The 144,179-nt window shown below is 40.1% G+C and overlaps 1 protein-coding gene and 7 pseudogenes across 1 annotated transcript; 7 read left to right on the top strand and 1 right to left on the bottom strand.

Annotated features, from left to right (window-relative positions):
- Positions 1-6,169: 6,169 nt before the first annotated feature.
- Positions 6,170-7,263, top strand: LOC105496946 (MICOS complex subunit MIC27 pseudogene; annotated as a pseudogene).
- A 2,157-nt stretch (positions 7,264-9,420) lies between these two features.
- LOC105496947 (alanyl-tRNA editing protein Aarsd1-like) lies at positions 9,421-12,191 on the top strand (annotated as a pseudogene).
- A 21,580-nt stretch (positions 12,192-33,771) lies between these two features.
- On the top strand, positions 33,772-38,805 carry LOC105496948 (heterogeneous nuclear ribonucleoprotein A1-like; annotated as a pseudogene).
- A 10,871-nt stretch (positions 38,806-49,676) lies between these two features.
- LOC105496949 (E3 ubiquitin-protein ligase UHRF2 pseudogene) lies at positions 49,677-52,074 on the top strand (annotated as a pseudogene).
- A 14,224-nt stretch (positions 52,075-66,298) lies between these two features.
- On the top strand, positions 66,299-77,908 carry LOC105496950 (ATP-dependent RNA helicase DDX3Y-like; annotated as a pseudogene).
- Positions 77,909-83,856: 5,948 nt separating this feature from the next.
- On the bottom strand, positions 83,857-112,868 carry LOC139360888 (E3 ubiquitin-protein ligase makorin-1 pseudogene; annotated as a pseudogene).
- LOC105496966 (high mobility group protein B1-like) lies at positions 83,872-84,970 on the top strand (annotated as a pseudogene).
- Positions 112,869-134,806: 21,938 nt separating the features above from the next.
- On the top strand, positions 134,807-136,095 carry LOC105496965 (putative BMP-2-inducible kinase-like protein). The gene is given in 2 exon segments (XM_024797633.2): positions 134,807-135,245; positions 135,248-136,095. Coding segments are annotated over 2 exon segments (1,230 nt in total). The 5' UTR covers positions 134,807-134,863.
- Positions 136,096-144,179: the final 8,084 nt, after the last annotated feature.

Here is a 144,179-nt window from a genome sequence, read left to right as displayed (position 1 = left end):
AAACTTTAACACACTTTACAACTCCAACAAGATATTGTTAGAGATCTCAGAAATTTCAGATCTACTTTTTTTGGCTAATGCCATATAAATGGGAAACTTAATCATGGTCCAGCCTATAAAGACTCTTATATTTAATACTTCTACTTGCATTCCTTTCTTTCGATTCCCATTATAAAATGTTTTCTATGCCATTTGGGAAAACATATGTCCTACTATATAGTCTCTATCATCATCTCAATATGTTTTTAGTATGATATCAAAGTATCACAGGGCCAATTGTATTCAATTGTATTAACCATGTCTTTAATTTTCTATATTCTGATGCTTTGACATCTTGAGGCAGTGCTGACCTTGGAGGGATTGCTCCTCCCAGGATTAGCCAATTTCTAGAGACAGTAAACAACTGGATTATGAAAGTGTCTTTCATATGCAAACCAACCACTCCAGAGCCCATATCCTCAATCACCTCCTTTATCTCAGGCACAGGGCCACTATTTACCTGCCCAAATCACCCCAGAGTCGGGTATCATACAACTAGGAAAAGCCCCTAAGCCATAGAGCCTGCTAAAATTATTCAGACTAGCTAATTCTAAACCTGCTTACTTTAACTTGCCTATTCCTTCCCTCAGAAACCACGATAAAGGCTCTTGCCCACATTCTCCCCTCACCCTCTGCCTCTTGACTGACCCTGGTGCTTTCCTGGGTGACCTCTGACAGTGTGGCATGCCTCTTGTGATCTGTGAGTATAACAGTCTTTTCAGTGGCAGGGATTTCCTGATTTGTTGGTCTTATCTATTTAAATAATAATAAAAGCCATATTTTAAAACACCACCCCAAACAGACAAAAGCTCTGTGGGGTAGTTTATTTGAGAACTGATCCCAAGAGTAGAAATGAAGTATACAGGAATATTTTTAAAAGGAAGGAAAGCCAGTACAGGGAATAATTCCATATTTTAGTTACCATGCAACTGATAACAGGTATATGATCTTGGGGACCTTCTGAATTGCATTATGAAATATATCTCAGAACTGTCTAGTTGAAGGACATAAGAGGAAAGGATTTAGCCAACATCTCCCATTCCCTTATTAGTCAAAATAATCCCACGTGACTTAATTCTGCCACACATCCCATTTGCACATGTCTGACTGCCCAGTGGTCTGTAATTTGCCCAGTGATTTGGCATCAGAGAAGCCCCTGTGCAAGAAGCAAGATATACACTACATTGGGCCAACGCAAGGCCCTGTCAGATTACGTTTGCATAGAACTAGTCACCACAGCAGTGACTTGGTTAAGAGAAGACATGATTTGACATGCACACAAGCTGTACCCAAAGCACCTTACACATACTTGTTTTGCAGTTTGTTAATATGTCTGTTAAGCCTCTTTAACTCTCTAAGCTCCCCCTCGTTCTCATTTTTTTTATTCTTTGCAAATTATTTGTTGAAGAAATATAGTCAATTATTGTTTAGACTTTTCCAGAGTCTGGATTTTGCTGATTGAGTTTCAATGATGTCATTTAACATGTTCCGCTGGCTCTTTGTTTCTTACAAAATATAAGCTAGGCATGGTGACACATACCTGTAGTCCAAGCTACTCAGGATGCAAAGGCAAAAAAATTTCTTTAGACTGGGAGTTCAAGGCTGCAGTGTGCTATGATCACACCTGTGAATAGTCACTGTGCTCCAGCCTGGGAAACATACTGAGACTCCATCCATAAAAAAATTTAAAAGTACAGATGCTTTGTTTAACTTGAGATACAGTTTGTATAGGAAGTCAAAATAAACGCTTCTGTCTTTGCCTTTTTGAAAATCAGTTTTCCAGACAATGTATTGTTCTCTATCATCTTCCAAAGGACATTTATTAATTTGCGAGGACTGTCATAACAAACTACCACAGGCTGGGTAGCTTTAAACAATAGAAATTTATTTTCTCACAGTTATGGAGGCTAGAAGCCTGAAATCAAGTTTTCTTTTTTTTTTTTTTTTTTTTTTTTTTTTGAGATGGAGTCTCGCTCTGTCGCCCAGGCTGGAGTGCAGTGGCGCAATCTCGGCTCACTGCAAGCTCCACCTCCCGGGTTCACGCCATTCTCCTGCCTCAGCCTCCCGAGTAGCTGGGACTACAGGCTTTGGTGCTGAAGTGCCTTTTGCATTGGGTAATATGTAGATGCTGATAGAGTTTTGAGGAACAGAGGGAAGACAGTGTGAAGGCACAGGGAGAAGATGGCCATCTATAAACCTGAAAATCAAGTTTTCAGCAGAGTTAGTTCCTCCTGAGGGGCCATCAGGGAAGAATTTTCAGGTTTATACATGGCCATCTTCTCCCTGTGCCTTCACACTGTCTTCCCTCTGTTCCTCAAAACTCTATCAGCATCTACATATTACCCAATGCAAAAGGCACTTCTATATTTTTAAAGTAGCACCCCACATTTCAGCACCAAAATCTTATATAAATATCATCTAAATCAGATATGAGTGACTTGAGGTATGATTCATCCTGAGGCAAAATTCTTCTCCATCTGAAAACCTGTAAAACCAGACAAGTTATCTGCTTTAAACATACAATAGTAGAACAGGCATAGGATAGAAATTCCTATTTCAAGGTGAAAAAAATGAGAAAAAAAAAAAAAAGGATCATGGATTGCAAGCAAATTCAAACCTGAACAGGGAAAATTCCATTAGATTTTAAGGCTCAAGAACAAATTTCTTTGGCTCAGTGTTTTGTCCTCTGAGCCCACCCACATGGTGGCCAAGCCTTCTCAGCTCTGGAAAGCAGCCTTACCCACCTCAGCCCTAGAAAACAGACACACACCCTCTGGCACTCACATGCAGATGCCTGGCTAGATGAAATCTGGAGGTACGGTCACATTCCCTGGGCCTGTGCCTTTGAGCCCAAGGGAGAAGTGACAGCCCTGCTGACCTCTGATCTACCTTTGGGTTATTCTTGTCTTTTCTTGAAGGATAAGACATGTTTACAGCTGGATAGCTCTATTGGCCCATTCTGTAGAATTCCAGAAATCCAACAGCCTTCCTTCATTTTATCCCATCTCTGTCCCCTTCAGTCCAAGTTAGCAGCATTTCTGCTGGCACAAAATTCTCAAAACCCTTTTGGGCCTCCTGTGCAATTCAAAGAAGGTACAAAATCAGACAAGAGAGTCGTCCACATATATTTCCTAGACAACTGCCTTTCTATTCCTGGATTCTGCTGAGCTGTTCATTGGATCTATGAATTGCACATGTAATATCTTTAGTAAATTGTTTTCCAGCCATATCCTTGATGTTCTCTCCAGAACACACTTTCTAAGTTTTGCAATATGAATAGGATGAGAATTTCCCAAATCTTCAAGTCTGGTCCCTTTTTACTTAACAAGTCATTCCTGAAATTAATTATTTCTCTCACATTTTACTATAAAGCAGCAAAAAGAAGCCAGGTCAGGTCTTTGACACTTGGCTTAGAAATCTACTCAGCTAAATATTCATCCATCACTTATAAATTCTACTTTTCACCAAACACTAGAATACAATTTGTCCAAGTTCTTTGCTACTTTTTAACAAGAATAACCTTTCCTCCCGTTTCCAATAACATGTTCCTCATTTCTGTTTGAGACCGCACCAGAACCTTAAACATTCGTATTTTTACCATATGATGTTCATGATGATATATTCCATAAGATGACAGAAGCTTTCTCTCTTTACAGTTCTTCTCTTTTCCTTCTGAGCCTTCGCCAAAATCATTTTAATGTCCATATTTCTACCAATAGTCACTTCAAAGGAATCAAGGCTTCTACTAACATGCTTCTCATTTTATTTTAATTACCATTTCAAAAATCCTAACTTTAATTATTGTCACATTCAGGTTTTGAAGGTTAGGACTTCAACATTTGGACTCTTTTTTTGGAGACAGAGTTTCAGTATGTTGCTCAGGCTAGTGTGTAGTGGCTATTCACAGGCATGATTATAACTCACTACGGCCTTGAACCTCTGAACTTTATCCTCCTGCTTCAGCCTTTTGAGCAGCTGGGACTATAGGCATGCACTACTGAGCCAAACTTCAACATATGAATGTTTTTTGGAGACACAATTCAACCAACAGGAACATTACTTTTTTGCAAATATCAATATGAAATCTTTGTGTGAGACATATTTTATGCTTACAGTTCATTGCAGTTGATTTTTATTGATATTCAGATTGTCCCATATTTGGCCTGTGAGATTTTCATCAAATTGCCTTCTGAGTCTCTTTGACATGACCCAATGGTCTTTTGATACTTTTTTTTTTTTTTTTTGAGACAGACTCTTACTGTGTTGCCCAGGCTGGAGTGCAGTGGTCCAATCTTGGCTCACTACAACCTCCGCCTCCCGAGTTCAAGCGATTCTCCTGCCCCAGCCTCCCAAGTAGCTAGGATTACAGGTACCTGCCACCATGCCCAGCTAATTTTTGTACTTTTAGTAGAGATGGAGTTTCTCCATGTTGGCCAGGCTGGTCTCTAACTCCTGACCTCAAGTAATCTGCCTGTCTTGGCCTCCAAAAGTGCTGGGATTACAGGCATGAGCCACCGCACCCCGCCTAATACTTTCCTTGTATTATTATTTTTTAATTTTGCAGGAGGAGATTTGCTTTCCTTTTCTCTGAAAGGAGAGGAAATTAAAACTGAGTGGCCCATGATGGAAAGAGGGGAAGTCCAGGGGTGCAGGAGGCCCCTGGGTGAAGGCAGAGGCTAACATGGGGTTCAGAGCTACGGGTGGCCATCAGCCTGACCATCTTTGTGCTGTCTGTCATCATCATCATCATCTGCTTCATCTGCTCCTGCTGCTGCCTATACAAGATGTGACACCGACCACGTTCACCACTGTGGTGCACGCCCCTTACACTCAGCCTCCAAGTGTGCCACCCAGCTACCCTGGATCGAGCTACCAGGGCTACTACCCCATGCTCCCCCAGCCAGGGATGCCAGCAGCATCCTACCCAACACAGTACCCACCACATTACTCGGCCCAGTCCATGGGCCCACCGGCCTACCATGAGACCCTGGTCAGAGGAGCAACCGTGCCATACCCCACAAGCCAGCCTCCTTACAACCTGGCCTACATAGATGCCCCGAAGGTGGCTCCCTGAGTGTGCCCCGGCCTCTCTGGCTGCCACTAGGTTATGTTGTGTGTGTGTGAGTGGTGTGCAGGCATGGTTCCTTATGCCCTGTGTGTGCTGTGTGTGTCCTGCCTGTGTATGTGGCTTCCTCTGATGCTGATGAGGTGGGGAACGATCCTTGCCAGAGTGGGCTGGGACCAGACTTTCTTCTCTTCCTCATCTGAAATTATGCTTACTAAAATCTCAAGCCAAACTCAAAGAATGGGGTGGGGAGCACCCTGCGAGGTGGCCCCTGAGAGGTGGGGGGCTCTCCAGGGCATATCTGGAGTTCTTTTCCAGCTTACCCTAGGGTGAGCAAGTGTGGCCTGTCACACCAGGATGGTGTAGCTTTCTGTGAGTATGATATCGATGTGTCCTGGTTTTGGCAACGTAGCCAGCTGCTGCCCAAGGGCAAGGTTTGTCCCCAGAGTTGGGAGTACCCTTTGCAGAGCCAGGAACATGATGCAGGTGAAGCTTGGGATCTGACCAAGTTGGGCTTTGATCCTTTGGGCAGATGTCCCATTGCTCCCTGGAGCCTGTGTCATGCCCACTGGGGGTCAGGCAGCCTCCTGATGCCAGAACACCTCAGACAGAGCCTTATTTACCTGATAGCTGTCTACCTGGACTGTCCCTGTCCCTGCATCCTCCCTAGGACCACCTGGAGGGCCACACACAGAGCCTAGTTACCCAAAGGGAGCTCTCTTGCCCTTGCTGGCCCTGCCCTTCCCACAGGTGAACAGGGTGGTCTGTCCACCAGCACACTCAGGTCTCTTCCCTGCAGTGTTTTCATTTTATTTTAACCAAACATTTTGCCTGTTTTCTGTTTTAAAATGTGATAATTGATGTGAGACTAAAACCCCTGGGTTATGGAGGGAAATTGGCCAGGAGGAGAGGGACGACCTGGCGACTGTGAGTCCCTGCTTCCGCTGACACCAGCCTCATAGAATATGCAACTTCTGAACCCCAGTCCAGTGTGTTCTGGCAGCAGGGACACCTGGGCCAAGGGACCATCTGGACCAAAGGTGGGGTGTAGGGCCCTGGATGGCAGACATGAATACCTTGGTGTTCCCTGTCTCTCAGTTATTGTTTCACCAAAGCTGTCTCAGCTTCGTATCTGTTGTGTTTCTGAGAGTCTATGGTCTGCACCCTTGTTTATAATAAATGCAATAGTTTGGGAAAAAAATTGTGGGCACAGAGTAGAGGTATGTATTTATTGGGTACATGAGATGTGATACAGGCGTGCAATGTGAAATAAGCACATCATGGAGAATGAAATATCCATCCCCTCAACCTTGGCGGAAAGGGTCGTAGACATGGCGGCCATCAGGATGGAAAAACTGACAACCATGCCTGCAGGTCTGATATATGCATCTGTAAGTGTACATACAGTCAAAGAAGAGGAATCCAAAAAGCAGCTAGTGAAACCAGAGCAGCTCCCCATATATACTGCACCACTGCTTCAGTCTAAATATGTTGAAGAGCAGCCTGGTCATTTACAAATGGGCTTTGCTTCCATCCAGACTGCAACTGGTTGTTATATTGGCTGGTGCAAGGGTGTTTATGTCTTTGTGAAAAATGGGATAATGGATACAGCACAATTTGGAAAAGATGCTTATGTCTATCTGAAGAATCCTCCTCGAGACTTTCTTCCGAAAATGGGAGTTATTACAGTTTCAGGATTGGTGGGCTTGGTTTCAGCGAGAAAAGGTTCCAAGTTTAAGAAAATTACTTATCCTCTGGGACTGGCCACTTTAGGAGCAACTGTTTGTTACTCAGTTCAGTCCATAATAATTGCTAAGGTAACAGGGAAAAAGATATATGCTATAAGTCAGCAAATTTTTGGAGCAGTTAAATCACTGTGGACAAAAAGCAGCAAAGAAGAGTCACTCCCTAAACATAAAGAAAAAACTAAGCTAGGATTCTCTGTTGAAATAGAAGTACCTGCAAAAACAACTGACATCTTGAAACACTCAGTGCCCTTGCCAACAGAACTCAGCTCTGAAGCGAAAACCAAATCAGAATTCACTTCAGGCGCAACACAGTTTATGCCTGACCACAAGCTCATGGATCACGGGCAGTCCCACCCAGAAGATATAGATATGTACAGCACTAGAAGCTGAAGTAGACTGCATACAGAGACTACATAGAAAACTACAAGATGTGTGACGTTGCAAATAATGATGAAAAAAATCATGAAATGGGTAACTGATAGAGTATTACTTAAATCAAGTTTTTCCCTTACATATCCAAATGTGCAATTTGATAAATTACATAAGTGGTTAACAGACAAACTGAATGCAATGCAAACAATATTAAATGATTGATGAGGAGACTTAGGTAGAAGTATTAGCTTGCATTTGATGACCTTTAAGGGCATTTAAAAAAAAAATGAAGACATGAACTCCAGTGAGATTAAAATCTGAAAATACATATATGTATGTATAAAGACATACATATTTATACAAATAAACATATATTTCTGCTCTAGCGTTCCCAGACTAATGTCAGTTAAATTAGAATGGTATGTGGAAAGATGTGTTTCCCTCTGTTTTTTTTTTTTTTTTCCATTTCCTAGAGCTGGAATAAAATATCCATGTTTTATGGGAAAGAAAAAAAAAAAAGAAAGAAATATCCATCCCCTCAAGCATTTATCCTTCGAGTTACAAACAATTCAATCACACCCTTTAAGTTGTTTTAAAATGTACAATTAAGTTATTATTGACTATAGTCACCCTGTTGTGCTATCAAATAGTAGTTCTTATTCATTCTTTCTAATTCTTACTTGTACCCATAAAACATCTCCACCTCCCCAACATGCCCCCAATACGCTTCCCAGCCTTTGGTAACCATTCTTCTACTCTTTATCTCCATGAGTTCAATTGTTTTGAGTTTTAGATCCCACAAGTAAATGAGAACATGAAACATTTGTTTTTCTGTGCCTGGCTTATTTCACTTAATGTAATGATCTACAGTTCCATCCATGTTGTTGCAAATGACTGGATTTCATTCTTTTTTTAATGGCTGAATAGTACTCCATTGTGTCTACGTACCACATGTTCTTTACCCATTCATCTGTCGATGAACACTTACGTTGCTTCCAAATCTTAGCTCTTGTAAACACTGCTGCAACAAACATAGGCACGCAGATATCTCTTTGATATACTGATTTTCTTTCTTTTGGGTATATACCAAGCACTGGGATTTCTGGATCATATAGTAGTTAAATATTTTTTGTCTTCTGAGGAGCCTGAAAACTGTTCCACATAGTGGTTGTACTAATTTACATTCACACCAAACAGTGTACACATCCTAACCAGCATTTGTTACTACCTGACTTTTGGATATAAGCCATTTAAAGTGGGGTGAGATGATCTCATTGTAGTTTTGATTTGCATTTCTCTAATGATCAGTGATGTTGAGCACGTTTTCATATGCCTCTTTGCAATATGTATGTCTTCTCTTGAGAAATGCCTATTCAAATATTTTGCCCATTTTTGACTGGAATTACTAGATTTTCTCCAGTAGAGTTCTTTGAGCTCCTTATAAATCCTGGTTATTAATCCCTTGTCAGATGGGTAGTTTGCAAATATTTTCTCCCATTCTTAGGGGTGTCTATTCACTTGGTTGATTGTATCTTTCGTTGTGCAAAAGCTTTTAAACTTGACGTAATCCCATTTGTCCATTTTTGCTTTGGTTGCTTGTGCTTGTGGAGTATTTATAAAGACTGTGTTTTCCCCAGTGCATGTTCTTGGCACCTTTGTCACAAATGAGTTCACTGTTGGTGTGTGGATTTGTTTCTGGGTTGTCTATACTGTTCCATTGGTCTGTGTATCTGCTTTTATGCCAGTATGATGCTGTTTTGGTTACAACAGCTCTATAGTATGATTTAAAGTCAGGTGATGTGATTCCTCCAGTTTTGTTCTTTTTGCTTAGGATAGCTTGGGCTATTCTGGGTCTTTGTCGTTCCGTATAAATTTTAGGATCATATTTCTGTGAAGAATGTCATTGGTATTTTTATAGGGATTTCACTGAATATGTAGATTGCTTTGGGTAGTATGGACATTTTAGCAATATTGATTCTTCCAATCCATGAACAAGGAATATTTTTTCATTTTTTGGTGATCTCATCAATTTCATTCATCAGTGTTTTATAGTTTTCATTATAGAGATATTTAACTTCTTTGGTTCATTCCTAGGTATTTAATTTTATGTGTGGCTATTGTAAATGAGATTACTTTTTAATATCTTCTTCAGATTGTTCACTGTTGGCATATAGAAACACTACTGATGCCTGAGAGATGGCCATGATGGTGTTCTGGTATCAGCAGAATAGCAATGCCCAGGAGTCCACCACCACCCATAATCTCCTGTGGTCCCACAGAGCTGCAGACAGAAGGGAGCAATGGCAAGAAATAAGTGCTGGGCAGTTTTCATACGGTGCTGCAATACATGCTGCTTTTCCCTGACGGTGGAAGACAGCCTGATGATGGTGGTACAATCAATGACATCTCTGTGCTGGGAGTGACCCGCTCGGGAGCCCAGGCTGATCATTTCACACAGACACCCCTGGATCCTGGAAGCCAGGTCCTGGTCTGGGTAGACTGGGAGTGGAGGTTTGACCACATGCAGCAGCATTAAGGGCAGCATCTCATCACAGCAGTTGCTGATTATCTGTCTGAGTTAAAAACAACATCATGGGAGTTAGGGAGATTTTGGAGTGTGATGGAACTGGAAAGCCCCTCTGTGAATGCAGAGAAAATAACTGCCACTGAAAAGAGTGTCAATAAAAATATCAGAGATCAGCTGCTCAAGAAAGTATGAGAACTGAGCCTGAATGATCCTGAGGTGGAGCAGGTGAGAGGCTGGGGTCTGCCAGATGATCATGCTGGGACCATTGGAATTGTTACCATCAAGGGTGTTGATTTCAACACGTGCTGTGGGATCCCCATGAGCAATCTCCATGACCTTCCAGTTACTAAGATTCTAGGCACCGAGAAGAGGAAAAGGAATAAAATCAACCTGATATTTCTGGCTGGGAACCAGATGCTGAAGTGGATGAAGAGAAGTCATGAAACTGAAAAAGCACTGAATCACTCTGCTTAAGTGTGGAGCAGAGGATCACACGGAAGCAGTGAAAAAGCTCCAGAACATGGCCAGGAGCGGTGGCTCACACCTGTAATCCCAGCACTTTGGGAGGCTGAGGCAGGTGGATCACGAGATCAGGAGATCGAGACCATCCTGGCTAACACGGTGAAATCCTGTCTCTACTAAAAATACAAAAACTTAGCCAGGCGTGTGGCGAGTGCCTGTAGTCCCAGCTACTTGTGAGGCTGAGGCAGGAGAATGGTGTGAACCCAGGAGACGGAGCTGCAGTAAGCTGAGATCACACCACTGCACTCCAGCCTGGGCGACAGAGACTCTGTCTCAAAAATAAATAAATAAATAAATTAGTTAGTTAATTAATTTAATTTAATTAAAAAAAGAAAAAGCTCCAGAACTACACCAAGCTCCTGCAGAACAACCTGAATCTGCTCAGAGACTCAGCTGTGCACATTGCCCATAGCCTCAGGACTGACCCAGACTGGGGGGATGTGGTCATATTACACAGGAAGGAGGGTGATTCATAGTTCATGAATATCGTTGCTAATGAGATTGGGTCAGAGGATTCCTTCCTGTTCTTAATCATGGGTGATGAGAAAGGTGCTAGGTTCTTTTTACTGGCAGGGCCACCTGAGACCATGGAAACCCTGGAGCCAAGGGTGGATGAGGTCCTAGAAGGCAAAGGAGTAGGGAAGAAAGGCTGCTTTCAGGGCAAAGTCACCAACATGAGCCAGCAGTCAGAGGTGATATCACTTCTCCAGAACTACATCAGCACACAGAGTGCTAGGAAGTGAGAGCTCAGGGTGCTCACCTCCTCTTACCACAGGAGGAGTCTTTTGGATGATGAAATAGCTTGACTTGAAAAAAAGAAGTGCTACAGATTTTTGTATGTTAATTTTCTATCCTGTAATCTTATTGAACCTGTTTATAAATTCTAATAGTTTTTGGTGGAATCTTTAGGTTTTTCCAGCTATAAGATCATATCATCTGCAAACAAGGATAATTTGACTCCTTTCAAATTTGGAAGCCCTTTACATCTTTGTTTTGACTGATTAATCTACCTAGGACTTCCAGTACTATGTTGAATAACAGAGGCGACAGTGGGCATCCTGGTTGTGTTCCAGATCTTAGAGGAAAGGCATTCAGTTTTTCCCCATTCAGTATGATACAAGCTGTGGGTCTGCTGCATATGGCTTTTATGATGTTGAGATATGTTCCTTCTATCCCTAGTTTTTTGAGAGTTTTTGTCATGAAGGGATGTTGAATTTTATCAAATGCTTTTTCAGCATCCATTGAAATGATCATAAGGTTTTTATCCTTCATTCTGTTGATATTGATGTATCACATTGATTTGTGTATGTTGAACCACCTTGGGTCTCAGGAATAAATCTTACTTGGTCATGATGAATGACCTTTCTAATGTATTGTTGAATTCATTTTGCTAGCATTTTGTTGATAATTTTTGTATTAATATTCATCGGAGATACTGGACTATATTTCCCTCCCTCCCTCCCTCCCTCCCTTCCTCCCTCCCTCCCTCCCTTCTTTCATTTATTTTTTGATGTGTCTTTGCCTGGTTTTGGTATCAGGGTAATACTGGCCTCATAGATTGGTTTTGGAAGTATTCCCTCCTTTTTTTTCTGGAGAGGTTGAGTAGGATTGATATTAGTTCTTTAAATGTTTGGTGGAATTCAGCAATTAAGCCATAGGGTCCCAGGCTTGCTTCTTTCTTTCTTTCTTCTTTCTTTCTTTCTTTTCTTTCTTTCTTTCTTTCTTTCTTTCTTTCTTTCTTTCTTTCTTTCTTTCTTTCTTTCTTTCTTTCTTTCTTTCTTTCTTTCTTTCTTTCTTTCTTCTTTTTCTTTCTTTCTTTCTTCTTTCTTCTTTTTTCTCTCTTTCTTCTTTCTTTCTTTCTTTTCTTTTGTTCGTTTGTTCATTTTGTTTTGTTTTGTTTTGTTTACCCGAGATACTTTTTATTATGGCTTGAATCTCATCATTTGTTATTGCTCTGCTGAGGTTTTGGATTTCTACTGGTTCAATCTTGGTAGGTTGTATGTGTCTAGGAATTTGTCCATTTCTTCTAGATTTTCCAACTTATTGGCATATAGTTGTTCTCCTTGTATTCAGTATGAAAACAGTTCTAGCCTTGAAATCAGCCATTTGATGAACAGGCCCTCATTCCTTTGGGGAGAAGAAGAGTTAGGGATCCCAATCTGGGTCTCTAAGGGCGCTCATTCCTACTGGATTGGTAATTATTTCAAGACATTTTTTAGGGAATACATTTTTTTATTTTACTTTACGTTCTGGGATACATGTGCTGAATATGCAGATTTGTTACATAAGTATACATGTGCCATGGTGGTTTGCTGCACCTATCAACCAGTCACCTAGGTTTTAAGCCCTGCCTGCATTAGGTGTTTGTCCTAATGCTCTCCCTCCCCTTTCCCCCCACCTGTGGACAGGCCCTGGTGTGTGATGTTCCCCTCCCTGTGTCCATGTGTTCTCATTGTTCAACTCCCACTTATGAGTGAGTACATGTGGTGTTTGGTTTTCTGTTCCTGTGTTACTTTGCTGAGGATGATCGTTTCCAGCTTCATTTATGCTCCTGCAAAGGACATGAACTCATCTTTTTTTATGGCCGCATAGTATTCTGTGGTTTATATGAAGCATGATTTGTTACCCAGTCTATCATTGATAGGCATTTGGGTTGGTTCCAAGTCTTTGCTCTTGTGAACAGTGCTGCAATAAACATACGTGTGCATATGTCTTTATAGTAAAATGATTTATAATCCTTCGGGTATATACCCAGTAATGGGATTGCTGGGTCAAATGGTATTTCTGGTACTAGATCCTTGAGGAATTGCCACGCGGTCTTCCACAATGTTTGAACTAACTTACACTCCCACCAGGATTGTAAAATTCTTCCTATTTCTCCGCATCCTTGCCAGCATCTGTTGCTTCCAGACTTTTTAATGATCATCACTCTAACTGGCATGAGATGGTATCTCATTTTCTAATTTTGATTTGCATTTCTTTAATGAACAGTGATGATGAGCTGTTTTTCATATGTTTGTTGGCTACATAAATGTCTTCTTTTGAGAAGTGTCTGTTCATATCTTTCACCCACTTTTTCATGGGGTTGTTTTTTTCTTGTAAATTTGTTTAAGTTCCTCATAGATTCTGGATATTAGACCTTTGTCAGCTGGATAGATTGCAAAAAATTTCTCCCATTCCTGTTCACTCTGATGATATTTTTATTTTGCTGTGCAGAAGCTCTTTAGTTTAATTAGATTGCATTTGTCAATTTTGGCCTCTGTTGCCATTGCTTTTGGTGTTTTAGTCATGAAGTCTTTGCCTATGCCTATGTCCTGAATGGTATTGCCTAGGTTTTCTTCTAGGGTTTTTATAGTTTTAGGTTTTACATTTAAGTCTTTAATCTATCTTGAGTTAATTTTTGTATAAGGTGGAAGGAAGGGGTCCAGTTTCAGTTTTCTGCATATGGCCAGCCAGTTTTCCCATCATGACTTATTAAATAGGGAATCTTTTCCCCATTTCTTGTTTTTGTCAGGTTTGTCAAAGATCAGATGGCTGTAGATGTGTGATGTTATTTCTGAGGCCTCTGTTCTGTTCCATTGGTCTGTATATCTGTTTTGGTACCAGTACTATGTTGTTTTGGTTACTGTAGCCTTGTAGTATAGTTTGAAGTCAGGTAGCATGATGCCTCCAGCTTTGTTCTTTTTGCTTAGGATTGTCTTGGCTATATGGGATCTGTTTTGGTTCGAAATGAAATTTAAAGTAGCTTTTTATAATTATGTGAAGAAAGTCAGTGGTAGCTTGATGGAAATAGCATTGAATCCATAAATTACTTTGGGCAGTATGGCCATTTTCATGATATTGATTATTCCTATCCATGACATGGAAAGTTTTTCCATTTGTTTCTGTCCTCTCTTATTTGCTTGAGCAGTGGTTTGTAGTTCTCCTTAAGAGGTCCTTCATGTCCCTTGCAAATTGTATTCCTAGGTATTTTATTTTATTTATTTATTTATTTTTTGTAGCAACTGTGAATGGGAGTTCACTCATGATTTGGCTCTCTGCTTGTCTATTATTTGTGTATAGGAATGCTTGTGATTTCTGCACATTGATTTTGTATCCTGAGACTTTGCTGAAGTCGTTTATCAGCTTAAGGAGTTTTTGGGCTGAGACGATGGGGTTTTCTAAATATACAATCATGTTGTCTGCAAGCAGAGACGATGTGACTTCCTCTCTTCCTATATGAATACCCTTTATTTCTTTCTGTTGCCTGATTGCTCTGACCAGAACTTCCAACACTATGTTGAAGTGAGTGGCGAGAGAGGGTATTCTTGTCTTGTGCCAGTTTTCAAAGAGAATGCTTCCAGCTTTTGCCCATTTAGTATGATATTGGCTATAGGTTTGTCATAAATAGCTCTTATTATTTTGAGATACGTTCCATCAATACCTAGTTTATTGAGAGTTTTTAGCATAAAGGGGTGTTGAATTTATTGAAGGCCTTTTCTGCATCTATTGAGATAATCATGTGGTTTTTGTCATTGGTTCTGTTTATGTGATGTATTATATTTATTGGTTTGTGTATATTGAACCAGCCTTGCCTGCCAGGGATGAAGCTGAATTGATTGTGGTGGATAAGCTTTTTAATGTGCCACCGGATTAGGTTTGCCAGTATTTTGAGGGTTTTTGCATTGATGTCATCAGGGATATTGGCCTGAAATTTTCTTTTTTTGTTGTCTCTGCCAGGTTTTGGTATCAGGATGCTGGCCTCATAAAATGAGTTAAAGAGGAATCTTTCTTTTCTATTGTTTGGAATAGTTTCAGAGAGAATGGTACCATCTCCTCTTTGTACCTCTGGTAGAATTTGGCTGTGAATCAGTCTGGTCCTGGGCTCTTTTTGGTTGGTAGGCTAATAATTACTGCCTAAATTTCAGAACTTATTAATGGCCTATTCAGATATTTGACGTCTTCCTGGTTTAGTCTTGGGAGGGATTATATGTCCAGGAATTTATCCATTTCTTCTAGATTTTCTAGTTTATTTGCATCGAGGTGTTTATAGTATCCTTTGATGGTAGTTTATATCTCTGTGTGATCAGTGGTGATATCCCTTTTATCATTTTTTATTGTATCTCTTTGATTCTTCTCTCTTTTCTTCTTTATTATTCTGGCTAGCGGTCTATCTATTTTGTTAACCTTTTCATAAAACCAGCTCCTGGATTCATTGATTTTTTGAAGGGCTTTTCAGGTCTCTCTCTCTTTCATTTCTGCTCTGATCTTGTCTTTGATAGCTTTTGAATTTGTTTGCTCTTGTTTCTCTGGTTCTTTTAATTGTGATGTTAGGATGTCAATTTTAGATCTTTCCCGCTTTCTGATGTGGGCATTTAGTGCTATAAATTTCCTTCTAAATACTCCTTTAGCTGTGTTTCAGAGATTCTGGTACATTGTCCTTTGTTCTCATTGGTTTCAAAGAGCTTTGTTATTTCTGCCTTAATTTTGTTAGTTACCCAGTAGTCATTCCAGAGAAGGTTGTTCAGTTTCCATGTAATTGTGTGGTTTTGAGTGAGTTTTTAAATTCTGAGTTCTATATTGATTGCACTGTGGTCTGGGAGGGTGCATGTTATGATTTCCATTCCTTTGCATTTGCTGAGGAGTGTTTTACTTCTAATTATGTCATCGATTTTAGAACAAGTGCTATGTGGTGCTGAGAAGAATATATATTCTGTTGATTTGGGTTGGAGAGTTCTGTAGATATCTATGAGATCTGCTTGGTCCAGAGCTAAGTTCAGGTCCTGAATATCCTTGTTAATTTTCTGTCTCGTTGATCTCTCTATTATTGACAGTGGAGTGTTAAAGTCTCCCATTATTATTGTGTGGGAGTCTACATCTCTTTGTAGGTCTCTAAGAAGTTGTTTTATGAATCTGGGTGCTCCTGTATTGGGTGCATATATATTTAGGATAGTTAGCTCTTCTCTTTGCATTGATCCCTTTACCATTATGTAATGCTCTTCTTTGTCTTTTTAAAATCTTTGTTGGCTTAAAGCCTGTTTTATCAGAGACTAGGATTGCAAAACCTGCTTTTCTTTGCTTTCCATTTGCTTGGTAAATATTCCTCCACCCCTTTATTTTGAGCCTATGTGTGTCTTTGAATGTCAGATGGGTCTCCTGGATACAGGATACTGGATACACTGATGGGTCTTGACTCTTTATCCACCTTGCCAGTCTGTGTCTTTTAATTGGGGCATTTAGCTTGTTTACATTTAAGGTTAATGTTGTTTTGTGTGAATTTGATCCTGTCATTATGATGCTAGTTGGTTATTTTGCACATTAGTTGATGCAGTTTCTTCATAGTGTCGTTGGTCTTTATAATTTGGTGTGTTTTTGTAGTGGCTGGTACCAGTTTTTCCTTTCCATATTTAGGGCTTCCTTCAAGAGTTCTTGTAAGGCAGGCCTGGTGGTGACAAAATCCAATAGCATTTGCTTGTCTGTAAAGGATTTTATTTCTCCTTCACTCATCAAACTTAGTTTGGCTGGATATGAAATTCCAGATTGAAAATTCTTTTCTTTAAGGATGTTGAATATTGGCCCCTACTCTCTTCTGGCTTGTAGGATTTCTGCAGTGAGATCCACTGTTAGTCTGATGGGCTTCCCTTTATAGGTAACCTGACCTTTCTCTCTGGCTGTGTTTAACATTTTTTTCTTCATTTCAACCTTGGAGTATCTGAAGATTATGTGTCTTGGAGTTGCTCTTCTCAATGAGTATCTTTGTGGTGTTTTCTGTATTTCCTGAATTTGAATCTTGGCCTGTCTTGCTAGGTTGGGGAAGTTCTCCTGAATAATATCCTGAAGTCTGTTTTCCAACTTGGTTCCCTTCTCCCTGTCACTTTCAGGGACCCCAATCAATTGTAGATTTGGTCTTTTCACATAGTCCCATATTTCTTGGAGGTTTTGTTTGTTCTGTTTCAATGTTTTTTCTCTAATCTTGTCTTCATGTCTCATTTCAGTACCTTGATGTTCAATCTCTGATATCCTTTCTGTCACTTATCAATTTGGCTGTTGATTTTTGTGTATGCTTCACGAAGTTCTTGTGCTGTGTTTTTCAGCTCCATCAGGTCATTCACGTTTTTCTCTAAACTGGTATTCTAGTTAGCATTTCCTGTAACTTTTTGTCAAGGTTCTTTGCTTTCTTGCATTGGGTTAGAACATACTCCTTTAGGTCAGAGGAGTTTGTTATTATCCACCTTCTGTAGCCTACTCCTGTCAATTTGTCAAGCTCATACCTGTCCAGTTTTTTCCCTTGCTGGAGAGGATTTGTGATCATTTGAAGGAGAAGAGGCATTCTGGTTTTTGGCATTTTCAGCATTTTTGTGCTGGCTTTTCCTCATCTTCATGGATTTATCTACCTTTGATCTTTGAGGTTGATGACCTCTGGATGGGATTTCTGTGTGGGGGTTCTTTTTATTGATGTTGATGTTATTGGTTTCTGTTTGTTAGTTTTCCTTCTAATAGTCAAGCCCCTCTTCTTCAGGTCTGCTGCAGTTTGCTGGAGATTCATGCCAAACTCAATTTGCCTGGGTATCACCAGCAGAGGCTGCAGAACAGCAAAGATTGCTGCCTGGTCCTTCCTCTGAAAGCTTCATCCCAGAGGGGCAGCAGCCTGATGCCAGCCAGAGTTCTCTTGTATGAGGTGTTTGTCAGCCCCTGTTGGGACGTGTCTCCCAGTCAGGAGGCACAGGGTCAGGGACCCACTTGAAGAGGCAGTCTGTCCCTTAGCAGAACTCAAGTGCTGTGCTGGGAGAACCCTCCTTGTCAGGATTTGATGCTCTCTTCAGAGCTGACAGGCAGAAACATTAAAGTTCACTGAAGCTGTGCCCATAGCCACCCCTTCTCCCAAGTGCTCTGTCTTAGGGAGATGGGAGTTTTATTTATAAGCCCTGACTGGGGCTGCTGCCTTTCTTTCAGAGATGCCCTGCCCAGTGAAGAGGAATCCAGAGGAGCAGTCTGGCCACAGCCACTTTGTCATGCTGTGTTGAGTTCCACCCAATCCTCAGCACTGTGAGGGGTAAATCACCTACTCTAGCCTCAGTAATGGTGGACACCCCTCCCCCCACCAAGTTTGATTGTCTCATGTCGACTTCAGACTGCTGTGCTGGCAGCAAGAATTTCAAGCCAGTGGTTCTTAGCTTGCTGGGCTCTGTGGGAGTGGGACCTGCTGAGTGAGACCACTTGGCTCCTGGCTTCAGCCCCCTTTCCAGGGGAGTGAATGGGTCTGTCTCGCTGGGGTTCCAGGCACCACTAGGGTATAAAAAAAAAAAACTCCTACAGTTAGCTCAGTGTCTGCCCAAACAGCCACCCAGTTTTCTGTTTGAAACCCAGGGCCCTGGTGATGTAGGCACATGAGGGAATCTCCTGGTCTGTGGATTGCAAAACCTGTGGGAAAAACATAGTATCTAGGCTGGATACCACAGTCCCTCATGGCTTCCCTTGGCTGGGAAAGGGAGGCTACCCTGCTGCTTGCACCTCCTGGGTGAGGTGATGCCCCACCCTGCTTCTGCTCACCTTCCGTGGGCTGCACCCACTACCTAACCTGTCCCAATGAAATGAACAGGGTACCTCAGTTGAAAATGCAGAAATTATCTGCCTTCTGCATTGGTCTCACTGGGAGCTGCAGACTGGAGCTGTTACTATTCAGCTATCTTGCCAGCAGCCCCCGTGAATACATTTATATGTGATGACAATATACATCATGATATTATACTGATTGCATAGCCTCATTGATGTTACTTCTGTATCTCCTTTCTCTTAAACTGAAAATTCAAATTTTATTGATATTAACAATGTTGCACATTTCCATTATCCAAACACATGCACATATACACACACCACAATATTAAACACTTCAGTGTTTTTACATTTGTTTCATTTTTGTTTTGGTAGCTCTTTTTGTCCTTAGGATATGTCTTGTTAAAAATGTATAGTCAAACAACAAATTACTATGTTTTAAAGTCATTCAAAGAACTCTCTGTGTGGTTAAGCCATCAACCTGTCACATGGTTAAATTCAATTATTTCATTTTTCTTTCTTTTGATTTTTACAGATTGCTTTTTTAAAAAATAGTTTTGTTTTACAATTCTATACACTATTTCATAGTTACCATGTCAAATTCATAAAACAGGCATGGTCAGAAAAATCAAGATTTGATCAACTATCCACCCTCATTCGTTCTCTTTTCTTAGATGACAAGATACTACTGAAACAACCAAACAAACAAACAAATGCCCAGTCAAGAAAAAGCCACATTCAAAATGGTAGGCAATTTCATGGTGTTTTTACTCACCCTTGCCCCACCATTTCACTGGCACAAAGCAGAATGGTCAGAAGAAAGAGGCCCAACCCCTGGTCCCTCCATTAAAATGGAAAAAGCAGAGTGCTAATTGCAAAGTTCTTGCCTGTGTCCAAGGGACTGGTATGTGACTCACCCGTCTTGCAGCTCAGAGAGATAAGAGTGCATAGTTTGAATATTAGGCTGAAAGGTGAAGAAGGGAGTGGCAGGTGCAGCAGCCTGTGATACTGAAGAAGTACTACAGAGTCACACATGACTGGTGGCAATAGATTGTGGGTAGAGGAATATAATGGCATATCTAAGGCTCAGAAAAGAACCTGGGGTGACACTGTTTTAAATATTAATAATCTCAGGTAAACTGGGAAGAAATACAGCACATATACAGAAACCCAGACAGAATTCATACCCACAAAAGACCAGGGAAGCTCTTAAGCATTGACTCCTGACTGATCTCAAAGCTCAACAATGCCCTAGTTAGTAAAGGCCTTCATAGCAGTCTTCAAAGACTGGGATATATGTTATTTTTTAATGTTCCATTTTCAACAAATATGACAAAGAATATAAAGAAATAGGGGAAGATGGCCATTCAAATGAATAAATTAAATTTCTAGACACAGTCTCTGATGAAACACATTCAACAGACTTATTAGACAGAAACTTTAAAACAACTGTCTTATATATGTTCAAAACGCCAAAGGAAAATTGAAACAAAGAACTAAAGAAAGCCTGGAAAACATTTTATGAACAAAATGAGAATATAAACAAAAAGATAGAAACTATATAAAAAATTCTAGAGCTGAAAAACACAAAGAATTGAAAAATTCACCAGAGGTGTTTATCAGCAGACTCAAACAGGGAGATAAAAGAATCAGTGAGTTTCAACCTAGGTCATTTGAAATCATTTAGTCAGAAGAAAAAGAAAAGAAATGGAAGAAAGTGAACAGGGCCTGAGTGGACTAATATACACATTGTATGAGTTCCAGAAGGAGAAGAGAGACAGAAAAGGGAAAGAAGATTAATTGAAGAAACATGGCTGAAAGTTTACCAAATCTGAGGAAAGATATAAATGTACAAATTCAAGAAGCTCAATGAACTCCAAGTAGGATAAAACCAGAAATACACCTAGACACTTTATAGTCAAGCTGTTAAAAGCAAAAGACAATGAAAAAATCCTGAAAGCACCAAGAGAAAAGTGACTCATCACATTCAAGGGATTCTCCAGTATCAGCAGATTACTCAGCAGAAAACTTACAGTCCAGAAGAGAGTGGGATGACATTCTTAAAGTATTAAAAGAAAAAAATCTGTCTAATGAGAGTTCTACAACCATCAACACTATACTTTAAAAATGAAAATGAGGTAGAAATTAAGACATTCCCAGATAAATAAAAGCTGCAGGAATTCATTGTCATTAGACCTGCTCTATGAGAAATGCAAAAGAAAGTCCTTCAAGTTAAAATAAAAAGATACTTGACAGTAACACAAAGCTTTATAACAGTAAAAAGTCTCAGGTGAAGATGTCCATATAGATACATAACCAAATATTACTGTAATATTGTAATTTGTAATTTTGTAATTAATATTGTAATTTTTGTTTAAAACTTCACTTTTAATTTTTGACAGGATTTATAAGACATTTGAAGTTTTTCCTCTTTTTTTGATGTAGGCACTTATAAATACAAACCTCCTCCTTAGTACTGCTTTTGCTGTATCCCATGGGTTTTGGTATATTGGGTATTCATTATCATTTGTTTCAAGAAATTTTTCAATTTCCTTCTTAATTTCTTCATTGACCTGCTGGTCATTCGGGAGCATATTATTTAATTTCCATATATTTGTATAGTTTCCAAAATCTCTCTTGTTACTGATTTTCAGTTTTATTTCCTTTCTACTCTAACAGTATAGTACTGAGTTCAATGCCTCACAGCTGTGTTCTCCTGCCCCCAGTGCTCAGAGATGCTCTCTGTACCATGCCGCACTGCGACAGGGTGGGGGAGAGAGTGGAGTCGGTGACTCCAGTCAGGTCTGTTTTTTGCTATCTTTTCAGTGCCTCTTTCAGCAATATGAGGTTAAAACCAGGTACTATGAGTGCTCACTTGATTTTTGGTTCTTATAAAGGTGTTTTTTTTCTGTGTAGATAGTTGCTAAATTGGTGTCCTTGTAGGTGAAATGATCAGTGGAGCCTTTATTCTGCCATCTTGCTCCACCTTACAAAAAATAAAACTAAAATGTTTAAAGAAGGAAAATCTACAATCAATATTCTAAGGTTTTAAGAATATGAAAATAGGCTGGGTGCAGTGGCTCATGCCTGTAATCCTAGCACTTTGGGAGGCTGAGGTGGGTAGATCACCTAAGGTCAGCAGTTTGAGACCAGCCTGGCCAACATGGTGAAACACCATCTCTACTAAAAATACAAAAATTAGCCAGGCATGGTGGTGTGTGCCTGTAATCCCAGCTACCCAGGAGGCTGAGGCAGGAGAATCGCTGGAACCCAGGAGGCAGAGGCTTCAGTGAGCTGAGATAGTGCCACTGCACTCTAGCCTGGGTGACAGTGAAACTCCATCTAAAAAACAAACAACAACAACAACAACAAAAACACAAAAATATAGCATCACACCAAACACAAAATAAGTAGGAGGAAGAAAACAATAAATAACAAAAAATAAATGAGTAAAATTTAAAACAGAAATATATAGAAAAAATACTTAAAACTAATCTTGATTCTTGGAGAAGATCAACAAAATTGACAAAAGTTTATGATGGGGCCGGGCGCGGTGGCTCAAGCCTGTAATCCCAGCACTTTGGGAGGCTGAGATGGGCGGATCACGAGGTCAGGAGATTGAGACCATCCTGGCTAACACAGTGAAACCCCGTCTCTACCGAAAAATAACAAAAAATAAGCTGGGCGTGGTGGCGGGCACCTGTAGTCCCAGCTACTCGGGAGGCTGAGGCAGGAGAATGGCGTGAACCCGGGAGGGGGAGCTTGCAGTGAGCTGAGATTGCGCCACTGCACTCCAGCCTGGCAACAGAGCGAGACTCCGCCTCAAAAAAAAAAAAAAAAAAAAAAAGACACAAATTACCAATTGTCTCTAAAAAATAGACAATATGAATAGGCCTCAGTCAAATAAAAAATTGAATTCCAAACTTAAAAGCTTCTCACAATGAAAGCCCAGGCCTAGGTGGCATCTCTGGTGGAATCTATTATTTAAAAGAAATACAGTGTACTCATCACCCAAATAGTGTACATTGTACCCATTAGGTAGTATTTAATCCCTCACCTCATTCCCAACCATCCCACCTTTTGTAGTCTCCAACGTCTGTTATTCCACTCTGTATGTCCACATGTACACATTGTTTAGCTCCCAGTTTTAAGTGAGAACATGTGGATTTTGACTTTCTGTTTCTGAGTAATTGCACTTAGGATAATGCCTCCAGTTCTAGCTGTATTGCTGTAAAACACATGATTTTATTCTTTTTGTATCGTTGAGTAGTATTCCATGGTGTGTGTGTGTGTGCGTGTGTGTGTGTGTGTGAGTATATATATATCATTTTAAATCCAATCATCCCAGTTAAAGTGGCCATTACTTAAAAGTCAAAAAACAATAGACATCATTGATGCTCAAATTGTACCATATTTGTCTGGTGGAAACCTCTTGAAGTTGGCTCTTGAGTTCCCTTGAAACTTAGACTTTATCACCACATAATATGTATGTATGTATGTATATAAACCTAGACTTTATCACCACATAATATGTAACACAACTGCACTTGTACCCCTAAATCTAAAAAAATAAAATAATAATAATAAAGGCAATGGGTGGAAATATAGTAACTGTGTTTGAATCTATTAGTTCATAATAACATTTTTAAAACAAATAATCCCTTTTAAAAGTGAGCAAAGGACGTGAATAGATATTTCACAAAAGAAGATATACAGATGGCCAAAAAACATATGAAAAAATGCTCAACATCACTAATCATTTGAAAAATTCAAATTAAAACCACAATAAGATACCACCTTGCTCCTGCAAGAATGGCCATTATGAATAAGTCAAAAAATTACAGATGTTGACATGGATGTGGGGAAAAAAGAACACTTATACACTGCTGGTGGGAATGTAAATTAGTACAACCTCTATGGAAAATGGTATGGAGATTTTTTAAAGAGCCAACAGTAGATCTACCATCTGATCCAGACATCCCATTACTGGGTATCTACCCAGATGAAAAGAAGTCTTTATATGAAAAAGACATTTGCACATGTATGTTTATAGCAGCACCATTCACAACTGTGAAGATGTGGAACCAACCTAAGTGCCTATCGACTAATGAGTGGATCAAGAAAATAAGGTATGCATACACCATGAAATACTACTCAGCCATGAAAATGAATAAAATAATGTCTTTTGCAGCAAGTTGGATGGAGCTGGAGGGTATTATTCTAAGTGAAGTAACACAGGAGTAGAAAACCAAAAATTGTATGTTCTCACTTATAAATGGGAGCTAAGCTATGAGTATGCAAAGCATACAGAGTAATATAATGGACTTCAGAGATTCAGAAGGGGAAGATTGGGAGGGGGACTAGAGAAAAAAACCACACATTAGTTGCAATGTACACTACTCACACAAGTGCACTAAAAATCAGAATTCACCACTATATAATTCATCCATGTAACAAAAACTGCTTGTACCCCAAAAGGTATTGATATAAATAATAAATAATATTTTTTAAAACTCAAAAAAGAAATACAATAATCATATTGAAATAATAAAATAAACATTTGTCACCTCATGTTATTTTTTTAATTTTATAATTTCAACTTTTATTTTAGATTCAAGGGGTACGTGTGTAGGTTTGTTACATGGGTATATTATGTGATGCTGAGGTTTGGGGTGTAAATGATCCCATCACCCATGTAGTGAGCATAGTATCCAATACGTTGTTTTTTAGCCCTTGCCCTCCTCATTTTCTTCCACCAAGTAGTCCCCAGTGTCAATTGCTCCCATCTTTATGTCTATGTGTACCCAATGCTTAGCTTCCACTTATAAGTGAAAATACATGGTATTTGGTTTTCTGGTCCTGCATTAATTGGCTTAGGATAATGGCCTCTAGCTGCATTCATGCTGCTGCAAAGGACATGATTTCATTCATTTTATGCCTGCCTAGTATTCCATGGTATATATGTACCACATCTTCTTTATCAAATCCACCGCTGATGGGCACCTGTATTGATTTCATGTCTGCTATTGTGAATAGTGCTGCAATGAACATACAAGTGCTTGTGTCTTTCTGGTACAATAATTTATTTTTCTTTCTGTGTGTACCCTGTAATGGGATTGGTGGGTTGAATGGTGATTCTAGTTTAAGTTGTTTGTGTCACCTCATTTTATAAGGTTTATATTGCTCTGATAATACTATCAGACAAAGACATAACAAAAAGATAAAAGTATAAAACAATATTTCTAATACATTTTAATTTAAGAAATCTTAATAAAATATCAGCAAATAAAATTTAGAAGTGTATAAAACATTTCTATATTGTAAAAACGGAGTCTTTTGATTTAACAAACACAGTTGATTTAACAAAAAATTCATGTAATATACTGCAACAGAATACAATGCAAAAACCACATCAGCTTCTTTATAGATGAAGAAAAATCATTTGACAAAAATCTAATTCTCAGTCATGATAAAAATTCTCAAAAACAAGAATAGAAGAAAGCATTCTTATACTGGTAAAATCATCTATTAAACACCCACCATTAAAATCACACTTAATGGTGAAAGTCTAAGAAATTTCTCCATAAGATTAGTAAAAGAAAAGATGTTCACTCTTGCCCTTTATCGTCAACTGAAAGTTTCAGCCAAGACAGTCATGCCAAAAAAGAGAAACTAAAGCCATACAGACTGGAAAAACAAGTAAAATTGTATTTATTCTCATGTGGTAGAATCTCATATGTTCAGAAAAAATCCCAAGATTCTGTTGGACAAGCGGTTGTTGAAAAAAGTATCCCGGCCGGGCGCGGTGGCTCAAGCCTGTAATCCCAGCACTTTGGGAGGCCGAGACGGGCGGATCACGAGGTCAGGAGATTGAGACCATCCTGGCTAACACAGTGAAACCCCGTCTCTACCAAAAAAATACAGAAAACTAGCCGGGCGAGGTGGCGGGCGCCTGTAGTCCCAGCTACTCGGGAGGCTGAGGCAGGAAAATGGCGTGAACCCGGGAGGCGGAGCTTGCAGTGAGCTGAGATCCGGCCACTGCACTCCAGCCTGGGCGACCGAGCGAGACTCCGTCTCAAAAAAAAAAAGAAAAAAAAGAAAAAAGTATCCCAAGGAACTTACCAAAAAATTACTAGAACTACCAAAACTAATAAGCAAGTTTAAACAAGGTCACAGAAACCCATGATTAACATACAAAAATAGATTGTATAATTATATAATAGCAATGAACAAGTCAAAAAATATTAAGAAAAAATTCCATTCACAATAACATCAGAAGAATGTAATTTTTAGAAATAAATTAAAGAAAAACTCCAACACCTGAACACTAAAACTGACAAACATTGATGAGATAAAGTAAATTATATATATATAATGCACATGAATTGGAAGATTCAACATTAAGAAGATACCTTTTTTTAAAAATTGATGTATAAATTTAATGTAGTCTATATCATAATCTCAGCAGATATTTCTGGGTTTACAAAGACATAGATAAATGCATAGTGACCTACCTCCCAAAATTTCTTCTCCAAGGTATATGAAATAACACAGGGAAAAGTTAAATCCTAAGCCAAAGCATGTTTCAACATAACTTGAAGACAAAGAATGCCAAAACTGCAAATAATTGTGAATAATGATAAGCACATTATCAACTCAAAGTATATGATCTTGCTTACCTTCACCCCATTCCTACCCTCATGAAGGATTTGTGGCAAGCAAAGGAAAATCATGAAAAACTGTACATAATACAGAAGAGAGAGGCCAATAAGGGGGCTATAGGTGGCCTAGATTAACTGCCAAAAGGATTGTCCAACACAATTCTGAAAATACTGGAAGACTATCTGGGAAGATCAGAATATTGACTATAGGGATGATATTTTAAAGGATGTGTGCCTTTAAAAGATGATTTTAAAAAGTAGAAGCACATTAAAAGGCACAATAAGCCAGCACTCTTCAAAATGTATAGGTTCTGGGTAATGACAAAAGATATCAAAGGAAAACAGAAGAATCCTACAGCAACTGGGTGGTGAAAAGTAGAAAAAGGAAAAGGGGGAAAATAAGGCTTCTGTGGAAAAAAAAAAAAAAAAAAAAAAGAACCATAAAACTGGAGGATTTACAAACTGCCCCCATCCCCAGCCCTGCCCCAAATTCAGGATTCTGCAAGAAAAAACAGAACTATAAAACTGGAGAATTTACAACCCCTTACACTTTTATAGCAAACAAAGAAACAAAACCTTGAACATGTGCCTGGACTGTGTTGTATTGACAGATAATTTCATGCTTCAACTCCAAATCCCCTCAAACATGACAATACCACAAAAATTAACAAAAGGAAGCTCAGCAAGTCCATACAAATGTATTGCAAAATATCAGGCAATAAAATTTTACCCATATCAAATGAAATACTCCATAACAAACAAACATGGAAGAAACTGTAAGTTAACAGTTCATAAATAAGTACACTCAAACAAGCACTTGAGAGTATAAAAAACACTACCTTGCATCAGAAATTAAAAAACTAAACTCAGATATAAACAAAATAAACATGAAAAGAGAGTTTACTGAACTTACAACGCATATCTCATAAGCAAAGACTATGTTGAAAGATGCCCAAGAGGTAATAAACTCAGTGAGTAATGGCAGTACAAATAACAAATGCAAATACTGAAGTTTGGTTCAAGACAGCCAACAGATGCAGCTAGAACATGCCTCCTCAGAGAAGAACCAAAATAGCAAGTAGGTATTCACACTTCAAACAGATAATCTAAGAGATAACATTGGAATTCAAGGGAGAAATGACAGGAAGAACTGAAAGCAAAGGAGAGGGAATCTAGGCAGCCTGCTCAGCCAGAATGGGCTGGGACCTGGGAAAGGCATGCCAACATGAGGAAGGGGTAAGTGGGAGTCCCCCAGGGCTCCACATTCCCAATACAGACTATCATAATCCTAGTTATAGGAGAAATACTTGACCCATGCAGACCTAGAGACTAAGGAGATTCCTAGAGATTGTGCAAAAGCATTTCTCCAGAGAGATAACTAAGTCCCAAAGGCTTCTGAGCCCCAAGCAGCTGCAGCTTGGTGCCATTCTGAGAGCTAAGCCCCCAAGAGACTGTGTGCTGCCCTGGGATTGATGCCACTGCTGCTACTCCAGGCCAAGGAGGGAGAGGAGAGGGCAAGCATTTTTACTCATTGCAAACACAAATTCCACCACCACTGCTGCAAGCTGCTATGGGACCAAAGCGCAAGCAAACCACACTCCCAACTGTTGTCCACCTATGCTGCTCCTGCTGAGAAGGGCCTCACCCTCCCTGATCACAGGCCCACAGCTAGCACCATTATGAGAGCCTAGACTCAAAAGGACTGCATCCTGCCCTGGGTCCAGGGCTGCTGCTGCTGCTGCTTCCACTGCTGAGTCAAGGAGGAAAAGGAGGGAAGCCAGGCACTTTCACATGATGCAAGGACAAATTCCGCCACCATTGCTGTGAGCTGCTGTGAGACCAAAGCACAAACAAACCACACTCTCCTGCCTACACTGCTCCAGCTGGAAAGGACTATGCCCTTCCTGATTGCAGGCCCACAGCCAGCACCACTCTGAGAGCCTATACTCCAAAAGGCTGTGTTCTGCTCTGGGGCTAGGGCTGACAATGCCACTGCAGCTACCAGGCCAAATTGGGAGAGGGGAGACTGGGCACTTTCACATGCTATGATGATAAATTCCACCAATGCTACTGTGGGATGCTGTGGGATCAAAATGCAAGGAAACCATGCATCCCACAGCTACCTCCCTACATTGATCTCACTAAGAATAGCCTCACCCTCCCCAGTGGAAGGTCCACAATGCAGACACTGCTGCCTACACCTGAGTATCCTTCTGGCAGCTGGGGGACCATCCTGTTCCTACCAATCAAAGCCAGCACTTGAATGGACTACCAGGGAGCCTGAGAAGAAGTCCACTCATCCAGTCCTAACTTACTAGTATTCAAGCATGCTATCAGGGGCATGGAAACCACCTAGCCAAGACTGCCAACACTGGTACCTGAACACGCCTTGTGGTGTACAAAGTTGGGCCAACAAAACCTACCAATACCATCACAGCTGACACCCACCCACATGCACCACCAATGGGCCAGGTGACTAATCCACCCAAGCTGTCACAGCCACTGCCAACACCATCATAAACTACTTGGGTTCAAATAGGTTGCTGCACCATCACTACTGCCATTGTGCACCCCATGCCTATTCACTAGAGACTCAAGAAGCCACCAACATGCCCAGATTATCATTGTTACTACCAGCAAATGAGCAAGCCACTAAGAGGACCAGGAATCAGCCCACCTGAACCCACATACACAGACGCCAGCATATGCCACCCTGAGGCCCAAAGACAGGCATGTTCAACTCACCACTGACACTACTGGCACCTGAAGACTGGCCCATGAGGCATACTAGAACTTCACCACAGCCTCCGTTAATAAATGTACACTAAGCCACTGAGGTAATCACAAATACTACTAATACTGTTTATAGCTGAAAAGAATGGCTATTACTAAAAAGACAAAAAATAACAGATATTGGTGGGAATGTGGAGAAAAGGGAATACACTGATGGTGAGAATGTAAACTATTATAGCCACTATAGAAAACAATATGGAGATTTCTTTAAAAACTAAAAATAGAATTACCATTCAATTCAGCAATCTCACTACTGGTCATCCAGCCAAAGGAAAAAATAAAATCAATACATCAAATGGATACCCACTCTCACATTTTTACTGCAGCACTATTCACAATGATGAAGATATGTAATCAACTGCAGTGTCCATTAATTGTGAATGGATAAAGAAAAAATATACACATACACACACACAGTGAAATACTAATTGGCCATAAAAAAGAATAAAATCATGTCATTTACAGAAACATGACTGGAACTAGAGGGCCTTATCTTAAGGCAAATAAGCCAGACATAAAAAGACAAATATCACATGTTCTCACATATTTGGGACCTAATCAAGTCTCCAGATGAGTACTCAGCCCTGGGCAACACCTTAATTGCAGCCTATGAGAACTAGTCAGAGCATCCACCTAAGCTGGCCCCACACTGCTGAGTCACAATAGCTGGGAGATAATGAATGTATGTATGTTGTTTTAAGCTGCTAAATTTGTGGTACTTTATTATGCAGCAACAGATAACTGATACAAAATGAGTCACAAGATAACTAGGATAATTAACTTAGCAGGATGAGCTCTGAAACATATTTTTGTAAAAGTAATATTACTGGGGGCAGGGCCAAGATGGCTAACTAGAAGCAACTAGTGTGCACCACTTTCATGGAGAGAAGAAAAAGTAGTGAGTAAATACTAGATCTTCAACTGAAACATCCAGGAAGACAAAGAAACAACTCAACCCACAGAGAATGGAGAGGAGTGAGACAAGATGACTGCCCACCTAGGAGTAGCATCGAGCCAGGGGAGGTTTTCCCAGCACAGGAAAATGGCGAGTGAGTGAAAGTCCCTGGAGATCCATACTTTTCCCACAGACCTTTGCAACCTTCATGAGCTCTCATGAACCCACCCCACTGGGGCCTTTACACTGATATGCAGAGCTACATGGAGTCTGGGCAGCACCACTGTTCAGGTACATGTGGAATCCTAGAAGCCTTGGATCCCCAGGCATCCTGGTATTGGTGGCTGCATCTCCAGCAATGGAAGAAGTCAGGCTCCCTCGTGTGCCCTCAGGAAATGCACCAAATACATGGGGCTGAACAGCGAAAGACTGCAGGCCTTGCCTCCACCGCACCTCGGAGGGTAAGGCCCACTGGTCCAGGACTCCAGCCACCTACTACTAGAGCTCTCAGGCCAGTAGCAGCTCTGAACTTCTCTGGGATGGAGCACCCACAGGGAGAGGCAAGCCATCATTTGTGCTGTCTTGCAACTCTCACTACTGTTGCCTTCAGGCTCTGGAGACTGTGTGGTGGCTATGGACTGTCACAGATCCTGAGCAAAATGCAGCCACCCAACAGAAAAATAGACAGACTGTTAGTGTACAGATCCCTGATCCTGCTTCTCCTCACTGGGCAGGACCTTCTAACCAGGGACTCCAGCCACCCCCTGTCGGGGCTCTCAGGCTAGCAGCAACTCTGCACTTCCCTGGGACAGAGCTCCCACAGAGAGAAGCAGGCCACCATTTTTGCTGTCTCACAGTCCTCACCATTGTTCCCTTCAGGCTCCAGGGAGTGAGCAGTGACTAGAGACTGGTGCATATCACCAGCTGATGCAGCCACTCCACAGAAAAAGTGGCAAGACTGTTTTCTACATGGGTCCCCAATCCTGCTTCTCCTTACTAGGCAGGGCCTTCCAACCTGGGACTGCAGAACATCTACCCTGCTCCCACATGAATACTTCGGTTAAAGGCAACTCTTCAGTTCTCTGAGGAGAAAATCCCGGAAACAACCCACAACTCCGCCACCATTGCAGCTGCACTGGTACCACCCTAACAGCCCTAGGGTAGGGAAGGAACAGAGGACCTAGTCACTATGTTGGAACCTCCAGAACACCACAGCCACTACACAAAGAGGGAGCCAGTACCTCTTCCCTGTGAGCCCCTACCACCTACTCTTTAGGGTCAGGACCACAGATCAGCCACCCCACCCACAGCTGACCATACCCACTGGTAGTGGCTCTAAGTTTCCCTGGAAAGGAATTCCAGAGGCAACCAAACTAAGTTTCATGACTGAAAGAAAAATAAGATCCTTTTCAGACAAGTATATGCTAAGGAAATTTGTTACCGACAGATCTGCCTTTCAAGAGGTCCTAAAAGGAGTGTGAAATATGGAAAGGAAAAACCATTAGCAGCCATGCCACAACAAAAGCACACTTAAGTACACAGACCAATGACATTATAAAGCATCACAAAAACAAGTCTGCATAATAACCAGCTAACAACATAGTGAAAGGAACAAATCTGCACACATTAATACTAACATTGAATGAAAATGGGCTAAATGCCCCAATTAAAAGGCACAGAATGGCAAACTGAATAAAGAATAAAGAAACAAGATCCAATGGTATGCTGTCACCAAGAGACCCATCTCACATGCAATGACACAAATAGGCACAAAATAAAGGGATGGAGAAAAATCTACCAAGCAAATGGCAAATAGAAAAAAAGTAGGAGTTGCTATCCTAATTTCAGACAAAACAGACTTTACACCAATAAAGATCAAAAAAGAAAAAGAAGAGCATTGTATACTGGTAAAGGTTTCAATTGAACAAGAAATCAAACTATCCTAAATATATATGCCCCCAACACAGGAGCACCCAGATTCAAAAAATAAGTTCTTAGAGACCTACAAAGAGACTTAGATGACCACACAGTAATACTAGAAGACTTCCACACCCCACTGACAGCATTAGACAGATCATCAAGGCAGAAAATTAATACAGATATTCAGGACCTGAACTCAATATTTAACCAGATGGACCTAATAGACATCTACAGAAGTTTCCACCCAAAACAACAGAATATACATTCTTCTCATTGCCACAGAGCACATACTCTAAAATTGACAGAACAATAAAACATAAAACAATGTACAACAAATTTAAAAAAGAAATCATACCACTGGGTGGTGCAGGGCAGTGGTGCCCTGGGCCTGGCCAATGAAACCATTCAGTCCTCCTAGGCGTCTGGGCCCATGATGGGAGGGGCTGCATTAAAGATCTCCAAAATGTCATTGAGGCCTTTTTTTCTATTGTTTTGGCTATCAGTGCCTGGATTCCTTTTAGTCGGGCAAATCTTTCTAGCAAGTGGTTGCTCTGCAGCCTGCTTGGATTCCTCTCCCCAAAAATCATTTTCTTTATTTGCCACATGGCTATCCTGCAAATTTTCCAATCTTTAACACTCTGCTTTATCTTTAAATATACATTCCAAACTTAAGTCATTTATTTGCTCTTGCATCTGAGTATATGCTGTTAGGAGTAGCCACGCCACTTATTGAATACTTTGCTGCTTAGAAATTCCCTCCATCAGATATCCTAGGTTGTCACTCTTAAGTTTAAGCTTCCACAGATCTCCAGGGCATGGACACAATATAGCCAAGTTCTTTGCTAAGGTATAACAAGGGTGACCTTTGCTCCAGTTCCCAATAAATTCCTTATTTCCATATAAGACCTCATCAGCCTAGACTTCACTGTCTATATCACTATAAGCATTTTGGTCACAGCCATTTAAACAGTCTCTAAGAAGTTCCAAACTTTCCTTCATCTTCCTATCTTCTTCTGAGGCCTCCAAACTCTTCAAATCTCTGCCTGTTATCCAGTTCCAAAGCTTATTCCATATTTTTATAGCAATGTCCCATTCCTGAAAACCAATTTTCTGTGTTAGGCTGTTCTTGAATTGCTATAAAGAAATACCTGAGACTGGGTAATGTATAAAGAAAAGAGGTTTAATTGACTCACAGTTCTGCAGGCTGTACAAGAAGCATGGTGCCAGCATCTGCTTGGCTTCTTGTGAGGAGTTGGCTTCTTACAATCATAACAAAAAGCAAAACAGGGGAAGGCACATCACATGGTGAAAGCAGGAGCAAAGGGTGGGGAAGGTGCCACACACTTTTCCTTTTTTCTTTTTTATTTTTTTATTTTATTTATTTTTTTTTTTTTGAGATGGAGTCTTGCTCTGTCGCCCAGGCTGGAGTGTAGTGGCCGGATCTCAGCTCACTGCAAGCTCCGCCTCCCGGGTTCAGGCCATTCTCCTGCCTCAGCCTCCCGAGTAGCTGGGACTACAGACGCCCGCCACCTCGCCCGGCTAATTTTTTTGTATTTTTTAGTAGAGACGGGGTTTCACCTTGTTAGCCAGGATGGTCTCGATCTCCTGACCTCGTGATCCGCCCGTCTCGGCCTCCCAAAGTGCTGGGATTACAGGCTTGAGCCACCGCGCCCGGCCCTTTTTTTTTTTTTTTTTGAGACAGAGTTTCACTCCTGTTGCCCAGTCTGGAGTGCAATGGTGTAATCATGGCTCACTGCAATCTCCGCCTCTTGGGTTCAAGTGACTGTCCTGCCTCAGCTTCCCGAGTAGCTGGGATTACAGTCATGCACCACCATGCCTGGCTAATTTTGTATTCTTAGTAGAGACAGGGTTTCTCCATGTTGGTCAGGCTGGTCTCGAACTCCTAACCTCAGATGATCCTCCCACCTTGGCCTCCCAAAGTGCTAAGATTACAGGCATGAGCCACATGCCACATACTTTTTCAACAACTGTATCTTTTTTTTTTTTTTTACTTTAAGTTCTAGGGTACATGTGCACAATGTGCAGGTTTGTTACATATGTATGCATGTGCCATGTTGGTGTGCTGCACCCGTTAACTCGTCATTTACATTAGGTATATCTCTTAATGTTATCCCTCTCCCCTTCCCCCACCCCCCAGCAGGCCCCAGTGTGTGATATTCCCCACCCTGTGTCCATGCGTTCTCATTAAACAACTGCATCTTATGAAAGGTCATTCACTATCATGAGGACAGCACCAAGCCAATGGTGCTAAACCATTTAAGAGAAATCTACTACCATGATCCATTCACTTGGTGATTTTCACTTGAAAAAAAATGAGAATGGACACAAATAAATAAAATTATAAATTAATTTTCAACGTGCTTTGGCGGGGACAAATATCCAAACTATATCACTCACAAATGTATTCATACAACACATAATGATATTTTGGTCAACAATGAACTGCATATACAATGGCAGCCACATAAGATTGTAATGCAGCCATAGAATTCCTATCACTTTTTGATGTTGTAGCTGTTATAATGACATAGATCAACACATTACCTTTTCTATGTTTAGAAACACAATACCATTGTTACAATTGCCTACAGTATTCAGTACAGTAACATGCTGCATAGGTTTGTAGCCTAGGAGTAATAGGCTATACAATATAGGCTAAAAATACTGTAAGCTATACCATCTAGGTTTGTATAGCACACTTTATAATGTTTGCACAATGATGGGATCACCTAATAACATATTTCTCAGAATATACTCCCCTCATAAATGGGCAAATGCTTATATGCGAAAATTCAACAACATACTTTTGAACAACCAACAGGTCAAAGAGATAATTTTAAGAAAAATTTAAAACATCTTGAGACAAAGGAAAATGGAAATACAGAATACAAAACTTATGTGACCAGCAAAAGCAGTTCTAAGACGGAAGTTTATAGCAGTAGACTTCTACATCAAAAAAGAAAAAAGATTACAAATAAACAACCTAATGTTACACCTCAAGGAACTAGAAAAGAACAACCTAAGTGCAAAGTTAGTAGAAGTAAAGGAATAATAAAGAACAGAGCAGAAATAAATAAAACAGTAGAACAAAATAGAAACAATTAATGAAAATAAAAGTTGTTTTGTTAAAAAAATGACAAATCTTTAGCAAGACTAGCCATGAAAAAAATGAGAGTGGACACAAATAAATAAAATTATAAATTAAAGGCCAGGCACAGTGGCTCATGCTTGTAATCCCAGCACTTTGGGAAACTGAGGCGGGCAGATCACAAGGTCGGGAGTTTGAGACCAGCCTGGCCAACACGATGAAACACTGTCTCTACTAAAAATACAAAAAAATTAGCCAGGTGTGGTGGTGTGCACCTGTAATCCCAGCTACTTGGGAGGCTGAGGCAGGAGAATCGCTTGAACCTGGGAAGCAGAGGATGCAGTGAGCTGAGATCACACCGCTGCACTTCAGCCTGGGCAATGGAGAAAGACTCAGTCTCAAAAATAAAATTATAAATTAAAAAGAAGGCATTAAAACTAATGCCACAGAAATGCAAAGGATCATAAGACAATGCTGTGAAAAATCATATTCCAACAATTGGATAACCTAGAAGAAATGGATAAATTCCTAGAAACATACAACCTACCAAGACTGACTCATGGAAATATAGCAAATAAGGAACAATCAATAATGAGCAAGGAAATTAAATCAGTAATAAAACCTCCCAACAATGAAAACACCAGAATAAGATGGCTTCAATAGTGAACTCTATCAAATATTTGGAGAGTAATTAATGCCAACACTTCTCAAACTCTCCCAAAAAACTGAAGAAGAGAGAACAGGTCCAAACTCATTTTATGAGGCCAGCAGTACCCTAATACCAAAGGCAGATATGGACTCCAAAAGAATAGAAATTTACACACATATATCTCTGATGAACATAGATGCAAAAATCTTCAACCAAATACTAGCAAGCTAAATTCAACAGCACATTTAAAAGATCATATACCACAATCAACTGAGATTCATCTTTGGGATGCAGTGATGGTTTAACAGGTACAAATCAATAAATGCTATACACCAAATTAACAGAATAAAGTATACAATCTTATTATCTCAATAGATGCAGATAAAGCATTTGACAAAATCCAACTACTTTCATGATTAAAATTCAACAAATTTGGTATAAAAGCACTATACCTCAACATAATAAAGGTCATCTATGACAAGCCCACAGCTAGTATTATACTCAGTGGTGAAAAGTTGAGTGATTTTTCTCTAAGACCAGAAGAAAGACAAAGATACCCACTCTCACCACTTTTGTTCATCATAGTACTGAAAAGTCTAGCCAGAGCAATTAGACAAATAAAATAAATGGAAGACATAAAGGGAGTGATATTACCAAAATGACAGAATAGAATAGAAGCAATATGTCTTCACTCACCTCCAAAGAAAGAAAGAAAAAAAAACCCACCAAAACCCAAAACAAACAAACAAACAATATCTAGCATCAAGATTTCAACCAGAAATATCTAGAACTAAAATCTGACGCTGGGATTTCCCCAGGACCACAGAGAAGTAAAAAGAACTTCAAGTGGACACTAAGATGAATGGACTCTCCCCAAATCTGCTGGGCACTGTGCATGGACAATTCCCCCTGGACTCACAGTTTCTACACTAGAAAAAGTCAGACTGAGGCAGAGTCAGCTTCCACACTATCTTGTACTCTCACAGGAAAACTGTTTGTGTCTCAACCCACAAAAATATTGTAAGTGCCTATAGGGAGGAAACATTTTGAGGGAAGCTAGAGATAAAGAAGGGAGATGTGACTAGCAACCCCAACATGGAAAATTCTGCTCTTTATCTGAACCAAAAGGGATGCCAAATAAGAGTGGCTTTCAGCAGCACCATGCTGGAGGAGGCATGCATCATGGGTACTCTGAGCAAGAACTTCTAGCCAGCCTTCCCACACAACCAGGGTATTCCCTTTGGAAACCTCTTTATCTTGGATGGGCAGTTCTCCAAACGTGACCAAGAATTGAGGCAATCCTGGGCTTAAGGTGCTATCTAGTGCCGATAAGTAGGCAATGATCTAGGATTAAGGGTGCCCAACAGGCAAACTTCAAAGAGCTTGTAAACAAACATACCATAGAAATACCAAAGCAAGCCAGCCAGCAAAGACTGAAATAAATCACTAATCTTTCATAGATATAAGTCTAGAAAAAATAAAAGCAAACATGAAAGCATAGCTTCCCCAAATGGACAAAGCAAGGAGCCAGTGATTGACCCTAGTGAGACGGCAATGTGTGAGCTTTTAGATGAACAATTCAAAACAGCACATCTAAGGAAACTCAACAAACTCCAAGATTAACCATTAAGCAATTCAGAAGTTTTTCAGGTAAATTAAACAAAAAGATTGAAATTTTAAAAATCAAACGGAAATGCTGGGACTTGGAAATACATTTACAGAACTGAAAAAGCATATGAGTCTCTCAGTAGCAGAATAAATCAAGCAAAAAAAAAAAGGAATAAATTCAAAGACAGCATACTTGAAAACAGTCATAGAAGAAACAGGAACAAAAAGAAATGAAGAATGCTTACAAGATATGTGGATTAACCTTAAAAAAAAAGCAAATTTAAGAAATATTGACATTCAAGAGGGAGTTGAGAAAGAGCAATAAATATGTAGTTTATTCGCCTTTCTGCCTGTAGACGATGCTGAAGAAGCATCATTAAAGTCTCTCTTCTCCCTGCTGTCATGTCGAAGTCAGAGTCTCCTAAAGAGCCCAAACAGCTGAGGAAATGTTTCATTGGAGTGTTGAGCTTTGAAACAACCGAAAAGAGCCTGAGGAGCCATTTTGAGCAATGGGGAACACTCATGGACTGTGTGGTAATGAGAGATCCAAACACCAAGTACTCCAGGGGCTTTGGGTTTGTTACATATGCCACTGTGGAGGAGGTGGATGCAGCCATGAGTGCAAGGCCACACAAGGTGGATGGAAGAGTTGTGGAACCAAAGAGAGCTGTCTCAAAAGAAGATTCTCAAAGACCAGGTGCCCACCTAACTGTGAAAAAGATATTTGTTGGTGGCCTTAAAGAAGACACTGAAGAACATCACCTAAGAGATTATTTTGAACAGTATGGATAAATTGAAGCGATTGAAATCATGACTGACTGAGGCAGTGGCAAGAAAAGGGGCTTTGCTATTATAACCTTTGATGACCATGACTCCGTGGATAAGAATGTCATTCAGAAATAACGTACTGTGAGTGACCACAACTGTGAAGTTAGGAAAGCCCTGTCAAAGCAAGAGATGGCTAGCGCTTCATCCAGTCAAAGAGGTCAAAGTGGTTCTGTAAACTTTGGTGGTGGTCCTGGAGGTTATTTTGGTGGGAATGACAACTTTGGTCATAGAGGAAACTTCAGTGGTCATAGTGGCTTTGGTGGCAGCCATAGTGGTGGTGGATATAGTGGCAGTGGGGATGACTATAATGGATTTGGTAATGATGGAAGCAAATTTGGAGGAGTTGGAAGCTACAATGATTCTGGCAATTACAACAATCAGTCTTCAAATTTTGGACCCATAAAAGGAGGAAACTTTGGAGGCAGAAACTCTGGCCCCTATGATGGCAGAGACCAATACTTTGCCAAACCACAGAACCAAGGTGGCTGTGGCAGTTCCAGTAGCAGCAGTGGCTATGGCAGTGGCAGAAGATTTTAATTAGGAAAAAATCTTAGCAGGAGAGGAGAGCCAGAGAAGTGACAGGGAAGCTACGGGTTACAAGATTTGTGAACTCAGCCAAGCACAGTGATGGCAGGGCCTAGCTGCTACAAAGAAGTCGTGTTTTAGACAAATACTCATGTGTATGGGAAAAAAAACTCAAGGACTGTGTTTGTGACTAATTGTATACAGGTTATTTTAGTTTCTGTTCTGTGGAAAATGTAAAGCATTTGAACAAAAGTTTTTAATGTAGATTTTTTTTTGTTTTTTGCACCCATGCTGTTGATTGCTAAATGTAATAGCCTGATCATGATGCTGAATAAATGTCTTTTTTTTTTTTTAAAGAAAAAACACCAAACTTTCCAAACCTAGACAAAGATATAAATATCCAGGCACAGGAAGTTCATAAACACCTAAACAGATTCAAGAAAAACAAGACTATACTAAAACAAAAATTAGTCAGACTCTCAAAGGTTGAGGACAAAGAGAAAATCCTAAAAGCATCAAGAGAAAGTAAGGAAATAACATATAATGAAGCTTTAATTTGTAGGGAAACAGCCTTCTCAGTGGAAACCATGCAAAGCAGGAAAGAGCAGGATGACATATTTGAAATGCTGAAGAAAAAAACTGACACTAAGAATATATTGCACCCAACAAAGCTTTCCTTCAAACATGAAAGACAGATAATGTCTTTCCCAGACAAACGAAACTGAGGAAATTCACTAGAACTTTGTAGAACTAGACAGGTTCTACAAACAGTGTTAAAGAAAGATCTTCATGTAAAAAGAAAAGAATGCGAAAATGGCCGAACAGCAACAGCTCTGGTCTGCAGTTCCCAGCGAGATCAACACAGAAGGTGGGTGATTTCTGCATTTCCCACTTACATAACCAGTTCATTTCATTGGGACTGGTTAGACAGTGGGTGCAGCCCACAGAGGGCAAGCTGAAGCAGGATGAAGTGTTGCCTCACCCAGGAAGCACAAGGGGTTGGGGAACTCCCTCCCCTAGCCAAGGAAAGCCAGGAGGGGCCATGTCGTGAGGAACAGTGCACTCAGGCTCAGATACTATGATCTTCCCATGGTCTTTGCAACGCATAGACCAGGAGATTCCCTCGGGTGCCTACACCACTAGGGCACTGGGTTTCAAGCACAAAACTGGGTGGCCATTTGGGCAGACACCGAGCTAGCTGCAGAAGTTTATTTTTTTCTTTTTTTTTTCTTTTTTTTCCATACCCTGGTGGTGCCTGGAATGCCAGTGAGAATGAACTGTTCACTCTTCTGGAAAGAAGGCTGATGCCAGGGAGCCAAGTGGTCTAGCTCAGCAGGTCCCACCCCCACAGACCCCAGCAAGCTAAGATCCACTGGCCTGAAATTCTCGCTTCCAGCACAGCAGTCTGAAGTCGACCTCAGATGCTTGAGCTTGGTGGGGGGAGGGGCATCCACCATTACTGAGGCTTAAGTAGGTGGTTTTCCCCTTATTGTGTAAACAAAGCCACCAGGAAGTTCAAGTTGGGCGGAGCCCAGCAGGTCGGCACAACTGTTGTAGCCAGACTCCCTCTCTAGATTCCTCCTCCCTGGGCAAGGCATCTCTGAAAGAAAAGCAGCAGCCGCAGTCAGGGGCTTATAGATAAAACCCCCATCTCCCTGGGACAGAGCACCTGGGGGAAGGGGCAGCTGTGGGTGCAGCCTCAACAGACTTAAACGTTCCTGCCTGCAGTCTCTGATGAGTGTAGCGGATCTCCCAGTACAGCACTCGAGCTCTGCTAACAGACAGACTGCTTCCTCAAGTGGGTCCCTGACCCCCATGCCTCCTGACAGGGAGACACCTCCCAGCAGGGGTCAACAGACACCTCAAACAGGAGAGGTCTGGCTGGCATCTGGCAAGTACCCCTCTAGGAAGAAGCTTCCAGAGGAAGGAACAGGCAGCAATCTTTGCTGCTCTGCAGCCTCGGCTGGTGATACCCAGGCAAACAGGGTCTGGAGTGAATCTCCAGCAAACTCCAGCAGACCTGCAGCAGAGGGGCCTGACTGTTAAAAGGAAAACTAACAAACAAAAAGGAATAGCATCAAACAAAAAGGAATAGCATCAACATCAACAGAAAAGATGCCCACACAGAAATCCCACCCGAGGGTCACCAACATCAAAGAATAAAGGTAGATAAATCCATAAAGATGAGGAAAAACCAGCACAAAAAGGCTGAAAATTCCAGAAACCCGAATGCCTCTTCTCCTCCAAAGGATCACAACTCCTCACCAGCAAGGAAACAAAACTGCACAGAGAATGAGTTTGATGAACTGACAGAAGTAGGCTTCAGAAGGTGGATAATAACAAACTCTTCTGAGCTAAAGGAGCATGTTTTAACCCAATGCAAGGAAGCTAAGAACCTTAAAAAAAGTTAGAGGAATTGCTAACTAGAATAACCAGTTTAGAGAAGAACAAATGACCTGATGGAGCTAAAAAACACTGCACCAGAACTTCGTGAAGCACACACAGGTATCAATAGCTGAATCAATCAAGCAGAAGAAAGAGTATAAGAGACTGAAGATCAACTTAATGAAATAAAGTGTGAAGACAAGATTAGAGAATAAAGAATAAAAAGGAATGAAGAAAGCATCCAAGAAATATGGGACTATGTGAAAAGACCAAACCTATGTTTGATTGGTGTACCTGAAAGTCACAGGAAGAATGGAACTGAGGTGGAAACACTCTTCAGGATATTATCCAGGAGAACTTCCCCAACCTAGCAAGACAGGCCAACATTGAAATTCAGGAAATACAAAGAACACCACAAAGATATTCATTGAGAAGAGCAACTCCAAGACACATAATCATCAAGTTCACCAAGGTTGAAATGCAGGAAAAAATGTTAAGGGCAACCAGGGAGAAAGGTCAAGTTACCCACAAAGGGAAGCCCTCAGACTAGTGGCGGATCTCGCTGCAGAAACTCTACAAACCAGAAGAGTGGGGGCCAATATTCAACATTCTTAAAGAAAAGATTTTTCAGCCAGAATTTCATATCCAGCCAAACTAAGCTTCTTAGGGAACGAGAAATAAAATCCTTTACAGACAAGCAAATGCTGAGAGGTTTTGTCACCAGCAGGCCTGCCTTACAAGAGCTCCTGAAGGAAGCACTAAATATGGAAAGGAAAAACTGGTACCAGCCACTGCAAAAACATACCAAATTATAAAGACCATTGACACTATGAAGAAACTGCATCAACTAATGGACAAAATAACCAGCTAGCATCATAATGACAGGATCAAATTCACACATAACAAGATTAACCTTAAATATAAATGGGCTAAATGCCCCAATTAAGAGACACAAACGGGCAAATTGGATAAAGAGTCAAGACCCATTGGTGTGCTGTATTTAGGAAACCCATCTCATGTGCAAAGAAACACATAGGCTCAAAATAAAGGGATGGAGAAAATAAAATGGAAAGCAAAAAAAGCTGGGGTTGCAATCCTAGTCTCTGATAAAACAGACTTTAAACCAACAAAGATGGAAAAAGACAAAGAAGAGCATTACATAATGGTAAATGGATCAATGCAACAAGAAGAGCTAACTATCCTAAATATATATACACCCAATACAGGAGCACCCAGATTTATAAAGCAAGTTCTTAGAGACCTACAAAGAGACTTAGACTCCCACACAATAATAGTGGGAGACTTTAACACCACACTGTCAATATTAGACAGATCAATGACACAGATAATTAACATGGATATTCAGGACTTGAACTCATCTCTGAACCAAGCAGACCTAATAGACATCTAATGAACTCTCCACCCCAAATCATCAGAATATACATTCTTCACAGCACCACATTACACTTATTCTAAAATTGAACACATAATTGGAAGTAAAACACTCCTCAGCAAATGCAAAGGAACGGAAATCATAACATACAGTCTCACAGACCACAGTGCAATCAAATTAGAACTCAGAATTAAGAAACTCACTCAAAACTGCACAATTACATAGAAACTGAACAACAATGACTACTGGGTGAATAACGAAATTAAGGCAGAAATAAATAAGTTCTTTGAAACCAATGAGAACAAAGACACAGCATACCAGAATCTCTGGGACACAGCTAAAGCAGTGTTAGGAGGGAAATTTATAGCATTAACTTCCCACAGGGGAAAACAGGAAAGATCTAAAATCGACACCCCAATACCATAATTAAAAGAACCAGAGAAGCAAGATCAAACAATTTCAAAAGCTAGAAGAAGACAAGAAATAATTAAGATCAGAGCAGAACTGAAGGAGATAGAGACACAAAAAATAGCCTTCAAAAACTCGATGAATCCAGGAACTGCGTTTTGAAAAGATTAACAAAATTGATAGACTGCTATCCAGGCTAATAAAGAAGAAAAGAGAGAAGAATTAAGAGACACAATGAAAAATGATAAAGGGGATACCACCACTGATCCCACAGATAAACAAACTACCATCAGAGAATACTATAAACACCTCTATGCAAATAAACTAGAAAATCTAGAAGAAATGGATAAATTCCTGGACACATACACTCTCCTAAGACTAAACCAGGAAGAAGTCAAATTCCAGAATAGACCAAAAACAAGTTCTGAAATTGAGGCCGTAATTAATAGCCTACCAACCAAAAAAAGTCCAGGACTAGACAGATTCAAAGCCAAATTCTACCAGAGGTACAGAGGTGCTGGTACTATTCCTTCTGAAACTATTCCAAACAATAGAAAAAGAAGGACTCCTCCTTAACTCATTTTATGAGGCCAGCATCATCCTGATGCCAAAACCTGGCAGAGACACAACAAACAAAGAAAATTTCAGGCCAATATCCCTGATGAACATCGATGTGAAAATCCTCAATAAAATACTAGCAAATCGAATCCAGAAGTACATCAAAAATCTTATCCACCACGATCAACTTGGCTTCATCCCTGGGATGCAAGGCTGGTTCAACATATGCAAATCAATAAATGTAATCCATCACATAAACAGAACCAATGGCAAAAACTACATGATTACCTCAATAGATGTAGAAAAGGCCTTTGATAAAATTCAACACCACTTCATCCTAAAAACTCTCAATAAACTAGGTAGTGATGGAACATATCTCAAAATAATAAGAGCTATTTATGACAAACCCACAGCCAATATCATACTGAATGGCCAAAAGCTGCAAGCATTCCCTTTGAAAACCAGCATAAGACAAGGATGCTCTCTTTCACCACTCCTATTCAACATGGTATTGTAAGTTCTGGCCAGGGCAATCAGGCAAGGGAAAAAAATAAATAGGAAGAGTGGAAGTCAAATTGTCACTCTTTGCAGATGACATGATTGTATAATTAGAAAACCCCATTGTCTCGGTCCAAAAATTCCTTAAGCTGATAAGCAACTTCAGCGAAGTCTCATAATACAAAATCAATGTGCAAAAATCACAAACATTTCTATACACCAATAATAGACAAATAGAGAGCCAAATCATGAGTGAATTCCCGTTCACAATTGCTACAAAGAAAATAAAATACCTAGGAATAAAACTTACAAAGAATGTGAACGATCTCTTCAAGGAGAACTACAAACCACTACTCAAGGAAATAAGAGAGGACACAAACAAATGGAAAAAACATTCCATGGTCATGGATAGGAAGAATCAATATTGTGAAAATGGCCATACTGACCAAAATAATTTATTGATTCAATGCTATCCTTATCAAGCTACCAATGACTTTCTTCACAGAATTAGAAAATACTACTTTAAATTTCATATGGAACCAAAAAAGGGCCCATATACCAAGAAAATCCTAAGCAAAAAGAACAAAGCTGGAGGCATGATGCTACCTGACTTCAAACTATACTACAAGTCTACAGTAACCAAAACAGCATGGTACTGGTACCAGAACAGATACATAGACTAATGGAACAGAACAGAGGCCTCAGAAATAACGCCACCATATACAACCATCTGATCTTTGACAAACCTGACAAAAACAAGGGATGGGGAAAGGATTCCCTATTTAATAAGTGGTGTTAGGAAAGCTGGCTAGCTATATGCAGAAAACTGAAACTGGATCCCTTCCTTACACTTTATACAAAAATTAACTCAAGATAGATTAAAGACTTAAATGGAAGACCTAAAACCAAAAAAACCCAAAAGAAAACCTAGGCAATACCATTCAGAACAAAGGCATGGACAAAGACTTCATGACTAAAACACCAAAAGCAATGGTGATAAAAACCAAAATTGACAAATACAGTCTAATAAAACTAAAGAGCTTCTGTACAGCAAAAGAATCTAGGATCAGAGTGAACAGGCAACCTACAGAATAGGAGAAAATTTTTGCAACCTATCCATCTGACAAAGAGCTAATATCCAGAATCTACAAATAACTTAAACAAATTTAGTAGAAAAAAAACAAACAACCCCATCAAAAAGTTGGCAAAAGATATTAACAGACACTTCTTAAAAGAAGACATTTATGCAGCCAACAAACATATGAAAAAAAGCTCATCATCACTGTTCATTAGAGAAATGCAAATAAGGCCGGGCGCGGTGGCTCAAGCCTGTAATCCCAGCACTTTGGGAGGCTGAGACGGGCGGATCACGAGGTCAGGAGATCGAGACCATCCTGGCTAACACGGTGAAACCCCGTCTCTACTAAAAAAATACAAAAAACTAGCCGGGCGCGGTGGCGGGCGCCTGTAGTCCCAACTACTTGGGAGGCTGAGGCAGGAGAATGGCGTGAACCCGGGAGGCGGAGCTTGCAGTGAGCTGAGATCCGGCCACTGCACTCCAGCCTGGGCGGCAGAGCGAGACTCCGTCTCAAAAAAAAAAAAAAAAGAAATGCAAATAAAAAACCACAATGAGATACCACCTCACACCAGTTAGAATGGCGATCATTAAAAAGTCAGGAAACAACAGATGCTGTGGAGAGGATGTGGAGAAATAGGAATACTTTTACACTGCTTTTGGGAGTGTAAATTAGTTCAACCATTGTTGAAGACAGTGTGGTGATTCCTCAAGGATCAAGAACCAGAAATACCATTTGACCCAGCAACCCCATTACTGGGTACATACCCAAAGGATTATAAATCATTCTACAATAAAGACACATGCACATGTATGTTTATTGCAGCACCGTTCACAAGAGCAAAGACTTGGAACCAAACCAAATGCCCATCAATGATGGACTGGATAAAGAAAATGTGGCATGGAACACTATGCAGACATGAAAAATGATGAGTTCGTGTACTTTGCAGGGACATGGATGAAGCTGGAAACCATCATTCTCAGCAAACTAACACAGGAACAGAAAACCAAACACCTCATGTTCTCACTCATAAATGGGAGTTGAACAATGAGAACACATGGACACAGGGAGGGGAACATCACACACCACGGCCTGTCAGGGGGTGAGGGGCTAGGGGTGGGATAGCATTAGGAGAAATACGTACATAATGGGTTGATAGGTGCAGCAAACCACCATGATACCCATGTAACAAACCTGCACGTCCTGCACATATATCCTGGAACTTAATGTATAATTTTAAAAATAAAAGAAAAGAATGGTAACATGCAAAAGAAAACACTCAAAGATAAAAAAATTCACTGGAAAGTGTAAATACTAGATGTAGACTGAGACAATAAAAAGTCAAAATGTGATAAGGATGAAGTTAGAGTACAGTGTTTTTTTTAGTTTTCCTTTGTTTGCTTCTTTCTATTCTTTTGTCTGTAATTAAAATTAAGTTCTCATCTGTTTAGAATAACTTGCTACATCCATAAGACATTTTTTAAATACCATGTTAACCACAAAGCAGAAACTTGCTTTAGATACACCAAAAAATAAAAAGGAAATAATTAAAACATACCACCCAGTAAAATAATTTTTCCTGAAAGGGAAACAGTAAGAAAGAGAGAGTTACAATACAACCAGAAAACAAGGAACAAGATGGTATTAGTAGGACTTTACATATCAAAAATAACTTTGGATGTAAATGGACTAAATTCTCCAATAAAAGACAGAGTGGCTAAACAGCTAGAGAAACAAGACTCAATGATATACTGCTTATAGGAAACTCATTTCACCTAAAAAGATACATAAAGATTGAAAATGAAGCGATGGAAACAGATATTCCATGTATATGGAAACCGAAAAGGAACATGACTAGCTGTACTTAGATAAAAGAGACTTCAAGTCAAAAACTATAAATAGAAACCAAGAAGGTTAAATGATAAATAAATCAATTCAACAAGAGGATATATCAATTGTAAATATATATACACCTAACACTGGAGCACCCAATTATATAAGACAAACAATGAATTTAAAGGGAGAAATACAACAAAATAGTAATAGGAGACATCAATAGCCCAATCTCAGTAACGGACGGTTCGTCCAGCGGGTAAATAAACAAAGAAACATCAAAGTAAACATTCTCTTGAGACAAATGAAAACGGAAACACAACATAGCAAAATCTATGGAATATAGCAAAAGCAGTAGTACTAAAAGGGGAGTTTAGAGAAATAAATGCCTACATCAAAAGAGTGAAGAGATTTCAAATAAAAAACCTAACAATGCACCTAAAGAACTAGAAAAGCAAGGATAAACTAAACTCAAAATTAGTAGAAGACATGATAAAGATCAGAGCAGAAATAAATTAAATTGATACTAAAATAAAACAAAAAAAATGAAACTAAAAGTTGGCTTTTTGAAAAAATAAACACAAATGACAAACATTCAGAAGGGCTAACCAGAACTTTACTGTTCTAAGAATACCTCTAACTGGGACTTGTATGTTCCTTACGTTATTTGGTCACCAAAAAGAGGTAGGCAGAGCTAATAATATTGACTCCATCATGCTGACAAGGAAACCATGATTTAGAGGAATCAAGGGGCCTTTAAAAGAAATCACAGATGTTTTTCCAAGATGGCAGATTAGAGGCTTTTAGCATGCTTTAGCCACTTGGAAATAGTAAAATAGTGCATGAAGATAAACTCCATGCGCTTTAATTCAAGAAGGAAAATAGGAATCTACCAGAACTGTGAAGGACACGCAAGACCCAAGAGACGAGAACATGGGCAAACAGCCTCCATGATGGTGCCCAGCTGATAAAAGTGAGTGAAACCCGAGTATGTGAAAGTGGAAGAGAGCTGCTCTCTGTGACTCACCTTTCCGGTAGGGACCTGAGCAACCCAGGCCTACTGAGCATACTATTTCTCCCAAGCCCTGGTGCTAACTTGGAGACAGGCTTGGAGATGTTGTGAGAGAAAGACACCAGGAAAAACTGCCAACATTTTCTTAGACCCTGTACTAAGAAAAGGATGCCATTTTTAATCTGGATACATACAAAGTCATCCATTCTTTGGTGATGCAGCTGCATGGTCATGCAGGCCTTTTAATCTCAGGCCAGAGATTGGAACACCTGCTCTGGAGTGGTGTACAGGCCTCCAAAGCCAGAACTGAGGAAAGTGCCTCAGCAGTAGGCACTGGAAGGGTGCTCTTCCCTGTGGCAGCCTTAGGGGAGGAGGAGAGCTGCTACAGCTGTGGTTTCCCCTGGGCAATAAGTCTTGCAGCTAGGCCCAGGCTGGCAACCTAGAACTGGTCTGCATGTGCTACTGCTGGGTGCCCCAGCCTACTCCTCTGAGATTATGGTACAACAGGGCCCTCTCTGCCCCACCCTCAGGAAGAAATCCAGGTATTTGGAGCACTGACTTGCCTGGATCAGCAGCCTGAGTTGTCCCACCCTTTATGGACATAGACATAGATTGTGGTGCAGTAGGGCCCTCTAGGCTCCATTCACAGGCAGATCTCCAGGTATTTGGAGAATCTCCTTGTCTGGATCAGCAGCTTCAGCTGCCACACTCTTCTTGTGCATAGATTATGGTACAGTGGAATCCTCTAAATCCACACATAGGCAGATCTCCAGGCATTTGGAGCACCTGCTCACCTGGACTAGCAGCCTGAGTTGCTCCACACTTCCTGTGCAGAGATCATGGTATGGGGGGCTCTCTCTAATTCACACCCAGGCAGATCTCCAGGCATCTGGTTCAGCAGCCTGAGCTACCCTATTCTTCCTGGGCATAAATCATGGTGAAGTAGGACTCTCTCCATTCCACACACAGGTAGATCTCTAGGCATTCAGAGCGCCTGTTCACCTGGATCAGCATCCTGACCCGCCCCACACTTTCTGTGCAGAGATCTTGGTGCAGGGACGCCCCCCTCTGCTCCAGGCCAAGGTATATCTCCAGGCATTCAAGGCATCTTCTTGTCCATATTGGTAGCCTGAGTTGCCCCACCCTTTCTGTGCAGAGATCCAGGTGCAGGGAGGCCCTCTCCCCTCCACCCCCAGGCAGATATCCAGGAATCTGAAGTACCCACACTTCTGGATTAAGAATTTAGGTCAGCACCCATCCTCATCCAGAGAACTTGGGTCTGAGGTTTCCCAGCTCCACACCCAGGCACAGCTCTGAGTGCTTGGTGGCCACCCACTAGATTCTCCCTCAGTACTGGTGCTTCTGCCTTCCCTTGGGGGACCTTTGGGCAGACCTGCCCAGTCAAGCCCCACCTATATTGGCCCCCATCCCCCTGGGGCTGAGCAGAGAACTTAGACCACTGAGCACTCCATGAATCAGCCCGTTGCCTGAGGCAACAGAGAGTGGTTCCGGTTATCTCTCAGCTCGGTGGCCTGGCACAAGGACTGAGAGTTGCCACCTCCTGTTGGGTTCGGCGTCATTCCAGGTCGGTCCAGTGTGTGCGCTCACCCGCCTGTTGCAGAGGGCCGAAGCCACAGGCTAAGCGGCGTGGACGGGGCGGGGTGCGGCGCCTTGAGAGCAGGGGGAGACAAATGGGACGGGCTCCTCTCCCAGTGCCAAGATGTGGATCCAGGTTCGCATCATCGACGGCTCCAAGACGTGCACCTTTGAGAACATGTCTCACAAAGCGACGATTGAGGAGCAGCGCGAGCAGATGTGGGTGCTGTTCGACGTGCAGCCCGAGTGCCAGCACCTCTTCTACAGGGGTAAGCAGTTTGAAAATGGATATACCTTATTTGACTAGGATGTTGGACTGAATGATATAATTCAGCTGCTAGTTATCCAGACCCTAATCATCTTCCTGGAACATCTATGCAGATTGAGGTTAAACCCTGTTCTGATAGTCCACCTAAAGCCAAGAAAGCTCCAAGGGTGGGACCTTCCAGTCAGCCATCTACAACAGCTCATGCCCATCTTATTGATCCTAGCTTCGAACTATATAAAGTAAATGAATTGGTGGATACCAGAGATGTCGGCCTTGGTGCTTGGTTTAAAGCACACATACATAGCATTACTAGAGTTTCTGATGGACAGTCACGTGGCAAAACTCCACTGAAGAATGGCAGTTCTTGTAAAAGGACTAATGGAAATATAAATCATAAATCAAAGAGAACATAAATAAATTGGACAATGTACTCTCTACATCTAATTCAGACTCTGTCGCTGCTGGTGAAGACGTTATTTGCCATATCCAGTATGATGAATACCCAGAAAGTGGTACTCTAGAAATGAATATCAAGGACCTTAGACCACGAGCTAGAACCATTTCGAAATGAAAGGAACTTAATGTTGGTGATGTGGTTATGGTTAATTATAACATAGAAAGTCCTAGACAAAGAGGATTCTGGTTTGATGCAGAAATTACCACATTGAAGGCAATCTCTAGGACCAAAAAAGAACTTCGTGTGAAAATTTTCCTAGGTGGGGCGGGGAGGGTTCTGAAGGAACATTAAATGAGTGCAAGATAGTATCTGTAGATGAAATCTTCAATATTGAGAAACCTGGAGCCCATCCTCTTTTGTTTGCAGATGTAAAGTTTTTAAGGAGAAATAACCCTGACTGTGACCTATGTTCTGGAGACCCAGATAAGAAATGCCATTCTTGCTTCTTTCTTGTATGTGGTGGGAAACATGAACCCAACATGCAGTTTCTATGTGATGAATGTAATGTGGCTTATCACATTTACTGCTTGAATACACCTTTGGATAAGATCCCAGAAGAGGAATACTGGTATTGTTCTTCCTGTAACTGATTCCAGTTAAGTTGTAAAGGCTGGTGAAAGACTCAAGATGTGCGAAAAGAAAGCAAAGATGCCATCCGCTGGTACTGAAAGCCAGAGAGACTGGTGCAGGAGAATGACTTGTGTAGATCATATGAGAGAATGTACTATCGTCTCTTCTAATCCTTATAGACCTATTCCTGTTGGATCAACTTGGAGATTTAGAGTTCAAGTGAGTGAAGTAGGTGTTCACAGACCCCATGTTGGTGGACTTCATGGTTGAAGTAATGATGGGGCTTATTCTCTTGTCTTGGCTGGTGGATTTGCAGATAAAGTCGACTGAGGTGATGAGTTCTTGTACACTGGAAGTGGTGGTAAAAAGCTTGTTGGTAATAAAAGAATTGGCACACCTTCAGATGATCAAACATTAACAAACACGAACAGGGCATTGGCCCTAAACTGTGATGCTCCATTGGGTGATAGAATTGGAGCAGAGTCTTGGAATTTGAGAGCTGGCAAGCCAGTCAGAGTGATATGCAGTTTTAAAGGGAGGAAGATCAGCAAATAAACTCCCGAAGAAGGCAACAGATATGATGGCATTTATAAGGTAGTGAAATACTGGCCAGAGATTTCATCAAGTGATGAATTCTTGATTTGGCACTATCTTTTAAGAAGAGATGATGTTGAACCTGCTCCTTGGACCTCTGAAGGAATAGAATGGTTAAGGAGATTATGTCTACATTTACAGTATCCAGCAGGTTACCCTTCAGATAAAGAAAGGAAGAAGACTAAAGGAGAGTCAAAGAAGCAGGCCAGTGGAACCACAAAAAGGCTGATTTCAGATGTCTAAGTGCCTCCAAAGTATACAAAGCATCAGATTCTGCAGAAGCAATTGAGACTTTTCAACTAACTCCTCAACAGCAACATCTCATTAGAGAAGACTGTCAAAACCAGAAGCTGTGGGATGAAATGCTTGCATATCTTGTGGAAGGACCAAATTTTCTAAAAAAAATTGGAACGTTCTTTTATGTGTGTTTGCTGCCAGAAGCTAGTTTAGCAGCCTGTGACAACGGAGTGCTTCCACAATGTCTGTAAAGATTGCCTACAGTGCTCCTTTAAGGCACAGGTTTTCTCCTGCCCTGCTTACTGGAATGATCTTGGCCAGAATTACATCATAATTCCCCATGAGATTCTGCAGACTCTACTAGACCTTTTCTTCCCTGGCTACAGCAAAGGATGATGATCTGTCTGCTTTCACTATGTTGTTCATGGTGGGTTTTTGCACAATAAAGAATCTAAAATGGGTGGGGAGGGTGGAATGGTGGACAGTATCTCTCATGTTCTGAAGCAGCTATTTCTCTTTCCCACAGCCATCATCTTGTGTGTGTAGTAAGAGGCCCATTTCTCAACTGTCTTTTAAATATCTAAAGGTAGTTCCTGTAACAACTAGTTTTTTGGTTTTGTTTTTTTTTTTTTTAATTTTATTTATTTATTTATTTTTGAGACGGAGTCTTGCTCTGTCGCCCAGGCTGGAGTGCAGTGGCGGGATCTCAGCTCACTGCAAGCTCCACCTCCCGGGTTCACGCCAATCTCCTGCCTCAGCCTCCCAAATAGCTGGGACTACAGGCGCCCGCCATCACAGTCGGCTAATTTTTTTTTTTGTATTTTTAGTAGAGACGGGGTTTCACCGTGTTAGCCAGGATGATCTCAATCTCCTGACCTCGTGATCCGCCCGCTTGGCCTCCCAAACTGCTGGGATTACAGGCATGAACCACCACGCCCAGCCTCAACAACTAGTTTTAATGAATAAAAAGTCAAAGCCCCAGCTCTAGATGATATCCAAGTTATGATTTATTTTGCAACTACCTCAGGACAGAAAAGATTCATGGGGATTTTAAAAATCATTGAATAACCAGTTAAATGAAATTTTAGCAACACACTGCCTCCCAAATATTAATTGTGCCTGGTTCTTGTAATTTTATTTTACAGAAAAGTAAACGACACTTGAGATCCTTGCAATGAGCACAGCTTCTATAGTGTGCATATACTTTTTTTTAACGTCTCTTCTTCCATTACAATGTGTGTTTTGCAAGGACAGGTTAATTTTTTTAGGCCACTTTGTGAACTCCGTTGTGCTTTTATCTGATGTTTTATGCAAGTTGACTACTAATGACTAATGAGAACAATAATGAATGCATTGTTGCTGCATTAACGTAATGTGGTGTGTTTTTGCACTTGAAAGGTATTCGTATGCTCTAGTTGTAAATGTTCATGAAAATCCACTTCTGTACTAGTCGAATTGCTTTTAGTGTCTCCACAGTGGTTTTACATCTGCAGAGTTTTGAGGGCTGTGTTGACCTTTGAGAGGATTTGAAATTGCTTCATATTGTGATCCTGAATTTTATATTTACTATATTCTCTAAAGTATACCTTAGTAAATATTTTATTATCAGAAAAAAAAAAATGCTGGCACCATGGAAAATCTGAATGTATTGATGCAACCAAAGAACTTCACTAGCTCTTCAGCAATTATACCTACCAAAATGGACACTCAGAAATGACAGATAAAGAATTCAAAGAATGGATTGCAAATAAGCTCAATGAGATCTAAGACAAAGTTGAAAATCAACACAAAGAAACTTCTAAAGCAGTCCAGAAAATGAAGGAAGAGATATATATCTCATAAAAAAAATCAATCTGATGCAAAGGCATAAGAATGATACAATGGACTTTGGGGACTTGGGGGGAAGGGTGGGAGAGGGGCAAGGGATAAAAGACTACAAATAGAGTGTGTTGTATACTGCTTGGGAGATGAGTGCACCAAAATCTCACAAAGCACCACTAAAGAATTTACACATGTAACCAAATACCACCTGTACCCCAATAACCTATGGAGAAACTAAAAAAAATCTCAAATCAATTATCTGACATCAAAATGTTAGTTAAACTGAAACTCTAGTTTTGGAAAACTAACCTCTAGTTTCTAGAGGAACTAGAAAACCAAGAACAAACTAACTCCAAAGCTAGCAGAAGAAACGAAATAACTAAAATCAGAGCAGAATTGAAGGAAATTGAGATCCAAAAATTCATACAAAAGATCAACAAAACCAAAAGTTTCCTCTTTAAAAGGATAAATACCATTAGTTAGACTAACAAAGGAAAAAGAGAGGAGATTCAAATAAGCACAATCAGAAATGAAAAAGCTAGCATTACAACCTACTCCACAGAAACATAAAAGATACTCAGAAACTACTATGAACACCTCTATGCACACAACCTAGAAAACCTAGAGGAAATAAATAAATTCCTGAAAACACAAAATCTCCCAAGATTGAATCAGGAAGAAATTGAAATGCTGAACAGACCAATATCAACTTCTCAAATTGAATCAGTAATAAAAAAAACCTACTAACCAAAAAAAGCCCTGAACCAGATGGACTCACAGCCAAATTCCACCAGACATACAGAGAAGAGCTGGTACCAATTCTACTGAAACTATTCCAAAATAAAGAATAGGAAGGACCCTTCCTTAACTAATTCTCTGAAGACAGCATTACCCTGAAACCGAAACCTGGCAAAGACACAATGAAAAAAAGAAAACTACAGGCCAATATCCCTGGATGAATATAAACATAGAAATCCTTAGCAAAATGCTTGCAAACCAAATCCAACAGCATGGCAAAAAGCGAATTCATTATGATCAAGTAGGATTCATTCATTGGATGAAAGATTGGTTTGAGATATGCAAATCAATAAACATGATATTTGCATCAATAGAATTACAGACAAAAGCACATGATCATATAAACAGAAACAGAAAAAGCATTTGATAATATTCTACATCCCTTCATGATAAAAACATGCAGCAAACTAGGCATGGAAGAAACATACCTCAACATAATAAAGGCATATATGACAAGTCCACAGCTATCATTATACCAAATGGGGAATTTTTTTTCTAAAAATTGGAATTAGATAAGGGTGCACACTTTCAGCACTCCTATTCAACACAGTGCTGGAAGTCCTAGCCAAAGAAATCAGGCAAGAGAAAGAAAGAAAAGTCATACAAATTGGAAAAGAGGAAGTCAAATTATCCATCTTTGCAGATTACATGGTCTTATATTTATACAAATTTAAAGGCTCCACCAAAAACTCTTAGATCTGATAATAAGTATAGTAACATTTCTAGATACAAAAATCAACCTCATAGGTCAGTAGCATTTTGACACACCAATAACAATCTAGTTGAAAAAAAAAAATCAAGAAAACAACTCGACTTGCAATAGATGAAAAAAATACCTACGAATAAATTTAACCAAGAAGATGAATGACCTCTACAAGACAAACTAAAAAACACTGGTAAAAGAAATTAAACAGGAAACAAATGGAAAGATATCCTATGCACATGAATCAAAAAGTAATTATAGATTCAGTGCAATCCCTATCAAAATACCAGTGACATTTTTTTCACAGAAATAGAGAAAAAGAATTCTAAAATTTGTATGAAACCAAAAAAGATCTCAAATGGCCAAAGCAATCCTGAATTAAAAGAACAAAGTTGGAGGCATCATGCTACTGGACTTAAAATATATTACAAGGCTATATTAACCAAAACAGCATGGTATTGGTATAAAAACAAACACATCTACCAATGAAACAAAAAAGAGAACCCAGAAATAAACACATATATTTACAGCCAACTGATTTTTGTCAAAGGTGTCAAGTAAATAACACTCTCTTCAATAAGTGATGCTGAAGAAACTAAATATCCACAGCAAAAGAATGAAACTAAACTACTCTCTCTCATCATATACAAAAATCAACTCGAAATGGATTAAAGACTTAAATGAAAGACCCCAAACTATAGAAATACTAGAAGAAAACCTAGAAGAAACACTTCAGATATTTGTCTAGGCAAAGATTTTATTACTAAGACCTCAAAAGCACAGGCAACAAAAATAAAAATAGACAAATGGGACTATACTAAACTAAGAAAACTTCAGTACAGCAAAGTAAACAATCAACAGAGTGAACAGACAACCTGTTGAATGGAAGAAAATATTTGCAAACTACTCATCTGACAAGGGGCTAACATTCAAAGTACAAAAGGAACCTAAATAACTCAACAGCAAACAAAACAAAACAAAAACAAATAATCCCATTAAGAAGTGGGCAAAGGATTTTGACATTTCTTGAAAGAAGACATACAGATGGCCAACAGGTATATGAAAAAAAAATGCTCAACATCAATAATCATCAGGAACATGCAAATCAAAACCATAATAAGATATCATCTCACTTTAATGAGAATAGCTATTATCAAGGCTGGGAGTGGTGGCTCACGCCTGTAATCCCAGAACTTTGGGAGGCCGAGGTGGGCGGATCATCTGAGGTTGGGACTTCGAGACCAGCCTGACCAACATGGAGAAACCCGGTCTCTACTAAAACTACAACAAATTAGCCGGGCGTGGTGGTATATGCCTGTAATCCCAGCTACTCGGGAGGCTGAGGCAAGAGAATTGCTTGAACCTGGGAGGCGGAGGTTGCAGTGAGCCAAGATCACACCATTGCACTCCAGTCTGGGCAACAAGAATAAAACTCCATCTCAAAAAAAAAAAAAAAGCTATTATCGGAAAGACAAAAATTAGCAATGCTGGCAAGGATAATGAATAAAGGGAACTCTTATACACTGTTGGAAGGAGTGTAAAGTAGTGCAGCCTTTATGGAAAACAATATGCAGAGTTCTCAAAAAACTCAAACTACCATATGATACAGCAATCCAAGTACTGGGTATTTATCCAAAGGAAAGGAAATCAGTGTATCAAAGAAATATTTGTACTTCCATGTTTATTGTGGCACTACTCACAATAGCCAATGTATGGAATCAACCTATGTATTCATCAATGGATGAATGGATAAAGAAAATGTGGTACATATACACAGTGAAATATTATTCATCCCTCTAAAAGAATAAAATTATTATTTTCAGCATCTTGGAATAAGAGGTCACTATATTGAGTGAAATAAACTAGGCACAGAAAGACAAATAGCATATGTTCTCATTCATATGTAGGAGCTAAAAAAAAAAAAAACAAAAGGATCACTTGGAGGTAGAGAGTTGATTGATGGCTTCCAGAGTCAGGCAAGCATAGAGGGAGGGAGCAGTGAAGAAAGGTTGGTTAATAAGTACAAAAATACAATTAAATAGAAGAAATAAGATACAGCATTCAATAGTACAGTAGGGTGACTCTAGTTAACAATAATTTATTGTATAGTCCAAAATAGCTAGAAAAGAAGAATTAGAATATTCTCAACCGTAAAAAAAAGATAAATATTTGAGGCAATGGATATACCAATCACCCTGATTTAATCATTACACACTTTTGCATGTATCAAAATATCACATGTACCTCCAAAATATTACAACTATTATGTATCAATTAGAAAAAAGACAGCCAAATAGGAAAGGAAAGTAAAATTGCTCTGTTTGAAAATGTCAGGTCTTATATATGAAAACACTAAAGACTCCACCAAAAACTTTTAGAATTAATAACAAATTTAATACAGATACAGGATACAAAATCAACATTCAAAAATTAGAATTGCCTATACACTAACAACAAACTATCAGAAAAATAAATAAAACAATCCCACTTAAAATGGCATCAAAATCGGCCGGGCGCAGTGGCTCACGCCTGTAATCCCAGCACTTTGGGAGGCCGAGGTGGGTGGATCACGAGGTCAGGAGATCGAGACCATCCTGGCTAACGCGGTGAAACCCTGTCTCTACTAAAAATACAAAAAATTAGCCGGGCGTGGTGGCGGGTGCCTGTGGTCCCAGCTACTCGGGAGGCTGAGGCAGGAGAATGGTGTGAACCCAGGAGGCGGAGCTTGCAGTGAGCTGAGATCCGGCCACTGCACTCCAGCCTGGGTGAGAGCTAGACTCCGTCTCAAAAAAAAAAAAAAAAAAAAAAAAGCATCAAAATCAATATTAAAAGGCTAAGAATAAATTTAATCAAGAAGGCAAACAATTTGCATAATGAAAAGCATAAAACATTCATTAATGAAAGAAATGGAAGAAGTCACAACATATCCCACGATCATGGATCAGAAAAATTAATATTGTTAAAATGTCCATACTACCCAAAGCAACCTGCAGATTAAATGCAACTGCAATCTCTATCAAAATATGAGTGACATTTTTTACAGAAATAGAAAAAACAATCTTAAAATGTATATGGAACTATAAAGATCCCAAACAACTAATGCATATTGAGAAAGAACAGCAAAGGTGGAAGCATCGCACTTACTGATTTTAAACTATTTTAAAAAGCTATAGAAATCCAAACAATGTAACACAGGCATAAATACAGATACCTACACCAATGCAACAAAATTGAAAGCCCAGAAATAGACTAACTATATCAGCTAATATCTGAGTTAAGTTTACATTTCCAAGAATACACAATAAGAAAAGGAAAGTCTCTTCAATAAACGGTTTAAGGAGAGCTGGATATACACATGCAAAAATAAAACAGGATCCCTATTTTACACTCCTCACAAAAATTAACTTGGAATGGATTAAAGGCTTAAACATAAGACTTAAAACTATGAAACTACTGGAATCAAACATGGGGGAAACCTTCATGGCATTAATTTTGGCAATAATTTTTTGGATACAACACCAAAAGCACAAGCAACAAGAACACAAATAAATGAGAATACATCAAACTTTAAAAGATTCTGCACAGCAAGAGAAACATTCAAAAAAATGAAAAGACTACTGACAGAGTAGAAGAGGATATTTTCAAACCTTATATCTAATAAGGGGTAAATATGCTCATAACATAAGTAACTCCTACAACTCAATGGCAAAAAAAAAAAAAATCAATAATCTGATTTCTAAATGGTCAAATTACCTCAACAGTCATTTTCTAAGGAAGACATACAAATGGCCAACAGCTGTATGAAAAGGTGCTCAACAATCCTATTCATCAGGAAAATGCAAACCAAAACCATAATGAGCTACTGCCTCACGCCTGTCAGGATGGTCTTTATTAAAAAGACAAGATACAACTATTTTTGGCAAAATCTGAATAAAATGGAATTCTTGTGCATTGTTGATTGGAACATAAACTGGCACAACCATTAAGGAATAACAGTATGGAGCTTCCTAAAAAAATTGAAAATAGAACTACCATATTATCCAGCAATCCTACTTCTGGGTATATATTTATTGGACAAAATCAGTAGCTCAAAGGGATATCTGCACTCCCATGTTTATTGCAGCATTATTCACAATAGCCAAGACAAGGAAACAACCTGTGTCTGTTGACAGGAATTGTTACAATTACTTATCCATTCACCTGTCAACAGACATTTAGATTGTTTCCACGTTTTTGCTATATATATAATGGGATATTAATCAGCCATAAACAGGAAGGAAATCCTGCCATTTGTGACAACATGGATGAGTCTCAAGGGCATTATGCTAGGTGAGAGATGTCAGACAGGGAAAGACAAATACGGTATGATCTCACTTATATTTGGAATCTAAAATAATGGAACTTGGTGAAACAGTGTAGAACGGTGATTATTAGAGGCTGGGTATGGGGGAAATTGGGAGATGTCGGTCAAAAGGCACACACTTTTAGTTATAAGATGAATAAATTCTGGAGATCAAATGTAGAGCATGGTGACTATACTTAACAATATTGTACTGTACCCTTGAAATGTGCTAAGAAAGTAGTCCTTAAATGTTCATACCACATACACAAAAATATGTTAACTGAGTGAGGTGATAGAATGGTAGCTAACTTGGGTGCAGAAATCATCTCACAACATATACATATATCTAATCATCAAATTGAAACCTTAAATTTGCACAATTTCATTTGTCAATTATATCTCAATAAAGTTCAAAAAAATATATTTCATATACTATGGAGACTATTTCAATATTTGTGTGTGTGTATATATATATTTTATATAATATGTGTGTGTGTATATATATATATAAAAGAATAAAACCAAGGCATAAACAGTGATAAAACTAATGCACAGATCTTATATATTGTGGCAAAGTGGAAATAAAGCACTAAGATGGGAAAAAGAACAAACTAGAAAAAGCTCTTTGTATTAGAGGCAATAAATAGGCATTAAAGGGTTAAAAAAAAGAAACAGACAAAATCGCTAAAGTTTAAATGAGTAAACAGAGTACTAAGGCATTAAGAAAGGCATAAATATAAAATTAATCATTAGGATAAAAAGAAAAACCCTCCAAATATGAAAACATATATATTTAAAAACACAGGCTACAGCTTTCATAGAGACAAACATAGCAAATACACCAAGTTAGTCATAGTATAAAATAACAGATTTGTATCTAAATCTACAAGTCATATCAATAATGTAAATAGGCTTATCTTTCTAAAATACAAAGCACTATAACTTGACTTATAAAATAAGATCCAATCATGTTATATGCAAGAAATATACGTGGAAGAAGTGTTTTAGGAGGCTGAAAATACAGTAATGAACAAGAAAACAGTAGACAAATTGAAGCAAAACGAAAGTAGTAATAGGTACCTGATATCAGACAAAGTAGAATTAAAGCCCAAAGACATTAATCATAACAAATGTCAATCTTAAATGCTACAAGCCGCAATTAACAATCAAGGTATATAACTTATGAATGCCTATGCATCAAAAACAGCAACCACCTTGATAAAGTAAAACCTAATGAGAGTCAATAATATAGACAGAATATGTTAATAATTGGAGACTTTAATACATCACTCTCAGTTCATGACAGATCAATTAGGGGAAAAAGATGACTAAGGAGAGAAAAGAGATAGACAACATAATCCTTAGGGTAAATGTTAGGAATATAAAACTATACTTGCTCTTAATAGAGAATATTTGCATGAGTATTAGAGTAGTATATGGGCTCATGATCCATTTACAAACATTGATCAATTGATCACCAAAATAATCTGCAATTTTATAAAATATAAATATTATAAACAATACAGGTGATAATGCAATAAAACATGATATTACTCACAAAAACAAAACAAAAACACCCAGAAAGACTCTTCCACCTGGAAATTTAAAACATCCCATTAAACAAGTCTAGTGTGTGCAAGGGGAAATACAGTTACAGAAGTTAAGAAATTATAATTAAAAAAAACACTACATAGGCCGGGCGCTGTGGCTCACGCCTGTAATCCCAGCACTTTGGGAGGCCGAGACGGGCGGATCACGAGGTCAGGAGATCGAGACCATCCTGGCTAACACGGTGAAACCCCGTCTCTACTAAAAAATACAAAAAAAAAAACTAGCCGGGCGAGGTGGCGGGCGCCTGTAGTCCCAGCTACTCGGGAGGCTGAGCCAGGAGAATGGCGGGAACCCGGGGGGCGGAGCTTGCAGTGAGCTGAGATCCGGCCACTGCACTCCAGCCTGGGCGACAGAGCGAGACTCCGTCTCAAAAAAAAAAAAAAAAAAAACACTACATATCAGCATCTATGGGGTGTATGTAAAGCAGTGCTCAGAGGGAAACCCATTGAACTAAACACTTTAATCAATAAAAAAGCAAAGATTAATAAGGTAGGAGACCTTTAAAATAAATTAATTAAACTAATAAACAAAATTCCTGGTTTGTTGAAAAGATTAAGAAAACAGACAAATCACTAGATAATTTGTTCAGGAGAAGTAGGAGAATGCACTAACAAACTAAGAAATATTCAGGAGGAAATAACTATTGAAACAAAAAAAAATAAAATTACAATATTTTTTAGACCTCCGTGCAAATAAATGTGAAAGCCTGGAAAAAAATCAAAAATCTTTTAATAAAATACAGACTGCCAAAATTGAATCCATTAGAGTTAAAATGTTTAACAGAACAATTTCATAGAAGAAATAAAGTCATTAAGAAACTACTTCACAAAAAAAGCAGCAGGTGCAATTGTTTCACAGGAGACTTCTATCAAAACATCAAACTTCTTCTTGGAAAAGAAGAAATATATTGTAACTCCTTTCATGCGCCAAGTATAACACATACTTAAGCTAGATAAGGACAGCATTAAAACAATTATAGACCAATGTCAGTAAGAAAAGTCAATGCAAGAAAACTACGTAAGATACTTGTAAACAGAATCTAACAAGATGTGAAGAAAATAATACATTGTTAGCAAATTGGATTTATAGCAAAATTTCAAGGTAGGTTTAATATTAGGAAATTCATTTATATCATAAATAATATTAATAGATCTAAGAGGAAAATCACTACTATCTCCACAGATACTGCAAAAGCCATCGGAGAAAACGCCCATCCATGTTAAAAGTAAAAAGATGGCCGGGCGCGGTGGCTCAAGCCTGTAATCCCAGCACTTTGGGAGGCCGAGATGGGCGGATCACGAGGTCAGGAGATCGAGACCATCCTGGCTAACACGGTGAAACCCCGTCTCTACTAAGAAATACAAAAAATAGCAGGGCGAGGTGGCAGCGCCTGTAGTCCCAGCTACTCGGGAGGCTGAGGCCGGAGAATGGCGTGAACCCGGGAGGCGGAGCTTGCAGTGAGCTGAGATCCGGCCACTGCACTCCAGCCTGGGCTACAGAGCGAGACTCCGTCTCAAAAAAAAAAAAAAGGTAAAAAGACATCCAAGATAATAAGAAATAAGCGATATTTTTAACATAATAAAATACTCATATCTTAGTCCTAAATCCAGTGTCTAACTAAATGGAGAAATACTAAAAGCATTTCTAATAAGATCAAGAACAAGACAAAAATGCCCACTATTTCTGCTCTAATTTAACATTATATTAGAGGTATTATTCAAATGCAATCAGGGAAGAGAGAAGAAATACAGATATAAATGTGGTTAGTAATAATAGTACATCTGGAAAATTTCAAAGAATCAATGATAAAACTAATTCAAATAATAAATCAACTCAGTGAATAAGTAGAACAAAACATTAAATTTAAAATTTATGCCTTTATATTTATTTCACAAAAAAAGTGAATATACTTAACAGCACTGAACCCTACACTTAAAAATGAATAAGATCGTAAATTTTATGTTACGTGCTTTTTACCACAATAAAAAAAATCTATGTATTCATATCAAAAATGATAAAAGTGGGATATAACAGTAGAGAATAAAGATGGCTGACTAGAAGCAGGTAGTGCACTCTGCTCTCAAGAAGAGGAAACAAAATGGCTAGTAAACACTAGTTCTTCAAATGGATCATCCATGAGAACACATAGGGACTCATAACGGAAGCAATGGGACCCATGGAGAACAGAGAGGAGTGAAGCAGAGCAGTCACCCACCCGGAACTGGCGCAGAGGCAGTGGAAGCTCACTACCACAGGGAAAGGGTGAGTGAGGGAGAGCCCCAGGGATCCACAATTCCTCCACTAACCTTAGCAATCCTAGGAGTGGGAGATCCTCTCAACACCCCAGGCCTCCAGACTGACACAAAGAGACACCTGGAGTCTGGGCAGAGCCATCACTCAAGGTCATGTGAAGCCCCAAGGACCTTGGATCACTGAGCACCCAGGCACCAGCTTGCATAGACCTGCCAACAAGGAAGGATGGGCTCTTTCACATGCCCCTAGGATAGAGATTGCATCCACAGTGATGAGGAGCAAATGGACTGCAGGCCCCACCTCTGCAGCTCCTCACCTGACAGGGCCTCCCAAATGGGGCCTGCAGTGCAGCCATTCCACCATCTCCTGAGCACTCCGGCCAGTCTTGGCCCAGCATTTCTCTGGGGTGGAGCTCCCAGAAGAAACAGGCCTTCTTCCATTGCTGTGGCCATGGTACCCTCCCTTGCTGCCCACAGGCTAGGGAGGAAACAAAGAGCCTGATTGCTTTCACTGACACCTCCACCACATAGCACCTGTGCATCTACCTTATGTAGAAAGAGGACAGACTTAGTTACACAAGAACCATCTCTCGCCCTGCTCTTCGGCAGGCAGGCTCCCCTTGCCCTTAACCGCTTGGGCCCCACACTGCTGGGGCCCCTAGGGTAGATGCCCAGCCCTGACTTGATCACTCTGATCAGCTGTGGCTCTGCATTTTTCTGGGGTGGAGCTCCCTAAGGCAACTGACAGGCCCTCTGCTGTGGCCAGCCACCACAGTCCCCACCCTTACTGCCCCCAGGCTGGGGAGGAAACAAAAAGCCTGAGCCCTTAGGCAAGCCTCCAGCATACCAGCAGCTACCTTGCAGAGGCAGCCAGAATGCTTTCAGCGTGACCCACCACCACCAGGGCCCCCTCCCAAATGGGGTTTGATGCCTTCTGGCTTCCAGTGTACCTACTCAATCCCTACATGACTATTTCATCTGTGGCCCAGAGCTCTACTAAAATCCTTACCCCCACAAGCCTGTGATCTTCCCTTAGGCTCTCACTGCCTAAATGCTCTGCCTAACCCTACCTGAGTTCAGTCAGTGACCCGGGGACCAGCCTGCCCCTTACCATCACGACCAGCACCCGAGGAACCCCACCTCCACAACCTAGCTCCATCAGGACTCATACATGATGTTCAGCCAGCAATCTAGGGACTGAGGAGTTAGAGAACTTCCTACCCCATTCAAATTCTGCTGACATCTGACCACTTCCCTCCGAGCCTGAGGTCCATCTGACACAACCAGCTGATATTGCCATGACCAACACACAGGCCCAAAGGCAGACTCACCCCCCTTTTACACAAAGAAGTAATGAAATCACATTGGAGAACAGGGAAGCTATGAAGCTATTTATATTAATTAGGCTGAGTGATGAAGTTCTGCTCCAAAACCACTCCCATGGAGAGTCACAATTTTTTTTTTTTTTTTTTTTTTGTTGAGACAGAGTCTCGCTTTGTCGCCCAGACTGGAGTGCAGTGGCCGGATCTCAGCTCACTGCAAGCTCCGCCTCCTGGGTTCACGCCATTCTCCTGCCTCAGCCTCCCGAGTAGCTGGGACTACAGACGCCCGCCACCTCGCCCAGCTAGGTTTTTGTATTTTTTAGTAGAGACGGGGTTTCACTGTGTTAGCCAGGATGGTCTCCATCTCCTGACCTTGTGATCCGCCCGTCTCGGCCTCCCAAAGTGCTGGGATTACAGGCTTGAGCCACCGCGCCCGGCCGAGAGTCACAAATTAAGCAGTCCCCGAGGCTCTCAACCACACTGTGGCCCAGAGATAGACTACAGTGTGTGACTCATCTAGGAGTCATGAGCTCTGGAACATGGTTGTGATAAGGCAACAGTTCATATTCCTGTGTATCTAGGACAAGGGGCTTGTGCAGCACCCCACAATCCCCCACAAAAACTTCAGCACATTTCATTAGGAGTTCCTCCTACTCCTAGCCACCTCCACTAGGGCTGGTGCCTGGACTTGACATAGGAGTATTTGAGGGTAAGCCAGAAGTTCCAGCTCTGCCCAGCTGTGTCCCCCTACCCCCACAGAACAGGAAGCACATGTCACAGAGCACTTCGTGCTTCAGCCCATTAGCTGAAACAACAGAGAGCATCTCCCAGTAAACAAAGATTAGTTACATATCCATCTGTTGCACAACCACTAGCTCTGAACCATAAAACCATTGATAAAAGAAAAACTTCAGCTGAATTATATTTTTAAAAGTTTAATTTAGCAATGAACAATTCATGAATTGGGCAGTCCCTAGAATCAGGCAGATTCACAAAGACTCCAGTGCAGCCACATGGTGGAAGATTTATAGACAAAAAAAAGGGAAATGACATACGGAAATTGGAAGTGAGGTACAGAACAGCTGGATTGGTTACAGCTCCACATATGCCTTCTTTGAACATAGTTTGAACACTCAGCAGTGTATAAATGGTTAAAGTATGGCCACTGGGACTGGCTAAAACTTAGCTATTGTTACAAATGCATACTACTAAGTTAGGTTTTCAATTTTGTCTGCCTATTAAGCTAGGTTACAGTTCATCCACAAGGACTCAAATATGGAAGTATGGAGTCCCTCTCAGGCCATATTTAGTTTGCTTTAACACCATATACCAGCATGTAGGTTGAACTACACAGCCCAATATGAAACCTGCTGACAGAAGTATGTAGCAATATGGACGTAAAGCCAAAAGACCCTCTCCAACATACTTTATAGTCACACCCTCTGTCAAGGAGGAGAAAGGGAAAGAAGAAAAAAAAACCAATAATATACAGATTGAAAGGGGGGGAATTTTACCTATAGGAAAATAATTACAAAAATTAGAAATGCCAGTTATCTCCAAAGGAGAAAGAACCCACACAAGAATTCTGGCACCATGAAAAATGTGAATGCTGTGACACCACCAGAAGATCACACTAGTTCTCCAATAATGGCCCCCAACTAAAATGGAAACTCAGAAATGTCGGCTAAAGAATTCAACCCATGGATTCCAAGAAAACTCAAAGATGTTCAAGATGAGATTGAAAATCAACAAAAAGAAACTACTAACACGATCCAGGAAAAGAAGGAAGAGATAAGCACCTTCAAAAGAAATCAATCAGAGCTTCTGCAACTGAAAACCTTACTTAAAGAATATCAAAATACAATTGAAAAATTTATCAATAGACTAGACTAGACCAAGCAGAAGAAAGAATTTCAAAGCTTGAAGACTGGCCCTTTGAGCTAACCCAGTGGTGTGGGGGTGGGGGAAAATAAATAAATAATTTTTAAAAATGAACAAACTAGGATATTTTGTCTCATACTTACAGTGGACGACCTTGATTTTCCACTTCTTTTCAGGGATGAGTCATATGGTGATAGAAAATGCCCTCGACCTGGAGGAGCAGTTTGCTCATCTGGACCTGAACGCCTCTGATAAACAGAGTGGAGGAGGAAGTACAGCAAGCCAAGAGTGCTATATACCTCCTCACTTAAGGAACAAGGAAGCATCTAAAGGATTCTATGATAAAGACAGTTCAGGTTGGAGTTGTAGCAAAGATAAGGATGCATATAGCAGTTTGGGGTCCCGAGATGCAAGAGGAAAGCCTGGTTATTTCAGTGATTATGGAAGTGGATCAAGGGGAAGATTTGATGATCCTGGATGGAGTGACTATGATGGTATTGGCAGTCATGGTGACAGAACTGGCTTTGGAAAATTTGAACGGAGTGGACACAGTCATTGGTGTGACAAGTCAGATAAAGATTATTGGTCAAAACCGCTTCCACCAAGTGAATGCTTGGAGTAGGTACTCTTTTCTGGAGGAAACACTGGGATTAACTTTGAGAAATGTGATGACATACCAATAGAGGCAACCAGCAGTAACTGTCTTCCACATATTGAAAATTTCAGCAATGTTGACATGGGAGAAATTATCGTGGGGAACATTGAGCTTGTTACCTGCGTCTGTATAAGAGACCACTTGAGCAGGCTTAGTGTGAGCAACAAGGCTGTTTATTCACTTGGGTGCAAATGGGCTAAATCTGAGAAAGGAATCAGCAAAGGGTGGTGGGATTATCATTGGTTCTTACAGGTTTGGGATAGGCGGTTGAGTCAGGAGCACATTTTTGCGGGCAGCAGATAGATGTTACAAAGTACATTCACAAGGGCGGGGGGAATGTTACAAAGTACATTCACAAGGGTGGGGCTGGTGTATTGTCACAAGGGCAGGGGAGAAATGTTACAAAGTACATTCACAAGGACGGGCAATATCACAAAGTACATTATCACAAGGGCGGGGGAATGTCACAATGGCTTGACCATGGTGCGGCCAGCTCAGAGGACCTTATATTCCTGTCTTTTTATGTTAATAATGAAGAAATAAAATAAGAAAGTAATGAAAACTTCGGGTGAAAATTTTGGGGGCAGTATGGACGGGTGATGGGCAACATTTCTTAGAGCTGCTTCAAGTGGGATTGGGGCAGTGTGGGAACCCAAAGTGGGAGAGATTAGACTGAAGTAAGATTTTGGGGGAAGGGGTGATATTGTGGGGTTGTTAAAAGCAGCATTTGTCACACAGAGTGATTAGTGATAGCCTGGATGCAGTTTTGTAGGAATTGAGAGATTAATCGGAAGACATAAGGCCCAATAAGAGAAGGAGGAAGATAGGTATTACAGGACTAACGATTGGAAGAAGCCAGGATACCCAGTTAGAGAGTGACCAGGTGGGTCCAGCATAATTAGTTGCCTGATTAGTGAGTTTTTGAGCTCTTTGAGTTTTTTGATGTTACCATATACCAGGCCAGATTGATTTAAGTGAAAACAACACTCTTCATTAATAAATATACCAAGTCCTCCTTTTCCAGCAGTGAGTAAATTGAGGCCTTGGCGGTTCTGGAGGACAACTGCAGCTAAAGAGTCAACCTGGGCTTAGATGACAGATAAAGTTTGTGATATATCTGTAACGCTAGCAGAGAAGTCATTAAAGAGGCTGTGGAATGTTATGACAGAGGTTGAGATGCCTGCTATTCCAGTTCAAAGTGCAATAGTGGAGGCAGAAAGTCCAAGACCCATAAGTAAAGGGATTAGTGGGAAGACTGTTTTTTGTCATGTTGATGTCATGAGGGGGACAGGCAGTTGTTCGTTCCCATCTACAAACTGGATTTTGGGGGTAAGGAAGACTAGGGAACATGTGCCCATCTAGCTGGCAGGTAGGCACATGTAGGTGGAAGAGCCACATAAAAAGAAGAGACCAGCTCGGTCGGGGAGACCCTACCCAAGTGGCGCTAGAGGAATTAAAGACACACACAGAAATATAGAGGTGTGAAGTGGGGAATCAGGGGTCTCACAGCCTTCAGAGCTGAGAGCCCTGAACAGAGATTTACCCACATATTTATTAACAGCAAACCAGTCATTAGCATTGTTTCTATAGATATTAAATTAACTAAAAGTATCCCTTATGGGAAATGAAGTGATGGGCCGAATTAATTGCAGGGGGAACACGCCCTTAAGACACAGATCGCTCAGGCTTTTGTTTGTGGCTTAAGAATGTCTTTAAGTGGTTTTCCGCCCTGGGCGGGCCAGGTGTTCCTTGCCCTCATTCCAATAAACCCACAACCTTCCAGCTTGGGCGTTATGGCCATTATGGACATGTTACATTGCTGCAGAGATTTTGTTTATGGCCAGATTTTGCGGGGCTTGCTCCCAACAACCTTGTGTTAGGCAGAACTGGAAATGTAAAGTGAAAAGGTGAGATGGTGTACTGAGAGGAGTCCTGCACCCCAAATCCTAGAGATCCAGCAAGGACAGCAGCTGTTAGAGGTTGTAATGGGGATTGATGGTGCAATTGTGTAGAGTGAGAGGTTTGGTTTGCATGGTATATGAGAAAGCGCATAGTGTCTACGAGTAACCTTTCACTGCTATTGATGGGGCTGGGTAAAAGCAAGCAAGAGGAGGGGTCAGGAGGAGAGTCAGATGAGCAGGGAGAGGGTAGCCAAGGATGGAGTGAGATGCAGGGTAGGTGTCTTCCTAAACAATAGTGACTGCCAATGTTTTTTTAGTTTGTCAATAATGATAGGGGGCTTATCAGTAATGTGAAGTTGGAATGCTCCCATCTGTTTGGTAATGTGTGTGGCTGGGTTCTGGAGATAAGGACTAAAGGAACATTTGGAAGGTGGAAGGTTGCCTAAAGGGATTCCAGTAGGCTGTTGTCAGGAGATGCATAAAGGAGCAGCAACAGGGATAGTTGTCTGTGTGATTAGGGGTCCAAATATTGGCGGGGGGAGGGGGGTGGAATTGACATAAGGAGAAAGGTGCTGCAAGTAGATGCGGAGAAGTGTGGCAACTTGTTGGTGCGAAATGTCTAGGGAGTTCTCACCAAATCTGTCTAGAAAGTAAAGAAGTTCCTCAGGCGGGTAAAGATGAGGGCTATTAAAGGAGGTTCGGAGGTGCAGGGAGACAGGAGAGGTAGCCCAGTCGGCCTGTAGAGCCGGGATGGCTGTGTAAGAGCAGGAAGAAAGGGAAACACATAGCCAACAATTCTTTGCTAGAGAAGGATTGGAGGCAGTGAGGAGAGAGTGGGTGAGATTGATAGTATGCTGGGGGTACCTAGGAAGAGGTAAGAGTGACTGGAGAATGAGGGCAAGGATTAGTGAATAGAAAAGTAAAAAAAAAAAAAAAAAAAAAGGACTTCATCAGGATAGAAGAATTGTGTACCTTGCCACTGAAGATCTTCTATCCACTCCCAGAGCGAGTTAAGGGTGGCGGTTTGAGGTAAAACCAGGAGATATCAGTTATGATGGTTTGGAGGAAAAGTGTAAACCGGCAGTGTAAACAAGGGCAGGGCATTTATGAGTAGTTGAGAATGGTGAATAGGAAGTATGACTAGACTGAAGATAGTAGGGATGACAAGTTTTTGGGGCACAGTCCAAGTAGTGGGGGTGACTGCATAAAGCTCTGTTACAAAAAGTAGGGTAAGGATGAATAGACCTAATAGAATGAAGGAATGTATTAGGCTCATAAGGGTTATTACTGTTCTTCAGAAATGCGAGTGAGTTTAAGGGAAGTAGGGGAGAGTACCTGCGATTTCCAGGAGGAAGAGGAGAGATCAGGCTGGCGGACACAGCTTTATTCTGGAACGGTGAATCCAATAGGGAAGGTCCTGCAGGCGGACAGCAGTTGGGGTACTATAGATGACTAAATAGGGTTCAGCCCATTGAGGTTGTAGAGTTTGAGGGGTTAGATTCTTAACAAGAACTGATTGTCCAGCTAGGGTGTCTTCATATGGCTGGGAATCTGGAGTAGGGAAGAAAAGATTAGCAGCCTGGTGAATTTCCTGTCTGGCCTGCTGGAGGACCAGAAGATAGTCCTCCTTGAGAGCTGGTGTCTGGCATGAGGTTGGGGTCCAGCAAGAAGGTACGTCCATGTAAATTTTCAAATGGACTATACCCTGTAACTTCTCAAGGATAGGCTCTAATTCTAAGGAGGGCAAATGGTAAAAGTGCTGTCCAGTCTTTTTTAAGTTGGAGGCTGAGCTTGGTGAGGTGTGTTTTTAAAAGACCATTAGTTCTTTCTACCTTTCCCAAAGATTAAGGATGGTAGGGGGTATGAAGTTTCCACTGGATGCCAAGGGCCTGGGAGACTGCTTGAGTGACCTGACTAATGAAGGCCAGCCGGTCCTTATCAGACTGTATAGAGGTCAGAAGGCCAAACAGAGGAATTATGTCTGACAGAAGGGAAGAAATGACTGTGGTGGCCTTCTCAGACCCTGTGGGAAAGGCCTCTACCCATCCAGTGAATGTATCTACCCAGATCAAAAGATATCTTAGTTTTTTGACTCAGGGCATATGGGTAAAGTCAATCTGCCAGTCTTGGGTGGCGGCAAATCCTCTAGCTTGATGTGTAGGAAACAGAGGGGGCCTGAGATATCCCTGAGGGGTGGTAGAGTAGCAGATGAAACACTGAGAAGTAATTTCCTTGAGGATGGATTTCCATGATGGAAAAGAAATGAGAGGTTCTAAGAGATGGGCCATTGGCTTGTAACCCACATGAAAGAGGTTATGAAAGGATGATAAGATAGAATGAGCCTGTGAGGCAGGAAGGAGGAATTTTCCTTGATCCAAGGACCACTTGCCTTGAGTAGGAAGGGATTGATAGGTAAGAGTTCCAATGGGAGAATAGGTGGGAGTGATAGATGAGAAGGAAGAAAACTGGCCGTGAGGGACAGATATGCGAATACTAGCTGCTTCTTTTGCTGTATTATCAGCATAAGTGTTGCCTCAAGCAATGGGATCTGGTGACCTCTGATGCCCTTTGCAGCGAATGACTTCAGCTTCCTTGGGCAGTAGAGCAGTCTTAAGGACGATTTTTATTAAGGTGCGTTGATGATGGAGGACCCTTGTGTAGTGAGAAAACCTCTTTCTGCCCGTATAACAGCATGGTGATATAGGATGTGGAAGGCATACTTGGAATCAGTGTAGATATTGACACGTAGTCCCTTTGCAAGGGTAAGGGCCCAGTTTAAAGCAATGAGTTCAGCTTGTTGAGAGGTAGTGGAAAGGGGCAGGGCAGTAGCTTCAATGACAGATGTGGAAGACACTACAGCATAGCCTGCCCTTGCTGGTGACTGATGATTGGGCCTTGAAGAACTACCATCATAAACCAAGTGTGGTCTGGATTAGGAACAGGAAAGAGGGAAATATGGGGAAATGGGGAGGATGCCATATGGATTAGAGAGATACAGTCATGAAGTTCAGGTTTGGTGCTAGGTATAAGGTGAGAGGATGGGTTGAAGTTTGTGCCAGGACACAGATTTTGTGGGAGTTTCAATGAATAGTTAGTACAGTTGGAGGAGTTAGGAGGCAGAAAGTATATGCGCCAAGCGTGATTAGGAAAATAGATGTTGAAACTTATGAGAGCTATAGTGAGTAAGTGGGGCATGGGTTGTGATCTTGAGGGCCTCTAGAAGTATTGAAGCGGCAGCTGCTGCCGCATGTAGACATGAGGGCCAGCCTAGAACTGTGAGGTTAAGTTGTTTGGATAGGAAGGCTACAGGTCGTGGGCCTGGTTCCTGTGTAAAAACTCTTGACCGCACAGCCTTGTATTTCAGCTATATGTAAGAAGAAGGATTTGGGACGAGTTAGGGAGTGCTAATGTGGGGACTGTTTCTAGGGCTGTCTTTAAGGAACAAAAAGAAGAGTGGGGAAAGGACTTAGGGTCTATGGGGTCAGTCAGGTTTCCCTTTGTGAGTTTATATAGTGGTTTAGTTGGATTGCAAAACCTGGTATCCAAAGGCGAAAGTATCCAACCACGCCTAGGAAGGAAAGGAGTTATTGCTTTGTAGAAGTGGTTGGGGTTTTGGAGATTAGCCATACACAGTTAGCAGGGAGAGCATGTGGGTTTTGATGAAGGACTCTGCCAAGATAGGTAATGGATGGGGAAGAAATTTGGGCTTTAGAGGGGGATATATGATACTGTTTTGAGAATATATGTCGAAGGAGCAGGAGGGTATCCTGTTGGGAAGATTCATAAGAGGGGATGCAGAGGAGAAGGTTGTCCATATATTGAATAAGGTGAGAAACAGATGAACGGAAAGAAAGTAGATCATGAGAAAGAGTTTGACTAAAGTAATGGGGGCTGTCTCTGAAGCCTTGTGTCAGTACAGTCCAGGTGAGTTGCTGAGACTGGTGGGTGTCAGGGTCAGTCCATGTGAAAGCAAAAAGAGGTTGGGATGAGGGGTGCAAAAATAGTGAGGAAAGTATCTTTGAGGTCAAGGATGGAATAATGAGTTGTGAAGGGAGGTATTGAGGATAGAAGAGTATATGGGTTTGGCACCACAGGATGGATAGGTAAGACAATTTGGTTAATAAGGCAAAGATCCTGAACCAAGCTGTAAGATTTGTCCGCTTTCTGGACTAGTAGGATAAGGGAGTTGTAAGGAGAATTTGTAGGCTTTAAAAAGCCATGCTGTAACAGGTGAGTGATAACAGGCTTTAGTCCTCTTAAAGCCTGTTGTGGGATGGGGTACTGGTGTTGAGTGGGGTAAGAGTGATTAGGTTTTAATGGGATGGTAAGGGGTGCCTGATTAGTCACCAAGGAGGGAGTAGAGGTATCCCATACTTGTGGATTAAGGTAGGGAGACATGAGAGGAGAATTCAAAGGAGGCCTTGAATCAGGTAAAAGGACAGCAATGAGGTGTGGTTGTAGTCCAGGAATAGTCAGGGAAGCAGATAATTTAATGAAAATGTCTTGGCCTAGTAAGGGAACTGGGCAGGTGGGGATAACTAAAAAAGAGTGCATAAAAGAATGTTGTCCAAGTTGGCACCAGAGTTGGGGAGTTTTAAGGGGTCTAGAAGCCTGGCCGTCAATACCCACAACAGTTACGGGGGCAAGGGAAACAGGCCCTTGAAAAGAAGGTAATGTGGAGGGGGTAGCCCCTGTATCGATTAAACAGGATATGGACTTACCCTCCACTGTAAGAGTTACCCAAAGCTCGGCATCCATGATGGTCCAAGGGCTTCCAAGGCAATCAGGCAGCATCAATTTTCAGCTGCTAAGCCAAGGAGATCTGGGAAGGAGTCAGGCAAGGAACGCTGGGTTTGAACTCCAAGAGCTTTAAGAGTGGCAGCGATGTGAGTTAGAGAGTCTGACTTCCAGTGGGGGCCCACACAGGGGTTTCAGCGTGTTAGGAGCCCCGGGGAGCTGCGGCTTAGATGTTCTGAAGGTTTTGTATGCTGGAGAAGTGGTTGTGGGTTGTCTTACAGTGGAGGCAAGCAGCTATAACTCAGAGATACGTTGCCACTTTGCAGCTGCTATTCTGTTATTGAACACCTTGAAGGTGAGGTTGATTAAATCCTATTGTGGGATTTGAGGGCCAGAATCCAACTTTTGGAGTTTTTTTCTAATGTCAGGATTGCATTGGGTCATAAAATGCATATTAAGGATAAGGCGGCCTTCTGGACCCTCTGGGTCTAGAGCTGTAAAGCATCTAAGGGTAGCTGCTAAGCGGGCCATGAACTAGGCTGGGTTTTCATTTTTACCTTGGGTAGTTTCCTTTAGCTTGTCATAATTAACAGCTTTGTATGCTGCCTTTTTGTGCCCCTAGACTAGGCAGGAGACCATGTAATCTCACCTAGCTATACCTGGGGAGTCTGTGTAGTATTGCCAACAGGGATCCTCTCGGTGAACTGCCCTGGTGCGCTCTTGGAGGCCTGGCTCATGAAGCTGGCAGGTGTCTGCATAGGACGGGGCTAGAGAATAAACTCTTTCTCATTTATCTGGGTAGAGGGTAGAGGTCAGGATGACATTTATCTCACTCCAGGTTAAATTGAAGGACTGAGTTAGATATTGGAATTCCTGTATATATTTATTGGGGTCTGATGAGAAAGAGCCTAAATGCTGTCTGATTTGGGAAAGGTCTGATAGAGAAAAAGGCACATGAACCCTGACTATGCCTTCAGCTCCAGCCACCTCTCTAAGAGGAAATTGTTGGGCAGGTGGAGGAGAGCTAGTCATGGAATGAAACTGTAAGCCTGACCGGGTGTGAGGAGGGAAGGTAATAGAAGGGTTATAGGGTGGGGGAGTGGAGGCTGTAGAAGAATTGGGACCTGATTCAGCCTGGCGAGGAGTGGCCAGGGGAGGAGAAGAGAGGTAAGAGGGGTCAGTGGAAAAGGAGGATTCAGAGGACTCTGAGTTTGGGGTGGAGACCAGAGGAGCGGATGGGAGAGAAAGAAGGAAAATCTGGGACAAGTTGCATTGGGAGCAGAGACTAGGGAGGGAATGAAGTGTAAAAAAATGCCTGGACATAAGGCACCTTGGACCATTTGCCCATTTTTTGACAAAAATTATCTAGGTCTTATAGGATAGACAAATCGAAAGTACCATTCTCTGGCCACTTGGAACTATTGTTGAGTTCGTACTGGGGCCAAGCAGTATTACAGAAAAAATAAGATGTTTAGGTTTTAGGTCAGGTGTTAGTCGAACGGGTTTTAGGTTTTTAAGAACACAGGCTAAGGGGGAAGAGGGAGGAATGGATGGCAGAAAGTTACCCATAGTGGAGAAGGTAAGTTTAAAAAGGAAGGTAGAGACATGGAGAAATGGAGGTGGCAGCTACAGACTTCCAGTAGGCGTCCCTGACTGAGTCCTGGGCTGTAATGTGGGTGAGCAGCCAAAGCAGGCATCCCCACAATTGACCTGCCACCAAGGGAATGTGAGTGAATGATCAAGGCAGGTGTCCCCATGGTGATCAGACACCAAGGGAAGACTGTCTTCCCAAGTCCATGACCAACATTGGAATTTTTGAATGCACGGATAAAGTGTATCTCCTTTTTGTCTCTACCAGGAAGGGAGAGGAACTGAAATTGAAAGGAAAGAGATTGAAGGGAGGTGAGAGAGGTTAGGTAGAGAGCGAAAAAACCGCTCACCCAAGTGTGAAGAACTGCTTACCGATTTGGAATTGGTGAGATGGTTCTTGGGCTGGCTGGTCTGATGACCCGAGGTCATAGGTGGATCTCCTCACAGAGGGAGCGTGAGTACAGGGGACCAGTCTCTCGAAGGAGTTCCCCTGTCCCGGGTCTTTGGCACCAAATATTATGCATGTCCGTATAAGAGACCACCTGAGTAGGCTTAGTGTGAGCAACAAGGCTGTTTATTCACTTGGGTGCAAGTGGGCTGAGTCCGAGAAAGGAGTCAGCAAAGGGTGGTGGGATTATCATTTATTCTTATAAGTTTGGGATAGGCGGTGGAGTCAGAAGCAATTTTTTGCAGGCAGGGGATGGATGTTACAAATACATTCACAAGGGCAGGGAGGAATGTTACAAAGTATATTCACAAGGGCGGGGAGCATGTATTGTCACAAGGGTGGGGAGGAATGTTAGAAACTACCTTCACAAGGATGGGGAATATCACAAAGCATATTATCACAAGGGTGGGGGAATGTCACAATGGCTTGACCACGGTGCGGCCAGCTCAGAGGACCTTACAGAGCTTACTCACTATACTCATCCTACTCCACTGCAAAAACATGCCATTCCTATTATTAGGGGAAAAAGAGACTTAATGGCTTGTGCCCAAGCAGGGTCTGGGAAAACCGCAGCATTTCTTTTACCCGTACTGAGTCAGATATATATAGATGGTCCAGGAAAAGCTTTGAAGGCTGTGAAGGAAAATGGAAGGTATGGGTACCATGAACAATACCCAATCTCCTGGGTTTTAGCCCCAACAAGAGAATTGGCTGTACAGATATGAGGAAGCCAGAAAATTTTCATACCAGTGTAGAGTTCATCCTTGTGTAGTTTATGGTGATGCTGATATTGGTCAACAAATTCAGGTCTTGGAACATGGATGCCACTTGTTAGTAGCCATGCCAGGACATCTAGTGGATTTGATGGAAAGAGGAAAGATTGGATTAGACTTCTGCAAATACTTAGTGTTGGATGAAGTTGATAGGATGTTGGATACGGGATCTGGACCTCAGATACATTGTATACTTGAACAAGATACTATGCCACCAAAGGGCATTCATCACATCATGATGTTTAGTGCCACTTTTCCTAAGGAAATACGATGCTTGCTCGTGACTTTTTGGATGAATATATATTTTTGGCTGTAGGCAGAGTAGGCTCTACCTCTGAAGTAGTTTGGGTGGAAGTAGTTTGGGTGGAAGAGCCAGATATACGGTCATTTCTGCTTGATCTCTTAAATGCACCAGGGAAGGATTCACTGACTTTAGAGTTTGTGGAGACAAAAAAGGGAGCAGATTCTCTGGAGAATTTCTTATACCATGAAATATATCCTTGTACTAGTATTCATGGAGACCAATCACAGAGAGATCAAGACGGAGGCCCTTCACCAGTTTTCCTTGGGGAAAAGTCCAATTCTAGTGGCTACAGCTGTGGCAGCATGAAGACTAGACATTTCAAATGTGAAACATGCTTCAATTTTGATTTGTCAAGTGATATTGAAGAATATGTGCCTTGTATTGGCTGTACAGGATGTGTGGGAAACTAGGGCCTTGCCATCTCATTCTTTAATGAAAGAAATATGAATATTACAAAGGATTTGCTGGATATTCTTGTAGAATTTAAACAAGAAGTGCCTGCTTGATTGGAAAACATAGCTGATAAACACCACAAGGGTGGTATTCGTGCATGATCTAAAAGATTCAGTGGAGCATTTGGTGCCAGAGACTATTGACAACGTAGTGGTTCCGGCAGTTCTGGCTTTAGTAGTAGTCATACAAGCAGCAGCTGCAGTGGTGGAGGTGGTCATGACATCAGCAGCAGATGTGGTAGAGGTGGCTATGGAGGCTTCTACAACAGTGATGGATGTGTAGGAAATTATAACTGTTGTTATAAGAGTTACTAAGAGCCAGGCATGGTGGCTCACGCCTGTAATCCCAGCACTTTCGGAGGCCGAGGTGGGCGGATCACGAGGTCAGGAGTTCGAGACCAGTCTGGCCAAAATAGTGAAACCCCGTCTCTACTAAAAATACACAAAAAATTAGTCCGGCGTGGTGGTGTGTGCCTGTAATCCCAGCTACTCAGGAGTCTGAGGAGGAGAATCGTGTGAACCCAGGAGGCAGAGGTTGCAGTGAGCCGAGATCGTGCCACTGCACTCCAGCCTGGGTGACAGAAGAAGACTCCGTCTCGGAAAAAAAAGAGTTATTAAGAAATTATTTTAGGCAGATAGGAAAAGGGGTCCTTGGGAAGTTTTTGTTTCTTTTAGAGCAACTCCAGAAATTCGTGAGATGGTTTCTTATCTAGCAGGAAAGCCCTGGCTCTTAAAGCCGGGCCAGCAAGCTTTGATATGCAAATACCAGCCATCAGAAACTTGGCCCACCCAAACATGGCAATTCCTGCAGTCTTATTCTTGCCCTGGCCTCCACATGTGCCTGGCGACGCGGCCACCCCCACATATCCACACATGTGTAAAACATCCTGGTGCCCTGTATTTGCATATTAAAAGGCTAGGGTGGAAGGGCCAGTTTTTTTCTCCTGCTACTTGAATGACATGCTTGGTCAAACCAATCCCCTGAGCCCTATCCAAATCAGACACCACCTCCTCCAGCCTCCTCATATAAGCAGCCACTTTTCTGTCACACTTGGGGTTTTTCTCTTTGTTCCAATCCCCCTGCCTTCTGTCTCTGTACGGGGGAGCTGTTTTCTTCTTCCTTCCTTCTTTCTTGCCTATTATACTCTCCACTCTTTAAAACCACTCCACATGGGTCTGTGTCATTTTATCTAAATTGACACAAGATTAAGGACCCTGGTGTTCCTCCAGTTATCGGAGCCATATCATTTTGATCCATTGGCCGGGAAACTGAGGTACAGCCTTTGTTGGAGCGGTAAGTATGAGAGCAAGCTTAAAATCTGTTCCATCATTCACAAGGTGCTCTTGGCCTCTATATTAAAATAAAATCAAATAGATCAACCCAAACTACTTTCTGTGTGATATTCTCAGATGTAGAGCCTACTCTGCCTGCAGCCAAAAAGATATACTCATCTAAAAAGTCATGAGTAAGCATCTGTATTTCCTTAGGAACAGGCATGCATCAGCCTAGTACATACACTTAGCATTGGCTGCCCTACTACAGACTCAGATGTGAGGCTTGCTGGTGAGAACATGGAGAACCCCCCTATTACCCATGAGTACTGGGAATGTTGGCCATGTTTTGAATTAGTTTCTTTTCACGGGGAGACCTCGCCATTGAGTAAGGCTGGGAAAAGTTCTGAGGTAACTGAGAATTTCTGGCCAGGGGACATCCTGGCATGATTCACAGGCCTCTGGACCAGACCCAGCCTCCAATAGCCTGTTCCGGGTGTTGGCAGAGAACCCTCAACTATTCTGTTGCAAAACTCTTCTTCCTTCTCTATCCGTGGCGTCTTACTCTTTCTCTGATTTAAATGTGCAGGTATTTTTACAGCCTAGGAAAGAAATCCTGTTAGGCAAGATCAGGAAAATGCCTCTAGGAACACTTTTCCCCATTCCTCTGCAGTGAAGTTACTCGCTACCGCATCTCTGGCAAGCACATAGTATTTCTAAGCTAACAACGCCACCTAGTGGAAATAGGAATCCTCTAGATGAGACACATTTTTTTCCTTTTTCTTTTATAGGAACTGCAGCTTCTTTTTACACCGTTAAAAATCAGGCTCTATGCTTCTGGAAATGGGAAGTTTCTGCCTTTAGCATTTAGGAGTAAGATGCCTAGGGACCGGGCGCGGTGGCTCACGCCTGTAATCCCAGCACTTTGGGAGGATGAGGCAGGCAGATCACGAGGTCAGGAGATCCAGACCATCCTGGCTAACACGGTGAAACCCCGTCTCTATTAAAAATACAAAAAACTTAGCTGGGCACGGTGGAGGGCGCCTGTAGACCCAGCTACTTGGGAGGCTGAGGCAGGAGAATGGTGTGAACCCGGGAGGTGGTGCTTGCCGTGAGCCAAGAACACGCCACTGCACTCCAGCCCAGGCAACAGAGCAAGACTCTGTCTCAAAAAAAAAAAAAAAAAAAAAAAAAAGTCTTCCGCAGCCAGATTTTATTCCCACTATTGTCCCATCAGTAGAAAAATGGCCATTCGGTTCCTACGTTCTTTTAAGGCACCTACTATGTCTCTGATTAAAACAGTACTTAATTAGTAAGGTAATTTTAAATTCAGAAGTTAACCGGAACCATTTTTTTTAAGGGTAAGTGCTTTAGCATGGGCTGTAATAGCAGGCAATCTAGCACATTGCCTCCACTAAAGGAGCCTTGCCCAGAAGTGACACAGTCTCTCCGGAGATCCATTTTTCAGAGAGCCAGGCAAATCACACAGGTTCTAGAAAGTCAAAGGGAAATCACACAAGGTGGATAAACTAAGGCTGCATGGGTAAGCGTGGTTAGCCCCATCACTTAGCTCATCCGGTTCCATGGCTTGGAGGACCATGCCTACAACCATGGGGGGCATATTTAACATGGTGTCAGGATCCAGAAACCAGGGAGGGGAGACATTTGGAGGATACTCCCTGTCTTCTCCACTCTGGCTCATACAGAAAGGAGACTAAGAGGATGCTTCTATTCTTGCTTCTTTTCCTAAATGGGTGTTAGAAACAAAATGCTTGTTTCTCAGTGCCTCAAGGAAAAATCAGGATTCAGACAAAAAGTTTTCTCAGCAAGGCAATTTTACTTTCTGCAGAAAGGGTGTTGCTCATCACCAATCTTGTCACAAGAGCACAATGAACAAAGAAAGGCAGGAATATTTATCCCTTATGCATTGGGTCGTTACTGCTGCATCCTATTTCCATTGATTGGAGCTGGACCTCACAGTCTAAGCTAAACTCGATTGGCTAACAACTTAAAACTTTCCTAAATAAGTAAAGGAAATGGAGAACAAAAGGAAAAGAGGAAGTTGCTTGAGAAAGGATTTAGAAAAGTAGTAACATTTCCAAATAAGGAAGGGGCATAGGCTGCGAGCTGGGATATGCCTGAGCATGTCCAGAACAAATATCTTTGTTAAAGTACAAGGACTTAGAATGTGCTTATTCCCTTATATCGAACAGTTACATAGGATAAAGCTTAACAAAGAGTTATTAGCACAAAGGCAAGGAGGCTTGGAGGAAGTTAGTCTTTAAAGAAAATGATTATTTTTGCTGGGTGTGGTGGCTCATGCCAGCACTTTGGGAGGCCCAGGCGGGTGGATCACGAGGTCAGGAGTTCAAGACCAGCCTGGCCAAGATGGTGAAACCCCATCTCTACTAAAAATACAAAAATTACCTGGGTGCAGTGCCAGGTGCCTGTAATCCCATTTACTTGGGAGGCTGAGGCAGGAGAATTGCTTGAACCTGGGTGACAGAGGTGGAAGTGAGCTGAGATCAAACCACTGCACTCCAGCCTGGGTGATAGAGTGAGACTCCATCGAAAGAAAAAAGAAAGAAAGAAAGAAAGAAAGAAAGAAAGAAAGAAAGAAAGAAAGAAAGAAAGAAAGAAAGAAAGAAAGAAAGAAAGAAAGAAAGAAAGAAGAGAGAGAGAGAGAGAGAGAGAGAGAGAGAGAGAGAGAGAGAGAGAGAGAGAGAGAGAGGGAGGGAGGGAGGGAGGTAAAGAAAGAAAGAAAGAAAGAAAGAAAGAAAGAAAGAAAGAAAGAAAGAAAGAGAAAGAAAGAAAGAAAATGATTATTTTTAACATTTATTATTTATTCTTGAATAAGAAGGGAAACTTTGAAGAGGAACTTTTTACTTTTCCACAATGGGTAATAAATTATCTTCAGCTTACACCCCTCTGGAGTGCACTCTGAAACACTGGAAATTCCTTAACCTCAGAACTTTATTTTTTTTTCTTTTTTTTTTTTTTTTTTTTTTTGAGACGGAGTCTCGCTCTGTAGCCCAGGCTGGAGTGCAGTGGCCGGATCTCAGCTCACTGCAAGCTCCGCCTCCCGGGTTCACGCCATTCTCCGGCCTCAGCCTCCCGAGTAGCTGGGACTACAGGCGCCTGCCACCTCGCCCGGCTAGTTTTTTGTATTTCTTAGTAGAGACGGGGTTTCACCGTGTTAGCCAGGATGGTCTCGATCTCCTGACCTCGTGATCCGCCCGTCTCGGCCTCCCAAAGTGCTGGGATTACAGGCTTGAGCCACCGCGCCCGGCCAACCTCAGAACTTTAAAGAAAAAGCTCTTTTTTTTTTCTTTTTTGCACAAGGGCATGGCATTTCTACTAAATCTTTTCAAGCACTGTAAAATCAACCCAGCTCTTTTAGTAATCATATCAGGCAGGCCCAGGGAAAATAATTCCCCCAAATTAGAGAAGCAAGTTCCAGGGGAACCATCTGAGGATTCCCTTATTTAGGGCCCCTTCAAGTTCCCTTCTTATTGCAGAATCCTAGGCAAGTAAAGGGAGACTTAGGCTGATTTTCTGACAACCCTGATAGGTATATAGAAGTTTTCTAAAATTTAACTCTGGTATTTGACCTCTCATGGAGGAATGTTACACTGCTCCTAAGCCAAACCCTAACTGCAGCTAAAACAGGCAGCTCTGCAAGCAGAAAATAATTTTGGAGATGAGCAATGTGTCTCCTATAGTAGGCCAAAAGGGAAAAGAGAAAATAGGGAGGGCAAAAAAAATAAGGGAAACACCATTCCCAATAGGAAGAGAGGTAATACCTCTTAACAACCCTAATTGGAACTCCTTTCTATGGTGTTTTTCCTTCTTTTATGGTTTAAAATGACTTTTTTCTCTTTTATAATGTTCTTCCAACCTAGACAAAGTTAATTTTCCAAACCTTAAAATGCTTGGCTTAGAGTTGAACAAGGGGAAAGGGAGCCCAGAAGCCTGACATGCTGGCAAAAGGTAAAAATTTCTTACCAGTTGGGCTTTTGGCTACTCTCTCCCTGTGCAAACCAGTAAAAGGGATAAAAGAATCATTGTTTCTATTCTCTGTAAATTTATAATCAATGGAAAAGGATTTGTAAAGTTGGTCCTAAGCTGTAGACAATCTGGTGTGCTTTGAAGGTCTTTCTGTATGGTTTTGTCAAAAAAAAAAAAAAAGGGTATCTTAGGTTACGATGCAGGACCAGGACCCCATAAGCCTGCTGTTTGAGCCAGCCCAACAAAACGGTCAGTAACAAACTTGGTTACAGGTCTCCATCTTATTTCATGTCCTTGGGAACATGACCTGCAACCACGTGGCAATGCTTTCTTTCAGTCTCCGCCATTTTACAATGGTGGCCGTTTTCTTGTGCTAAGTCAGTTCCACAAAATCAGATAAGCCAGTTTGTCAATCTGGGTGGTGCCAGCTAATCTATCAAGGGCAGGGCTTACAAAATATCTTAAGCACTGATCTTGAGAGCAGTTTAGGGAGGGTCAAAATCTTGTAGTCTCCAACTGCATGACTCCTAAGCCATGGTTTCTAATTCTATGACTAGTTTAGTTTCTTAGTCTGGTCCCCAGGCAAGAGGGGACTCTTATTAAAAAGAGACTCTTATTATCTTTGAATAAGATAAAAAGGGGCTCTTACTATCTTTGTTTTAGACTATAAACTGTAAACCAGGCTTCTCCCAAAGTTGGTTCAGCCTACGCCCAGGTATGGGCAAGGACAGCTTGGGGGCTGAAAACGAAATGGAGTTGTTTGGGGCAGATCTCTTTCACTGTCTCTGTCAAAATTTTGCAATGACAGTTTCAAAAGCTGCCTATCACCCCTTTGAAAATGCCTTGTATGCTCGTGATTAAGTCATAACCTAATTAAGTCTTGTCGGTTTCACCCGTGATGTTATTTTTTGTAAAGTTCAAAAGCCAAAAATCTTAAGTGCTTGGCATGGCTAAAGTCGAGTAACAAAGGATTTCAAAGGATTTTCTTAAAGCATGCTCAGCTTAATTAAAAGTGGATATTCAAGTTATAAGTATATTTTAAAGGTCTTTATGTTTTTCTCTTATTGGATCTTGTTTTTCTGGGAAAACTCTTTTCTTCTCAGTCAACAGAATTACTTTTCTCCATTTTTTTGTCTTACCACTCTTAATGCATGCTACCTGGCCCTGTTCATCCAAGGGCTCCACCCTGAAGCCAGTAATCCAATTAAGAAAATGGCAAATAAGATTGCAGTACATTGAGCTCCATAGAGACAGTGCCGGGGCAAGTGAGAGTCGGATGGGCACTGGGCGACTCTGTGCCTAGCTGAGGAAAAATAACTAAACATGGGCAAAGGAGATCCTAAGAAGCCGAGAGGCAAAATGTCATCATAGGCATTTTTTGTGCAAACTTGTCGGGAAGAGCATAAGAAGCAGCACCCAGATGCTTCAGTCAACTTCTCAGAGTTTTCTAAGTGCTCAGAGAGGTGGAAGACCATATCTGCTAAAAAGAAAGGAAAATTTGAAGATATGGCAAAGGTGGACAAGGCCCGTTATGAAAGAGAAATGAAAACCTATATCCCTCCCAAAGGGGAGACAAAACAGAAGTTCAAGGATCCCAATGCACCTAAGAGGCCTCCTTCAGCCTTCTTCCTGTTCTGCTCTGAGTATTGCCCAAAAATCAAAGGAGAACATCCTGGCCTGTCCATTGGTGATGTTGCAAAGACTCTGGGAGAGATGTGGAATAACACTGCTGCAGATGACAAGCAGTCTTATGAAAAGAAGGCTGCGAAGCTGAAGGAAAAATACGAAAAGGATATTGCTGCATATCGAGCTAAAGGAAAGCCTGATGCAGCAAAATAGAGGGTTGTCAAGGCTGAAAAAAGCAAGAAAAAGGAAGAGGAGGAAGATTAGGAAGATGAAGAGGATGAGGAGGAGGAGAAGGTGAAGAAGATGAAGATGAAGAAGATGATGATGATGAATAAGTTGGTTCTAGCGCAGTTTCTTTCTTGTCTATAAAGCATTTAACCCCCCTGTACACAACTCACCCCTTTTAAAGAAAAAAATTGAAACGTAAGGCTGTGTAAGGTTTGTTTTTAAACTGTACAGTGTCTTTTTTTGTATAGTTAACACACTACCAAATGTGTCTTTAGATAGCCCTGTCCTGGTGGTATTTTAAATAGCCACTAACCTTGCCTGGTACAGTATGGGGGTTGTACATTGGCATGGAAATTTAAAGCAGGTTCTTGTTGGTGCACAGCACAAATTAGTTATATATGGGGATGGTAGTTTTTTCATCTTCGGTTGTCTCTGACGCAGCTCATGCGAAATAATTGTTGTTCTGTTAACTGAATACCACTCTGTAATTGCAAAAAAAAAAAAAAAAATTGCAGCTGTTTAGTTGACATTCTGAATGCTTCTAAGTAAATACAATTATTTTTATTAGTATTGTTGTGCTTTTCATAGGTCTAAAATTTTTCTTCTTGAGGGGAAGCTAGTGTTTTGCTTTTGCCCATTTTGAATCATATGAATTATTACAGCGTTTATCCTTTCATATAGTTAGCTAATAAAAAGCTTTTGTCTACACACCCTGCATACCATAATGGGGTAAAGTTAAGTTGAGATAGTTTTCATCCATAACTGAACATCCAAAATCTTGATCAGTTAAGAAATTTCACATAGCCCACTTACATTTACAAACTGAAAAGTAATCAATCTACTCAAAGCATGGGATTATTAGAATCAAACATTTTTAAAGTCTGTCCTTGAAGGACTAATAGAAAAGTATGTTCTAACATTTATATGAGGACTCTATTCTTTAACTCCCATTACCATGTAATGGCAGTTATATTTTGCAGTTCCTACATTAAAGATGACCTAAGAATGTATCCCCAAAAGCGTGAGCTTAAAATACAAGACTGCCATATTAAATATTTTGTTGACATTAGTCTCAGTGAAGACTATGAAAATGCTGGCTATAGATGTCTTTTCCCATTTATCTAAATATGGACTGCTCAGGAAACGAGACTTTCCATTACAAGAATTTTTAATTAATTGGGCCAGCTTTTAAAATGAAGATGCTACATTCAAAATAGGGTATATTTTCCTATATTATGGTTTGCCCCTTTATAAATCCAAGTAGATAGGAGGAAAGAAGACACTGAAACTTTGCATCTCAGTATGAATTATTCAATTTATTCGAATGATTTTTCTTTACAAAACAAACTCATTCATTAGTCATTATCTGCTTAGCAGTTTAGGGAACAATTTGGGAATTTTGTGGTTTTTGAGATTATCGTTTTCTTAAAGTGTCAGTATTTTAAAATAGCATTCTTGTAATTTTACACGCTTTTGTGATGGAGTGCTGTTTTGTTATATAATTTTGACTTGGATTCTTTCCATTTGCATTTGTTTATGTAATTTCAGGAGGAATACTGAACATCTGAGACCTGGATGATACTAATAAACTAATAATTGCAGAGGTTTAAAAAAAAAAAGAAAGAAACTGGCAAAACAAAATCTTACAAGTACTGAATCTTTTGTCTGTTCATGTTGTTGTATATGTGTTGTGTGTAATGTCTATAAAAAGAGCTCTAATTGATTGGCTTAAAGAAAAATACCCCGGCACCTCCACCAGTTTGGGTGCTGACGAGTTGATGGGTGCAGCACCCCAACATGGCACAAGTATACATATGTAACAAACCTGCACGTTATGCACATGTACCCTAGAACTTAAAGTATAATAAAAAAAAAAAAAAAGAAAAAAGAAAAATAAGTGCCTTAAATCAAATGCTTTTCAGTTCACATGACTTTAAGAAATAAAAATAGTCTTAAGGATTACTGGTAAAATGAAAGTGCCATCAAAATGCAAAAAGGTGGTATAAATCATACAACTTAGATACTAGGTTTGCTAAATGTTTCAAGGTTGTACACTGCCTGCTTTACAGATAAGTAAGGCCTGGGACACATGGAGCTAGATGTTGAAAAGTCAGACTTTATCTGCACTTCTGTCTGGGTCCTAGGATGCACACCTGGTACATAATTAAAATCACTTACCAACCAGGTTTTTTCACCAAAAAGAGAAGTTGTTAAAAGTTAACAGTGCAACATGTATTTGAGATCACCAAACAGTTTTATATGCAAGGCATATAAAAACAGTAAAATGTGGGTTTTTTTTTTTTTCAGTAAAAGATTATAAGAAAGCAGAGAAATGTAAATTTTGCCCTGGGATGAGGGATTATGTTAAATTTGATAAGATAGAGCTAGAGGTTTAAACAAGTTATAGAAAGATTGAAAATATTAATCTTGCAAAATCTGTAAACATTAGACTCAAAAAGGATATTATATGGTATTTTACAGTTTATATTCAAGTTATATTAAGGACTTCAACAGGTGTTCTCAAATGCAGGTTTTTAATATCCTTAAAGATTGTAACATTGGAAGAGAGAAAGAATGTACAGGACTCATAAAGAACTGACACGTTCACAAATATCAAGCAAAACAAGAGTTAACTAAATAGAATGCACTTAGAAAGTTAAAGCAACCTTTTTGACTTTTGCTTGGAATACTGCTGATCCTTGTTTTGATTTTCAGAGTCAAGGAAACTTATTTTGAACTATTTACTACCTTTAATAATTGAATAAGGTATATTCCTGTGAACAAAATTTCAAGCATGTTTGTTTTTCTCTGCCTGGTTCCTCTAGAATTCGGAAACTATCTGTGAGTACTCTTAGCTTATGGCAATATAGTTGTTTGCATCAGTGAGTGCAATAAGAATCCATTTTTCTTTTTCAACAGGACATAATTGGAAAATCTGGTTATTTTACCAAGGCTTTGACTAAAAGGGTGTGTTTCCCTTTAAGGAATCAAGCTTGACATGCAGAGCCAATAAGAGCCCCTTGGAGAAAAGTGGCCTCATACACTGTCTACATAGTCCCCACACAGTGTTCTTAACCTGTGGTCAGTAAAGAATGTCACTTTCTAACAAGTCCAGGAGCTCCAAGTTTATCTTAGGACCTCAAGAGGAGAGGATCACTTAACTCACAGGTATTTGAGGATACAAACCCATGGCTGAGCTTGGCTTTAAAGGTCTTACCTGAGATTCCTTGTGGAACAGAGTTCCATCAAGGTCAATCTAAAAGGCCTATGTAGAAATAACCATTCTTGCTTTGCTGCATTTTATGCAAATAATCAGGCCAAGTATAAGACTAAAGTTTATTCTACAAACAATACACACAGTCTTATCATAATTTGTTTTTACCAAAAATGAGGACTGGAGAGAGAAATTGTGCTCCAAAGCTTACCATACATTTGTCATTAAATCCTAGTCTCATTAATTTTTTTTTTTTTTTTTTTTTTTAGCTTTTTGACTACATTTTAGACTAACACTGCTTATTCCTGTGAATCAAGTGGCAATCTCCTGCGGCTTGGAAGGAACAAAAAGGGATGGGTAATGTAAAAATGTGGATCAATATGCTAGTTCTGGGCAATTATCCTGCAAATTCTGCCAGGTAATGAAAGTGAATAGGGTGCCCATAACCCAGAGGTTTCTTTGTTTGGGAAAATAAAACCAAAGAACTTCATAGACCTCCAAAGGGAAATTCTCCAACTGAGTCTGCTAGGACTTTTTATTGGGTTTAGTGATACATCATACCTTTTAGCTCCTACAATATCAGCCATGGCCCATTTGTAATAAGACTAATTGCTGGATCTGTCCTGAGCAGTTTGCTCAGTTCAATAACACTAAGGAACCGCACTATAGCAGCAATGTTCTCCAACTTATTTTTAAATTCCTGTGACATGGCCACATCATCTGGAGACATCCCTAACCCAGGCTCCTTTTTAGAAAGTGTACTATCTCGGACATGCCGAACAAAGAGATCTATCATTTTCATGCCCTCATATGGAGATTTAACTGAAAGAGAAGATTGGAGAGGGCATGCACATGACAATCCCATCTCAGACCATGAATAGGGAATTCTATAACCAAAGGTCTCTTCTGGTTTGCTGGTACTCCTCTCCTTGCCATTATGATGCAACAAGGATGGAAGGAGCCATAGAAGCACACTACCCATAGACTCTTTAGCCTCAGTAGTAGCATGGAATAGATGGGCTTTAGATGTCCTTACAGCTGAAGTAGGAGGTACCTGTGCACTTTTAAATGAAACATGCTGCTGCTGGATTAACACCTCTATTAAAGTAGAGGAAAATCTACAGGTACTTGAAGATCAAATCAAAATTATTGACAGGCTCAGGGAAAATGCAGGCTTCAGCCTCGGGTGGCTGCAATCCCTCTTTAATGAATTCCAGTCTTCTTTATGGAATTGATTAACCCCTTTATTAAGCACTCTCTTGCTTATATGTCTTGTATTAATATTTGGACCCTGTATACTCAATACTATAGCTCAAATTGTTTCCTTTAGCCTAGAAGCAATCAAACTCCAACTGGTGCTGCTAATGGAACTATGCATGGACATGCCATTCTTCTAAGGACCCTCAAACTGACCCCAGGAGGAGCCCTGGCTGCTGTTCCCCATTTGATGCCCCTTTTCAAGCAGGAAGTAGTCAGAAAGAGTCATTGCCCAAAACCACCTAACAGCAGTTGGGGTGACATCTCCACAGTGGGGAATGTTATAGGAGTTATTAAGAAATCATTTTAGGCAGATAGAGAGAAAAAGGCGTCCTTGGAAAGTTTTTGTTTCTTTTAAAGTAGCTCCAGAAATGTTTTTTGTCTAGCAGGAAGCCCCAGCTCTTAAAGCTGGGCCAGCAAGCTTTGATATGCAAATGATGGCCATTAAAAACTGGGTCAACCCAAACATGACAATTCCCACCATCTTCTTCTTGCCCTTGCCTCCACATGTGCCTGGCAACATGGCCACCCCCCCATATCCCCACGTGTTAGAACATCATGGTGCCCTGCATTTGCATAATAAAAGGCTAGGATGGGAGGGTCATTTTTTTTTGTGGGCTACATGAACAATATGCCTGGTCAAACCAATCTCCTGAGCCCTATGCAAATCAGACACCACCTCCTCCAGCCTCCTCATATAAGCAGCCACTTTCTGCTGCACTTGGGGTTTTTCTTTGTTTGAATGCCCCCTCTGTCTCTGTATAGGGGGAGCTGTTTTCTTCTTCCTTCCTCTTTCTTGCCTATTAAACTCTCTGCTCCTTAAAACCACTCCACGTGTGCCTGTGTCATTTTATCTAAATTGGCATGAGACTAAGGACCCTGGTGTTCCTCCAGTTGTCAGAGTCATATCACTCCAAAGGGGCTGACTTGTGGGGCAACTGAATCTGCTTTGCCACAAAGTCACCCTTGCAAACAAGCTAATATGGGAACCACATGTAACTTAGCCAGACTATATCGTGTAACTTCAAGAAATTGCAGTACATTACCAGCTGTGACATTCCTGAAAATTCAAGGGAGCTCAAAGTTGACAGAGAAGGAGCATTGGACAAGCCCCTCATTCTAAAGTTCACCTTAATAAAAAATTGCCTAAATCCAAAGGTCATCAGCCTAATGGCTAAGATCACTGCAACCATAAACCACAATAACATCTCCAACCAGAAACATCCCAAACTCCTCCCCAATCACAGACATGCTAGCCCCAAGATAAGTCCCCTCTGGCCAGGAAGATGCCAGCCTCAAGATAACCCCCCTCTGGCCAGAAAGATGTCTGTTCCAAGATAACTTCCCCTCCTTCCAGAGACATTTCAACCCTGCCATAAAACTTCTCTCACACAGAAACATTCCAAGATTGTAATAAGCTCCTCACCCTAAAACCAATATATACTCTTAGTCTGTAGAAAAAGCGCTCCCGATTGAAATCAGCCAGAAGCCCCTCTCAGGTTTTATCTAAAGTAAACCTGTATTTAACTGCCAGCCATGATTAATATTTCTTTCCTTTTTCTTTAACTCTTACAAAAGTCACAAGAAGAAATGAAAGGAATAATCAGCAGCCCTATTCAGAAGTTGGTTTCAGGACTTAATTGCTGTAGCTTGGGTTTAACTATCCCCTCCTACTTTAGTCCCACCCTAAGCTGCATTTATAATTTTGTGACTGAGGATGATTTGTTTGTTAATGTACTGCAACATTAACTTTAGACAACTTGTTACTTTGATGTCCTGTTGGCTCAGCAATGCTCAAGATACCAATTGTTTTGACAAAATAAATCTACTAAAATTTGGCTAAAATCAAACCTTGGCATATAGGTGTGACACAACTTTAACAGGAATAATCAATGCATCCATAAATATAAGAAGGAGAAAAACCCTTAGGCAGTAGCCTGCATTAGGACTGTTTGATTCTTGCAGACTTGGGAGCTAGGGAAACATTTTAAAGCATTAAAACATAGTTTCTTATGTGGTCAACCTGTACTAAGTTAAGTTTGAACTTGCTCACTCTATCCTGGATAGGCACTTAGAACCTTATACTCTTTAAATAAGCCAGTCCAATCATGATAACGTGGGATATATCAATATACCCATTAACATTTTTGAAAGCACTCTTTGAAGTTAATTCAAGTAAATACAGCAATTTCACATTTAACATACAGGCAATTTATTCTAAGCTAGGCAAATGGGCCAGGTGCGGTGGCTCACAACTGTAATCCCAGCACTTTGGGAGGTCAGAGTGGGCAGATCACGAGCTCAGGAGATCAAGACCATCATAGCTAACAGGGTAAAACCCCATCTCTACTAAAAATACAAAAATTAGCCAGGCATGGTGGCATGTATCTGTAGTCCCAGGTACTCGGGAGGCTGAGGCAGGAGAATTGCTTGAACCCAGGAGGCAGAGGTTGCAGTGAGCCTAGACCATGCCACTACACTGCAGCCTGGGTGACAGAGTGAGACTCTGTCTCAAAAAAAAAAGGGGGGGGGAGTTTCATTTAATTGGTTTTTTCAATACCTGCCACAAACACATTTGAAATGTTAGAATGGCTGACAATGTCAATGACCAGTTCTCATCACAGGCCTGGTCAGATTCTGATCTTCAATACATGCTAGTGTTGATGTTTTTCAGTCAAGAAGGAGTATGAAAAAAAAAAAGTGGGGAGAGGTAGGATCTGGCAAGATGGTCGAATAGAAACAGCTCCAGTCTGCAGCTCCCAGCCAGACCAATGCAGAAGGCAGGTGATTTCTGCATTTCCAACTGAGGTAACCTGTTCTTCTCATTGGGACTGGTTAGGCAGTGGGTGCAGACCATGAAATGTGAGCAGAAGCAGGGTGAGGCACTGCCTTACCTGGGAAGTGCAAGGAGCAGGGAGCCTCCCTTTCCCAGCCAAGGGAAGCCATGAGGAACTGTGCTATCTGGCACAGATACTACACATTTCCCATGGTTTTTGCAATCTTCAGATCAGGAGATTCCCTCTTGTGCCTACACCATCAGGGCGCTGGGTTTCTAGCACAAAACTTGGTAGCTGTTCAGGCAGACACCAAGCTAGGTACAGGAGGTTTTTTTTTTCGTACCCCAGTGGCACCTAGAACCGCAGCAAGACAGAACCGTTCACTCCACTGGAAAGCGGGCTGAAGTCAGGAAACGAAATGGTGTCTCTCAGCGGGTCCCACTCTCACAGAGTCCTAACATCACAATTAAAAGAACTAGAGAAGCAAGAGCAAACAAATTCAAAAGCTAGCAGAAGATAAGAAATAACTAAGATCACAGCAGAACTGAAGGAGATAGAGACACGAAAAACACTTCAAAAAAATCAGTAAACCCAGGAATTCGTTTCTTGAAAAGATTAACAAAATAGACCGCTAGCCAGACTAATGAAGAAGAAAAGAGGGAAGAATAAAATGGACACAATACAAATTTTTAAAGGGGATATCACCATTGATCACACAGAAATAGAAACTACAATCAGAGAATACTATAAATATCTCTATGCAAATAAATGAGAAAATCTAGAAGAAGTGGATAAATTCCTATACACATACACCCTCCCAAGACTAAACCAGGTAGAAGTCATATCCCTGAATAGACCAATAACAAGTTCTGAAACTGAGGCAGTAATTAATAGCCTACCAACCAAAAAAAGCCGAGGACTAGAAGGATTCACACAAAGAGAAGCTGGTGTTATTCCTTCTGGAACTATTCCAAACAACAGAAAAAGAGGGACTCCTCCCTAACTCATTTTATGAGGCCAGCATCATCCTGATATCAAATCCTGGCAGAGACACAACAACAACAACAAAAATTTCAGGCCAATATCCCTGATGAACATCGATGCGAAAATCCTCAATAAAATACTGGCAGACCAAATCCAGCAGCATATCAAAACATTTATCCACCACGATCAAGTCGGCTATATCTCTGGGATGCAAATTTGGTTCAACATACGCAAATCAATAAATGTAATCCATCACATAAACAGAAGTAATGACAAAAAACACATGATTATCTCAATATATACAGAAAAGGCCTTTGGTAAAATTCAACATCCCTTCATGCTAAAAACTCTCAACTAGGTATTCATGGAACATATCTCAAAATAATAAGAGCTATTTATGACAAACCCATAGCCAATATCATACTGAATGGGCAAAAGCTGAAAGCATTCCCTTTGAAAACTGGCCGAAGACAAGGATGCCCTCTCTCACCACTCCTATTCAACACAGTATTGGAAGTTCTGGCCAAGGAAATCAGGCAAGAAAAAAATAAAGGGTATTCAAATAGGAAGAGAGGAAGTCACATTGTCTCTGTTTGCAGATGATATTATTATATATTTAGAAAACCCCATCGTCTCAGCCCAAAAACTCCTTAAGCTGATAAGCAACTTCAGCAAAGTCTGAGGATACAAAATCAATGTGCAAAAATCATAAGCATTCCTAAACAGCAATAATAGACAAGCAGAGAGCCAAATCATCAGTGAACTCCCATTTAAAATTGCTACAGAGAAATACAATACCTATGAATACAACTTACAAGGGACATAAAGGACCTCTTCGAGGAGAACTACAAACCACTCCTCAAGGAAGTAAGAGAGGAAACAGACAAATGGAAAAACATTTCATGCTCATGGATAGGAAGACTCAATATCATGAAAGTGGCCATACTGCCCAAAGTAATTTATAAATTCAATGCTATTCCCACCAAGCTACCAGTGACTTCCTTCACAGAACTAGAAAAAACTACTTTAAATTTCATATGGAAGCAAATAAAAGCTCATATAGCCAAGACAATTCTAACCGAAAAGAACAAAGCTGGAGGCAGCACTCTATCTGACTTCAAACTATACTACAAGCATACAGTAACCAAAACAGCATGATACTGGTACCAAAACAGACATATAGACCAATGGAACAGAACAGAGGCCTTAGAAATAACACCACCATCTACAACCATCTGATTTTTGACAAATCTGACAAAAACAAGCAATGGAGAAATGATTCCCTATTTAATAAATGGTGCTGGGAAAACTGGCTAGCCACATGCAGAAAAGATAATCTGGACCCCTTCCTTACACTTTATACAAAAATTAACTCAAGATGGATTAAAGACTTAAACATGGCCATGCGTGGAGGCTCACGCCTGTAATCCCAGCACTTTGGGAGGCCGATGTGGGCAGATCACCTGAGGTCGGGAGTTCAAGACCAGCCTGACCAACATGGAGAAACCCTGTCTCTACTAAAAATACAGAATTAGCCCAGCATGGTGGCAGATGCCTGAAATCCCAGCTACTTGGGAGACTGAGGTAGGAGAATCCCTTGAACCCACGAGGCGGAGGTTACAGGGAGCCGACATGGCACCACTGCACTCCAGCCTGGGCAACAGGAGCGAAACTCCATCTCAAAAAAAAAAAAAAAAAGAAAAGGAAAGAAAGACTTAAATGTAAGACCTAAAACCATAAAAACAATAGAAGAAAACCTAGGCAATAATAGGACATAGGCATGGGCAAAGACTTCATGACTAAAACACCAGAAGCAATGTCAACAAAAGCGAAAATTGACAAATGGGATCCAATTAAACCAAAGAGCTTCCACTCAGCACAAGAAACTAGCATCAGAGTGAAGAGGTAACCTGCAGAATGGGAGAAAAATATTTGCAATCTATCCAGCTGACTAAGGTCTAATATCCAGAATCTACAAGGAACTTAAACAAATTTACAAGAAAAAACCAACAACCCCATCAAAAAGTGGGCAAAAGATATGAACAGACACTTTTCAAAAGAAGACATTTATGCAGCCAACAAACATATGAAAAAAAGCTCATCAGCACTGGTCATTAGAGAAATGCAAATCAAAACCACAACGAGATACCATCTCACGCCAGTTAGAATGGCAATCATTAAAAAGTCTGGAGACAACAGATGCTGGTAAGGATGCAGAGAAATAGGAACACTTTTACACTGTTGGTGGGAGTGTAAACTAGTTCAACCACTGTGGAAGACTTTGTGGTGATTCCTCAAGGATCTAGAACCCAAAATATCATTTGACCCAGCAATCCCATTACTAAGTATATTCCCAAAAGATTATAAATCATTCTACTATAAAGACACACACACACATGTATGTTTACTGCAGCACTATTTACAATAGCAAAGACTTGGAACCAACCAAATGTCCATCAATGATAGACTGGATAAAGAAAACATGGCACATATACACCATGGAATACTATGCAGCCATAAGAAAAAGAATGAGTTCATGTCCTTTGCAGGGACATGGATGAAGCTGGAAACCATCATCCTTAGCAAACTAACACAGGAACAGAAAACTAAACACTGCATATTCTCACTCATAAGTAAGAGTTGAACAATAAGAACACATGGGCACAGGGAGGGGAACATCACACACCAGGGCCTGTCAGGGGGTGGGGGTAAAGGGGACAGAGAGCATTAGGACAAATATCTAATGCATGCAGTGATTAAAACCTAGATGACAGGTTGATAGGTGCAGCAAACCACCACGGCACATGTATACCTATGTAACAAACCTGCACATTCAGCACAAGTATCTGAGAACTTAAAGTAAAATTGAAAAAAAAAAAAAAAGGAGTATGAACAGGAAGGATTATGCAGCAGGCTTTAACTTAATGCAGATTCATATTGCTCTGTTAAAGCTGCATCAAAATGTAAAGTGGCTTATACATGTAGACTTTGTAAATCTAAGGATAACAAACAGAAATAGTTGAGATTACACAGGTTGTAAATATGTACTAAGCTGCACAAGGTGTGCATTCTATATACTGCAGTTTTAGTATATTTTATTTACATAGGTTTCCATTGTATTTATAGTCTCTTATGCTCAATTTGGCCAAACGTGACTGCCCACCACTAAAAATGCCTCTCCCACTTGGAGTTCTGTACTGATTTTGTGGCCAGAAATGAATCTTTACAGTGGTATAAGAAGTTGGCAAAAATTTCTTAAAGTGCAATCGATTTTCAGGTGTATTGCGCCTTGTTCTAAAACTTACAAATAGGTGCACTTGACAGTATTGAGGTCATTTGTTATGGTGCTATTTCATTTAGTATAGGTTTAGTCTCCTGTACATTTTACCTATAACGTTTTACAAAGTTCTTATTTTACTGCACATTCAGAGACTTTTACATGTATGTCTTGTATGCATATCCTCAAACCTCCAATCTTATTTTGTCTCTCGGAGATTGTTGAATGCAGCTTGTCAAGAAGTAGATTCTAAAATTTAATTTGGGAGCATGGAATAATAGTTGAGAAGAAAACTATCTGCACACAACAGATTTTAGATATTTTGCTGCTAGTTGTGTAATATTTATTAAACATTTTTGACAAATATTTATTGTTATAAGCTTAAAAACGATTCTTTGAAAGGTTAAAGAAACTTGACCAAAAGACAGTACAAAAAACACTGGCACTTGAATGTTGCATGTCACCATATGAGAAATAATGTATTTCGGGGTAGTGTGAGCTTCTAATGTTAAGTCTTATTAAACTTGGGTCAAATTAAGCAGATTCAGCATTGGCAATATAGCTATAATTTTCTGACAAAATTTAAGACAAAATTGTCAACTTGAAATTAAAATATGCCAAGGTTTTGATATACTTGTCATAAGACATTAATGAAACACTTCTAAACACTGATATGAAGTGCCCACATCCACAAAGGTTCTCTGAGTTTTGTTTAGTTTTGTGTTTTGTTTGGTTTGGTTTTCAGTGATAATCTGGCATATTTGCAATCCTCAAATGTGGTTATTTTTGTGTATTGCCATCATCAATGACTTTTACGTTCAGTTTTATCAGCCAGCAATATTTTCAGTAAATAAAGAATGGAATTGCTGAATGTAATCATTGAACCTCTAGTCACTGTAAGTTTAGTAATTGCTTACTGTATTAGTTTTAGATGCTAGCAGTGCATATGCTATGTTTATTCTGATTTTACTAAAATAATAAGTTGAACAACAACAAAAGGAACAAACTAGGCTCTCTCTGAGGTTGTTTAGGATAAATGGGAGATTCATTTGACTTACATAAAGGAAAGAAGGGAAGAGGATTAAAGGGAAAAATAGTGCTCCACCAAAGCAGAAGTACTTTAGAAAGGAAAGCAAAGAAAAAATCACAATTCTGAGGATTAAAAGGTGAGGAAACCAGCCCGTTGGAGGCACAAATATTCCTGTTCCAAGATGGTTGTCTAAATGCAGCCAGGAGGAACATCTCCCACTTACAGGCCGGGACATTGGGAAGACTGGTGCACTCCTAGCAGATCTTCAGAGGGAAAGCATTGAGAGTAGATGAAGGGAAGACAAAGAAGAAGACAAAAAGGGGAGGAAGCTGAATGCAGCCGGGAGGAACATCTCCCACTGACAGGCCAGGATATTGGGAAGACTGGTACACTCCTAGCAGATCTTCAGAGGGAAAGCATTGAGAGTGGATGAAGGGAAGACAAAGAGGAAGAAAAAACAGGGAGGAAGCTGGGAACCCTGCACCAAGCTACGGTGCACCAGGATTAATTCCTGGCCCCAAACAACTCCTGCAGAGGGGATGAGTTGAACAGGCAAGGAGCAACCTGCTCTCACCACAGCCCTCTGGAATTCCAGCAGGAGGACACCCCTTGACCACCACAGAAACTTGGGCTGGCAGGGAAAGCTGCTTAGGGAAGTGGTAGAGGCAGAACTCCAGCCAGTATGGAGCCTAGAGGATTCGATGTGAGAGTCTCTGTAATGGAGCATGGTCAGGGACACCCATCCACTTAGGCTTGACTTGCTCCCATAGATTTTAGCCCTAGGGGAACTGTTGGGCCTGAACTCTGAAGGGCAGTCTTGCCCATGAGATGGGGCTAGTCCGACCAGAGCACTCCTTGGTCTGCTAGCCTCTCCTAGGGCCCCAGCTTAGCCACACCTGCTTGCAGTGCAGCCCCCAGGTACCTCCTGGGGTGCCACATCATTAGCTCCAGCACTGGCAGACCACACCTGACAGCAGAGTGCTCCAGCAGAGCAGCCCCAGTGGACACACCAGCCGACCTGTACCATTCCTCAACTGCAGAGTCTCCCACATACCACTTTGCCTCCAGATATTTGCCCATCCCCATCACCCAATCACTTTGCCAGCACATGTGTGCATGAGCCGATCTAGTCTTTCCTTTCCTTTCCTTCCCCACCAGTGCATGTGTGTGCATGCACCTTGCCATGCCACTGCTGTTGGTGTGAGTGCACTTCACCCACTCCCACCCCTGCACCGCCACTGTCATGGGAGCATTGGTGGGCATGGAGCCCATCAGCCCCACCCCCACCAGTGCCCTGCCCCTGCACTGAGGCTGCCAAGACAAAACTAGGCACAGAAAACAGCTAACCCACCTCCAGCCCTGAGCAGCCACCAGTGCCAGCGTGAATGCATACAGAAGGTGCACACAGTCCTGCAACCACCAGCACCTCACCCCCATGTTAATACCACCACTGTCACGAATACTTGCACAGTCCCCAGCAGGGGCCCCTGCCCATGAGCCATACTGCCACCACTGTGGCTGCAAAAGCCTACATGGAGGCTAGCACCCCTGTGCCTGCTACCACCTTGCCACTGCCAACAAGCAAGAAACCTGCTGTGTTGCTACTGCCACTGCTGCCAGCATATGCAAACAAGGACGATCCCACTGCCACTACCCTGCAAAATGCTTTGGCTGGTACCAACCATTGGAGTGTTGTGACCAGCATCTGGGAACACCTCAGCCCCTCCAGCAGAGAAGGTTCCTTACCTCAAGGAGCCAGAGGTCAAATCTGGAGCCTGCTACCACTTCCCCAGAGACAGAGCATACAGTCCAGGAGTCCCAAGTTTTCCTTGGCACCCTAAAATCTTCAAGTAATGAAGCCAGTCAACTGAACACACTGTGTACTACAATCAAATCCCCAAGGTGATCAAACAGGATAAAAGAAAAAAATCCACAAGACAGCAACCTTAAAGACTGAAGAAACATCAGTCCACAAAGTTGAGAAAGAACCAGCACAAGAACTCTGAAGATTCAAAAAGCCAAAGTGCCAAAGTGCCTTATTTCCTCCAAATGACTATACTAGTTCTGCAGCAAAGGGTTTTTAACCAGGTTGAGATGGCTGAAATGACAAAAATAGAATTCAGAATATAGATAGGAATGGAGATCATCAAGATTTAGAAGAACATTGAAACACAATCCAAAGAAGCTAAGAATCACAATAAAATAATACAGGAGCTGATAGACAAAATAGCCAGTATAGAAAAGAACATAACCCAACCTAATATTGCTGAAAAACATACTACAGGAATTTCATAATGCAATTGCAAGTATTAACAGTAGAATAGGCTAAGGAGTGGAAAAAATCTCAGTGCTTAAGACTGGCTTTCTGAAACAAGACAGACAAGAATAATAATAATAATAAAAAGGAATGAACAAAATATTTGAGAAATACGGGATTATGTAAAAAGACCAAATCTACAACTAATTTGTGTCCCTGAAAGAGATAGGGAGAATGGAATCAACCTGGAAAACATTATTTTAGCATATGATCCATAAAAATTTCTCCAATCTAACTAGATATTCCAACCTCCAAATTCAAGAAATGCAGAGAACCCTCACAAAATACTTCACCAGATCATCCACAAGACACATAATCATCAGATTCTACAAGGTTGAAATGAAAAAAAAACAGGTTAAAGGCACCTAGAAAGAAAAGACCGGTCATCTACAAAGGGAAGTCCATCAGACTAACAGTGGACCTCTGAGGTGAAATCCTAAAAGCCAGAAGAGATTGTGGGCCTATATTCAACATTCTTAAAAACAAGAAATTCCAACCAAGAACTGCATATCCAGCTAAGTTAAGCTTCATAAACGAAGGAGAAATAAGATCCTTTTCAGACAAGCAAATGCTAAAGAAATTTGTTACCACCAGACCTACCTTACAAGAACTACTAAAAGAAGTACTAAATATGGAAAGGAAAGACCATTACCAGCCACTACAAAAAAACACTTAAGTACACAGACCTGTGACATGATAAAGCAATCACACAAATAAGTCTGCAAAATAAAGAGCTAACAACATGATGACAGAATCAAATCCACACATACCAATGCTAACCTTGAATGTAAATAAGCTAAACACCCCAAATGAAAGGCACAGAGTAGCAAGTTGGATAAAGAAGCAAGACCCAAAACTATGTTATCTTCAAGAGACACAACTCACATGCAATGACACCCACAGGCTCAAAATAAACGGAAAAAGAGAAATCTACCAAGCAAATGAAGAACAGAAAAAAAAAAAGCAGAGGTTGCAATCCTGATTTCAGACAGACTTTAAACCAACAAGGATCAATAAAGACAAAGATCTAACTATCCAAAATATGTATGCACCCAACAAAGGAGCACCCAGATTCATAAAGCAAGTTCTTAGAGACCTTCAAATAAATGTAGACTCCCACACAATAATGGTTGGATACACCAACACCCTAGTGACAGTACTAGACAGTATACATCAAGGCAGAAAATTAACAAAGATATGCAGGACCTGAACTCAACACTAGACCAAATGGACCTGACAGACATCTACAGAACTGTCCACCCCAAAACAACAGGATATACATTCTTCTCATGCCACATGGCACATACTCTAATATTGACCACACACTCAAACATAAAACAATCAGCAAATGTAAAATAACTAAAATCATTTTGACCACTCTCTTGGACCACAGCATAATAAAAGTAGAAATCAAGACTAAGAAAATTGCTCAAAACCATACAATTATATAGAAATTAAACAGTCTGCTTCTGAATGACTTTTGGGTAAATAATAAAATTAAGGCAGAAATAAAGTTCTTGAAACTAATGAGAACAAAAATACAACATAGTGGAATCTCTGGGTCACAGCTAAGGCAGTGTTAAGAGGAAAATCTATAGCACTAACACTCACATCATAAAGTTAGAAAATCTTAAATTGACAACCTAACATCCCAAGAAGAAAAGCTAGAGAAGCAAGAACAAACTGAACCCAACGGTAGTGGAAAACAAGAAATAACCAAAATCAGAGCTGAACTGAAGATTGAGACACAAAAATCCATTAAAAATTTTAACAAAGCCAGGAATTTGTTATTTGAAAAAAAAAACAGGAATATAAATACACTGCTAGCTAGACTAATAAAGAAGAGAGAAGATGCAAATAGAATTAGAAATGAAAAAGGGGATGTTACCACTAATCAGGATTGAATCAGTAATAAATAGCCTACAAATCAGAAAAAAAGCCCAGGAGCAGATGGACTCATAACAAATTCTACCAGATGTAAAAAGATGAGCAGATACAATTCCTACTGACACCATTCCAAAAACTTGAGGAGAAGGGACTTTTCCCCACCTCATTCTTTGAGACCAGCATCATCCTGATACCAAAACCTGGCAAAGACACAACAGAAAAGACAACCTCAGGCCAATACCCTTAATGAACATTGATGCAAACATCCAACAAAATACTAGCAAATCAAATCCAGCAGCACACCAAAAAACTAATCTACCATGATCAAGTATGCTTTATCCCTGGGATGCAGTTGCTTCAACATATACTCATCAATAAATGTGATTCATCACATAAACAGAACTAAAAACACAAACCACATGATTATCTCAGTAGATGTGGAAAATGCTTTTAACAAAATTCAACGTCCTTCATGTTAAAAACTCTCAATAAACTACATATTGAAGGAACATACCTCAAAATAATAAGTCATTTATGACAAACCCACAGCCAACATCATACTAAATGGGCAAAAGCTGGACGCATTCCGCCTTGAAAACCAGAACAAGACAAGGATGCCCTCTCTCACCACTCCTATTCAACATAATATTGGAAGTCCTAGCAACAGCAATTAGGCAAGAGAAAAAAATGAAAGGCATCCAAATAGGAAGACGGCAAGTTGAACTATCCCTGTTTGCAGATGAAATGATTCTACATATAGAAAACCTCATAGTCTCAGCCCAAAAGCTCCTTAACCTGACAAATAACTTCAACAAGTTTCAGGATACAAAATCAATGTACAAAAATGACTAGCATTCCTATACACCAACAAAAGCCAAGTGGAGAGCCAAATTAAGAATGCTATCCCACTCACAACTGCCACAAAAAGAGTAAAATACCTAGGAATACAGCTAACCAGGGAGGTGAAAGATCTCTACAATGAGAATTACAAACACTACTCAAAGAAATCAGAGATGACACAAATAAAAAGAAACACATTTCATGCTCATGGATAGGAATCATCAATATCATTAAAATGACCACACTACCCAAAGCAATTTGTACATTCCATGCCATTTCTATAAATCTGCCATTGACATTCTTCACAAAACTAGAGAAAACTATTTTAAAGTTCATACAGACCAAAAAAGAGCACGAACAACCAAGGCAATCCTAAGCAAAAAGAACAAAAGTGGAGGCAACACATTAGCTGACTTCAAACTATACAATAGGGCTACAGTAACAAAAACAACATGGTACTGGTACAAAAACAGACACATAGACACATAGACCAATGAAACAGGATAGATAGTCCAGAAATAAGGCTGCACACCCACAACCATCTGATCTTTGACAAAGCTGACAGAAACAATCAATGGGGACAGGACTCCTCATTCAATAAATGGTGCTGGGATAACTGGCTAGCCAGATGCAGAAGACTGAAGCTGGTTCCCTTCCTTACATCATATACAAAAATCAACTCAAGATGGATTAATAAATGTAAAATCCAAAACTATAAAAACCCTCAAAAACAACCTAGGCAATACCAATCTGAACATAGCAACTGGCAAAGATTTCATGATAAAGACACCAAAAGTAATTGCAACAAAAGCAAAAATTGGCAAATGGAATCTAATTAAACTAAAGAGCTTCTTCACAGTAAAAGAAACTATCAACAGAGTAAGCAGACGGCCTACACAATGGGAGAAAATATTTGCAAACTGTGCATCTGACAAATGTCTAATATCTAGCATCTATAAATAACTTAAACATATTTATAAGAAAAAAACAGGCAACCCCATTAAAAAGTGCACAAAGGGGCTGACTCCATTTTCGGACTCAGCTCACCTACACCCAGGTGAAATAAACAGCCTTGTTTGCTCACATACATACACACACACACACACACAACCACACAAAGTGCACAAAGGATATGAACAGACCCCTTTCAAAAGACATACATGCAGCCAACAAGCATACGAAAAAGCTCAGTATCACTGATTATAAGCAAAATGAAAATCAAAACCACAATGAGATATTATCTCACACCAGTCAGAATGGCTATTACTAAAAAGTAAAAAAATAACAGATGCTGGTGAGGTTGTAGAGAAAAGGAAACACTTATACAATGTTGGCAGGAGTGCAAGTTTGTTCAACCATTGTGGAAAGCAGTGTGGCAGTTCCTTAAAGAACTAAAAACAGGACCACCATTCAACCCAGCAATCTCATTTCTGGGTATATACCACCCAAAATATAAATCATTGTATCATAAAGATACATATATGTGTATGTTCAATGCAGTAATATTTACAATAGCAAAGACATGGAATCAACCTAAACGCCCATCAATGGTAGACCGGATGAAGAAAATGTGGTACATATACACCATGAAATACTATGCTGCCATAAAAAAGAATGAGATCATGTCCTTTGCAATTAATGATAATTGGGGCTGAATGCCATCATCCTTAGCAAACTAATGCAGGAACAGAAAACTGAATACCACATGTTCTCACGTACGAGTGGGAGCTAAACGATGAACATACATGGACACAAAGGGAAAAAAACAGACACAGGCATCTCCTTGAGGGTGGAGGTTGGAAGGAGGGAGAGGATCAGAAAAATATGACTATTAGGTACTAGGCTTAGTACCTGGGTGACAAAATAATCTGTACAACAAACTCCCGTGACATGAGTTTACCTATATGAGAAACCTGCACATGTACCTCTGAATCTAAAATAAAAGTGTAAGAAAAAAAATACAAATCAATGAGATATCATCTCACATCCATTGCAATGGCTATTACTAAAAAGTCAAAAAAATAATAGATGGTGGTGAGACTGTGGAGCAAAAGGAACTCTTACACACTGTTGGTGAGAATGTAAATTAGTTCAGCCACTGTGGAAAGCAATTTGGAGATTTCTCAAAGGACTTAAAACAGAATTACCAATTCAACATAGCAATCCCATTGCTGGGTATACACCCAAAGGAAAATAAATCATTCCACCAAAAGACGTATGCACTTGTATGTTTATAGCAGCAGTATTCACAATATAAAAGACACGGAATTAGCTTAAATGCCCATTAATGGTAGATTAGGTAAAGAAAATGTGGTACATATATACCATAGAAAATATGTACCATAAAAAAGAATGAAATCGTGTCCTCTGCAGCAACACGGATGCAGCTGGAGGTCATTATCCAAAGTGAACTAACACAGGAACAGAAAACCAAATACTCCATCTTCACATTTATCAGTGGGAGCTAAAGATTTGGGACACATGGACACAGATGGGAACAATAAACACTGGGGACTCCATAAGAGGGGAGCAGGGAGGAGTGGAAGAATTGAAAAACTACCTAGTGGGTACTATGCTCACTACTTGGGTGATAAGATCAATCATAACCCCAAACCTCAGTATCACACAATATACCAGTGTAACAAACCTACATATGTACCCCTGAATCTAAAATAGAAGTTGAAATTTATAAAATAATTTAAATAAGTAAATTAAAATATTGGTGTTTCAAAAATTAAAAATAAAGTAAAATGCAAGTTTAAATGGATTTCAACACAAAGTGTAAACACATGTTTACAATAAATTTGATCTTATGAAAACATTTCTAACATCACATGTTAAAATTTTTGCTGTTAAAACTTTCTGACATAAAATTAAAATAAACTGTTGTTGATTGAAAAAATATAGTAGAGAGTATCTCATGTAAAATAATTTTAAATAAGATTACCTATAAGTATATTTAATAAGAAATATGCAAAAAGTATGAGGAAAAATTTAAAACACAACTGGAATCCTAATAAAAATGCCAAGAATTTGCAGTATCACTAAAATTGACCTTTAAGTTCATATATGAAAACAAACAAGAAAGAACACAAAAAACTGAGACAAAAAAATAATTTTTTTCCTAGTGCTAAAGTTGCTTTTATTAACCCATTAAGCAGATACAACAAAACTTTCATTAAATTGAAACCCAACCAAATTGAACCCTTTTTTTTTTTTGCTGCATTCTACTTTCAAGGAAAAGTAAAATCAAAGGGAAAATTACTGTCCCCCAAATCAGAGAGGCAGACAGATGAATACAGAGAATCATAATTTACTGGAGCAAAAACCTCAAAGCAGAACCTCAACATGAACCAGTACCAGGGTAGAAAAACCTGAACTGTAATTGACAAATTACTGGAGGCTTCGAGTGGCCAAGTCTGGGAGTAAAAACTCCGGGGATATGTCTAATAATAGGGAAACACAGTTATGAGTTTACCTCACAGATTCTCACAGTGAATATTGGGGAAAAAATCGTCCCATGCTTCTGAAAAGGAAAGGAAAAAAGAAACCATTTTTTAATATGCCAGAGTATTTTGTTTTTCATAATAAGGCCTGCCCTAAAGAGAAACTATCTTACCAGAGCCTAAACTATTAGCATTTTATCAGAGTCTAACTGACTTGGGAGAAGAAAATACCCAAACCTAGCCCCCTGGAGGCTTCCACAGAAGGAAAGAAAAAAAAAATCAAACTCAGTATTACTCTAGCCATCCTATCCCAGGGAGAAGGGATTGAGAAGCATTGGTGAGGTTCACATTTTAGAAGCACAGGCTAAGACCTAATTTATAGAACCACAGACCACTTCCCTTCCCCCCACACTTTACCATCAAACCACTGAAAAAACACTTACCGGGGTTCTTTTTATCCAGTACCTTCTGTCTAGCTGTTAAAAAAAGTTACAAGGAGGCCGGGCGCGGTGGCTCAAGCCTGTAATCCCAGCACTTTGGGAGGCCGAGGCGGGCGGATCACAAGGTCAGGAGATCGAGACCACAGTGAAACCCCGTCTCTACTAAAAATACAAAAAATTAGCCGGGCGCGGTGGCAGGCGCCTGTAGTCCCAGCTACTCAGGAGGCTGAGGCAGGAGAATGGCGGGAACCCGGGAGGCGGAGCTTGCAGTGAGCCGAGATCGCGCCACTGCACTCCAGCCTGGGCAACAGCGTGAGACTCCGTCTCAAAAAAAAAAAAAAAAAAAGTTACAAGGGATAATAAAAGTCAAAATACATAATTTAAACAGACAGAGCAAGCATCAAAACCACACTCAGATATGGTAGTGATATTGGAATTGTACGATCAGAAATTTAAAACAATTATTATTAATAAGCTGTACACCAACAATCTCCAAGCTGAGAGCCAAATCAAGAAAACAATCCCGGCCGGGCGCGGTGGCTCAAGCCTGTAATCCCAGCACTTTGGGAGGCCGAGACGGGCGGATCACGAGGCCAGGAGATCGAGAGACGATCCCGGCTAACACGGTGAAACCCCGTCTCTACTAAAAAATACAGAAAAACTAGCCGGGCGAGGTGGCGGGCGCCTGTAGTCCCAGCTACTCGGGAGGCTGAGGCAGGAGAACGGCGTGAACCCGGGAGGCGGAGCTTGCAGTGAGCTGAGATCCGGCCACTGCACTCCAGCCTGGGTGACAGAGCAAGACTCCGTCTCAAAAAAAAAAAAAAAAAAAAAAAGAAAAGAAAACAATCCCATTCACAACAGCCACAAAAGAATAAAATAGCTAGGAATACAGCTAACCAGGGAGGTTAAAGATCTCTACAAGGAGAACTACAAAATACTGCTGAAGCAAATCAGAGATGACATAAAGAAATGGTAATACATTCCATGCTTGACATGAAATGGTAAAACATACCATGTTTGACACCCATCAGAAGGGCTATTAAAAAAAAAAAAACAACAGATGCTTGTGAGGTTGCAGAGAAATGGGGATGCTTATACACTGCTGGTGGGAATGTAAATTAGTTCAGTTATTGTAGAAAGCAGTCTGGAGATTTATCAAATACCTTAAAATGGAACTATCATTTGGCCCGGCAATCCAACTATTGGGCAAATACACAAAGGAATATAAGCTGTTCTACCATAAAGACACATGAATGTGTATGTTCATCATTGCACTATTCACAATCACAAAGACATGAATTCAACCTAAATGCCTAGCAATGCTGACAGGATAAAAATAATGTGGTACATATACACCATGGCATACCACACAGCCATAAAAAAGAACAAGAGCATGCCCTTTGCAGCAACATGAATGGAACTGGAGTTCATTATCCTAAGCAAACTAATGTAGGAGCAAAAAACCAAATAGCATATGTTCTCTATTACAAGTGGGAGCTAAACATTGAGTACATGTGACTACAAAGAAGAGAACAACAGACACCAGCACCTACTTGACAGTGGAGGGTGGGAGGAAGCTGTGGATCAAAAACTGCTTATCAGGTACTATGCTTATTACTTGGGTAATGAAACAATGTGTACACCCAACCTCCATGACGTACAATTTACCTATATAACAATCCTGCACATGTATCCCTGTACCTAAAATACAATTTTTTAAGAAAAGCCTTTGAGAAATATAGGATTATGCAGGGTGATCTAACCTTCAATTCATTAGCATTCCTGAGAGAACAGAAGATAAAGTAAACAACTTAGAAAACATATTTGAGAATATAACCCAGGAAAATTTCCCCAATCTTACTAGAGAGGTCCACATGCAGATAAAAGAAACACAGAGAACTCCTGCAAGATACTATACAAGATGACTATCCCCAAGGCACATAGTCATCAGTTTCCAAGGTCAGCACAAAATAAAAAATCTTAAAGGCAGCTAAAGAGTCATATTACCCATAAAGGGAATCCCATCAGACTAACAGTAGACTTCTCAGCAGAAACCATATAAGCCAGAATAGATTAGGGGTCTATTTTCAACATTTTTGAAGAACAGAAATTCCAGTCAAGAATTTCACACCCTGCTAAACTAAGCTTCATAAACAAAGGAGAAATAAAATCTTTGCCAGACGGGCAATCACTAAGAGAATTCATCACCACCAGACTGGCCCTACAAGAGATGCTTAAGGGAATTCTAAGCATGTTAATGAAAGAATAATACTTGTGGCCGGGCGCGGTGGCTCAAGCCTGTAATCCCAGCACTTTGGGAGGCCGAGACGGGTGGATCACGAGGTCAGGAGATCGAGACCATCCTGGCTAACACAGTGAAACCCCGTCTCTACTAAAAATACAAAAAACTAGCCGGGCGAGGTGGCGGGTGCCTGTAGTCCCAGCTACTCAGGAGGCTGAGGCAGGAGAATGGCTTAAACCCGGGAGGCAGAGTTTGCAGTGAGCTGAGATCCGGCCACTGCACTCCAGCCTGGGTGACAGAGTGAGACTCCGTCTCAAAAAAAAAAAAAAAAAAAAAGAATAATACTTGTTACCACAAAAGCACACATAAGTACATAACCCACAGACCCTATAAAGCAACTACACAATCAAGACCACAAAGCAACTAGCTAAGAATACCACAACAGGAAAAAAACCTTACATATCAATATGAAGCTTGAGTGTAAATGACCTAAATCCTCCACTTAAAAGTCATGGAGTGGTAAATTAGATAAGAAAACAAGACTGAACCTTCTGCTGTGTTCAAGAGACATGTCACATGTAATGACACCTACTGGCACAGTTTAAAGGGATAGAGAAAGATCTATCATGCAATTAGAAATCAAAAAAACAGCAGGGGTCATTATCTTTGTATCACATAAAACAGACTTTAAACCAACAACAGTAAAAAAGGACAAAGAACAGCATTACATAATGATAAAGTGTGTGATTCAAGATTTAACTTGCCAAGACCAGCTCAGTTGGGGAGACCCTAACCCAGCGGGGCTAGAGGAATTAAAGACACACACACAGAAATATAAAAGTGTGGAGTGGGAAATCAGGGGTCTCACAGCCTTCAGAGCTGAGAGCCTCGAACAGACATTTACGCACATATTTATTAACAGTAAGCCAGTGATACGCATTTTTTCTATAGATTATAGATTAACTAAAAGTATTTCTTATGGGAAACAAAGGGATGGGCCAAAATAAAGGGATGGGTCTGGCTAGTTATCTGCAGCAGTAGCATGACCTTAAGGCACAGATCACTCATGCTATTGTTTGTGGTTTAAGAATGCCTTTAAGCAGTTTTCCGCCCTGGGTGGGCGAGGTGTTCCTTGCCCACATTCCGGTAAAATCACAACCTTCCAGTGTGAGCATGATGGCCATCATGAACATGTCACAGTGCTGCAGAGATTTTGTTTATGGCCCGTTTTGGGGCCAGTTTATGGCCAGATTTGGGGGGGCCTGTTCCCAACATAACTATCCTAAATATATATGCACCCAACGTTGGAGCACCCAGATTTATAAAACAATCACTACTAATCTTAGGAAAAGACTTAGACAGCCACACAGTGACAATGGGGGGCTTCCATACCCCACTGAAAGTATTAGAGAGATCATCAAGACAGAAAACTAACAAATTCTGGACTTAAATTTGACACTTGACCAGTTGGGCCTAACATACATTTACAGAATATTCCATCCAACAACCAGACCTCATTTCCACATGTAACATACTCTAAGATTGACCACATATGCATCAAAAGGCAAGTCTCAGCAAATTTTAAAAAATCAAAATCATAGCAAGCATCTTCTCAGATCACAGTGGAATAAAAATAGAAATCAATACTGACGGGAACTCTCAAAACCATACAGATACATGAAAACTAAATAACTTGCTCCTGAATGAATGTAGAAGAAATAACAAAATTAAGGCAGAAATCAAAAATAACTTTGAAACAAATGAAAATAGAGACACAACACACCAAAACCCCAAGGATGTGGCAAAAGTATAGTGCTTACCGTCTACATCAAGTAGAAATATCTCAAATTAACAACCTAATGTAGCACCTAAAGGGACTACAAACTCAGAAAAGCACTAAACTCAAAGCTAGCAGAAGAAAAGAAATAACTAAAATCAGAGCAGAACTGAATAAAATGGAGAGCAAAATAAATAAATACAATCAACAAAATAAAAATTTTTTTCTTTGAAAGGATAGAAAAGATTAATAGGCTGCTAGCTAGACTTCTTTTTAATTGTTTCATTTGGGAAAAGCACTTCTTACAAAAGGGCAGCTCCAAAATACAAAGACCTCTGCAACAATTATTTGTTTTTTGTAAAGTGAAAGAACTTTACGAAAAGTGGGATCCAAGGAATCAGAGCAGTAGATGGACAAACCAGGAGCATCCCGAATCATTTTCAGGAACCAGAGCGACAAAACACAAAAGTAAAATTTCCAATCAACAAATTATTCCAACAACTTAACTTTAGCTGGTCTTATGGATTCCCGAGCCCTCCCCTTCAGTGGAAAAGTATGACTTATTATTGGAAACCCATTACCCACTACAATAAACACCTTAGAACAGAGTTTTGAATCATATCTGTCTACCTGAAAGCTCAGGGGTGGAATGAGGCAAATACCCACAAAATCAAACACAAAAACCCGACAACAAAATGCCCCAAATGAGGATGAAGGTTTTTCAGAAAGTGCCTGTACTGGAAAGGCTAGGCTGTAAAACATTAAATACAACTGTGTATCCAAGACCCAGTTTTTGTTAATATATAGGATAAACAGGTAGTTTTAACCTCTATGGCTAACCCCATTTATCTATATATAGACAGAGCTAGCACTGCTTTATTGACAACTACCAATATACTGCTTTGTCCTTTAAGATCTATCTGCCACACAAGGCTTAAACCACTAAACCAAGTTTTTCTGCTAAGGCTAAGAATACTGTATCTATGCAAGGATGAGAAGCTTATCACACACCCACACTCACACACACCATGTCAGCCCTTCGGAGTCAACTTCCAACTTTCCATTGATATTATGCCTCTATATCTTTTATATGTATTCTTTCTCAATTTTCCTATCATGCAAAACAATAGAAATCTCAACACATTCACACCTGGTTCTGGTTACCCAGTAATATTACTTGTGTGCAATTAAACAAGAGACCAAAACCACAGAACAAGTGCACGTGGTAGGGATTATAGGGTAGGGAACGGATATAAAAACATAGAAGTGCAGATTTTACCAGAAACCTCAAGAATCTATGTCCCATGTCTGGAGCAAAAGGCTATTGGCCAGCTTAGGTCCCTTTACCCATCCCTCCTATTCTTGGACCCCAAAGCAGGGCCACTGCTTTTACTTTTAAACCTGGGGTCCTCAAAATGAGTGTGTGAAAAGTCTGTAAACACAATCTGGTTGAAAAACAGATGATGCAACACATCTACACTAACTGTCTGACAGTTAAATTCGTGTTACAAAAAACTAACTTTAAGACTATTTTTGTAACATTTTTCAACAGGGAAAACAACACGCTCCTCAGGGAAAGGTGAGAGGTTGAGAAGACAGACAGGCCCTGGGTAAAAATTCTTATGACAGCACCTGGAGTTGACAGGCTTACCTGGGAGAGAACACAGGCACTGCCACACCACCACAGAGGACAGCTGCTATCTGGGGTTAGCAGACCAGTTCACATGCCACACAAGGTTGTTATAGATCCAAGTCATAAGAAATCTTCCAGCTCATCATGAAACAACTCCCACCGATCTTCAGTCTGTCAGTTCATCGTCCCCACCTGAAGCCAAAAGCATAAGCAACATCTCACCCAGCTCAAAGATGACAACCTCTTCTTCATTGTCAAAGGGGTTGCTCTTCTCTTTCCTGAATTAGTTCCCAGAAGTGATTCCTTTGTTAAGCCCCATATCTGCTTAATGTTCCCACTTTGTGTCTCTGTGGCTCCTCTCTCCTCTTTACCCAGGCCTGTAAAAACAGTTCCCTCCAAATGGGCAGCTCCCACATCCTTCATCAAAATACCTGCATGCCTTGTTGCTCATTGTCTCTTTGTATGTCTGAAGAGTTTCTGCTTCTCTTCTTTCTCCTCCACCCAGTACTCACTTGGAATGACAAAATTAGATGTTATCTGGTATTCTGGGCAGGACTTTATGATCTTGCTCTCAAATTGCTTAGCCCTCCTCCATGTGCAAATGCACTTGAGACAGTAGGTGTGGTTGCAGATGGAGAGGACCACAAAGCAGCGCTCGCTAGGGTTGGCTTTCTCATAGACCACCTCCATGCAGATCCCGCACACCATGTCTTTGCTGTGCTGCACAGCAAATGAGAGCTCTATGTCTTTCTCATGTGCCTCAATGCACGATTTTACATGTTGTGATCTCTGCGTAGCATCCATTGGATGCAGGACCTGTGGCCCACACACGTCACATGAATCTCCGTGGAGATACACACAGTTATCCCCATATCAGCACTCTCCCACCGCAGCATGGGGGCACAGCTGCTTCTTTGTTTCCAAGGCAATTTGCTTTTCCTCTGATTCTTCCTTGGTCACTGGGCCCTGCAGGGGTGCTTCCGTGCAGGAAGGCCCCATAAGACCACAGTAGGGTTGCCCAGGAACAAACTCAATAGCATTCACCCAGTCCTCTGAACCTGCTCCTACAGTTGCAAAGTTTGAATTTCTTCACTCATCTTCGCTTGTATTCATTTCGCCTATGGATGAGAGACTTGAGGAAGCAGCAAGGGATGACTTTGTAGTTAGCTCTGTAGCAGTTGCTTCTTCCTGTTTCAATGGCTTGCTATGTTCATATCTGCAGCGGTCACCATAAACACATTACCCTTACTGAAAATACTTGCACACTACACCATACGGACTGTCAGAGAGGTCATGCGAGTATCCACAGTTACCTTCGTCCTTACAAACCCCATGCATAAAATACCTGCAGGTGACCTGTTTAGTCCAGCTGTGCCACCACTGCCATGGCTGCCCAGCCATCGCTGCCGTGGCTGCCGTCGCTGCCACCGCCCCCTCCGTCCGCCCCAGGGGATGAGTTGGTGACTGCGGGGACCTGGGTCGGGGAGGCCGCTGCTGCTGCTGTCGCTCCTGCTCCTAATGCTGTGGCTGTTGTTCTCGGAGCAGCAGCCTCGCCATTGCTGTTTATCCCACACAGCAAAGCCCCGGAACTTCCGGGATTATATAGTTCCTGTCTGGCTGCTGGGAGAAGACCACGAGGCCAGGCGAGGAGAGGAGAAGGAGACTGAGGCACTCGCTCGGTCCCCACCAGCTCTGCCCTAGCTAGAATTTTGTTGTTGTTGTTTTGTTTGTTTGTTTGTTTTTGGTGCGGAGTCTCGCACTGTCGCCCAGTTTGGAGTACAGTGGCGCTATCTCGGCTCACTGCAACCTCCGCCTACAGGGTTCAAGCAATTCTCCCTGCCTCAGCCTCCCGAGTAGCTGGGATTACAGGCGGCTGCCATCACACCCAGCTAATTTTTGTATTTTTTAGGAGATACGGGTTTCACCATGTTGGCCAGGCTGGTCTTGAACTCCTGACCTCAGGTGATCCACCTGCCTCTGCCTCCCAAAGTGTTGGGATTACAGATGTGTAATCCAGACTTTCTCTCTCTTTTATGAAAATCTAACTAGGTGGGGCCAGGCACGGTGGCTCACGCCTTAATCCCAGCACTTTGGGAGGCCGAGGCTGGTGAATCACTTGAGGTCAGGAGTTCGAGACCAGCCTGACCAACATGGCAAACACTGTCTCTACTAAAAATACAAAAATTAGCTGGGTGTGGTGGCATGGGCCTGTAATCCTAGCTACTCCAGAGGCTGAGGCAGGAGAATGGCTTGAACCCAGGAGGCAGAGGTTGCAGTGAGCCAAGATTATGCCACTGAAATCCAGCCTGGGCAACAGAGTGAGACTCCGTCTCAAAAATAAAATAAAATAAGAGAGAAGATGCAAGTAAGCATAATCAGAAATGACAAAGGTGACATTACAACTAATCCTGCAGAAATACAGAAAAGCCTCAGAGACTACTGTGAATATTTCTATGCAAACAAACTAGAAAATCTAAGGGAAATGCCAAAATTCCTAGAAAGACAAAACCTCTCATGATTGAAGCAGGAGGAAATAGAATTCCTGAACAGACCAACAGTTACTTATAAAATTGAATCAGTAATAAAAAACCTACCATCCAAAAAAAAAAAAAAAAAAAATCTCTAGACCAGATGCTTTCACAGCTGAATTCTACCACATACAAAGAAGAGCTGGTACTAATCCTACTGAAACTGTTTTAAAAATTTGAGGAGGGATTCCTTCCTAACTCATTCCGTGAAACCAATATCATTCTGATACCAAAATCTGACAAAGACACACACGAAAAGAAAATGATAGAACAATATCCCTGATGAAAAATCAAGAAGAAAGGGAAGCAGAAAGAAAGAAAAGACATCCAAATAGGAAGAGATGAAGACAAATAATCTCTCTTCACTGATGATACGTATCTATACCTAGAAAACCTTAAATATTCCTCTAAGCCTCCTAGACTTGACAAACAACTTAATTAGGTTTCAGGATACAAAATAAACATACAAATGTTAATACCATTTCTATACAACAATAACATTCAAGCTGAGAACCAAATCAAAAATGCAAAAATCCTCAGAAAATACTTGCAAACTGAATTGAGCAGCACATCAAAGAGATAACCTGCCATAATCAAGTAGGATTTATTCCTGAGATGAAAAGATGGTGCAACATATGCAGATCAGTAAATATGATTCACCACAAAGAGAATTCAAAACAAAAACTAAATTATCTCAATAGATATAGAAGAAGCATTCAATAAAATCCAATATTCTTTCATTTAAAAAAAACAAAAAACAAAAAATTCTCAACAAGCTAGGCATCAAAGGAACATACCTCAAAACGATAAGAGCCATCTATGAAAAAGGCAAAGCCTACATCATACCGGATGGACAAAAGCTGGAATCATTCTCCTTGAGAAGTGGAACAATACAAGAATATCTCACCACTCCTTTTCAACATAGTGCTGGAAGTCCTAGCCAGAGAAACCAGGCAAGAAAAAGATATAAAACACATTCAAAGAGGGAGTCAAATTTTCTCTCTTCACTGATGATATAATTCTACACCTAGAAAACCTTAAAGGTTTCTCCAAAGGACTCATATACCTGACAAATGATTTTAGCCAAGTTTAAGGATATAAAATCAGTGTACAAAAATTAGTAGCATTTCTATACAACAATGACATTCAAATTGAAAACCACATAAAAATGCAATCCCACTTAAAACGGCCACAAAAATATCTAAAAATATATCTAACCGATAAGATGAAAAATCTCTAAAAGGAGAACTACCAAATACTGCTGAATGAAATCAGAGATGATACAAATGGAAAAATATTCCATGCTCATGAATTGGAAGAATCAATATCATTAAAATGTCCGCCGGGCGCGGTGGCTCACGCCTGTAATCCCAGCACTTTGGGAGGCCGAGGCGGGCGGATCACAAGGTCAGGAGATCGAGACCACAGTGAAACCCCGTCTCTACTAAAAATACAAAAAATTAGCCGGGCGCGGTTGTGGGCGCCTGTAGTCCCAGCTACTGGGGAGGCTGAGGCAGGAGAATGGCGTGAACCCGGGAGGCGGAGCTTGCAGTGAGCCGAGATCGCGCCACTGCACTCCAGCCTGGGCGGCAGAGCGAGACTCCGTCTCAAAAAAAAAAAAAAAAAAAAAAAAAAAAAAAAAAAAAAATGTCCATACTGACCAAAGCAATCTAGAGAGTCAATGCAAATCCTATCAAACTACCAAGTCTTTTCTCACAGAATCAGAAAAAAAGACCATTCTAAAACTCATATGAATTCAAAAAGAACCCAAATAACCAAAGCAGTCCTCAGCAAAAAGAAGAAAGCTGGAGGCATCACATTACCTGACTTCAAACTATACTACAAGGCTACAGTAAGCAAAACATCATGGGATTGGTACAAAAATAGATGCATGGACCAATGGAATGAGTAGAGAATGCAGAAATAAGGCCACACACCTACAACCAAATGATGTTTGACAAAGCTGACAAAAACAAGCAGTGGGGAAAGGACATCCTGTTTAATAAATGGTGCTTGGAAACATAACTAATCATATGCAGAAGAATGAAACTTGATTCCTACTTCTCACCATATGCAAAAATTAACTCAAGATGGATTAAAGACTTAAATGTAAGACCTCAAACTAAGACAGTCCTAGAATAAAACTTAGGAAATACTCTTCTAGATATTGACCTAGGCAAAGAATTTATTACTAAGTCCTCAAAAGCAAATGTAACACAAGTGAAAACTGACAATTGAGACTGAATTAAACTAGAGAGCTTCTGAAAAGCAAGAGAAACTCTCAACAGAGTAAACAAATACCCTACTGAATGGGAAGAAAATGTTTGAAAACTTTGTGACTGACAAAGGACTGAAACCCAGAACCTATAAGAAACAGAAACAAGTCAACAAGCAAAAACAAATAACCCCACTAAAAAGTAGGCAAAAGACATGAACAGGCATTTCTTAAAGGAAGGCATACATGTAGCCAACAAATGTATTTTAAAAAATGCTCAACATCACTAACACCAGAGAAATGTAAATCAAAACCACAATGAGATACTATTTCATACAGGTCAGATTGGCTATCAATAAAAAGTCAAAAAGTAAAAGATGTTGGCAAAGTTGTAGAGAAAAGGGAATGCTTATACACTGTTAGTGGGATGGTAAATTGGTTCAGCTCCTGTGGAAAGCAGTTTTGAGATTTCTCAAAGAAATAAAAATAGAATTACCATTCTACCCAGCAATCTCATTACTGGGTATATACATGATATCATTCGGATATTTTTCCCTTCCAAATTTTATACTGAAATATGACCACCACCCCCCCACCACCCAATGTTGGAGGTAAGGGCTGGTGGGAGGTGTTTTGGTCATGATGGCAGATCTCTCATATGAATGTCTACGTGTCTTCCTCATGGTTGTGGGTGAATTCTTGCTCTATTGGTTCATATGAGAGCTGGTGGTTGAAAAAAGCCTAGCATTTCTTTGGCTCTCTCTCTTGCTTCCTCTCTCACCATGTGATGTACCTTTTTCCCCTTCACCTTTTGCCATGATTTTAAGCTTCCTGAGGCCCTTACCAGAGCAGATCATAGCTCCATTCTTCTTGTAGTTTGTAGAACTATGAGCCAAAATAAACCTATTTTCTTTATAAGTTACCCAGGCTCAGGTATTCTTTTACAATAATGCAAAATAAAATAATACATATCCAAATGAAATAAATTGTTCTACCAAAAAGACACATGCACTTGTATGTTTATCGCAGCACTATTCACAATAGCAGAGATATGGAATCAACCTAGGTGCCCATCAGTGGTGGATTGGATAAAGAAAATATGGTACTTATATACCATGGAACCCTATGCAGCCATAAAAAAGAATGAAATTATATCCTTTGCAGCAACATGGATGCAGTTAGAGGTCATTATCCTGAGTGAATTAATACAAAAATAGGAAACCAAATATTATATGCTCTCTCTCTTTTTTGTTGTTTTGTTTTGAGATGGAGTCTCACTCTGTCACCAGGCTGGAGTGCAGTGGCACGATCTCGGCTCACTGCAACCTCCGCCTTGCAGGTTTAAGTGATTCTTCTGCCTCAGCCTCCCAAGTAGCTGGGATTATAGGCAAGTGCCACCACACCCAGCTAATTTTTGTATTTTTAGTAGAGACGGTGTTTCACCATGTTGGCCAGGATGGTCTCAATCTATTGACCTTGTGATCTGCCTACCTCGGCCTCCCAAAGTGCTGGGATTACAGGCTTGAGCCACCACACCCAGCCTTATGTTCTCTCTTATAAGTGGGAACAAACCACTGGGCACACATGGATATAAAGATGGGACCAATAGACACTGGAGACTCCAAAAGAGGGGAAGGAGGGTTGAAAAACTATTTGTTGGTTTCTATATTTACTATTTGGGTGATGGGATCAATTGAAGCCTAAACCTCAGCATCATGCAATATATCCATGTAACAAACTGCACGTGTAGCCCCTGAATCTACAATTTTAATTTTAAAATGCAGCTCCTTCCAGGTGTGGTGTCATGTGCATGCAGTCCCAGCTAAGGCTTAAATGAGAAGATAATTTGAGCATAGGAGTTTGAGGCCAGCCCAGGCAACACATCAAGACTCCATGTCAAAAAATAAAATGCAACTCCCTGTTTCTCCCTGGAAGAGGTCTGTGCCACTCATCTAGTGTCACAACTTTTTTTTTTTTTGGGGGGGGGGTTTGTTTGTTTGTTTGTTTTGTATTTTTAGTAGAGACGGGAGTTTCACCATGTTGGCCAGGCTGGTCTCGAACTCCTGACCTCGTGATCCGCCCGTTTCAGTCTCCCAAAGTGCTGGGATTACAGGCGTGAGCCACCGCACCCGGCCTAGTGTCACAACTTTTACAGCACCCTCCCAAAGAACTCAATCCTAAACTTCTTAGCTCTGGGAGGAGAAAGCACTAGGCATACATGAGTCTCCTTAGATGACAGAACAAAGATGTGGTCTTAACAGGTATGCAAACATATTTACAAATGACACCCTCTTAGAGCAGTGCAAAAAAGGGGCAGGAATATGCAGCTCCCATTTTCTCTCCATAAGGGGTGTATCGCACACACTCCCAGTGGCTACTTGACAGCCTGAGTTCTAATAAACTTGCACTGGGGAGCCAATGAGGCAAACAAACAATAGCCCACTGGCAGCTGCAGCCAGAGCTTGGCAGTTCCTGAGCCTTTTCTCTGGCTCACCCCAGGCCTGCCATTCTTCCTGGAAGAAGTTTGGCCATGCACTGGGTGCCACAACTTCTATACTCCCACCCAAAAGACTATCTTCTTAACAAACTATCTCTGAGAGTTAATGAAGCTTTGTATTCCTTAGTGACCCTGGACAACAAAAAACAAAGAGGTGGACATACGATGGGTTCACATCCAGCAGCTATCTCCTTAGGATCAGAGGGTGCAGCCTAAACATGAAATCGAATTTTGCCACACATCCACTACCTGGCTTAGTGCAGACAGAGTGGGAGATTAACATCCATGCTCAGCTTCACTGTAAAGATATAAGTAACTGAAACATAGAGCCAATACTCCAACCATTTTAGCTACATCTAGAGAGTCTGGCTCCTACCTTTCTGAACTTAAAGTACTGAAAGGATATGGCATATCCTAAGCTCCAGGTGGGCACCAAAAACAAAGACAGCAGCCTGGACAAACACAAAGATTTAAGAAGCACCTTAAAATCTTTGGCTGGATGGATTGGCAATGCCCTTCTCCTATATGGAGCCAGTCTGACAAGACTGGGAGACATAGTGGTATTAGCTAATGCACAGCAACCAACATGAAAAGTCAAGAAATATTTTAAAACAGGGGAATATGGTCCAAACAAAAGAACTAAATAAAATCTCCAGAAACCAACCTGAGTAAAGTAATGTTATTTACTTGACAGAGAACTCAAAATAATGGCCATAAAGATGCTCACCAAAGTCAACAAAGCAATACAAGAATAAATTAAGAACTTCCACAAATAGAAAGTAGAGAAGAGTACCAAACAGAAATCATAAATCTGGAGGAATATTATGAATAAATTGAAAATTGCAGTAGAAGGAGCTCAACAGTAGACTACATCAATAAGAAGAAAGGATCAGTGAACTCAAAGACAGGTCACTGAAAAACATCCAATCTGAGGGAAAGAAAGGAAAAAGAGGGAAAAAGAGTGAAAAATAGTGAAGAAAGCTTAAGGGACTTATGTGAAACCATCAAGCTGAACAACTTATGCATCACTGATATGCCAGAAGGAGAGGAGAGAAAGGGATGAAAAACATATTCAAAGAAATAATGGCAGAAAACATCACAAGCCTGGAAAAGGAAATAGAAAGCCTGAATCTGAAATCTCAAAGGACACCAAATAAGATAAATCTAAGGACACTCACACCAAAATGTAGCATAATGAAATTATCCAAAGTTAAAGACAAAAAGAGAGCACTGAAAACAGCAAAGGAAAAGTGAATCATTACATGTAAGGAAACAACTATAAGACTATCAGTGAATTTCTTAGCAGAAACATTGCAGGCCAGAAGGGAATGGGATGATATATTTTAAAAGCTTAAAGAAAAAAAAAACTGTCAACCAAGAATATTATAACCAGCAATCTTGTCTTTTAAAAACCAAGAGGTGATAAAGACTTTCTCAATCAAAAGCTGAGAGAGTTTATCACTACTAGACCTGCCTTACAAGAAACGTTAAAGGGAGTTCTTAAGGCTGAAGGAAGAAGATCCTAATTATTAATGTGAAAACATATGGAAGCATAAGACCCACTGGTAAAAGTAAATACATTGTCAAATTCAAAACACTCTAATAGAGTAATTGGAGTGCATAAATCAATGATATTTAGTATAAATATTGAAACATGAAGCTATTAAAACAATTAAAGCTACAAGAATTTGTTAAGGGATACAAATTATAAAAAGATGTAAAGTTTGCCATCAGAAACATAAAACATGAGAGGAAGGGGAGTAAAATTGTAGAATCTGTATATGTAATCAAAATTGTTATTATTGTTATTATTTTTCACGCCTCTCAGCTCATACCTATGACATTTTTTATCAACTTAAAATAGCCTGTTATAAGATGATATTTTTTGTTTTCTTTTTTTTTCTTTTTTTTTTTTTTTTTTGAGATGGAGTCTCACTCTGTCTCCCAGGCTGGAGTGTAGTGGTGCAATCTTGGCTCACTGCAACCTCAGTCTCCCGGGTTCAAGTGATTATCCTGCCTCAGCCTCCCAAGTAGCTGGGACTACAGGTGTGCACCACCAAGCCTAGTTAATTTTTATATTTTTGGTAGAGACAGGGTTTTGGTAGAGACGGGGCCAATCTGTTGGCCCGGTTGGTCTCAAACTTCTGACCTCAAGTGATCCACCCACCTCAGCCTCCCAAAGTTCTGGGATTACAGGTGTGAGCCACCACGCCTGGCCAGTATAAGATGTTCTATGTAAGCTTCATGGTAACCACAAAAGTCTATAATAGATACACAAAACATAAAAAGAAAATATCCAAAGCATATTACTACAGACAGCCATCAAATTACAAAAAGAGAGAAAAAAAAAGGAACAAAGGATTTACAAAACAATAAAAAATAATTAACATAATGGCACTAGTAAGTCCTTATTAATAATTACTTTAAACATAAATCAATTAACTTTTCCAATAAAAAAGAATAGCAGAATGGCTTAAAAACAAGACCCAAATATATGCTACCTCCATGAGACTCACTTCACCTTAAAGGAAACTCAGACATAATGTGAAGAAATGGAAAATGATAGTCTAACAAAAAGAGAATAGGGGTAGCTACAATTATTTGAGACAAAATAGACTTTAAGGGCCAGGTGTGGTGGCTCATGCCTGTAATCCCAACATATTTGGAGGCTGAGCTGGGTGGATCACCTGAAGTCAGGAGTTAGAGACCAGACTGGCCAACATGGTGAAATCCCATCTCCACTAAAAATACAAAAAAATTTTCCAGGCATGGTGGTGGGCACCTATAATCTCAGCTACTTGGGAGGCTAAGGCAGGAGAGAATTGATTGAAACCAGGAGGCAGAGGTTGCAGTTAATTGAGATCATGCCACTGCACTCTAGCCTGGGTGACAGAGTGAGACTGTCTCAAAAAAAAAAAAAAAAAAAAAAAGACTTTAGGGGAAAAAAACTATAAAAAGAGATGAAAAATGTCATTATATAGTAATAAACGAGTAAATATATTGAGAGGATGTAGCAATTGTAAATTTATATGCACCCAACATTATAGCACTTAAAATATATGTACAGCAATAATTAAGACATTCAAAGGGAGACAAAAACTGCAGTGCAATAATAGGAGGAAACTTCAATATTTCACTTTCAACATTGGACAGATCATCTAGAGAGAAAATCAATAAGGATACATTGAACTTGACCTACTTTAGACCAAATAAACCTAACAGACATATGGAACATTCAACCCAACAGCAACAGAATACACATTCTTCTCAATGCACATGATACATTCTTCTGGATAGAGTATATAATAGGCCACAGGCCAGGCACAATAGCTCATGCCTGTAATCCCAGCACTTTGGAAGGCTGAGGTGGGAGGATCATTTGAGCCCAGCCCAGAAGTTCAAGGCCAGCCTGGGCAACATAGTGAGACCCTATCTCTAAAAATATGTATGCATGTATTTGTATATATATGTGTGTGTGTAATAGGCCACAGAACAAGTCTTAACAAATTTAAGAAGACTGAAATTATATTAAGTATGTTTTCCAAAGACAATGTTATAAAACTAGAAATGCATAACATAAACAACCATGGAAAATTGGCAGAATTTACAGCTTTGGGAGATTGAAATAATGGCAGGTGAGAAAGTGATGCACAATAACAGTTCAGTGGTATTAAAAAATATTTCAACTCTTATACTCTCACAGGTAGAATGAATTGTGTACTGGCCACATACAGAAGCATTGCTTTGATTATCTTATATTTCAAGTTAAGGTCCAAAAAAACTCCGGCTGTGAAAGCAACATAAATGGATTTTAAACTGTCTATAGTTCTTAATCTCTTCTGTTAAGTTTCCATGCCTGGAGAAGCTAATGCCAACTCATCATGTGATAATTCAATTTGTACAATAAATTATGAACCTGGAAAAAAAACCACGGAAAATTAACAAATATGTGAAAATTAAACAATATGCTCCTGAGAAAATATTAATATTAGGGCAAAGAAGAAATTTTAAAATATCTTGAGACTAACAAAAAAGGAGACGCAACATACCAAAACTTAAGAGATGTGGCAAAAGTAGTTCTAAGAGGAAATTTTATATCAATAAATATTAAATAAAAAAAAATCTCAACTAAATAACCTAATGCTACACCTCAAATATTAGAAAAAGAAGAACAAACTAAACCCAACATTAGAAGAAGAAATGACAAAACAAAAATCAGAGCAGAAATAAATGAACTAGAGTCTAGAAGAACAATAGAACCAACGTGGCACAAGTATACATATGTAACAAATCTGCACATTATGTACATGTACCCTAGAACTTAAAGTATAATAATAAAAAATAAAAAGTAAAAATAAAAAAATAAAAAAAAGAAACATTAGTTATCAAGGAGAAAAAAGTAAAGGCTTTCTTATTTCATTAGCAAAAAAAAAAAAAAAATCAATGAAACAGTATTTTTGCAATGCATTAATCAAACTCTCTTTATCCCTTCCTTCCCCACTCCCATTCTTCCCAGCCTCTGGCAACCATTAATTTACTCACTATCTCCATGAGATCACATTATTTAGCTCCCACATATGAATGTGATCATGTGATATTTGTCTTTCTGTGCCTGGATTATTTCCCTTAACATCATGTGACTATAGTTTCAAGAATGCATTGTATATTTCAAAACAGCTAGACTAGAAGATTTGGAATGTTTCCAACACAAAAAATGTTAAATGTTTCAAGCAATAATTATCTGAATTACCCTGATTTGATCATTATACATTGTATGCATGTATCAAAATATCATATATACACCATACATTTGTACAGTATTATGTATCAATTTAAAAAATGTAAGAAAAGATCAATGAAACTAAAAGTATTTGGTAGAGCTAAATGAATTTGACAAACTTTAACTAGACTAACAAAAAGAGAGAAGACTCAAATAAATAAAATCATGAATGAAAGAAGGGACATTAAAACTCATAACACAAAAATACGAAGGATAATCAGAGAAAACTATAAATAATTACACGTCAACAAAGGGGAAAACCTAGAAAAAATGGATACATTTCTAGAAACATAAAACCTACCAAGACTGAACTAAGAAGAAACTGATTATCTCAACAGACCAATAATGAGTAGGGAGATTGAATCAGTCATAAAGTCTCCTGTCAAGATAAAGGTCAGGACCAGATGGCTTCATGACTGAATTCCACAAAACATGTAAATAAGAACTAATACTAATCCTTCTCAAACTCTTCCAAAAGGTTGAATAGGAGAAAATACTTCCATACTCATTCTATGAGGCCAGCATCACCTTGACACCAAAGCCAGACAGACACTACAAGAAAGAAAAACCTTACAGTGCAATATCACTGATAAACATAAATGCCAAATTCCTCAACAAATACTAGCAAACCATATTCAACAGTACATTAAAAGGATAATTCACCATGATCAAGTGAGATTTATCTCAGGGATACAAGGTTGGTTCAACATATTCAAATCAGTAAATGTGATTCACCATATTACAGAATAAAGGACAAAAACCATATGATCATCTGCATAAATGCAGAAAAAGAATTTGACAAAGTTCAACATTCTTTCATGATAAAAGCTCTCAACAAATTAGGTATAGAAAGACTGTTCCTCAACACATAAAGAAAAGTCATATATTAAAAGCTCACACCTAACATCATACTCAATGGTGAAAAGTCAAAGGCTTTTCCTCTAAGAGAAGGAAAAGACATGGATGCCCACTCTCACCACTTCTTTTCAACATAGTAATAGAAGCCCTAGCCAAAGCAATTAGACAGAGTAAACAAAAGGCATAGGCATCCAAATAGAAAATGATAAAGTGATAAAGTATCTGTTTGCTGATGACACGAATTTATATACAGAAAATCCTGAAGATTTTGCCAAAACTGCTAGAATTGATAAATGAATTCGGTATAATTGCAGGATACAAAATCAAGTTACAAAAATTAGTAGCATTTCTATACACTAACAATGAATTTAAAAAGAAATTAAGAAAACAATTCCATTTATAATAGTATCAAAAAATACTTAGGAGTAAATTTAACCAAGGAAGTGAAAGATCTATATACTGAAAACTTTAAAACTTCAATGAAAAAAAATTAAAGAGGATGCAAACAAATGGAAAGATATCTTCTGTTCATGAATTATAAAAATTAATATTGTTAAAATATCCATACTACTCAAGGTGATGTACAGATTCAATGAATTCTCTATTAAAATTCTAATATCTTAGCCAGGTATGATGGCTCACGTCTGTAATCCCAGCACTTTCGGAGGCCGAGGTGGGCAGATCACTTGAGGTCAGGAGTTTGAGACCAGCCTGGCCAACATGGAAAAACCAGTCTCTACCTAAAAATGTAAAAATTAGCCAGGCATGGTGGTGGGAGCCTGTAATCCAAGCTACTTGGGAGGCTGAGGCAGGAGAATTGCTTGAACCCATGAGGCGGAGTTGCAGTGAACTGAGATCATGCCACTGCACTCCAGCCTGGGTGACACAGTGAGACTCTGTCTCAAAAAATATATAGATATATATAATATCAGTCTTAACATAAATAGAAAAAACAATCCTATAATTTGCATAGAACCACAATAAAAACTAAATAGCCAAAGCACTATTGACCAAAAACAACAAAGCTAGCTAGAGGCATCACACTACCAGATTTCAAAATATATTATAAATCTATAGTAATTAAAACAACATGCTACTGGCATAAAAACAGACACATCAGGCCAGGCACAGTGGCTCATGCCTGCAATGCCAGCACTTCGAGAGGCCGAGGCAGGTGGATCACAAGGTCAGGAGATGGAGACCATCCTGGCTAACATGGTGAAGCCCCGTCTCAACTAAAAATACAAAAAAAAAAAAAAAAAAAAATTAGCCAGGTGTGGTGGCACGTGCTGGTAGTCCCAGCTACTCGGAGGCTGAGGCAGGAGACTCGCTTGAACCCAGGAGGCTGAGGTTGCAGTGAGCCAAGATCACACCATTGCACTCCAGCCTGGGTGACAGAGGGAGACTCCGTCAAAAAAAACCAGACATATCAACCAGTGGAATAAGATAAACATCCCAGAAATAAACCTACGCATCTATGGTCAATTGGTTTTGAACAAAAATGCCGAGAAGTGCAATGGGTAAAAGACAGTTGCTTCAATAAATGCCACTGAAAAAACTGGATATCCACATAAAAAAGAATGAAAATGAGCCATTATCTCACTCCTTATACAAGAATCAACTCAAAATGGATTAAAGACTTAAACATAAAACCTGAAACTATATAACTACTAGAAGAAAACATAGGAGGAAATTTCCGTGACACTCACGTGGGCAGAGATTCCTTGGATATGACACCAAAAGCACAAGTAACAAAAGCAAAATTAGACAAACAAGATTGGAATAAGCTAAAAAGCTTCTGTACTGCAAAGGAAACAATTGAGTGAGGGGAAAAACCCAGGGATTGGGAGAAAATGTCTGCAAATCATACATTGAATAAGAAAGTAATATATCCCAAACCTACAAGGAACTCAAACTACTCAATAACAAGAAAACAAATAACCCTTTTAGAAAATGGGTAAAGGACTCAAATAAACATTTCTCAAAAGACATACAAATGACATCAGATATATTTAAAAATGCTCAACATTTCTAATCATTAGATAAGTGCAAATCAAAACCACAAGATATCACCTCACACCTGTTAGCCTATTATCAAAAAGATGAAAGATAAATGTCAGTGAGGATGTGGAGAAAAGGTAACACTAGCACACCATCGGTGATATTGTAAATTAGTACAGTCATTTTAGATAATAGTATGAAGGTACATCAAAAAACTAAAAATAGTATTACCCACCCACAGCTCCAATAGAAAATAAAAAACAGAAGAGGGAGGATAAAATTGGCCTATACCACCTCCTCCAGTTGCAGAAACATCTGTACCACCTCCTTCAGTGGCAGGAATAGAGACCCTGATACAAAGAATTTTATGCTCTGCTGCCATAGCTGGAGAGCCCTCAGGACCTTGCGCTTTTCCTGTTTCCGTAAGGCCTGATCCAAATAATCCACAGCAGCTTATTCATGAACACACTCCACTAGAGTTTAAGTTGTTGAAGGAATTAAAACCAAGTGTGGCAAATAATGGCATAAAGAGCCCATTCCCCTTAGGATTGCTAGAATCTGTGTTTGGTGCTATGCGTCTTTTACCCTTTGATGTGAAACACTTGGCGCAAACTTGCTTGTCCACTAGTGCATATCTGACATGGAATTTAAATTGGCAAGAAATGTGTGCAGACCAGGCTAAACAGAACCGTGCTGCTGTACACACAGACATTACAGAGGATAGGCTACAGCTATCAGTCCCTGTCTTAAGCAGGCAGCATTAGAAGAAGAGTTCTTAATCTGCTCAGTAATGCAGAATCAGCAAGGCAATCAGGTGTATGTTCATAAAAAGATAAGAAAAAGGCATTAGAAGTCGAAACCGCTTGGCCAAGCAGGCGGTTGGCAGATAAAAAGGCTCAGCAGCAGAAAAGTTTGCCACGACCAAGCCCACAAGGTCCACCCAGGCCGGCAGCATCCCAACCCCCCATCCCCCGCCCCCGCCCCCGCCCCGCAAAGGAGGGAGGGAGCGGGGCAGACACAGGCAAAGCCTAAGCAAGTACAACGCGGCCGCTACCCAGGGCCTGCACCGCTGCCCTCTGGCTCTGAGGGCAGCCCATAGCAAAACTTCACGTGTTACATCCCAGGCTATGATTCTCTGCTAAAACTTTAGTAAAATGTAAGAAATTGAAAAACCTCTTTTCTAATAATGGCTACTGTTATCTCTCTCCTACCCCTAACATAGCTTCCCAAATTCAATTTAAGTAAAACAGTAACCTCTGAAGGGAGAGAGGTTACAGAGGGACTATGAATTTAAGAGTAATTAAAAGCTAGGGATGTAAAACCACACATTACCCTTTAAAGGAGAACTTTAAACGTAATTAAATGATATTTGTTAAATTAGAAGGTAAAAATGTCGTGTCCTTCTCAGAAAGTGAAGAAAAGTTGTAAGTGTTGTGAAAACTCATGCATGAATGACTGTCTTAACCCACTGATTACAGATAGTCTTTGATTTGTACTTGTTAAAAGAGTCCTAAATTGAGTTCCCCAGCTAGTGAGTCACTGTTTTCAAGACTGTTTGCCAGATTAAAGTCCATAAAGTTAGTCAGCTTGAAAACTCAATTACGAGATTTAAGCTGTTCTGCCTGTGGCTTTAGGCACATGGTTAAAGTATATTATTTAAGTCTCTGCTTCTAGAGATGCTTTCAGATTTTCTTTTTAAACTTCTTGTTACTTATTTCAGCTTGCCATCTTAATAATTAATGCAGCCAGTTGCTAAGTTATGACCCTGATATCATCAGGATTCCTTTAAGTAAAAGGCAATTCGAAGCGGTATTGCACTCCCCCATACTTAATGCTTTAACACTGTTTACTGATGGGTCTGGTAAATATGGAAAAGCGGCAGTCTAGTAGAGCCCACATAATTCAATCACTTGATATGAGTTTACTAGCACTCAGAGAGCTAAGGTTACTCTGTTTATTTATTAAAGAACTTTTACAACCTTAAGTTCACTCTGGACTTTCCAGCCTTATGTTGCAAATATAACCATCAATTAATGGGGTCGAGACTTACAGCATGGGATATGAGACGTACAAATGAAAACTTTGATGATCCAGGATTTAAAATGTTGAAGAACATGGGATATCACCGTGGAAAAGGTTTGGGGAGGTTTCTAAAATGAAATCCTAACCCAATATCAGTAACTGGAAAAATAGATAGAAAAGTGCTAGGAGGTCAGGATTCCTGCTGTGGGTCATTGATATTTCTCCTCCGCCCACTGCCTTAACATTAAAATGGCTTAGTGACAAACCCTTATGGGTGGATCAATGGCCCCTAACACAGGAGAAGCTAGATCAACTTCATCTGTTGGTAAAAGAGCAATTGAATGCAGGACACATAGAAAAGTCAGTTAGCCCCTGGAATTCACCAGTATTTCTTATCCCAAAAAGGTCCGAAAACAATAATGATCTCTGGGGTTTCAGCTCAACACTCAGAGCTAATTGCAGTCATTCAGGTTTTACAGCTCACAGCTTAAGATCCTATCAACATTGTCTGTGATTCAGCTTATGTTGTAAATGTAGCCAGTCACATAGAAATTGCTACAGTTAAAAGTACACTAGACCCAGAACTGCTTAATTTGTTTCACTTATTCTCATATGCTGCATGCTACATGTCAAACAGGTGAGGCAGCTGGTCATGTACAGTGACATTGTCTGTCATCATTTGCTCATATGGAGATACCTAACCAATTAAAAACTGACAATGGACCTACTTATACTAGACATGCTTTTCAAAATTTCTTGCGCTTTGGTCTATAATCCATAAAACAGGAATTCCTTATAATCCTAGAGGACAAAGCATTATAGAACAGGCACATCGAACATTACAACGCATGTTGAAAGGACAAAAAGGGGGTATAGGAGGCCAACTACCACCTCAATCAAAACTACATTTAGCCTTATTTACTTTAAATTTTTTGACTCCTGGTACGGATCTTGGTAAGACTCTAGCAGAAAGACATTGGCAAGTGTTAGAGGAAAAGAGGAAAGTTTATTAGAAAGTGTTATGGAAATCCCTGGAAGAAGGACAATGGAAAGGTCTAGTGGATTTACTGACGTGGGGAAGAGGGTATGCTTGTGTTTTTGCAGGAGATGAAAAAGCTGTGTGGGTGCCCTCAAGGTGCATGCGACCATGGAATGGGAAACTGGAGGAACCCAGGGTGGCCAACCATGGGCCAGGTCCCTCCGGTACAAGCCATGAGTCAGCTGAGCCTGAGTGCAGAGATGGAGAGAAGGCCGAGTGGACTCATGACACAGTTCTAATATTACATTTGTAAAGAATATCACCACTTAATTTACAATTTGTGTTTTTAATTCTTATGTCTTTTTAGCAGCTAAGAAGGACCAGCTCCAGTGAAACAATACCCAATTGACCTGTAAATCTTGTCAGTTATATAACTGCATTAATCATAGCACATTGCAAACACACAATATCTCTACTTTGATGATTTTGGGTCTCATCTCTGGGCTATGGATTCCTGTTAATCTGGCTGCCACACCTGCTTTGCATTTTATGAAACTTCTTCTAACTCAGCTTACTTATCATGTCCGTAGAGCCTTAGGCATGATAATTTTTGCTATTGTTTCCTTGGTCACACTAATAACTTCTGTTGTTATATATTCTGTAGCTTTGCATAGTTCTGTTCAAACAGCTCAGTACGTGGAGAACTGGACACGTACAGCTAACCAAGCATGGCTACTTCAGAATAAAATTAACCCTGAGTTACAAACTGAAGTGCCAATGTTGAAATCCACGGTTCTATGGTTAGGGGAACAAGTACAAAGCTTGCAATTGCAGCAGCAATTGCGTTGTCATTTTAATCACACTCATATTTGTGTAACCAACTTAGAATATAAGCAAAGTGAGTATCTGCGGGACCTCGTGAAAGCCCATTTGCAGGGAGCTTTCACATCCAACGTCACCTTTGATATTGGTGAATTACAAAACAAAATTCTTGATTGAAATAGGCAAACTCAAGAGTTTCAGCCTTCTTTAGAAGACTGGACCGAATTCCAGCAAGGCCTGGAGAGCCTCAACCCTTGGACCTATCTAAAGCACCACATTAACATCTTATATGTAGTTCTTGGTGTAATGTTGTTTTGTCTCTGTCTTCTTTTCATGGTCTGTAAAATCAGATGGACCACCAATCAGACAATGAGAGCCGCCCAGCCTGGCCTTACATTCTTCCAATTAATTCATAAACAGAAAGGGGGATATGCAGGGAGCCAAAGTCCTGTGGGACTTGACCAACTCAGCATTCCACTGGAGGCTATATGATCAAACAGCAAACTGTTTATCTTGAATGCAGGATGTGAGCAAACTCACCACTGCTCCTGCTGACAGAATGTTTGCTGGAGGCAATCACTCCCTGGCGCCAAGATTATCTACTTCTAGAGCCTGTTGATCCAGGAATGCAGTCTTGCAAGCCTACTCTGGACTGAGCAGCTGACCCTTCTTCCACCCCCTTTCTCACTATCTCTTTTGCCTAATAAATACAGAGGGCTGTGTAAAGCTCAGGGTCCTTATCCACTAGAAGCAAGATGCCCCCAATCCCTCCTTCCAAATATACTCTTTTGTCTCCTGTCTTTTATTCCCACATTTGCCCCCCTTTGTTCAGGCCGCCCTAGGTCCATGCGGGTTACATAGTGGCACCCCGAGCAGCCACAGAATTGGGTGCTCAACATTATTTAACTAGACTTGTTAAGGATATCTGTTTTCCGTTCAGAAAACCAGAGTTTTGATTTGTTTATCAATTGTGATTTTGTTTTAAAATATGTTACTTTCTCGTTTTAGACTTATTATTTTGTTTTCTCTAGATTTTTTCCCCTAACTCTTTGAGACTGATGCTCATTTTTTGTTTGTACACAAAGGAATGCATTGAAGGATTTTGAACTATCTCTTAAATTCAAATATGTTCAAATCCCATCCATTTTGATGTGTGGCAGTCTTGTTTTCTAAGGAGTTTACCTTTGTGTTTTAAATTTCTGGTTCAATAATTAAGAGTCTTTAAAAAAAAAAAACCACAGGCCAGGCGCGGTGGCTCAAGCCTGTAATCCCAGCACTTTGGGAGGCCGAGACAGGCGGATCACTAGGTCAGGAGATCGAGACCATCCTGGCTAACACGGTGAAACCCCGTCTCTACTAAAAAATACAGGAAAAAAAACTAGCCGGGCGAGGTGGTGGGCACCTGTAGTCCCAGCTACTCGGGAGACTGAGGCAGGAGAATGGTGTAAACCGGGGAGGCGGAGCTTGCAGTGAGCTGAGATCCGGCCACCTCACTCCAGCCTGGGCGACAGAGCCAGACTCCGTCTCAAAAAAAAAAAAAAAAAGAAAAGAAAAAACCACAATAAGATACCATCTCACATCAGTCAGAATGGTGATTATTAAAAAGTCAAGAAAAAACAGATGCTGGTGAGGCTGCGGAGAAACAGGAACTCCTTTACACTGTTGGTGGAAATGTAAATTAGTTCAGCCATTGTGGTAGACAGTGTGGTGATTCCTCAAAGACCAGAACCAGAAATACCGTTTGACCCAGCAATCCCATTACTGGGTACATACCCAAAGGAATATAAATAATTCTATTATAAAGATACATACATGCATATGATCATTGCAGCACTATTTACAATAGCAAATACATGAAATCAACCAAAATGCCCATCAATGATAGACTGGATAAAGAAAATGTAGTACATATATACCATGGAATACTATGCAGCCATAAAAAAAGAACAAGATCATGTCCTTTGCAGGGACATGGATGGAGCTGGATGCCATTATTCTCAGCAAACTAATGTAGGAACAGGAAACCAAACACTGCATATTCTCACTTATAAGTGGGAGCTGAACAATGTGAATACATAGACACAGGGTAGGGAAAAACACACACTGGGACCTGTTTGTGGGGGTCGGGGGAGGGAGAGCATCAGGAAAAATAGCTAATGCATGCTGGGCTTAATACCTAGGTGATGGGTTGATAGGTGCAGTAAATCACCATGGGACACATTTACCTATGTAACAAACCTGCACATCCTGAATGTGTATCCTGGAACTTAAAATAAAAATTTAAAAACCTAAAAACAACAAAAGAAATGAAATCAGTATGCTGAAGAGATAGCTGCACTCCCATGTTCAGTGCAGCATTATTCACAATACCCAAGATATGTAAACAACCTAAGTGTCTACCAACAGATGAATTAATTTTTAAAAGTGATATATATGCACAATGGAATACCATTCAGCTCTTTAAAAACAGGAAATTCTGTCATTTGCAACAACATGGATGAATCTAGAGGACATTATGTGAAATAAGCAAGGCACAGAGAGACAAATACTGTATGATCTCACTTCTATAAGGAATCTAAAAAGTCAAACTCATAGAAATAGAGAATAGAGTTGTGTTTGCCAGAGGCTGAGGAAGAAAGAGGTGAATGGGGAAAGAGGAGACATTGGTCAATGGGTACAAAGGTACAATTAGGAGAAAAATTCTGGTGTTATATTGCACAGCAAAGTGACTATAAATATTGTAATGTATATTTCAAAATATCTAAAAGGAGGATTTTAAATGTTCTCACCACAAAGAAATGATATTTAAGATTATAGATATGCTAATTACCTGATTTGATCATTTCACAATGTGTACAAGTATTGAAATATCACCTTGTACCCCACAAATATATATAATTACTATTTGTCAATTAAAAATTAAATGTAAAAAACAAATTAACATCAACAGCAATAAGACACATCAACATCATATATTTTCTGATATGATGCATTGAGAAGATACAACATGTCCTCTGTAGTATTATCATCAAAAATGCATAACCTTAATCTAATCATAAGATTCAACCAATCCAAATTGAGGAACACTCAACAATAAAAGCAGTAAGTGGAATGCAACTTTGGCTCCCAAGTTTCCCTTTCCCCAGTGTTAACCCCTCTTTTTTAGTGTGGTTGTAACCTTTAAATATGACGGGATAATCAATGTCTTGATTAGGTAACATTTTATGGCAAAGGTGATGAAATAGTAACTATTATAATAATGTTACATTATATAAGAATCTCCCATAGCAGACTAGAGATTTATCTGCTGGCTTCCAAGAAGTAAGCTGCTATATTGTGAGAGGTACACATGACTAGGACCTGAGGGAAGCATCTAAAAACAGAGCAAACCCTTGACAATAGCAAAAAAAAAAAAATTAGAAGATTGCAACCCTCAAACTGTTAGAACTATATTCTGCCAACAACCAGTGAATTTGGAAGGGGATCCCAAGCCTCAGATAAGATCATAGCCTCAGGTGACATTTTGATTTCAGCCCACTGATACCTTGAGCAGAGAACTCAGCTAATGCATACCTGGACTTTTGAGCCATGAAAGTTGTGAGGTAATAAATTTATGTTGTTTGCAGCCTCTAAAGTTTTGGTAGTTTTATGCAGCAATAGAAAATAATACAATAACTGATACGCACTCTCCAAAACTTTCAAGGTCTTGAAAGACAAGGAAAGATTGAAGGCCTGTCGCAGATTAAAAGAGAACAGAGAGAAGTGACAACTAAAGGCAATGTGAGATCCTGAGTTACACATTGGGACAGAAAAATAAAGTAGTTCTATAACTGGTGAAATGTAAATAAAGTGTGTAGTTTAATTTAACATATTGTACCATGTTAATTTCCAATTTTTTGTAATTACAGTATGGTTATGTAAGTTATTAACATTAGGGAAAAAAGGGTGAGGGGAAATGAAAATTTTTATCTCCTTTTTAAAATTTCTCTGGACTATAACATTATTTTAGTAATAAAGAGTTTAAAAATAAAACCTGGATGGTGGGAAGCCAAGGAGGGTGGATCATCTGAGGTCAGGAGTTCAAGACTAGCCTGGCCAACATAGTGAAACCCCGTCTCTACTAAAAATACAAAAATTAGCTCAGTGTGGTGGCGGTCACCTATAATCCCAGCTACTAGAGAGGCTGAGGCAGGCAAATGGCTTGCACCCGAGAAACAGAGATTGCAGTGAGCCCGGATCACACCACTGCACTCCAGCCTGGGCAACAGAGCAAGACTCCATCTCAAAAAAAAACAAAAAAAAGGAAAACCTAAATGGATGATCTGGAGGCTGAGGGCAGTGGCCTCAATAAAAAGACATAGTTTCCTGGTCCAGTTTCTCGACCTAAACCAACGTTCAGAGCCACTGTAAACTGAAATGGGACTGGGTCCCCAGGAGGAAAGATTTGTAACATCATGGCAAGTATACATGGTAATGATTTTTTCAGTCCTTCTCCAAAGGGTCCTACATCCATTTACTTGAGTAATTGTGCACTCAGGAAAGAAGAATACTCAAACATGTCAAGGACTTTTAGTCACAGTGTCTGTGTTAATATTGATACTCAGATACCCAATTGGCATCCTAGCTTTCCTATCTGGTATGATTGCCCCTTCTCCTAAGAGCAGTGAAGAGGAAGAGCAAGAGGATGAAGAAGTTCTTCAGGGAGAACAAGGAGATTTTAATGATGATGATACCGAACCAGAAAATCTGGGTCACAGGCCTCTCCTCATGGATTCTGAAGATGAGGAAGAAGAGGAGAAACGTAGCTCTGATTCTGATTATGAGCAGGCTAAAGCGAAGTACAGTGACATGAGCCCTGTCTACAGAGACAAATCTGGCAGTGGACCAACCCAAGATCTTAATACAATACTCCTCACCTCAGCCCAGTTATCCTCTGATGTTGGAGTGCAGACTCCTAAACAGGAGTTCGATATATTTGGCGCCATCCCCTTCTTTGCAGTGTGTGCTCAACAGCCCCAGCAAGAAAGAATGAAAAGAACCTCCCTCAACACAGGTTTCCTGCTGCGGGACTCCAGCAGGAGGAATTCGATGTATTCACAAAGGCGCCTTTTAGCAAGAAGGTGAAAGTACAAGAATGCCATGCGGTGGGGCCTGAGACACATCCCAAAAGCATAGATGTATTTGGCTCCTCCCCATTTCAGCCCTTCCTCACATCAACAAGTAAAAGTGAAAGCAACGAGGACCTTTTTGGGCTTGTGCCCTTTGAGGAAATAACGGGGAGCCAGCAGCAAAAAGTCAAACAGCGCAGCTTACAGAAACTGTCCTCTCGCCAAAGGCGCACAAAGCAGGATATGTCCAAAAGTAATGGGAAGGGGCATTATGGCACGCCAACTAGTACAAAGACTTTGAAGCCTACCTACCGCACTCCAGAGAGGGCTCGCAGGCACAAAAAAGTGGGTCGCCGAGACTCTCAAAGCAGCAATGAATTTTTAACCATCTCAGACTCCAAGGAGAACACTGGTGTTGCAGAGACTGATGGGAAAGATAGGGGGAATGTCTTATAACTCGAGGAGAGCCTGTTGGACCCCTTCGGTGCCAAGCCCTTCCATCCTCCAGACCTGTCATGGCACCCTCCACATCAGGGCCTGAGTGACATCCGTGCTGATCACAATACTGTCCTGCCAGGGCGGCCAAGACAAAATTCACTACATGGGTCATTCCATAGTGCAGATGTATTGAAAATGGATGATTTTGGTGCCATGCCCTTTACAGAACTTGTGGTGCAAAGCATCACTCCACATCAGTCCCAACAGTCCTAACCAATCGAATTATACCCACTTGGTGCTGCCCCATTTCCTTCTAAACAGTAGATACTTCCGATGGATTATTATTATTATTATTATTATTATTTTTTTGAGACGGAGTCTCGCTCTGTCGCCCAGGCTGGAGTGCAGTGGCGCGATCTCGGCTCACTGCAAGCTCCGCCTCCCGGGTTCACGCCATTCTCCTGCCTCAGCCTCCCGAGTAGCTGGGACTACAGGCGCCCACAACCGCGCCCAGCTAATTTTTTTTGTATTTTTAGTAGAGACGGGGTTTCACCGTGGTCTCGATCTCCTGACCTTGTGATCCGCCCGCCTCGGCCTCCCAAAGTGCTGGGATTACAGGCGTGAGCCACCGCGCCCGGCCTCCGATGGATTATTGGCATTAACTCCTGTTTCAAAAAAGTATGAATAGTTTTATGAATTTGAAAAAAAAATTAATAGCTGTTTACATCATTCGTTCTTAAAGATCAATCAGAATAGGTGATTTTTAAATAAGCCAAATAGAAAAATGAAGTATCTCTACAGGGTAGTAACTTGATGTCTCTTCCAAGCAGGAGAAAAGGAAGCTAAATTGCCAGCTCTAAGGGTTTCTGCTACTGACATCACAACACAGAAATGCAAGTGTGGTACTTCCAGTGAAAGCACATGGCACTTTTCCAGGTGTGTAACCACTGAGAAGGGACAGTAAAACTGTTATTTTTAAAGTCAGAATGTCATTTTCATGCGCATATCCCTAAAATTAGGGTTATTTGTACATACACTAGTTACGTTTGTGAATTTTTTAAGGTCTCTTCTAATTTCCATAGAAGCCTAGAACAAAATATAAAGAGAAATATCTGACATTTGAAAACAAATAAGCAGAAAAAATGATATAGAAGAAAAAATTCACTACTTTAGAAACACTTTTTATTGTTTATGAATGGCTTCTTGACCCAAAGTTTTATTAACATTGCCCTAATAAAGCAGATTACTGGAAAAAATTGGGAGTGAGGACAAGGGTTATATAAACATTTTATTTTAGGAAGAAAATATGTAGCAGAAACTGAATTTTCAAGACATTTACAGTGTGAAATCATGTTGCATTTAATAATGTACTTTATTAGCAACTTCACCAAATATGTCCAAGTTATAAGCAACAATTATTTTTATTAGGTTTGGGGGGTGGAGTCGTTTTAATAAAGTGCACAGAACAGTGACACCCACAAAGCCTTATAGGCAGGATTTGTGCATCTTGCTGCAAGTAACTCTGCACTAATACATTAGATCCTAAAATGCATGTAAGGTGGACTAGCATCTTAACTCTGCTAGTTGATCGTGTCTTCACTGAAAAGAACCCAGCGGCCAAATTAGCCTTCTTTTTAACACCACAAATGCTAATTAGAAACTTGAGATTTTATAGAAATTATTTAATGATAGAGGCTACATATGTGAATTAATGTGAATATAGTATCTGTGCTTCCTGTGTCTATAAATATTTTGAGTTATAATTAACTGTCCTGTACTATCAGATTAACATTTGGAAGTTTCTAAAACAGTTAATGCTATTTACAAAAAGAAGTGGAAACTCATCAACTGGCACTCTCTTTGATTTTTGTATTTTAAATTAACTCTTCTTTGAACCCAATTAAAGTATATTTTATGAGTCATTTTATTAGGCATCTCTTAATTATAGTGCCTCAGTGGGATAAGATATTTGCCTATTTTCACAGTTCTGAGCTTGGAAAGAAGCAAAGTATATGTAACTAAACCACTTATTTGTCTTTTTATTGCTTTTTTCCCTGTTTTATATGCTAAATCAAATACAAATTTGTGGATAGGGAAGCAATATGTGAATCACTATGTAGCAGAGGCAGACCAAGCATTACATTATTAGAGTTGTACTTTTAGAGCTGGACTGCACCAATTACTTGTTCTCATGCCAAAGGCAAATGTATTTGCAACTTTTTTTTTCTGATTCTCAGGTTGATTAATACTGGTAATGCAAATGCTCAAGTAGATGTTTAAAAACTTTACAAAATAGATTCAAGTGATACTTTCTTTTAAAAGTGAAGACTTGATGATTACACATAGTAAATTCACGAACTACAGTAGGTTTGTATCAAACAGAATAACTTTTCATACGAAAATCTGTTGAGGTGTGCACAATATACTTCTTATTTTAGTCCTCGGTCTTTGCTAGACCTCATGAGTTTCATCATTTAGAAAAGGGGTAGGGGATGAACTAATGTGGTCTCCTTCAGATGTAAACATGAAATACCTAGCGTTTTACTCGCTTCTCAATACACTGAATAATTTTAAATGATTCAGACACTGATGTAGACCCTTTGGCTTATAATGTTGGATAAATTCTGAGGAAACAACTCTGACAGCTTAAATTATTTACATTCTTATGTTATAACACAGCGCAGTAACTTTCTTCTTTCAAGATTGTAGCTCAGAGAAAAGATACAGGATTCCATTTGGGGTTCAAAGGGATAGAAATGGAGCGATTCCTTTGTGTTGAAGTAGAGGCATTTTCCTAAAAAGTATATATTTACACTTTGCATTTTCATTCATCATTCCCCAGAATCATGGTCAAGGTGTAGGTCACTCCACACAGCTGATGCTCAGGTCATTGTATTATGAGAATTATGAGAATAAAGCTCCCAAGGTATGTGAAAGTGCTTAACACAATACCTGGCATACAGCACTCAATAGAAGTTTGGCTCTATTATGGGATGTTCCAATTCTGGTTTAAGAATGTAAGAAAGGTTATATATATACCACTAAGCAAATATATATATGGGGTTTTTTTCCTAATATTATTTGGGTGTCCCCTGTGCTTCTCTAGGATGTAGTTATAACTCTCAATGAAAACGCATGGACTCAGGGAGGGAACATTATACACTGGCGCCTGTCGGAAGGTGGGGGGCAATGGGAGGGACAGCATTAGGACAAACACCTAATGTAGATGACGGGTTGATGGGTGCAGCAAACCACCATGGCACATGTATATCTATGTAACAAACCTGCACGTTCTGCACATGTATCCCAGAACTTAAACTATAACAATAAAAAAATAAAAATAAACAAAACAAACAAACAAACAAAATGTCTGCTGGGTTTGATAAGAATTGAATGTGCAGATGAGTTTAAGGGGTATTGCCATTTTAACAGTATAAAGTCTTTATGGAATGTCATTCTATTTAAGACTTCTTTTTTTTTTTTTTTTTTTTTTTTTTTGAGACGGAGTCTCGCTCTGTCACCCAGGCTGGAGTGCAGTGGCCAGATCTCAGCTCACTGCAAGCTCCGCCTCCCGGGTTTACGCCATTCTCCTGCCTCAGCCTCCCGAGTAGCTGGGACTACAGGCGCCCGCCAACTCAACCGGCTAGTTTTTTTGTATTTTTTTAGTAGAGACAGGGTTTCACCGTATTAGCCAGGATAGTCTCGATCTCCTGACCTCGTGATCCGCCCGTCTCGGCCTCCCAAAGTGCTGGGATTACAGGCTTGAGCCACCGCGCCCGGCCAAGACTTCTTTAATGCTTTAACAATGTTTGTTGTTTTCAGAGTATATGTTTTGCACTTGTTTTGTTACATTTATTCCTAAGGATTTTGTTCTTTTTCAGGATATTGTAAATTAAATCATTCTTTTCATTTCATTTTTGTTTTGCTCATTGCTGCTGTAGAGAAATACAACTGATTTTGTATATTGATCTGGTCTCCTTCCACTGTGTTGAAATTGTTTATTATTTCTAATAGTTTGTAGTAGATTACTTAGGATATTCATGCATACATTTATGTCATCTACAAATACAGATTGTCTTACTTCCTTTCAAATCGGGTTGATTTTTATTTCTTTTTCTTATCTAATTGCCCTGACTGGAATCTTCAGTACAATGTGGAATAAAAGTGGTGAAGGCAAACATACGTGTCTTGTTCTGGATCTTAGAGAGAAAGCTTTTATCATTAATTTTGTTATGTTATATTATATTATCATAATTATGTTAGCTGTGGGTTTTCCATAGATGCCCTTTATCAGCTTTGAGGAAGCTTCCTTCTGTTCCTAGTTTCTTGAGTGTTTTTTATCATGAAAGAGTGCTAGATTTTGTCAGTTTTTACTTCTATTGAGATGATAATTTGATTTTTGTTCTCATTCTTTTGACATGGTGTATTACATTAACTGATTTTCAAATGTAAAACCTTGCATTCCTAGGATAAATCTTACTAGGTCATGCTGTACAATTCTTTTTATATGTTGTTGAATTTGGTTTGTTAATACTTTGCTGAGGATTTTTGTGTCTATACTCATAAGCAATATCGGTATGTAGTTTTCTTTCCTTGCGATATTGTCTGGTTTTGGTATCTCGACAGTAATGCACTCACAGGATCTGTAGGGAAGTGTGCCCTCTTCTTCTAATTTTTGGAAGAGTTTTAGAAATTTGGTATAAATTATTAAGTATTGGATAGAATTAACCAGTGAAGTCTAGTTTCTGGCCTTTTCTTTCTATGAAATTGAACGATTGCTTATTTACATCTCCTTACTCTCTATAGGTCCATTCAGATTTTACATTTTTTCTTGAGTTAGTTTCAGTAGTTTGCGTCTTTCTATGAACTTACCCATTTCACATGTTATCTATTTTGTTGTCATATAATTGTAGATAGTATTTCCTTACACTTCTCTTGTTTTTGTAATGTTGGTATTAATGGCAACTCTTTCATTTTATTTTAGTAAATTGAGTATTCTCCTTTTTTCTTGATTTGTGTAGCTCAAGTTTCATCAATTTTGTTAATCTTTTAAAAGAACCAAGTTTTTGATTACCTCATTTTCTTTGTTGTTTTTCTCTTTTACGTAATATTAATTTCTGACCTAATCTTCATGATTCCATTCTTCTGCTTAATTTGTGCTTCTTATTATTGAATTACAAATAAAAATTACATGTATATTATGGTGTACAACATGATTTCTTAAAGTATGTATACAGTATATATTAATGATATATACAAAATATATCATTAAGGCATTGTTGTAAGTATAGTCACCGTGTCAGACAATATTCTTGAACTTATTCCTCTTGTCTAACTAAAATTTTCTATCCTTTAACCAATATCTCCTCTACCTCCCACTTCCTCAACAGGGCTCCTGTCTACACTCTGCTTTTGTGAATCTATCATTTTTAGATTCCACATATAAGTAAGATCATGGAGTTTTTGTCTTTCTGTGCTTGGCTTATTTCACATAACACATTATCCTCTAGGTTCATCCATGTTGTCCCAGATGACAGGACATCTTTTTGAAGACTAAAGAGTAATCCATTGTGTATATATAGCACAGTTTCTTTATCCATTCATTTGTCAATGGACATTTAGGTTGAATCCATATTTTAGCTGTTGTGAATAATGTAAATAATATGGGAGTGCAGATATCTCTTGAAATACTGATAACATTTTCTTTGGATATTTACCTAGAAGTCAAATTGCTGGACCATATGATAATTTTTTTGAGGAACCTCTGTATTGTTTTTGATAATAGTGGTACTGATTTACTTTCCCACCAACAGTGTACAATGGTTCCCTTTTCTTTTCATTCTGCCCAACACTGACCATCTCTCCCCTTTTTGATACTAGCTCACTCTACAGGTGTGATGTGGTATTGTGGTTTTTAATTTGCATTTCCTTGATGATTAGTAATGTTGAGCATTTTTTTTTCATATATCTAATGGCCATCTGTATGTCTTCTTTTGAAAATAACCAGGTAGGTCTTTTTTGTCCATTGTTTAATTGGGTTATTTGTTTTCTTGCTATTGAGTTTTTTGAGTTCCTTATATATTTTGTATATTAACTTTTTGTCAGATGTGTGGATTACAAATATTTTATCCCATTTTATGGGTTGTCTCTTCACTTTGATTGTTTCCTTTGCTGTGCATAAGCTTTTTAATTTGTTGTAATAGCATTTGTCCATTTTTAATTTTGTTACCTGTGCTTTTGGAGTTATAGCCAAGAAATCATTGCCCACACCAGTGACAAAGAACTTTTCCCCTATGTTTTCTTCTGGTAATTTTACAGTTTCAGGTTTTACACTTAAGTCTTTTATCCATTTTGAGTTGATATTTTGTATATAGTGTGAAATAAGGATCTGATTTTATTCTTCTTTATTCTTCTGTGTATGTATATCCGGTTGTCCCAACACCATTTATCAAAGAGACTGTCCTTTCCCCATTGTGTGTTCTTGGCACCTTTGTCAAACATCAGTTGACTGTAAATGTGTGGATTTATTTCTGGGCTCTCTGTTCTGTTCCATTAGTCTATTTGTCTGTTTTAATGCTAATATCAAGTTGTTTTGACTACTATAACTTTATAGATTTTAAAATCAGGAAATGTGATACCTCCAGCTTTATTCTTTTTGCTCAAGATTACTTTGGTTATTCAGCATCTTCCATAGTTCCATACAAATTGTCGGGTTGTTCTATTTCTGTGAAAAATGTCATTGAAGTTTCGATATGGATGGCATAAAATCTGTAGATTGCTTTGATTAGTATGGGCATTTTAACAATATTAATTCTTCCAACTGATAAACACAAGATACATTTCTAGTTATTTGCATTTTCTTTAGTTTCTTTCATCAATGTTTTATACTTTTTACTGTACAGATCTCTCACCTTCATGGTTAAATTTATTCCTAAGAGTTTTAGTTTTATAGCTATTGTAAACTATATTGTTTTGTTGATTTCTTTTTCAGAAATTTGTTGTTAGTGTGTAGAAACACTTCAGATTTTGTATCTTGATTTTGTATCCTGTAAATTTTCAGAAGATGTTTATTAGGTCCAATTGTTCTTTCGTGGAGCCTTTATGGTTTTCTAAATAAGATCTTGCTATCAGCAAACAGAAATAATTTCACTTGTTCCTTTCTGAAATAGAAGCCTTTTATTTCATCTTCACTAACTGCTCTTGTTAGGAATTCCAATATTGAATAGAGGTGATAAGAGTGGGCATCTTTGTCTAGTTCCTGATCACAGAGAAAAAGATTTTAGCTTTTTCCCATTGAGTATGATGTCAGCTGTGGGCTGATATATACAAATGGCTTTTATTCTGTTGACATACATTCCTTCTACACATAATTTGTTGAGGCTTTTTATTATAAAAGTATGTTTTGTCAAGTGTTTCTGCACCTATTAAGATGATCAATTGGCTTTTGACTTTTATCCTACTAATGTGATATACCATATTTATTAATCTGCATATGTTGAACCATTCTTTCCTCCCTGGGATAAATACCATTTGGTCACCGTGAATAATCCATTAATGCGTTGTTGAATTGAGTTTGCTAGCATTTTGTTCAGGATTTTGTGTCTATGTTCATCGGGAATATTGGCCTATAGTTTTCTTTTCTTGTAGTGTCTTGTCTGGGTTTGGTATCCGTGTAATGCCTACCTCAAAATGAGTTTGAATGTATTCCTTCCTCTTCAATTTTGTGGAATAGTTTGAGAAGGATTGGTATTAGCTCTTCCTTAAATGTTTGGTATAATTCAGCAGTGAGGTCATCAGGTCCTGGGCTTTTCTATGTTGGGAGGTTTTGGATTACTCATTTAATATAACTTATTTGTTACTGGTCTATACAGATTTTCTGTTTCTTCATGATTCAGTCTCGGTAAGCTGTATGTTTTTAGGAATGTATCCATTTTTCTACGTTATCAAATTTTTTTTGAACTATAATTGCTCACAGTAGTTTCTTATGAATGACTCTTCATATTTCTGTAGTATCAGTTGTAATGTCTTCTCTTTCATTTATGATTTTATTCATTTCAGTCTTCTCTCTTTCTTAGTCCAGCTAAAAGTTTGTCAGTTTTGCTTATCTTTTCAAAATACTTTTAGTCCAGCTAAAAGTTTGTCAATTTTCCTTGTCTTTTCAAAATTCTTTGCTTATATTTTCAAAATATATCCTTTCTGTTATTTTTCTAGTCTCTATTCATTTTTGTTCCTGCTCTGACCTTTATTCCCTTTCTGCCAGCTTTCAATTCAGGCTGGTCTTTTTTAGAGTTCCCTGAGGTATAATGTTAGTTTGGATTTTTAAGTCTTTTTTCTTTTTTGATGTAGGCATTTATTGCTATAAAGTCCCCTCTTAGAACTGCTTTTGCCGCATCCCATAAATTTGGCGT

The sequence above is a fragment of the Macaca nemestrina genome, chromosome X (genome assembly GCF_043159975.1).
Source record: "Macaca nemestrina isolate mMacNem1 chromosome X, mMacNem.hap1, whole genome shotgun sequence".
NCBI classification, from domain to species: Eukaryota; Metazoa; Chordata; class Mammalia; order Primates; family Cercopithecidae; genus Macaca; species Macaca nemestrina.
The sequence above is the reverse complement of the archived record's forward strand: the minus strand, read 5'-3'. Positions and strand labels throughout refer to the sequence as shown.